At 45.2% G+C, this 135880-nt stretch overlaps 10 protein-coding genes across 16 annotated transcripts in view; 5 read left to right on the top strand and 5 right to left on the bottom strand.

The window, feature by feature from the left end:
• igf1ra (insulin-like growth factor 1a receptor) overlaps nucleotides 1-31214 on the bottom strand; it is a 96796-nt gene extending 65582 nt beyond the window's left edge. For all 3 annotated transcript variants that reach the window (XM_035396386.1, XM_035396387.1, XM_035396389.1), the window contains exons 1-2: nucleotides 30081-31214; nucleotides 13713-14276 (exon numbers count right to left, since the gene is read on the bottom strand). In XM_035396386.1, coding sequence (XP_035252277.1) covers nucleotides 13713-14276; nucleotides 30081-30174 — 658 coding nt within the window. In that variant the 5' untranslated portion in view covers nucleotides 30175-31214. The remainder of the gene's footprint in view (nucleotides 1-13712; nucleotides 14277-30080) is intronic.
• Nucleotides 31215-45836: 14622 nt separating this feature from the next.
• Nucleotides 45837-52928, top strand: fam169b (family with sequence similarity 169 member B). 2 transcript variants are annotated; one of them, XM_035396514.1, is made up of 9 exons: nucleotides 45837-45898; nucleotides 46467-46576; nucleotides 46740-46842; nucleotides 46955-47040; nucleotides 47965-48139; nucleotides 49969-50151; nucleotides 51321-51518; nucleotides 51735-51805; nucleotides 52421-52928. In XM_035396514.1, exons 1-9 carry the CDS (start codon nucleotides 45865-45867, stop codon nucleotides 52556-52558), a joined length of 1098 nt encoding a protein of 365 aa, XP_035252405.1. In that variant the 5' UTR covers nucleotides 45837-45864; the 3' UTR covers nucleotides 52559-52928. The 2 variants fall into 2 exon arrangements, with proteins under 2 accessions (XP_035252405.1, XP_035252406.1); XM_035396515.1 differs by having other exon boundaries at nucleotides 45838-45898; nucleotides 51321-51494.
• A 311-nt stretch (nucleotides 52929-53239) lies between these two features.
• arpin (actin related protein 2/3 complex inhibitor) lies at nucleotides 53240-58806 on the top strand. Its single transcript, XM_035396516.1, has 6 exons — nucleotides 53240-53893; nucleotides 54253-54328; nucleotides 54518-54650; nucleotides 55869-56075; nucleotides 57046-57209; nucleotides 57729-58806. Exons 1-6 carry the CDS (start codon nucleotides 53802-53804, stop codon nucleotides 57735-57737), a joined length of 681 nt encoding a protein of 226 aa, XP_035252407.1. The 5' UTR covers nucleotides 53240-53801; the 3' UTR covers nucleotides 57738-58806.
• Nucleotides 58807-60350: 1544 nt separating this feature from the next.
• On the bottom strand, nucleotides 60351-73569 carry anpepa (alanyl (membrane) aminopeptidase a). The gene is made up of 20 exons (XM_035396511.1): nucleotides 72699-73569; nucleotides 71965-72107; nucleotides 71516-71661; nucleotides 70888-71008; nucleotides 70049-70203; nucleotides 69684-69797; nucleotides 69424-69567; nucleotides 68937-69002; nucleotides 68530-68595; nucleotides 67860-68008; nucleotides 66762-66847; nucleotides 66322-66455; nucleotides 65807-65862; nucleotides 64500-64647; nucleotides 64018-64106; nucleotides 63066-63176; nucleotides 62113-62280; nucleotides 61871-62011; nucleotides 61431-61512; nucleotides 60351-61147 (listed from the first exon to the last, which is right to left on the bottom strand). Exons 1-20 carry the CDS (start codon nucleotides 73274-73276, stop codon nucleotides 60980-60982), a joined length of 2865 nt encoding a protein of 954 aa, XP_035252402.1. The 5' UTR covers nucleotides 73277-73569; the 3' UTR covers nucleotides 60351-60979.
• A 2582-nt stretch (nucleotides 73570-76151) lies between these two features.
• Nucleotides 76152-80616, bottom strand: si:dkey-12e7.1 (uncharacterized protein LOC557553 homolog). 3 transcript variants are annotated; one of them, XM_035396513.1, is made up of 2 exons: nucleotides 79899-80616; nucleotides 76152-78551 (listed from the first exon to the last, which is right to left on the bottom strand). In XM_035396513.1, the coding sequence occupies exon 2, from the start codon at nucleotides 78472-78474 to the stop codon at nucleotides 77314-77316; it is 1161 nt and encodes a 386-aa protein (XP_035252404.1). In that variant the 5' UTR covers nucleotides 78475-78551; nucleotides 79899-80616; the 3' UTR covers nucleotides 76152-77313. The 3 variants fall into 3 exon arrangements, 2 of the variants coding, with proteins under 2 accessions (XP_035252404.1, XP_035252403.1); XM_035396512.1 differs by lacking the exon at nucleotides 79899-80616 and adding an exon at nucleotides 79095-79148; XR_004762859.1 differs by lacking the exon at nucleotides 76152-78551 and adding an exon at nucleotides 79143-79201.
• Nucleotides 80617-81386: 770 nt separating this feature from the next.
• On the top strand, nucleotides 81387-90337 carry LOC118215619 (AP-3 complex subunit sigma-2-like). Of its 2 annotated transcripts, none has more exons than XM_035396517.1 (6): nucleotides 81387-81744; nucleotides 82342-82433; nucleotides 83365-83476; nucleotides 85814-85885; nucleotides 87698-87805; nucleotides 89317-90337. In XM_035396517.1, exons 1-6 carry the CDS (start codon nucleotides 81676-81678, stop codon nucleotides 89440-89442), a joined length of 579 nt encoding a protein of 192 aa, XP_035252408.1. In that variant the 5' UTR covers nucleotides 81387-81675; the 3' UTR covers nucleotides 89443-90337. The 2 variants fall into 2 exon arrangements, with proteins under 2 accessions (XP_035252408.1, XP_035252409.1); XM_035396518.1 differs by lacking the exon at nucleotides 81387-81744 and adding an exon at nucleotides 81819-82238 and having other exon boundaries at nucleotides 89317-89453.
• An 8409-nt stretch (nucleotides 90338-98746) lies between these two features.
• anpepb (alanyl (membrane) aminopeptidase b) lies at nucleotides 98747-108761 on the top strand. The gene is made up of 20 exons (XM_035396510.1): nucleotides 98747-99376; nucleotides 99893-100035; nucleotides 100684-100820; nucleotides 101314-101440; nucleotides 101559-101713; nucleotides 101809-101922; nucleotides 102235-102378; nucleotides 102590-102655; nucleotides 103137-103202; nucleotides 103748-103920; nucleotides 104303-104379; nucleotides 104579-104712; nucleotides 105251-105306; nucleotides 105430-105577; nucleotides 105812-105903; nucleotides 105994-106104; nucleotides 106814-106981; nucleotides 107240-107380; nucleotides 107501-107582; nucleotides 108350-108761. Exons 1-20 carry the CDS (start codon nucleotides 98775-98777, stop codon nucleotides 108503-108505), a joined length of 2892 nt encoding a protein of 963 aa, XP_035252401.1. The 5' UTR covers nucleotides 98747-98774; the 3' UTR covers nucleotides 108506-108761.
• Nucleotides 108762-109633: 872 nt separating this feature from the next.
• LOC118215612 (aminopeptidase N-like) lies at nucleotides 109634-121546 on the top strand. The gene is made up of 20 exons (XM_035396509.1): nucleotides 109634-110318; nucleotides 111166-111308; nucleotides 111554-111690; nucleotides 112032-112158; nucleotides 112878-113032; nucleotides 113133-113246; nucleotides 113481-113624; nucleotides 114152-114217; nucleotides 114928-114993; nucleotides 115487-115659; nucleotides 115957-116033; nucleotides 116160-116293; nucleotides 117070-117125; nucleotides 117218-117365; nucleotides 117960-118051; nucleotides 118177-118287; nucleotides 118989-119156; nucleotides 119559-119699; nucleotides 120093-120174; nucleotides 120808-121546. Exons 1-20 carry the CDS (start codon nucleotides 109717-109719, stop codon nucleotides 120973-120975), a joined length of 2904 nt encoding a protein of 967 aa, XP_035252400.1. The 5' UTR covers nucleotides 109634-109716; the 3' UTR covers nucleotides 120976-121546.
• Nucleotides 121547-123540: 1994 nt separating this feature from the next.
• On the bottom strand, nucleotides 123541-125442 carry LOC118215565 (mesoderm posterior protein 1-like). The gene is made up of 4 exons (XM_035396455.1): nucleotides 125405-125442; nucleotides 124802-124831; nucleotides 123921-124479; nucleotides 123541-123627 (listed from the first exon to the last, which is right to left on the bottom strand). Exons 1-4 carry the CDS (start codon nucleotides 125440-125442, stop codon nucleotides 123541-123543), a joined length of 714 nt encoding a protein of 237 aa, XP_035252346.1.
• Nucleotides 125443-131147: 5705 nt separating this feature from the next.
• Nucleotides 131148-132356, bottom strand: LOC118215563 (mesoderm posterior protein 1-like). Its single transcript, XM_035396454.1, has 2 exons — nucleotides 131574-132356; nucleotides 131148-131201 (listed from the first exon to the last, which is right to left on the bottom strand). Exons 1-2 carry the CDS (start codon nucleotides 132354-132356, stop codon nucleotides 131148-131150), a joined length of 837 nt encoding a protein of 278 aa, XP_035252345.1.
• Between the last annotated feature and the right edge of the window lie 3524 nt (nucleotides 132357-135880).

Here is a 135880-nt window from a genome sequence, read left to right as displayed (position 1 = left end):
TCCTTACTGTACAGAGCACACCTCCACCTGCACTCTTACTGTACACAACACCTCCACCTGCACTCTTACTGTACAGAGCACACCTCCACCTACAGTCTAGCTGTACAGAGCACACCTCCACCTGCACTCCTACTGTACAAGAACGCACCTCCACCTGCACTCTTACTGTACAAAACACACCTCCACCTGCGCTTGTACTGTACACAACACACCTCCACCTGCACTCTTACAGTACAGGAAAGCACAGACCCTCCATCTCTCCCACTCCACCCGACATGCTGGGTCTTCCTCTGCGAGTAAGAAGTGCATCCCAGTCACTCAGCCAGTATCTCATCCACAATCGGTTATGACACAGATTACCGCCCAGGGACCTGCAATAAGCACGCCTTAGCAGGATCAGGCTAATTTACCGGCCCCCAGCGCGGGCGCTAAGGACATTAGGGGCTCCCCTAAAAAGCCGGGGAAGGAAAGGGCTTTGCAGAGATTGGCAGTACAGCCTGTACTCCACTGCTCTATATTTATCTGACACACCGAGTTCCCCAGAGCCCGGTGATGAAACAGCAAAACACCCAGCCCCTGATCCCTGCAGGTGTGAGCCAAACAGGTACAGGTCTGGGATCAGTTTCTGGTCCTCGGGGAGAATGGCTGGAGCTGCGGCGAGAGTCAAGTCGGGCTGATCCTGGATCAGGGCGTGGGGATGTGGATCATCTCCTCAGGGGGCAATCCCGTGCTGACCTCAAGTTAATCTCTGCGCTCACTGCGACTGCAAATGACAGTGTCCTCGCAAGCCCCCACCCCTGCCCCGCCCACGCCCCGCCCCCGCCCCGCCCCCTCTTCCCAAAATAACATCCGGTTTAGGAGCGGGCGCTGACTCTCACGTGTGAGCTGCGGTCCAGACAGGAGGCAGGCTTACGCTTACCCCCGTTCCTGCACGGGTGGGGGTGGGGGTAGGGGGGGTAATCTTAATGACATAATGCGGGCGGTGCTGCGCTGGACGTCTGTGCGTCTTTACCTGCGCCCCTGCGCCCCTGCTGCGCCGGCTTTGCCTGCAGACAGGACAGCCTGTGCCCCAAACTCAGCACCCGCTTGCCGAAAAAAACCAAGACTAAACAGAGGACAGGACAAACACGGACTACCAGGACTTTTACAAAGGACAGATAAATACACACACACACACAGACACCCACACCCACACCCACACCCACATCCACACACACACACACACACACACACACAATGAGGACTTTTACAAAGGACAGGTGAATACACACATACACACACATCCACACAATGAGGACTGTATTAGTGTATTAAACAGTGCCTTTATTATTATTATTATTATTATTATTATTATTATTAATATTATTAATATTATAATTAATTCATGATTGCAGGTGGAGAGCGCTGTGTGAGAGTGCGGTGAGGTTCTGAAGGCTTCTCTCTCACACACACACACACACACACACACACACACACACACACACACACACACACACACACACAGACACACACACACTGCTCTGGGTGCGGAGGTTAGAGCTCAGTACAGTGTGCATTATTTACAGTGTGTGGGAGGGAGACGGCAGGTCAGTGCCACTGCTCGGATCAGCCAGCCCGTCGTGACGGAAACTGAGCAGGGAGAGACCAGTGACTAAGGGCCAAGGGTCTGTGTGTGTGTGTGTGTGTGTGTGTGTGCGTATGAGAGCATGTGTGTGCGTGTGTGTATGTGAGTGTGTGTATGTGTGCGCATGCGTGCGTATGAGAGCGTGTGTGTGCGTGTGTGTGTATGCATTTGTGTGTATGAGAGTGTGTTTGTGTATAGTGTGTGTGTATGTGTGTGTGTATGAGAGTGTGTGTGTGTGTGTGTGTGTGTGTGGTGTGTGTGTGTATGTGTGTGTGTATGCATGTGTGCGTATGAGAGCGTGTGTGTGCGTGTGTGTACATGCTGTGTGTGCATGCATGTGTGAGTATGAGAGTGTGTGTGTGTATAGTGTGTGTGTTTGTGTGTGTCCAAAGAAAAGGCCTAACTTTCCCTTTAAGCACAGATACTCAGAAGATCAACCGAGAGAGAGAAACGAAATCAAACAGAACCTGACAGAAAAGCAACGGGGGCACCAAACCCCCGCTCACCCTCACGGCTCCAAACCTGCTCCAAAATAACCAGGACGCCATTAACAAAGAGACAGAGGGCGCAGCCGCACCTCCACCCCCCCCCCCCAGACGCACCTGGGGCGCGCACAAAAGGCAGAGCTTCGTCTCTCTTTCAGTAAAAAGACAACGCGGGCGGAAAGGCGGGAGGAGTTAGCGGATGTGTTAAAGACGGCGGCCGGGGTCGGCTCCTAAACCCCCGGTCACAAAAGACCCGGTCGGACGCGCGGAACCCGCCCCCACGCTCGCCACGCCGCTATCGGCGGTCGCCGCAGAGAACGTGGCGTCGCCGTGAGGCTGCGTAAAACACAAGCAAAGCTGAGCGGTTCTTCCCCCTCGCAAATGAACTGAAAAGGCAACAAATCGTTAAAAAAGGAGAATCTCCCGTGGACCGGCTGCTCCTCGGCCAGTCAGTCAGCGAGGTGGAAAGCGCGTTTGCATCGTACCGCAGTTGACAGAACGTTCTTCCTGTTCTCCGGTCGGCGGGGCGAACGCGTGTCGTAGCGCTGGTGAGAGACGCGAGGACGTCCGCATACTTCCGCCCCGCTGCGGTCGAAACGCGCCGGGGTTTCGCCGATCAAAGCGATTCCGAGGCGGAGGGAGGGGTGGGAGGGGTGGGAGGGACGCCCGGGCTCCCGGTGACAGCCGATTGGCCGGAACCCTCGACGCCGCTCGATCGTTTGGAGGACGGCCAATCCCGCGCGGGAGAGCGAGCGCTGCGCCCTGAGGACCCGCAGCCTCCCGAAATCAGCGATAAAACTCCGCTGTGAGAGAAGAACGCGCTCGCTCTCCACAGCACAGAGACTGAGGAGGAACTGCAGCGAGAGGAGAACCAGTAACCCAGAGCCTGAGAGAGAGAGAGAGAGAGAGAAAGGGACAGAAGAGAGAGCCAGACAGAGAGAAAGAGGGGGAGAGAGACAGAGATGAGGGAGGGAGAGAGAGAGAAACAGAGAGAGGGAGAGGGAGAGTGACAGGGAGAAGGAGAGAGGGAGGGAGAGAGAGAGAGACAGAGAGAGGGAGGGAGGGAGAGAGGTAGAGAGAGGAAGACAGCGACAGAGGGAGGGAGAGAGAGACAGAGAGAGGGAGGGAGGGAGAGAGAGGGAGGGAGAGAGACAGAGAGAGGGAGGGAGGGAGAAACAGAGAGAGGGAGGGAGGGAGGGAGAGGGAGGGAGAGAGACAGAGAGAGGGAGGGAGGTAGAGAGAGGAAGACAGCGACAGAGGGCGGGAGAGAGAGAGGGAGGGAGAGAGAGAGAGAAAGACAGCGACGGAGAGCGGGAGCGAGAGAGAGAAGTGAAATGGGAGGGAGGGAGAGAGGTAGAGAGAGGAAGACAGCGACAGAGGGAGGGAGAGAGAGACAGAGAGAGGGAGGGAGGGAGAGAGAGGGAGGGAGAGAGACAGAGAGAGGGAGGGAGGGAGAAACAGAGAGAGGGAGGGAGGGAGGGAGAGGGAGGGAGAGAGACAGAGAGAGGGAGGGAGGTAGAGAGAGGAAGACAGCGACAGAGGGCGGGAGAGAGAGAGGTAGAGAGAGGGAGGGAGAGAGAGAGAGAAAGACAGCGACGGAGAGCGGGAGCGAGAGAGAGAAGTGAAATGTGGTCATTCCAGACAGTGTGGGCTGACTGAAACTGATGAAGATGGATCCTTCCCTTCTTCCCTGGCACGCTTCCCATCGTACGCTCTGCTGCGAAGATCAGCGCCGCTCTGAGGATGAGGAGCACGGGGGCCTGCGCGGGCCGACCCACAGCCGCCGCAGCGCCGCCCGCCAGACCCGCCGTCTTCGTGGGCCGCGGTGTAGTGCAGCGGTAAGAGAGCCGGGCGTGCAGCGCGAGGGGCGAGGGTTCGGTTCCCAGTCTGGGACAGGGCGAACAACCCGAACCGCGCCGTAGCCGACGGCCCGTTCCCGAATCCTCTGGGACGGGAGAGAGGCGGTCCGCCTGCTCCGAAACCTTGGGCGGTGCCAGACTGTGCCCCCCCCCCACCCCCCGCACCCGTAAAGCTCACCTGGCCCGCTCCGAGAGGTGCTCCCACTCACCCCGGGCGTGTCCGGGCAGAGGCCCGGAATCCTGCGGGCTGAACAAACAACCCCCCCGGATCTCGCGCAGCGGCACAGCGCCCCGCCTCCAGCCCCGCCCCCATTTTCCATACAGCCCCCCCCCCCCACCTTCCCACTAATTCTGGACTAATAACACGCCCACTTAAAGGGACAGTCACGACTCCCCCCTCACCAATCCTTCGGTGCCCATTTTCTCCCACTCAGACGCACTGACTCACCCCCCCCCCCCCACCCCCCACCCCCCACTGTACAAGCAATATCTCCTCCTTCACTAATTAAAAAACAAAGTCGACTGGAAGCTATATTTGTACTTGCCGTATTTTGTTACCGACACCATGTTTCAGACAAAAAGAGAAGGAGGAGGTCTTACAAATACAAAAAAACTAAGAAAAAAAAAACCACATGAATTCAAATCAATTGCTAACATTTGACACCGCAATGTCTCATCCCAGTGGAGACGCTGTAGACAGCCTCCTGAAAACAGCTCCCTTGACTCCACCCCCACCCCCCAGGATGAGGCTCCTCCTCTCAGTCACATCGACCGCAAAATAAACGTGTAAACAATTCAGGCCAATCTCGCCGCTGAAGGTCGGGGAACTCAACCCCCGTGACATCTGTCCCGTCTCTGGAGCCGCAAGACCAAACACATCATCAGCCTTGAGGGCCGAGACAGGCAGACAGACAGACAGAGAGAGAGAGAGAGAGAGAGACAAACAGATCCAAACATCTCCCTGCTTCCTTTTGGCATGGGGAGAGGTCGACGAGAGGTCAGAGCTCGAAAACACGCTCGGTCCCCCGCGGTGGGCCCTCGTCTGCGATGCCAAAAACAAGGCCTGTCGGAAAGGAGCTGGCCGTCCTGACGTGGTGTGCGTCTGCGTGCGTCTGTGTGTGTCTGCGCGTGTCTGCGCGCGTGTGCGTGTGTCTGCGCGCGTCTGCGTGCGTCTGCGCGTGTCTGCGCGTGTCTGCGTGCGTCTGTGTGTGTCTGCGTGCGTCTGCGTGTGCCTGCGTGCGTCTGCGTGTGTCTGCGTGTGTCTGCGTGCGTCTGCGTGTGTCTGCGTGCGTCTGCGTGCGTCTGCGTGTGTCTGCGTGCGTCTGCGCGTGTCTGCGTGCGTCTGCGCGTGTCTGCGTGCGTCTGCGTGCGTCTGCGTGTGTCTGCGTGCGTGAGTACGGGTGTCCGTCTGCATGTGATGATGTAGTCGATCCTTCATTATGATAGAGGTTTAACTCAGCCAAACAAACAGAGAAACACAGCTGCTGGAACACAATTGGAGACCAAAGGACTCATTTCAACAGAACTGCACTGCCAGCGGAGCTCATGGTTCGGTTCACGGATTTGGGGTTAGACAGGCAGGGAGTTCAAACTGCGCTGCTGCTGGAACATAGGCAGAGTTTAAACTGCGCTGAGACTGGAACACAGGCAGAGTTTAAACTGCGCTGCTAAGGGGACACAGGCAGAGTTTAAACTGCGCTGCTAAGGGAACACAGGCAGAGTTTAAACTGCGCTGCTAAGGGAACACAGGCAGAGTTTAAACTGCGCTGCTAAGGGGACACAGGCAGAGTTTAAACTGCGCTGCTAAGGGGACACAGGCAGAGTTTAAACTGCGCTGCTAAGGGAACACAGGCAGAGTTTAAACTGCGCTGCTAAGGGAACACAGGCAGAGTTTAAACTGCGCTGCTAAGGGAACACAGGCAGAGTTTAAACTGCGCTGCTAAGGGGACACAGGCAGAGTTTAAACTGCGCTGCTAAGGGAACACAGGCAGAGTTTAAACTGCGCTGCTAAGGGAACACAGGCAGAGTTTAAACTGCGCTGCTAAGGGAACACAGGCAGAGTTTAAACTGCGCTGCTAAGGGAACACAGGCAGAGTTTAAACTGCGCTGCTAAGGGAACACAGGCAGAGTTTAAACTGCGCTGCTAAGGGAACACAGGCAGAGTTCACACAGAACCCAGCAGTCGAGGGGAAAACAGAGCAGACACCTCTGCCTGTCATCGCGGCAGACACTGAGCACTCCGACAGAGACTGGAAAACACACACACACACACACACACACACGAGGCTATCTCTACACTCACGCCTCTTATCAGCTCCTGATAAGCAGCAGTCAGAACAGAGAGTCACCAATAAAAGTAAACCTGCCATTCAGAGACCCGGAAAGGAAGACAAACAGTGAAAAGATAGAGAGACAGACAGAGAGGGGGGAAGAGCGATAGAGAGAAAGAGGGTGTCTGGGGGGGGGCAGTAAACCCAGGGGTGCACTCCCTCTAGTACGGGCCCCTATTCGGCCAGTACACTTGACATTTCAGTTACACCCCCCCCCAGAAAACCCCTTCAAACACATTCCACGACTTCAGCTAATGCTCTCCTTAACTACCTCATCACCCGACACTAAAAACAACAGCCTTCACCACACCCTCTGTCCCCCATGACCCTACAAGAGTGTGTTTGTGCCTGTCTGCGTTTGTGTGTGTGGGTGTGGGCGTGTGTGTGCGCGCGTGTGTGTGTGCGTCTGTGTGTGCTCGTGTTCATGTGTGTGTGTGCATGTGTAAGCGTCTGAGTGTGTGTGTGCGTGTGCGTGTGCGTGTGTGTGTGGGTGTGGGTGTGGGTGTGTGCGTGCGCGCGTGTGTGTGCGTCTGTGTGTGTGTGTATGTGTAAGCGTCTGGGTGTGTGTGTGTGTGTAAGCGTCTGGGTGTGTGTGTGTGTGTGTGTGTGTGTGTGTGTGTGTGTGTCTGTGTATGCATGTGTATGTGCCCCGTATATGAAAAAGCAAAGCCCAGTTCAGCCCTCATTCCGCATGTGCAGAATCAGAACAACACAGGTTGCACACGCCAATAACAAATCCAAAAATGAAAACTATGCAAACACCTTACCCCGTTTATAACTCCTGAACGCGGTCCGCGCACGCACTCTCAAGGTGTCTAGGGTGTTGAAGTCAGCTGGTTTACCGTCGAGCACGAATCCCTCGCTTCTAGACCGACGAGGAGACGGAAGTTCTCATTTCTAAATTCAAATTAAACATTAAATTAAAACATCAAAATGGCCGTTTGTTTTCAGGCGTTTAGTAAATAGCAGAATGGGAACGAGACCGCAGCCGGAGTAAGGACCCTTATTCCGAACTGGGCCCGCGTGTTGACGTGGTCGATGGCTCCGCAGTTGAAAAGCCCGCGTTCCCTGCGAAGCTCGCTTAGCGACCGTTTCCGACGGCGAGAAAAGGGAGGAAAGACCGCACGCCCTCCTGAGTCACAGCACGGCCTGACACCCTCACTGTAATCCCAAATAAGGGGTGACACGTTTGCCAAAGGGGGGGGGGGGGAACAATGTCTAACTCAGGAGCGCGGCACAGCATGCATGTGTTTAACAGAGAAGAGCGACCGCGCGTTTTGTCGACTTGAGCAGCGTCCTCGTGAGCTCGGTGAGGGGGGGCGCTTCCTCCAAACGACAAAAGGGGAGGTGAGCTTGGGCGTCCGTGTGTACGGATACACAAACCCGAGCCAGGCGCTCTTGGGGGTACGTGTGCAGACAGGCAGAGGAATGCGGCACCGTCCCTGCAAAACAATAGCACCACCGAGGGCCTCACAAGACCCGGAGAGGAGGAGGGGAGGGGGAGAGGGAGAGGAGAGGAGAGAAGAGAAGAGGAACGGGAGAAGAGAGGAAGAGAGGAAGGGAGAGGAGAGCAGCTCCTGGCCAAATAATTACAGAGCCGTACGGAGAACGCCGGTCCTGACTGACTGGAAACGACCGCACACACTGGGAGGAACATCTGCGCTCAAGAAAAACACAGCAATTACAGAGAGAGAGAGAGAGAGGGAGAGAGAGACAGAGAGACAGTGTGTGAGAGAGAGGGAGGGAGACAGAGAGAGAGAGAAAACAAGTAAGAGAGAAAGAAAAGAGAGGGAGGGAAAAACAGAGCGAGACAGATAGAGAACTGGTACACAGTTGGTATTTGCCAAAGTATTTGGTATTTTGCAAATATTTGCCCTTCCAAAAGCAGCCTTACAGCGTGTCTCTAAACAATCCTTCAGACTAAACGAGCTTACAGCCAGAGTACAGCCAGGCTGTACCACCCCCCCACCCCCCCAACGAACAGACGACACGTAATAACACACAAGAACCAGCCCCCCCCCCCAACCGCTTCATCAAATTACTGCCCGTCCTCAGCCTCAAAGCTCCGCGGCTCCCCTGAAGCTCCTCCTCTTCCTCCTGCCTGTGACTGCAGGTAGCAGCGGCGTCCATCTGACTGCCTAACACTCGAAGTAACTTCCTTTCACCAACAGGTGGCGGTGCGACCGGCAAAGCGGTCCCTGCGCCGCGATCGCGGCACGTTGGGTTCCTAGCGCTCTCTCCTTTCTCTCAGGAGCTCGATTTACGACAATAAAAAAAAAACATCTGGTCTAAAAGGCGGAGGGGCCCGGACATGGCGATGATGTCACAGACGAAGGCCGGCGGACGCGTAAAATCCCGCCGCACCCCTTTCTTACAGCCGGCTCCGAACGGGAGAGGCCCCCTCCTCAGGACCCCCGAGACGTCTCGGGGAGGAACCCGTCGGAGACGCCGGTCCGCGAGACGCCTTTGTTTTTCGGTCGTTCTCAAGGGCGGGACGGGGAGGGAGCGGGCTTTCCCACGGTGCACCAGGGCCACGGGCGCCCCGCGCCGGGGGACGCCTCTCCTCCCAAACATGCGGGCGCTCACAGGTGACCTGGCCCGTGACGGGGGGGGGGGGGGCGGCGAAGAGACCGTGGAAGAAAGAGGAGTGTCTCCGTCGCTCCTCTCCGAAAATAAACCCCCTGCCAGGAATGAGGCGGGCGGAAGAGCTGCTCAGCTTTTACACAGGAGCTCGCTCACAGAGGGGCCCAACCACAGGGATCCTCCAGGAGCTCACTCACAGAGGGGCCCAACCACAGGGATCCTCCAGGAGCTCGCTCACAGAGGGGCCCAACCACAGGGATCCTCCAGGAGCTCGCTCACAGAGGGGCCCAACCACAGGGATCCTCCAGGAGCTCGCTCACAGAGGGGCCCAACCACAGGGATCCTCCAGGAGCTCACTCACAGAGGGGCCCAACCACAGGGATCCTCCAGGAGCTCGCTCACAGAGGGGCCCAACCACAGGGATCCTCCAGGAGCTCGCTCACAGAGGGGCCCAACCACAGGGATCCTCCAGGAGCTCGCTCACAGAGGGGCCCAACCACAGGGATCCTCCAGGAGCTCGCTCACAGAGGGGCCCAACCACAGGGATCCTCCAGGAGCTCGCTCACAGAGGGGCCCAACCACAGGGATCCTCCAGGAGCTCGCTCACAGAGGGGCCCAACCACAGGGATCCTCCAGGAGCTCGCTCACAGAGGGGCCCAACCACAGGGATCCTCCAGGAGCTCGCTCACAGAGGGGCCCAACCACAGGGATCCTCCAGGAGCTCGCTCACAGAGGGGCCCAACCACAGGGATCCTCCAGGAGCTCGCTCACAGAGGGGCCCAACCACAGGGATCCTCCAGGAGCTCGCTCACAGAGGGGCCCAACCACAGGGATCCTCCAGGAGCTCGCTCACAGAGGGGCCCAACCACAGGGATCCTCCAGGAGCTCGCTCACAGAGGGGCCCAACCACAGGGATCCTCCAGGAGCTCGCTCACAGAGGGGCCCAACCACAGGGATCCTCCAGGAGCTCGCTCACAGAGGGGCCCAACCACAGGGATCCTCCAGGAGCTCGCTCACAGAGGGGCCCAACCACAGGGATCCTCCAGGAGCTCGCTCACAGAGGGGCCCAACCACAGGGATCCTCCAGGAGCTCGCTCACAGAGGGGCCCAACCACAGGGATCCTCCAGGAGCTCGCTCACAGAGGGGCCCAACCACAGGGATCCTCCAGGAGCTCAACCTGCAGCCACCTGAGAGCACTTCCACTTCTCAACCCGCCCCCACCCAAATCACTAACCGCGGCGTGACCTCCTCCTCCTGGTAGGCGAAGAGAGAACCCACTGACCGGCTAAGCCACGCCCCTTCTGACCCCGAGCATCTCCACACCCCTCTGACCCTGATCGGCTAAGATACATCCCTCTGACTCTGACCGACTAAGCCACACCCCTCAGACCCTGAACAGCTAAGCCACGCCCCTCTGACCCCAAACAGCTAAGCCACACCCCTCTGACCCTGACCAGCTAAGCCACACCCCTCAGACCCTGACCAGCTAAGCCATGCCCCTCTGACCCCGCCCACTTCGCTGTCCACCGCGGGGCCTCTTCCTCGCGCCGGCTCCACAGTTAGCTAGCGAAGAGGGCGCAGAAACGCCCGGGGAGGTAAACACGGGTTCGAGAGAATTCCTCTTAATCAGCCTTTAAGTGCAGGCTGTAAAGCTGCCATGCCGGTGGACACGGTCAGAGTCAAATTCTCTGCGGGGGAAGGAAAATAAGAACACACACACACACACACACACACACACAGACAGACAGAGGACTCCTGTGTCTGTGTTCACTGAGCCGCAGATATCCTCTCTAAAACCTGGTATTAATTCAGCAAGAATGCTTATTCCGCAGCGCAGAGAGAGAAAAACACAATCCCGAGAATCAGGGAGGAGGTTCCAGAGAACAGGCATTCGGTGCTAAAAATAACGTACAGTGCCTTTCTGATTTAAAGAAAATAAGCAACCCGTCAGGAGTTCCGATCGGTCACGGTACGGCAGCGCCCCTATGATACCGCGTTCTCCATCGCGAGCAGCGATCCTATCAAAACGTCGCTCCGGCATCTGCCAGCCAATAGAACGGGCCGCTTTTGTGTCTTGTGTTCTAGAGCGCATTTTGGGTCCAGCGCCCCATGTACACACGCATATGAGCGGTTTTCGGCGCGGGACCCATAGCTCTTCACCACACCGCGCGCTACGGGTCGGTTCGGCTCCTGCGCTTTCCAAAACGAACGGGCGCTCGGGCGGGCCGACCGGCGCGGTCCTGTAGCCTCAAGGCGAGATTCCGGTACGGGCCGACAGCTTAAAGATCACCCACTACAGCCACGGCTAACAGAGCCCGGCCGGAGCCTTCCCCGGACCGGAGAGAGCGACCCTCGGCACCAAAAGGCCCCCCCGATCCGTCACACCCGAAAATGAACCTCAGACTCAGGAGCTGCGCGAGAGCAGGTGTGCAGCCCCAGAGAGGCTCACGCAGGCCGGGCCGGATGCACTGCAGAGCGCGTCTGAAGGTTTATTAGCTAAAACAACTAAGGGAGGGGGCGAGGGGGCGCACTTCAAAGAGGAGAGTGCTCTGCTGGGCTGGGGGGGAGTGGGGGGGCGAGGGGGGGCTAGACTTTCGAGGTCACCGCAACAGCGACCCTGAAACTAAGCCCTTGAGCCCCCCCTCAAAAAAACGGCTGGAAAAATTCAGGACAAAAAATGTCGACGCGTACCGTTGGCCTCGTCACAATCAACATGGCCGCCGTCTCGGGCAAACAAAACACAGGAGCCAAGGATGCCGCCGGTTTCTTCATCTTGCTTGTTTTTTCGGGGAGGGAGGGGCTGTCTGAGAGTGAGTTCCAGGCAGGCGGTGCAGTGGGGGGAGGGTAAAAACATCCAGGAAGGAGGAGGATATAAATCCTGCAAGGTAATCTCAGGACACAGGCCCGGCTGGGGGATTCACACGGGACTACATTTACTGAGGAGGGTCAGGAGTCGGTGCGCACTGCGGGGACCTGGGGAAGCACAGCCCAGAATGAATGACTTCTGAAGCCTTCAAGGAGGGCGGGGGCTCGGGGGGGTTCAGAGTGTTCCCATGGCGACCATTTTCCCACCATTATAATGTCCCTGGGAGCGGGGGGGTGGGGGGAAGAACCGAGCCAGTTTGTTTTTTGTTTTTTTAAATGCCGCAAAGTCTAGCAGGTCCGTGTCACCGCCGGACGCCGAGGCCGAATGTGAGGGCGGCAGGAGGTGGCGACCGCACCGCTGTCCACCGGCCAGCCAATGAAACGAGGGCCTCTCCCTGGCGCGCGTCCGTCTCCCCGGCGACGGCGACGCCTCTCCGCCCCGTTGCTACCCCAGAGGAGGCGGAACTCGCACCTGAGCGCCGGAAATTCCCGGCAGCGCCGCCCCTCCCCCCCCCGTCCCAGAGGGACCTTCCCGCTCGCGCTGAACCTTACGTGACCTCTGGGCATAGCGGGAAGGGCGGGAGGGCGGGGTGGTTAGCCAGTGAGCCGTGGCAGGACGCGTCACCGGCCCGCCCACCCGCTCGTTAGGCTGAATCGCCAAATTACGCCGCGGAGGAGGAACTGTTGCCCGGCCCGCGAGTCGGCGCAGCCCGACCACGGGGGAGCGACCGGCGGGGACGGCCCGAGGAGCGGAGGTGGCGGCTCGAAGCCGCCGCGCCGACTACGCCGTTTCCCCCGTTCCGCCGCCGGGCATCGAGAGACAGTCACAGCTGAGCTATCTGGCTAAGGCCTTACTACACCGCTATTCACCCCCCCCCCCGGCTGGGTTACTTTGGCACGAACCAGGGCTTAGCGCGGCGGTGATAAGATAAGGAGGCGCTGCGTTGCGCCATGCGCTGCGGTCGGAGTGTTTAATTAGCGGAAAGAGCCGCGCTGTGTACACAGCCTGTTCAGCGGCGGCGATAAGAGACGCTAAATATTTACCTGCCGAGGTCGCGTCGCTGCGCACGGCTCCCCGCGTCCCCGCCGAAGCGCTAAAGCTCCGAGCGTCGCGCTGAAGCTCCGCGCATCGGCCACGGCAACGCTTTCGCAGCCGGCGTCTCATCGGAGCAAACTCAGAACGCGACCCGGAGATTCGCCGTATCGCTTCCGACCGACAAGAAAAGGATCGTTTAAAGAGAAGCCAGCCGGAGCCGAAGCAGCACAGCCGCCCAGCGAGATCAAAAAGAGCCTCTCTGAAAGGGCCTCGGCCCTGTTTTTACAGAAGACAAACACAGCCTGGCAGCTGCATCATTTGAAGCGTTGATCTTATGGAACCTCCGGGGCAAAAAAAGAAAAAAAAGTCTTCTGCCATCAACACAGAATGGAAGATAAAAACAAGCGAGTCTCTCGAGAGATACCGGCCTGTGCAACTGTGAGGCACAGACTCCTAGAACTCCAGACTCACAGAGCTCCAAACTCACAGAGGCCCACTCACAGAGCACCAGACTCCTAGAACTTCAGACTCACAGAGCACCAGACTCCTAGAGCACCAGACTCACAGAGCAGCACCAGACTCACAGAGCTCCAAAGCATCAGAGCTCCAAACTCACAGAGCTCCAAACTCACAGAGCTCCAAAACTCAGAGCTCCAAACTCACAGAGCTCCAAACCTCAGAGCTCCAGACTCACAGAGGCCCACTCACAGAGCTGCAAACTCACAGAGCTCCAAACTCAGAGCTCAAAACTCACAGAGCTCCAAACTCAGAGCTCCAGACTGACAGAGGCCCACTCACAGAGAACCAGACTCACAGAGGCCCACTCTCGGAGCTACAGACTCACAGAGCTCCAAACTCAGAGCTCCAGACTCGCAGGGCGCCAAACTCACAGGAGCAGACTGAGCCAGGTCACAGCCAGCGCTTCTTACCTTCCTGGCAGTGGTTGGAGTTCCAGCAGCGGAAGCTGTAGTTGTCGTTGAAGCTGGTCTTCATGCACGAGCGGTTGTCCTCCATCACCCCCGGGCACAGGTCCCCGCACTCCTTGGACTGCTTGTTCCCGGCGATGAAGTTGTTGGACTCCGAGTCCATGATGCGCGACCAGTCCACCGAGTCCAGGTAGCAGAGCTCGGGGTTCTTCTCGATGCGGATGGCGCCGCGCGTGATGTTGCGCAGGCTGTGGAGGCCGATGTCCTTCAGGCTGGTCATCTCGAAGATCACCAGGGCGTAGTTGTAGAAGAGGGTGCGCCCGCGGATGACGGACAGGCTGGGGAAGAGCGTGCTGAGGCTGTCCAGGCCCGAGACGCGGAACAGGAGCAGGTAGTCCGTCACCATGGTCAGCTTGGGGAAGCTGAGCGTGCGGAACACCTCCTGGTTGAGGTTGCTGGTCTTGTCGCCGATGAGCAGGATCTGCAGGTAGCCCTCCACCACCGTGCAGTTCTCCAGCCGCTTGAACTCGCTGATGTCATTCCGGATGTCGATGCTCGGACCGCAGACTGCGAGGAGGAAGCGAGAGAGCAGAACATTACTCAGGAACCAGGACACCGAGACCCTCGGTTTAACGCAGCTGTCCCCCCCCCCCCCCCCCCCAGAACAGCGTGTACTCAGGGCAAATTGTCCAACATCATGCATTATCTGTATAATACAGTAAGGCACTTTCTCCTTCCAGGACGGACGAGCCTATAAAAGTGAGCTATTGGTGGACAGCTTTCAAAGCCAACCTGTAATTTACCCTCGCCGGCGCTGAAAGAATCCACGACCGAACACGGTGTTTTTATTTCATTTCTCCAGTTTTCACTTCCAGTTAGCCCCCTCCCCCCTCCCTCCTCCCACCCCCGTGTAAGTCTTTCGCTACGGAGCCAATTCTGCGTGACCTCACAGGGCGTGCCGGGGGGGGGGGGGGGGGCGGGAATCAGCGAGCTCCAGACTCGCGAAATTCAGAGGGGAGGACAGCACACCCCCTCCCGCATTCCCGCCCAGGCCGAGACCGTGTTCTTCACGAAAGGTGAACCGGTCCGTTAGTCCAAACCCCCCCCCCCCCCATCCACCCCCCCGCATTAAAAATACCCCTTCGTGGAGCCCCGCTCCAAATCCTTATACGACCTCCCCCAATGGAGCCGTGGCATTTTCAGATGGGTGATCTCATCCCTACCTGTAACCCTCTCTGCTTTCCCCATCTGATGAAAGTGGGGGGGGGGGGGATACATAAGGAAGACAGACTGTCTGCTATCATTAAAAAACAAAAAAGAAAGACAGAAAATTCCATCACAACCCCACATGTGGAAAAGCAAGCAGCGAAAGCGGAGCGCTGGGCACAGAAACAGAGGGAGAGGGAGAGGCTCCTCTCACCGGCGCACATTTCATTCAGCAGATCATCTCATTGTGCCTTTATTAATTGGGCCTGTCCGTAGCATCGGCAGCACAGGCCCAGGGCCGGGACCAATTCAATTTCCCTCATCATTCAGGGAGGCAGCTGAAATCATTCAGAAATTGAAAGATGAGCTCGATGTTCCACAGACTTTTTTTTCCCCCCAATTCGTTTCTGGGTACACCGAGCGTCTGCCCCGAATGCGTGCCCCGTTTTTAAATGAGACAGAACATTTTTATAACAAATACTATCTGTAGTCCGCGAGTCTTTTGATTGGTTCATAAGTCAGCGATTGACAGAACATGGAGGTTCCACCCATTGTGGGGCCCGCACCTCAGGATGCTGCACTTGATGTGTATAATTCATAATAAAAGCGCAAAATAATCTGCTTGGGGGCACCTAGTAATTTTTTTGTACTTTCATGCACTTTCAGGGGCGAAAACAAATGGAACAGATACAAAATGGCCTTTCGCAAACACAAAACTCAAATGTTAAATAAAAAAATTAAATAAAAATGCCGATAATAATTATGGGGAAATACAGTCACCCACAGATTGCCATGTTAAAGCGCAAAGCTACAATGGACTAATGGAGGAAGTAAAAACACAGCATCGTTTTCTGTCCTGAAGTCCCTGGAAAGGAACAACGGGGGGGGGGGGGGTTGTGAGGCGTCCTGCTTTGGCAGTCTGTTGCTCCCTCTGAGGGACGAACCCAAATGCCACCGGCTGACTGTACGGATCAACCTCAACAAAGCAGCGTGGCTTCAAAAGCTCAGAGCTTCCTGAGCTCAGTGCTGTCCTTAAACAAAGCAGAGCGGGGGAAAGCACTCTGCTCAACCCTAACAGCGCTCGCAACAAAGCACAAACTCACACTTAAAAGGTCAAAAAAGATTTTGGCTAATGCCCACGGGTAAAGGTCTACCTTTACCAGTTCAGACAGGAATTCTCGCCCCCCCCTTGAACCGCTAGACATATAAAAGACACACACGTTCTACCGCTCCTTTTCCTGTCTTTCGCTCCGGACATACACACACGCACACATGCGCAAGCACACACATTACACACGCAAGCACTCACTCACTCACACACTCACACACTCACTCACACACACACACACACACACACACACTCTGAAAGGTTAGAAATGCACTTCAGGTGGCAGGAATGAAGAGATGAAATGTCTTGACATTTGAGCTCCTTTTCCTAAACCTTTTAAGTTCTCACAGCAGCTTGGGTTGCCCTGCCATCCAGAGCTCAGGAGGAAAAAAAACCCTCTGCGGTGAGCGTGCCCCGCCTTCTCCACCGTCTCCACCAATCACCGCCCTCCAGCTCTGGGCTCAGCGTTGTCCTCGGCTGACTCTGGCCAGCAGGTGAGGATGGCGGGATGAGACCGGCCTCGCCTCACCGAGGGGGGGGGGGGGGGTTGAGGGGTGTATGGTTCTTTTGAGGTGCATGCTGCAACGGTTCGCTGCCTGCAAGTGGTCGTCAGCGAGAAACAGGCCTCTCCGCCATTTGGCGCTAGCTCTCCTGTTGTACCGTGTGCCAGGGGTGTAAAATGCATCACTGGGGTGCTTTGTCTCGCGTACTCCGGCTAATCAGGTCACATGCCGGTAACTTGAGAACCAGTGAGCGAATCAAAATTACTATTTAAATTCTTCACCAATCACAAGCACGGCCAGCCCACTGTGTGTGTTTTTTTTTTTCGTGGGGTGGGGCAGTCCCAGCCACAGCACCGTCCCGCACAGCAACCCTCACACTGCGGTTCCTCTCATTCTCACGTCATTATTCGGGTCCTTTCACAGGTCTTCCAGGGCCTCACTGTAATGGAACAAAAACACAATTCTTCCCCTAACAATCTGTCCTACACACACACTGCAAGAAAAGGTTCAAATGCACCTTACCCTCCACATACCAGTCAAAACACGCTTTATATATGACTGCGTTTGAGGTAGGTATGAGGTCAACCAATAAAAACATTCCATCACCAGATCACAAATCACTATTAAGTGGACAGGTACTTGAATGTTTGTTAGCGTAAAAATGTTTTATTTCCTACGCGTAAGTGGTATTAATGTTCTTGTCAAAAAAGAGAGGGAGAATGTGCGTATCTCAGCAATGAGTCATTATTTGTGGAGAAAGAACATGAGCTCCATGAAGCCCTTGGGAGAGGGGTTAGCTTCGGTTGACTTTGGTTGTTCGTGCATTCGGTCTTGGGAGCCAAAGGATATCGCAAATAGCAAACTGCGAGAAACACACGGCCCTCTTTCCACTTCAGTATAAAGCTCGACGAAGATTCTTAACAAAAGACATGTTAAAAAAAACATTTCAAAAATCAATCCTGCCCTCTCTCAGAACGTATCGACCAGGAATTTGGAAATCTCCGGCTGCCATGAAGTGTCGGACATTTTTTTCTAGGAGCTGCCAGTTCTGCTTTCTGCGGGAGATATTCCAGACGTTATCGTTTTAAAAAGCCGACACGACATCGTGAGTTCAGCGTTTCCCCTTCGACGTCAACGCCGCAGCGAGACACCCTGAAGGACACACAGACATAAATAATTCAATCCACAAATTCAAAGAAATGGTTGAAAATGTTAGAATGCGTGTTGCCACGGTTAGTCTGACAAACAAACATCCAAACGAAACAAAAACAAAAACAAAAACGCTTCGAATGCAGCTTCTACTTAGCCTCTTGATGTTTTCGCTAAAAACGCAGCACGTAATTTATTAATGGGCTATTCTTTGCTTCAGTCGGTTTGAAGTGCTTCCCCTAAATTTAGAGAGGAAATGATTACTTCTCCAGAAAATTCTGTTTGCTTTTGCCTTTCATCCAGCATACCCCGGAGCGAAGCTTGCGCGGCATAGAGACGATTGTTTCCCGTTTCATTGAGAATTTTCTTCCCTCTCTCTCGGCATCAGAACAACGGAGCGAGGGAGGGAGAGAGGGAGAGGGAGGGGGAGGACCGACTTGGACACAAAGAGTAATTTGTTTGTCGGTCAAAAGAAACTCTGGTTCTCACTTTCTGTTGGCAGCGACCATTAATAAAATCACTGACGTCTGATGAGAGCGGTGGGGCTGGAGACGACGGGGGGGGGGGGGGGGGGGGGGGGGGGCAGATACGGGGATACGAAGAAAACAAGAGGGGGAGGGGGGGAAAGGGAGAAACAGAGAAAGAGAGACAGAGACAGGGAGTCAGAGAGAAGGAAAAAAAGACAGAGGGAGAGAGAGAGAGACAGAGGGCAATTTACGCGTTTCGTGTAAACGCTCGGCAAATGAGTAAATGACATGGGGAACAAAGAGAGGACCTCATTGGTATTCTTTTGACGTACTAATTCCCGACAGCACGCGTATTGAGGAAGACTCCGGCCACGCGGTCACCTAAACCCCAGGCTGGCCGAGCCGCGAACGGGAGGGACGTCGGGCGCAGAGGACGTCGCTCCCGAATGAAACTTTTTAACAAAATCGATCTTAATGACCTCACTCGGTCAAAATTGAATATTAAATCTTTATTGCAAAGAAGTAAAAAAAACAACAACAAAAAAACACAAGCGTTCCCTTTTTCTCCACCCTCTCCGGCGTTGGACAGCGGCCAGAGGGCCGTGTGCAGAACGAGCGCGGCCCTGCAGGCCCGAGCCGCCGCTACGTAGCGGAGCCCGCGGAGGGAGTGTGCGCCGCTACACACTCCGCCTGTCATCGCCTGACGCCAGCCTGCCCCCGACCTCACCCGCCCCCCCCCCACCCCCACCGCCCAAGGAGCTGCGCTGCACCCTCCGCTCAATAAATTACCCTCTGTCCTGCCCGAATACTGATCCGCGCACTTCCGTAAACACGAGCTCGTGCAAACAGAGGAGACACCCCCCACCCCCCCCCCCAACCAAGGGGCCGTTCTAGCAGACCCAGCACCAGACCCTGTGCAAACAAGCTGCCCAACGCGCAAGTTACAGCGCTGAGCACATGCACAAAGGAGACCTTATCACAAAGGCAATATTTTTTAAATTCAAATAAAGGCACTTTTTTTTTTTTTTTTTTTGCCAGACAGATCTTTTTCTTCCTCCAAATGAAGTAGACGACTCTTGCCATAAGCACTTAATTTTTTAATAGCCACTTGATTCAAGGCACTCAAAAAAAGGAAAAAAAAAAATCTGACTGGACTCTGCAGGAATATGCCCAACTATCAGAAACCACAACCCAGACGAATTCACAGGTTCTTCTGGGACCACAAAATGCAACACAGAATACCAAAATACCAAACGTCACGACCGCACTTAAAATCCTCACCTGCCGCTCGAACGCCGGCGGCCGGGAGCGTTCGCTCGTGTTTGCGCTCAGCCGTAGCCTGCGCATTCAAATTCAGCAGACTGTGCAAAGTCACACAGCCTCCAGCTATACAGGAAGTGCTTCGGCTGCCCTTCCTTCCTCGTCGGCCTCACCTTCACGAATTCCCCTGCCGAAAACCGCTAATCCGCTCCAGCCGTCCCCAAAACACACGGGCTCATCTCCGCCCCCGTAGAGCCCCTAAACCCGCTCTCTTCTCCTCTACGGCCTCAACCGTTACCAAATGCGGGTACCCATTCTAATGAACAGACCTCAACGACTGTTCACCTTTGCAACTGAAAATTGAACGAGGGTACGTTCGCCGATTTTACAATGTCAAGCCGAGTCCACGGGACCCCTTGTAAAACCGACAACTCCTGGCGGATCAGACAGGGTTTTAAAAAAAAAAAAAATGACCAGGACCCCAGCTTGACTTCGTGTACTTCAGGGTGGAACTAATCTCTACCGTGATCGCAATGTCCTCTGACAAAGATCAGAACACTTGTCGCTCCCCCGGTGATTCCGATTGGCCAGATTAAGCACCGGGAATTCCAATCATTTCCTTAGCGGACAAAAACATTCTGCATCTCGTTAATAAATCGGCTGACCGGGTTGGTCAGGGATCCCACCCACGTCACATAAAGATTAAAAACGCGTGTCCGTGTTACTGAAAGTTCAGGTCAGATATGAAATGCTGTCCATTTATACAGCTAGACATTTAAGGAGCCAGTTGGGATTAGGTATCCAGCCTGAAGTGTAAAAGCAGGGTAAGGAGTTGATCAGATTGCATCTGGGTAGAAAGGCCCATCTCCTTAGCCGTTATGGTAGCAAACTAGCTAGTTGGTCATCTAGCTATTAGCTGCAAGTCTGTTTAGCTAATGTTATACTGGTAATGTTATAATGCTATTCTGGTTATGTTGGTTAAATAACATAGCAAGATACCAAAGTATATTGGCTACGGTTGTGACATTAATGCCTAGTAACTTCGTTCTTACATTAATCAATCTTGCAAGTCCGAAAATGAATTTCACTTCACTGGCACTGCGCTCAACCTAAGATGCTGCCCCAAGCAGTTACCATGGTAAAGGACACTTGTTTATTCAACTGCCCTAACCGGTATTCAGCTGTAAGCTGAGCTATCCACTAATGTTAAGTTGGGGGGTATTTTTGAAAGCTTCACCATTTAAAAAGTATAAATCATATCACTTAAAGAGGAAAAGAGGTGTTACTCATGGAGGGAGGCTTACGGCCGGCGGCACTGCCCCCGTCTACCTGTGCAGTGGCGTCCGCTCAGGTCAAAGGGGTAGCGACTGTCTGCCTGCGCAGTCTTGGATGCAGCGTCTGCACAGCTAAGGCCGCGCCCTCGCCCTACCGAATCGATGGGTGCGGGGGGGGGGGGCAGGCAGGAGCCTGTGAGCACAACGGGGCATTTCAGCGCGAAAGTGCGAAAATCGAGGGGTGGGGGGGGGGGGTGGGGTGGGGAGACTGACCAAAGTTAAGATTGGATGGAAAGCGTAATAAAACTGAAAACCGACAGGACTCTGAGGTCTTGTACACAAAGAGAAAAAAGGAAATACACACACGAGAAATGGCAGAGGCAGCGATTGGACCTGAGCCCAGACACCCCGTGACGGCTGGAGCAGGCGAGAGAGCGGGGAACCGGCCCCCCCTCGCTCGCTCGCTCGCTCTCAGCCCGTACACAACCCCCCGCACCCGCACCCGGCCACCCACCCCACCCGCAGCAGGACCGAAACCCCCCCCCCCCACTCGAGTCCTGCGGTCCATAACCTCTCCCTGCCCCCGGCCTACCGCAGTCAGCGCCCCGACCGGAAAACTCCACTTCGCATGCAGCCAGAGGCCCTCCATCCATCACCACCCCCCCACCCCCCCCACCCCCCCACCCCACCTCTCCAAAAAAACACCGCGTTCCAGAACACAAAGGACCGGGTCCGAGGGCAGGCCGCGGGACCCTACAGAAACAGCTGCCGCGAGGTCCAGCCCCAGCGCGCACAGACCTGCGCATACGCAAACACACACACGCACACGCAAACGCACACGCGTGTACACAAGCACGCAAAGCCTACGTTCGCGCGGGGTGTACGTGCGCACGCGCGCACGAATGGATCCAGGGAACCGATCCAGTTTCTTTCCCCCAAAAACACACAAACACCGCCGTAAACTGAGGCTGACCAGGTCGCGCGAGGCCCAACTTGTCAAGGGAAACCAAAACAGTTTACAGAACGTTAGCCTCGGTGTTTGGATTAGCGTCCGTGAGCGGAACACAATGGCTTATCGCGGCTTATTGGAAACGGCGGGGCGCGGAGCGGCCGCGCGGCGTTCTCGGAAAGGAGGCCGCTTTCCGCCATCTCAAGTGCGGCGCAGCTGCCGCCAGCCCGGTCTCAGCTTTCAGCCTGTTGATCGCGTCGCTTTTTTCATTCTTTTTTTTTTTTTTCCATTCAGCGAGAGGACATTTGTTTCCCTTCCTTCGGAAGGGGACGCTTTAATCTTTTCTGGACGTTCCTCGTCACGGCGACGGCAGAGGATGCCGTTGATCCATCGTTCTGTGACGGAGGTGGGGTGGAAGTAAAGGGAGGACCTGCTGCAGCTCCACTTGGGCTAATGCTGCCCCCCCACCCTCCAGAAAGTACGGCTAGACCGATTACAATGTAAACATTTCCAGATCACCAATCACGTTTTTCTACAGAACTTTTACGCTTTGCTCCTCTGTGTTTAATGCCAGAAGGGCGTTCCTCAACCCAACTTCCAGAGGGAGAAAATATACAACCAACCCCCCAGCCCCCCCCCCCCCCCCGGCTGAAAGGTTCATTTTACCCCAATATGAAAGCTGCATCAAAAGCGACATAGCAGAGAGGTCTGGAGGGAGGAGGAACTCATTAAGATGGATTGTGTCTGGCATGGCAGGTGAGAAGAGCTGCACGGCCAACAGAAGAAAACCTCTGTACCTGAACTACAACTCCCACCTCCTGCTCAACAGAAGAAAACCTCTGTACCTGAACTACAACTCCCACCTCCTGCTCAACAGAAGAAAACCTCTGTACCTGAACTACAACTCCCACCTCCTGCTCAGCTTGCACCCGAGACTCGGCCAGCTGAGAGTATGACTAATACCGGCCCGTATGGAGAACGTTTGTAGCACCGCGTGTCAGATGGGCAGCCAAATACATGGGGAAGGTGGGGGGAAGGGGGGGAAGCTGGATGGGAGGAATCTCTGGGCTGCCGGTCGGCACGGCGACCACTGGCCGGCACGGCTAAACCCAATAACACGCAGTTCACAAACTCCTCACTCTTCCGATCAACAGGCCCGGGTCTGTTTGCGAGGGTATTTTTACACACAGCTCTATTTTTACGCAGCCCGTCTCTCTCTCTCTCTCTCTCTCTCTCTCTCTCTCCCTCAGTATCTCTCCCTCTTTCCTCTCTCCTCGTATCTCTCTCTCTCTCTCTCTCTCTCTGTATAATCAGGGATTCTTGTTTGCATGTGTCCCTTGGAAGCCGAACACTGGAAATTTCACTGTGGGGAGGACTTGAAAGGGAGCTTAATTACATTTTATAAGCCTGACCAAGTTATTAAAATTAACAGCACACAACGTATACAAGGCCGGAGGGGGGAGCCTGCCACAGCGTGCCCGTCCGTTTCCTCAGCCGAGAGCGCGTTTCCTGCAGCTGCACTCGCCTTTCTGGTCGCTGTTTACAGATCCCGACAAGATTTCCTTTTGGCCCCTCGCAAGCGTGAAGCAGAGTATCTTTTTGACGGATAAAACTTTATTTAAAACCCATTAGGGCTACGCCGGTTCGGTCGAGCGGCTCAAAAAATAAAAAGGGGAACAACAATCGGCAGAGGATTCTGGGCGCTCGGGAGTCGGAGGCCCCCGGACGGCGACCGGCGATGTCTCTGCCCCGGAGAAGAAATAAGCGCGCGAAGGTTTCTCGGCCTTGAGCCTCAGAAACACGCGGCGTTCGCACCCGCGCCGCTCGTCCCGCCCGTTAACGCGCTGCGGTGCACGCGATACGCGCGGCACGCTAAACAAGAGCGCGCAGTCTGGGAAGACAGGGCGTCACGCGGCCCTAGGGTACAGTCACGGGATCTAGTTCTCATCTGAACCTACGGTATCGTCAGTGACATGAGCTTCCACGTGGACCCAGGGCTCAGCATTCTGTGACAGACGCACCTCTAATAAAGGACGGCTCTCTCAGGAACAGGACTGTTTTTTTTTTTCCGGGGGGAAAACGGCGACACGCGTCCGTTCCGAGCGTCTCCCGCTTCCTGGAAACGAAACGCGAGAGCGGGACCGGCAATACCCGTTCTGATAGGGATCAGCGGCAGTCCAGCACCCCCCCCGCACACCCCCCCGCCTCCCCCCCACCGAGGTTCCCCGTCCGCGCGCTGCGTGATGCCGCTCGATCGAGGGCCCCTTCCTCCACCTTAATATCCTTTTCATTAGAGCGCGCACGCCCTTCCCCAGACGGGCGAGGACAAGTTCGCACAAGACCTCCGCGGAGCTGCAGGAATAATAACAACAGCGGCATTATCAACACCGGTGCCGGGGCACCGAAACGCCAGCTTCACATCCACGGTTAATACGCCATCCCCTCTCCGGCGGGAAGGACTCAAACCAAATTAGGGGTGGGACTGTTCACTCGATAAATAAAAAAATGTAAAAAGAAATCTGCTTTATCTGCTTCAAAAAAAGAACTGCCATAGCAAAAGGTTAAGGAGTGTATAGACTGTGTGTGGTGTTTACCCCCCCCCAGGTCCACAATCACTCATATAACCGACCCCCCCCCCCCACCCAGGTCCGCGATCTGACATAGGAGGGTAGAATGGCTAACTGTGAACGCTAACGGTTCAAAACAAGCATTTATCTCATCTAAAGCCACCGTCACGCAGGCTAGCTTGTGCCAGAGAAAATGCTCTGCGATGCCTTTAAACAGATCTGCTGCTGTAAAATTGGCTTTCGACACAAAAAAAACGTACAAAAAGAGAACTACGGTAAGCGCGAGGACAAATCGGCTTGCAATCGCGTCAAGAAAATCACCCAATTCAGAGGCAGAGGTCTGAATCTGTCAAATTCGGTCTGACGAATGGATCCGTCTACTTATGTCTTTTTTACGGGATCCGATAGCAGCTCAATGAGCCAGTAACCACGTCACTGGAGAGCCTGACTGAGCGTGTAAAATAAAGAGGGTTTAACATCCACGGGGGGCGGCGTCCGTGTGCCTGCCCCTGCCACTCTGGTAAAGCAGCAGCGGGCTTGTCACTCATTCCCAGAGGGGCCAATCGCATCTCTTCCCCGCTTGTGAGGCGTCGCTAAGGACAGCGGCGAAATGACGAGCCCGCCAACCAATCGCGTCGACGAGCTGCGATAAGGCGGAAAGTCCGAGCCGCCTCCCACCGAGACGACGACGACGACGCCGAACGCGCGGTGCCGGTGCCGACCGGCCGGCAGACCGACGGCGTGGCACGCGATTGGCCGCAGCGTCGCCCCGGGGCGGGAGGGACCCTGTCGGGGGGTCGGTCCTCGTTTCGTCACGCGAACGGCGGCTCCCTCCGACCCCCGCAGCGCGACTGCTACAGCTGCGCAGCTCAGCCGACTGGCGGGGGCGGCGCTCGCCCGCGTCCTCCCAAGGCCACGGGGCAGCGTCCCGGTAAAAGACACGGACCTGCAGACACAATCGCCTGCTCCGCAACGGAGGAGAAAACCTACACTGGGGCTACAGGCTGATTCTTTCTTTCTTCTTTTTTTTTTAAAGCAAAAAGATAACGTCTTGCAAAACTGCGAGGCGGAGTGAGGGCAGCCGAACCTTCGGGTACAGGCGGCCGAAAACCCTGCCGGTCCGAGCGGAACCTCCGTTCCCCTGACCGAGTCCCCGTTCCCCTGACCGAGTCCACAGACAGCTTCTTCCGCGGCTCCAGCGCTGAAAAATTCTTTTTTTTTTTTTTTAAACCGACGCAGCGGGCCTGACCGACTGCAATAAACTTTAAAATGCTGTGAAGATTTAATACTTTGAGCGAGGTCCATCGGTGCCAGAACGCTCGCAGGCCAAACCCAAATGCGTTTTTAAGGTCTATACATTTCAAATCGACCTTATTATTTTAAGAGCTAAGCCACTCCCAGAAGCAAGCTTTAGATCCAAAGCACTTCCATTAGCAAAGTGATATTTCTGGCTACTGAATAAGTGAGATAGCTTTAACATGATGCACTGCACACTGAAATCTCAGGCAGTGGTGTCTGAACTCACAGATGACAAAAGCTGAAAAGCTCTGAACTCACAGATTACAGAAACTAAAGGTTTGAACTCACAGCTTACAGAAACTGAAAAGGTTCGAATTTACAGATGACAGAAATTGAAAAGGTTTGAACCCACAGATTACAGAAACCGAAGAGGTATTGTCGTGGGACTGAAACTAGTTCGGTGCATCCGTTCATTTGCGCAAGTTAGCCACCTAGTGGCACCAGGAAGATTTTGTCATTACCTTCGGGGAGCTCTTCATTGAGTGCGTGAGAAGGCGAGTAAACAAGTGAGAGAATGAGTCAGTGAGCAAGAGCATGTTTCAGCGGGTTTGCGAGAGTGGGCAGGCGAAAGGCCGAGCGGCCGAGTGAGCGCATGAGTAATTCTGTGACTGGTACAAATGAATCAGTGAATGAGTGAGTGAGTGAGTAGGCAGGCAACTGAGTGAGTCAGTGAATAAGCCCTTGAGCAAGAGAACAACTGGGCCGCATGTGGGCAGTGTATGGGGGGGGGTTATGGGTGAATGAGTGAATACGGGGTGGATACCATCATAACATGACCAGTAACAGATGTAACTGATACAGCAGTTTATCAGGCTTTGTGATCAGGCTAAAGACTACAACTGAAAGCACAAGTGAAAAGATTTTCAGGGCAAACTCGATCAGTTTCCAGCTGACTACTGGCTTTACAAAAAAGGGGGAGGACAGTCCCTTCACATTCAATCAACGAGGACTAAAATGTCTGAATTACCTATATTCTGAAGGGACGTAACGTTCACCGTTAACCAGTTGACTTTGGCACAAAAAGCACACAGCCAGTTTGTGTACGAGAAGGCAACAGAATGCAGTTCGACATGAGTTGAATTTAGCACATGGAAAGCGTTTTTACAGTTTCCTCAATAAACCCCTCTACATAAAAGCAAGGGAGACAAACAGTGAAGGGGGGGGAAGGGGGAACACACACACAACACACACACACACAAACACAAACACACAGACACGCACGCACGTACGCACGTACGCACACGCACGCACTCACACCAGCAGGTCCCCATCGAAACCACACTGCCACCTTTTGTCGACCCGAGCATTTCCCAAGCTTGGCAGGGTGAGAGCCAGGGAGGGTCTGCAGTCTACAGCAAAGCCCCTCTGGCCACAGTGAAGCCTTTTATCCGGCCCGGACAGCCAGGCCCCAGACCCACCTCGAAACCGCAACACATTCTAAAGAAGTGATTATGAGGGGGTCCCAACACGTGTGAAAGAAATATGCACTCTTACCCATTCCACAGACATTTACTCTGATCAAACATAAAACTTACTGCTATATGCGAGATCACACAGACACACAGACCCATTCTATTTATTTCTTTCCTCAGTATATGCCATTATCTTCAGCTACAATTTCACGTGGAGTTGGTGACAAACAAAAAAAAAATGCTATGACACATAGCGGCTCCTGAACTCAAAGTTTGAGAGACCCTGTTTTACAGAGGATAAACTGCTATTCGTGAAGCATCGATCGCAAATTCCCCCCTGGATCCAACAGGTGAAGCTACAATAGTGCCAATTGAAACACTTGGTGCCTTTAATTTAGGACAGGCCTTAAAGAATTACAAGATCGGGAACAATGAAGTGTCTAATTGGGGTAGGTACAATTTCAGGTAGAACTGAAAACTGCTGTGGTACTTGGCTCAGGACTGTACAACTTATCACTGTCCTACATGGACGATCACCTTTTTTTTGCAAAGCTGTTTACTTGTTGACAGCTAACAGAAGAATGCAGCCATTTTGCACTCCACTAGTTATCAGTTATGCTACCTTTTCCCACTTCCAGTCTTCAAAAAAGCCTAAAAGTTAGTTCAGACAAAACAATAAAAACAAATGCCATTTACTAAAATGACCACCCTGAACACAACATTTATTTTTTCTAGCATAAAAAAAATTGGTCAAAACTTAAAGAATACAAAAAGGTGTGTAATTTTACCTAGTATTACATAAGCAAACCCAATTATACTTGACACGTTTATGCTTTTTTCCCTTAAAATCTTTTTCACTGCCCCTCTGACAAATGGGTAACAGTCTTGTTTAGGACCCTATAATGTGGGTTACGGTGCACTGAAACCCAAAGCAGAAACTTCCTAAACTGGGCAGCCAAGAAGCCAGCTTTAAGAGTCTTCCCATTCAGCCAAGTTCAATCTCGTGGAAATTTATCCCAGACTTTTATAATGCGTTCTGGGGAACAGCCCCTTAAAACACATGTTGCATTTCTCAGAACGGCTTGTAAATACCTTTTTATAACAAGTATGCTGTTCTGCTATTTAAAAGACCAAGAGAGGGACTGTGAAAGACTTGTTTTAGATGTCAGTGGCAAAAAGTCAAATTTTTATAACACTTGTTCCAAAATAAGGACAGAATTTAAATACAAGTGTTTGATCACAACTAAAAAAATGCAAACAATGGCTTTATCGTCTTTGTCACATTAAAACAGACCTTTCATTCCCTGCAGCCAAACCTTTGACCGCAGACCGTACCCTCTCACTGGCTAACAGGGATACGGGTTCGGACAAAAACAAGAGCTTGCACCTTGCAAATCAAGCCAACGTGGAATTGTATGTTCCCCACTCTTTTGAGCTCCGGACGGCTCGGCACAACGATATTGAATGCGATGCTTCAAAGACAGGAGGCTTCGAGATTTAAATCGAGTTGTTAGCCTTTTCGATTCAAATGGCTTTTCGCCTGATTCACCATAAGAACAAATTGGTGATCTCATTTGTTTTCAAAGGGAGCCTCTCAGCACGGTAGATGGTTAGCTCGTTGGCATTGTGGCCTGTCGTTATTAAAAGCCCATATGGAACCAAGGTGCAAGTGCATTACTGCGAAAACGCTACTACTGAGGTGCTGCAGCCAAGGACACGGCCGCGATGGCGACACTGAGACATGCATAACACCCGCGTTTCCGAGCACTATAAAGGTAGAGATGTCACTAACGTCTCGCCGGTTAACCGGAACGCGTCACCGCCACTACAAAATGCAAAATGGCCACATGGTCAGATTAATCCCGTTTTTGCGCCACACGCGGATACAGGCTCAGAAGTCGGCTCGCGCTGCGCTGTGCAGGCTGCCCGCAACATACGATGTTTCGAGCGCGCGCCTCTCTCTGCTTTTAATGTACTTAACGACCTTAGTAAATACTCGCACATTTAAAAAGTGGCTATTTCAAGTGCACGTGTGTGGAGTTGCATAAAACGACGAAAAACCAAGAAATCTATCGCTACTATACTGCAATTACACGTTTCGTGTAATTACCGAGTGAACGTCTCACAACAAAACGCTAGGCTACACGTTCAAATCGAGAATACAGCCATTACGTAGGCTACAGTATGTGCGCTTCTGTACACAACAATGTATATTAAAACACTGACCGTAAAATTGTTGGTCAGCTAAAATGTAATTAAGTTTGGCAATTAACCCATTTGTGCTGCGATTGATAGTATGCGCACAATGGATGTGGCAAGAGGATAAGTGTCCAGGGTGGGGAAATTTGTTAAACTCTTGAAATAAATAAATAAACAAATTCATCTGGCAAGTGGGCAACCTGTTCTGGTCCAACTGCTTTCTTCCTTGCCTTACGCTCACGTTAAATCTATTTTAAAAGCTAGGCAAGCAGCCTAACTCTGAAAATTAAGGTACCTTAGAAATGAAGTTAGGTATACTTAGCTAACGTAATATCCATAGAAAACGTATCGGCCTTTTATAAGTTAACATGTTTATGTTTGCCTAAATTCGTGAACTTAAGTAATTTGCCAATAAGCCATTATTGCTTTGGTGAAAATATTTTCATACTGGCGAAGTCCGCGTTCTTCTACAATGCCAATCCAAAGTCTCAAAACATGTCCCACGAAATTATGATGTGCGCACCTGGTCGGCATTATCTTTATGTATGAATCATAAACACGTGCTTAAACTTGCTAGCTACATTGCTAGTTTTCTACCCAGCCAGTCACCCTAACATCCAACATTTATTCTGTCTCGTCTCGCCTCGTGGGCAATAGATGACTAATGTTACCAATTTAGTTGCCCTAGTAACATTACATTAGCCAGCCAGCTACAGTGACCATATGAATGAAAACAAGACATTCATCACACGTAGCCAGCACGCCGGAGACATGTCAATTCATCGTGATATTAAAACAAATCACACATGATAGGGAGATGGAGACTGGTCAATATGGAGAGCAAAATTACTCCTAACGTTAAATTGGGGAAACATTTTTGGGAGGAGGGGAACCAGCAATCAGAATAAATGGGGGGAGAACAGTTCACATATCATATGGAAATTAAGATGAATAGTTTCAAGATAATGTTACACTTACTTTCTCCATTAGCGGGCCACAAGTAGATCGTAGAGACTGACAGCAGCAGACCCCAAAACAAGGTCAAATTATCCTTTGCTCCTCCAGACCTCATTCCTGTTAAATGAATTCCCTCTCCAAATAAATGCAGTAGTCTTCTCCCCAAAATGAAGCCGTAACGTATTAAACAGGAAAAAAACTTCCCTGTGGATTTAACAAACCCAAAAATGCATAAATACCTAAATGGCTAACGTTAGCTAGCTGGATAGGCTGTTAGCTAGCTACTATAGCCGGACAGCTAGCTGGCGACTCCTTCGACTGGTCAAGATGTGCCTGCTAGCCAAATTTTCTGTAATGCGGACTTGCGTTTAGCCTTGAGCACTGGGTGAGCTCTGCCCAGTATGTTTTCCCCTCTTTGAGGAGGAAAATTTGTGTATGTTTTAAAAAATAAAAACTTTAAAACGTTTTGTTATTTTTGCCAGCGATAAAATGATGTTTGGGTGGCTATCAAAACACACGAGTCACAGATTTCACTCGGCTGATAGCAATCCGCATCTTCAGCCTCCATTTCTTAAGAAACCAGAGAAGAAGCACACTCAGCTAGCTTGATAGCTAGCGAACTAGCCACCGTTCTTCAGCAGCAGACCGAAAAACAGACCCAAATGCATGCATCCGCAATTTTCCTTAAAACCAGTTTTGATTTTTTGGACGTGGAAGACAATTAGAAGCCAGGTCCGGGGTTTCTATAGTAAGGCTGGTTTTAATAAATGAATGAAAATGCTACTTCTTCGTCCAATGAACCTCTTCAACGGTCCTCGATCCAAAATATCCGCCGGGACAAAAATGGTTTCACCAGCTGCACCCCCTGTTTTCCCTCTCCCTCCCTCTCTCTGTCTGTCTTCTCTCTCGCTCACAGTCGGTCTGCGTTGCAGTTGAAAACGGTGTCCGTTTTGCCACGCAGGAATGACGATTTTGAGCTTACAGATATCCGATGGATTTTACACGAACATCAAACACATTCGTTAAAGCCAGCAAGGTGAATACAGATCTGTTTTTGCCTTTTTCGGTCTCCGAAGCGTTACTCCGTGGCCACACTACAATCCAGCCTTCAATGCTGTCGCTCTCTCCTCCGTGGAATCAACGCTGTAAACAACACTCGGCTCCTCTCACAGACACACATACGCTATCCAAAGCATGTACGAAAAACTGGAGTGGATTACGGCACGCACAGCTCTCGCCACTTCCCAGTTTTAGTGTGACACATCGGGACCACTGATTTTACAAAGATAATTTATTCTACTTTGCACTTAACTACAAAATAAATGTTCGTGAAGTTGTAAAATAAAAAATAGAAACCCGCTATTTCTTATCATAGGTGAGCTTTTATCACCAACGTGTTACCTGCAAAATAATTCATTGGTGTTAGAGTTCCGAGAGGAATTCACCAGATGAGCGGTAAACACATACGGAAAATGATGTAGGCCTATGGAAACACATGGGCACTACATGCATTTTAATACATGTACTTATGTTTTCAATATATATATTACACATATCATTACATAATTTACTTACAATTCTATATTGTGAAAATATATTTAAATATTCAAAATTGGCCGCTTTATGGGATGCCTTTACATATATTTATATATACCATTGTTGTGCGGCATGTGCATTTTATACATATATTTTTAAATATATTTAAATACATGTTAATTTATGCATTTCATACATTTATTACACAATATATTTAAACAGATATTGAATTTCTCGCCATATATTACTTTTTTGTATGGTCAAAGATGGTCAAGTCAAGGTTGTACCAAGAAGTGGCTTTCCTGTTCTGGCCTATACATGTCACCCAGTATTAACCTCATAGAAATGAAATATACTGCGATGTAGCCTACTCAAACAAAATATGAAGATTAAAAAGAATGCTGCAAGCGTTCACAATATAGCCTACAGGCAAACATACCAACATTGAGGCTACATAGGTAGGCCTATTCCCGGGAAAGGCTCAGTATATTCTCTAAAATGTAAGCACATGAACAATATTTTGCAGTATGCCTACATTTCATGACCGTATGATGGTAAAATATTGATTTCCTGATGTGAAGGCGTTATCCAAAATGCATAACTAAACATGGATAGGCTACAAACCTTTTTTTGAATGCAAAGGACAGGCTACCTTATTTGAATGTGCTGATTCAAGGCTACCAATGAAATAGGCTATTAATTAACATTATTAACAGGCCAACATTTCTGTCAATAATAGGCAAATAGATTGAATGTCACAAGCTGTTATTCATTTAGGTTATTATGCCATGTTTTTTTAGGCGACTTTAAAGTACTTGTTAGAATTCCATAAGTTCCCTGACTGTAAAAGCACTGGTTATCCATAAATAGCATATATTTGCCTAAACAGATTTTCTGTGTTTTCTTGGAAAAACAAAATATAAACCAATAAAATGCAGTCTTTCTTTTATAACTTGTAAACGTAACATACTAGCTTGAAGATGTAAAATCACATTGTGTGTGCGTGTGTGTGTGTGGAAATTACGCATTAGGAAATGTATTAGGGAGGTTGCAAAAGCAAAACAATCTGGATTCATAAAGAACTGTGCACAAAGCACGCCTAGATTCCTCATTCCAGATCTTTGACTTTGCAGCCCGGCTCGTCCTTAACCATAATTAAAATGCCCAGAGGCAAGTTAAATCACCTTAGTACTGTAAGAAACATCCAAACATTCTTCAGTTTTTTATTCTGATTTTTTAAAACTGAGGCACATATTTATGAGTCAATTAAAGATTGGTGATATATATATATATATATACCATGTAGACATAGAACATTTTATACTTATAGCTCCCTCATTTCAGGGCAACATGACTGGGACAAATGACTTCAAAGGTGTTTCTGATTGGTTGGAAGTGTTCAGATGCTTCCTGAGTGCAGGTATAAGACAGGTATAAGTGCAGAATCTAGTCTTGATTCTTGGCTTTTGACTGTCTTTGGAGGCATTTGTAAACATGAGGACCAGAGTTGTACCAATGAAAGTCAAGGAAGCTGTTATGAAACCGAGGAAAATAGAGAGCAGAAAGAGCACTGGTGAGCTCAGTAATCACAAAGGGCCTGGGAGGCTAAGGAAGATCTCTACAGTTGAATGACCAAATAGTTTTCACCATATGGAAAAAATACCCCCAAACACCTGTCCGACAGGCCAGAAACATTCTTCAGGATGCAGGCGTGGATGTTTCGGGGACTGTTGTTTGCAGATGAACCTTATGAACAGAACTACAGAGGCTACATTGCAAGATGCAAACCACTAGTTATACATATAACTGTGTGTGTGTGTGTATATGTGTATACACAACAAACTCCAGCATTACCAGCATAGAGGACCGTTCTAGCTGATGAAGATTGATGATTGAACTCCAGGAAAGGTGTGGCACATTCTCTAAAACATTTTTTATTGAGTTAAAATATTATGCTCCGGCCATCATAGCAACCTCCACGCCATGAAATCGGACATGAATTGCCTGAGATAAACTGTATTACAGTAATTAGGCATATAACTCACATTAGTGGATGTGGAAAATGCTTATGTCATATCAAACATGACATAAGCATTTTCCACATCCACTAATGTGAGTTATATGTTGCAGTTATTATACAGTTGCTTATTGTTTTCCAGGTGTGTTATGGTAGCACGTGAAACAAAAAGTACCTCATTTTTTAACCTGTCCAGTAACATGAGTGAACACACAAAGGTCAGCTTCGGACCGTAGCCGCACCTGGTCTCAAGAAAATGGGTATGCCAACAATCAGTTAGTTGTTAGCTTCTCCAGCTGTCCAGCATGAACGTCAGCCCACACTGAGCTGAAGTAGCCAGGTGTGGTATCAAGAAAGCAGGACTATAGATTGACACACCCTGAAAGAAATGTGTTATCACTGCCGCACCAGGGTTAAGGGTTGGACTTTTCCATCACATAGCCCAATTTAAACCACAGTTTGTCCGAGATTCATGTCACTTCCATGAACCCAAAAATAGACTACATGTCGAAATACATCAGAAGATCAAGAAACAGCCTATACCCCATCAAAAATTAATGTAAAAAAATAGTTTCAACCATACAGATTTTGCACAGGTAATAGTTGTCATTTTGAAATGTCAAGAACTTGCAGCCAGTTTAACTAATTAAATGTATAATTTGTTTTGAGATAAAAGGGATAAAAAGGGATCATTTATCTTTCAAAAAAAGGAACATTTGGCATTTAATGAACTGAGCCATTTATTAATTGTTGCATGGTACTATTTTTCTTTGCCAATAATTCATATAATGTTTTATGTAGGACTAAGGGAAATAAGTAATCTGTGGGTACAGGATGAAGTTTGCTCCATGTGACCCCATTCAGTGGAGGAATTTACTGCAGCGGAAGGTCTAATTGAATTAGATAAATTCCACTGCTGGAATTCATCTGTTCATTTCTTTGGTGTTAAAGTTTTACTTGGGCACTCTCATTTAACTAAGTAAAAGTAGTACTAAATAAAGGTAGTACTAATATAAATATATGGGTAATTCCTTTTTATAACGGTATAGTTTTTCATGTGTATGTAATTCATTCATTAAAAACCAGCCCACAAAATGTATTCAATATATTTTTATTCAAAGAACATTCCCCATTTTAAGGCCATTCCCCATTCAGCAAAAATAGTATCTTTCATGCTAGTTCAGATTGATTATTGGGCACTGTCCATATTCCTTGGAAGATGTCTTATTTGGACTTCATAAAGGACTTGCTAAAGATTGTTGGTGAGTGTGTTTTGAATTCAGAGCTCAGCTGATAGTAAATTCAAGGAGGGGTTGGGGTTTCCATGGAAACAGAATTCATCGGAGAATTCATTACCAAGCATTCCATTAGTGCATGAGGCAGGCTACTGCCCATCAGATAGTGAGAAATGTTTTAAGAGGATCAGCACTGAATTAAATTCCTGCGGGCTGCTTTTACTACCACAACAAAAGCGCATTTCCGCCAAAAATAAATAAAATTAATTAACAAAAATGCCAGGAAAGCAATCCAACCTCTGACCCTGAAGATTAGTTCTACAGTTTATTGATCTTTCATTTAGGACGCATGAAAGTAAATATATAAATACCCCAAAACATAATGATAGCTGAAAAATGATGACAGTGTCAGAAATATGGAGAATCAAATGCATCCTTCTAGAAGAGGTATGTTTTTTTTTAAATGTGTTATTTTTATTTCAAAAACCTCTGTAAAGCACAGAGGTTTTAACATTACATTACATTTACTTGGCAGACACTTTTATCCAAAGCAACATACAATAAGCGCATAACCCGTAGTCTTCTGGTTGTGTGATCTAATTCTTTCACTATCACACAAAAACAACTGCACAAATACCATGCAGATTAAAGGTAAAATGATTGGTCTTTGAAACAAAGAACACAAAGAATATGAATAAAAAACAACTCTGATTTTATATTGGTGTGTTTAGTGAAAGAGAATATTCTGATCCAACAGCAAAATAAAGAAAAGAAGCAGTTGCAATGTCAATCCAGTTCTGAAATGACCACCAATTGCTGATTACATACTTTTTCTTTTTTTTAACGCACATGCTATATATGAAACATTATAAACCTGGAATGCTGGACACTTACTGACCTTTCTTATTTCTTTATGGCAATAATTCAAGCACATTGAAAGAATCAGCAAGGCGCCAAACAGATTATGGGCTTTATAAAAAGCAAAGACAATATTTGCACTTTGACAATATTTGCAGTTCATTTAATCTCCATGGTAACTGTCTGTTCTTGTGTCTCCTGTCAATTACTTTTAATGCTGATTTTGAGTAAATTATGACTCTTCCTACCTAGCTGTATAATTAAAACACTATCTTCTTTGTGTAATAATATAGCTCTTCAGTTACAACTGGAAATAAATTAACTACCATACACCTGACGTAAGTGATCCATCCTTCCTTGACTGTGTGCTAATGCGAGGAGAACATACATTCTTGTTTTTGGCGCCATCCAGTGTAAGATTATCAGCATTACCTTTCAAGGTAATCTGAACATTAATACATGCAATAATAATAATAATAATAATACTAATAATAATAATAATAATAATAAGGGTAAGACAGTGGTGCAGTTGGCAGCGCTGTTGCCTCCCACAGTCAAAAGACATGCAGGATGGGCTAATTGGAGAGTCCACATTGCCCCTGGGTATGAGTGTGTGAGTCAGACCTGGTTCAAATAAGTATTTGTTTTGGATTCAAATACTTTTCTGTGCTCTGTTGATCTTTCCTGGTGTAATTGAGCCTGCCAATATGACCAGAAGGGTAGAAAGATATTAGAATCCAAAACAAATATGTATTTGATGCAGGTCTGGTGTGAGTGTATGAGTGATATGACTGCCCTATGATGGAACTGGCGTCCTGTCCAGGGTGTATTCGTGCCTCTCACCCAATGCATGCTGGGACCCTGACCAGGAATAAGTGGGTTAGATAATGGATGGATGGATAATTAGAATCATCATCATCATGATAACAGCCATAGTCATTACCACAACAATGACTGTGTAAATACTCTCCAAACCTTTAAAGAAAGAGATAACAGATTTCTACTCTGTCTACTGAGAGTAATAGCTCAAAACTGTGTCACTGACATGAATGGCAAGATCAAAAGAATCCTTGTGATTTATCCACTCAGTCCATGGGAAAAAAAAGTTAATGAACAAATGCGTTCTGTCAAGAGTTTTGTGTGAAGGCTACAAAAACCTGTTTTGTTCTGAGGAAGTATAAGGTAGCTTTTTAGGAAAGGTAGCTTTGTGGAAGTCATCTGACAAACATGGATCCGCATCTGCCGCAGAGAACCGAACGGTCTTCATGGGAAAGGTCATGAGTCAGCACACCTGCATTTCCTCTCATAGCACCTGCCAGCAAATGCCTGACTTTCCAGGGAATCTGAGGGTGAAACCTGCTTTTGTCATCATATGGGCATTTATTCCTTAACTCTGCTATCTCTCATTCCCCCCCCCCCTCTCTCATTCCCTCTCTCTCCATATGTGTGTGTGTTGAAAGCACAGGCTTCAAAAAAAAAAAGAAAAACCAGTAATTCTGATTTTTTAAATTATTATTATGAATTCGTTGAGTTGAGTACATAAACTTATTTGATGATGATTGTACCATAAACCCTGTGCAATTGCTTACTCACATGTAGCTTATTGATTGAAGTGTTGAAGGACATCCAACAACCGACCTGGAGGTTAGCCTGAATGCCGGTGGTCTGGGGGGGAAAGGGGGGAGAAAACAGCCCTGACACTTTTCTTCACAACTGAAACTGCTGGGGCTTTCCAATTAAAGGAAGAATGGGAGAAATCGATTGCCCGGCGAGATTTACATTTTTTCTAACTGCCACTGATTACCTCATCGCACAGGGAGTTGAGCTTCTGCAACAAAGGACCGGCACAAAAACAATGAACTGTACATCGGTGACCACCCAGAGCCAGGAGTATAGAGACCCCCCCGTCCCCCCGCCTCCAAGCGCCATCCCAAAAAAAAACACACTGTGCCAACATGACCCGCCGGCCCCCCTGCCGAACGCTGCTCTCATTTGTTAAACCCTCATAAACAGTTTCCCACAAAGGGAGATGGCGGGCCCACCTACCTTGGCCTGCCTCTCCCTGGCCTCATTCTTCGGCTGCAATCACGTAGAAATAAGCGTGTTTACCACCAGCGGACCGCACATGCTAATGAGCGCCAGTTTGTTTTTCACTCTGTTGAAGCACGAGGAAAAGAATTTGGGAAGAGAGACAGATAGGAGATAGATGCACTGCACGGACAAAAGTATGTGGACACCCGAACATCGCACCCATATGTTCTTATTGAACATCTAATTCCAAAAACATGGTCGTTGATGTGGAGTTGGCCTCTCTGTGGCTGTTGTAACAGCCTCCAATCTTCTGGGAAGGCTTTCCGCTAGATTTTGGAACATGGCTGTGGGGGATTCGCTTCCGTTCAGTCACAAGAGCATGAGTGAGGTTGGGCACTGATGTTGGGCGATAAGGCCTGGCTCTAAGTTAGGGTTCCAATTCATCCCAAACGTGTTTGATGGGGTTGAGGTCAGGGCTCTGTGGAGGCCAGTGATGTTCTTCTAAACCAAACCTGGCAAACCTTTTTTTATGGACCTCTCTTTGTGCACAGGGGCATTGTTATGCTGAAAATAGGAAAGGGTCTTCCCCAAACTGTTGCCACGAAGTTAGAAGCACACAATTTTCTAGAATGTCATTTAATACTATACCTTTAAGATTTCCCTCCACCGGAACTAAGGGGCCAAGCCCAAACCATGAAAAACAGCTCCAGACCATTATTCCTCCTCCACCATACAATACAGTTGGCACAGTTCATTTGGGCGTTGTCCTGGCATTCCCTGAAACCAGATTTGTCCATCAAACCGCCAGACTGTGAGGCGCGATTCATCACTCCAGAGAAAGCGTTTCCGTTGCTCCAGATGTCCAATGGCGGTGTGCTTTGTACCACTCCAGGTGACAATTGGTATTGTGTATGCTGATCTTAGGCTTGTGTGTGGCTGCTCAGCCATGGAAACCCATTTCATGAAGCTCCTGATGAAGAGTTATTATGCTGACGTTGTTTACAGAGGCAGTCTGGAACTTAGAAGTGAGTGTTGTGACCAAGGACAGATGATTTTTGCACACTACGTGCTTCAGCACTTGACGGTCCCGTTCTGGGAGCTTGTGCAGCCTACCGCTTCACTGCTGAGCTGTTGTTGCTCTTATACGTTTCCACTTCACAATAACAGCATTTACAGTTGACTGGGGCAGCTCTAGCAGGGCAAAAAATTTGACAAACTTACTTCTTGGAAAGGTGGCATCCTATGACAGTGCCACATTGAAAGTTGCTGAGCTCTTCAGTATGACCCATTCTACTGCCAATGTTTATCTACAGAGGATTCATGTCTGTATGCTTGATTTTAGGCACCTCTTGGCAATAGGTGTGGCTGAAGTAGCCAAACTTCTATTTAGAAGGAGTGTCCACATACTTTTGGTAATGTAGATAGATAGATAGATAGAGATTGCGATGGTTATCGTTGTTCTTGATTCACATTCTTCAACAAGAACAAAAATGTACCCTCTTGAGACAAAAACAAAACAAAACAATAAAAAAACTGACCAGCAGAAGTTCAGCTGATATTTTTAAATTTAATTTCAATCTGGTACAACATAATTTAGCTTTAGCCAGAGATCAACCACACACCCCCTCTCCACCCCCCCCCCACAAATGTTGACTGAACACAGTCATCCTCGTCTGTTGATCTGAGCTGTCACACTGTACTTACACTGTGACAGTCAGCACCCATGACATCAATGGTAGTAACAAGACACTTAAACAGCACACAGGTGACAATCCTAGGAGAAGCTCCCTGTTCACACCACAGAGGTAGGAAGGTATGAGTCCTGCATTAAATATTAGACAATACAAGCATATGCTTCTCGATTAGGGCTTTACTAACAAGGTGTTGGATTAACATTTACTGCTTGGATGCAACACACGAGAGTGAAATCATAAAGAAAATGACGTCACTCTCCTCAAATCCCAGATGTCAAAAAGGAAGACTATTCTCATCTTTTTATCAAAAAAAAAAAACTTAAAGAACAGGATTTGGTTGCACATGCGCACACTGCCATGTATTAAACATGGAAAATTGGAAACTTTTTGTGGGCTCAGTGCTATTCAGTTCAGAGGATTTATAGGGGTTGCTGACAATAGCTGTATGAGACACTAATCCACGAATCCATCTACACAGCTGGCTACCTGTCAACAAAGTAATGTGTTTGAACAGGCAAAGGCGACTTCTCTCTGATACACACCTCATTTTCTTCCCTTTTATAATAATACCTTTGCACCACTACCTGCATGCGTTGTCATTTTTGGTTAACTTCAAACGCAGCAGTCATCCTGGCAAAGAAAAAAATCTGCACAGAAAAGTAAAACAACATAAACCTGATATAAGGTCCTCCCAAAGAGGTCTTCAAGTTCAAAAGGATTGTTTTTCCTCCAACCAACATAAAACCTGATACATCTGATAACGTCTGAAACAACAGACTATTACTTTGGCACAGGATGCGGTATGAATCAGTCCAGCTAAGTTATTGCCACAGTGGACATGTCTTGCAAGTCGTACCAAGTCAGACTTGGGGCAGGTAGCTGTGTGTAGAAGAGTCATGCAGTCATTATAGAACTCAAGGATGACAACCATCACAATCATTTTTGTTTTGTTCTCTTTCTACCTCCCACTCTCTTTCGTTCTAGCTCTCTCTCCCTCTCTTTCTCTTTCTTGCTCTCTCTCCCTCTCTCTCTCTCTCTCTCCCTATCACTCGCTCTCCCTTGCTATCTTCCTCTCTTTCTCCCTCTCACTCGCTCTCCCTTGCTTTCTTCCTCTCTCCCCCTTTCCCTCTCTCTCCCCCTCTTTCTCACCTCTCTCTCCCTCTCTCTTTCTTTCTCTCCCTCTCTCACTCTTTCTTTCTTGGACTCTCCCTATCTCTCTCTTGCTCTCTCCCTCTCTCTCTCTTGCTCCCTCTCCCCCTCTCCCTCTCTCTCTCTCTCTCTCTCTCTCTCTCTCCCTCTTCACTGAGTCACGCTCGCCGTGCTCTCGCTGATAAACAGCTGCAGCACGCTCGCGCAAACACTACATTCTCCATTTTCACAGCGTGTTGCCGAAAAAGACGGATTGATGAAAAGGCACCACAGCTTTCAATTTACACCTCACTCCAGCCTCACCCTACCAGCACTCCGATGGGCTAGGAGACGGAACCAAAGCTCGGCTTCGCGGTTACGCGGGAGAGGGACAGGGAGCCACAACGAAGGAACCGCTGAATGGATGGTTGACTTGCTGCAAAAAAACAAAACGATGACCACAGGTGATCAGGCCCAATATGGGAGTCAGCCCTCGGAGCTGACCCTAGGGTTTCAGTGGCCCTAAGCAATAACATTATTGTGGCCCCAAAGTATTTTAAAAAAAACAACTTTTTTTATAATGTGGCCCAATGAATTGTGAGGCCCTAAATAACTGCACAGAGTGTTCATGCCCGCGGCTGGCTCTGTTGGGCCTGCTCCACGACTGAACCAAGAACCCAATATATGCCCCATAAATAAATGAGTCACTAGCAGTCTTGTTATTTGTGATTAAGTAGGTTCAAAGTGTTCTTTTCATGCAGGTAAAAAAATTAATCTGATCTGATTGGGAGGTTAGGTCATTCTGTTGTATTGAAGGCATCCGGTTCAGGATAGACAGGAAGTATTGTGCATTAAATCATCTCAGCCTGGGCTGCTCAATCATCTTAGTTTTCACTGGGGGTGGGAGGGAGGGGGGTGTAGGGGTGTAGGTGTAAGGGGTGGGGTGTTGTACTGAAGTAGGTTTTTTTCTTACTTTTGACCTGTACCCTGGCAAAGTCCACCAATCAATAGGTAAAAAGGGTCCAAGATCAAATGATCACTTCTGGATCGTCCTAGACTGCGGAGAATGTAGATATTTATAATTTTGCTATTACTGTACAATACAGATTACAGAATTCCAAATAACACACGATTACAGCATCTGACCTGAGCTCAGGGTGATTTTCCTGGTCAATATTTCTTTTTACTCTTAGGCTGAGTTTTTCCAGAACACAGATTAACGGGATAATGTGTGTGTGTGTGTGTGTGTGTGAAAAATCTTTCATTTTAAAGTAACTATAAATCTCAACAATTTGAATATAAGAATGGCTGCTAAAGGGTTGAAATATGAAATGACATATGAACTTTACCCGCTATTTTTTTTTTTACTATATTCATATTGGCTACAAAGAATTTAATACACAGTGAACATGTTATGCCATTCTTATGCCCAGCTAATGAAAGTGTTACATATGTAATACAGTAATAAAAAATCTATACATTTTGTGGCATTTTAGCATATATAAGGTGTGAATGCAGAGTGGGGGTTTGATAGACCTTTGAAAAGAGACCAAATAAAAAAGACCAGTTCCACAAACTGATTTTGATTCATAATTGTTTTATTTCGTTGTGGAGTACAGGGTCCACAGAATGCTTAACAAACTTAATGAGCCACCAAAAAGTGTGGAACTTTCATGCCTTTCTCATTGATCCAATCACAGTATTTTTCCATGGAGATCCCAGCATTTTGATTGGTTCAGATGCATGCATCAGTGTAGCCCCACCCATCAGGTTCCTGAAACCCCAATCTCCCATCACACCCAAACACCAAGTTTGTCAATTCTGAGAAAATGACAAAGGACATAGGAAACGACTCACAAATACTTCAAGCTCTCTCTTGATGATGTCATCAAAACAACAGCTGAGAATGAGGACGCTGTATATGTTTATCAGCTGGTCAAAAGTGGGCATAGGGTATAGCTCCTGCATATAATTTAAGACGTCAGAAGCACAGGTGCCGAACCGGCCAAACTTCCTCCACATCTTCGTCCCCTGAACAACAGCACCGGCACGGATGCCAAAATATCTTCAGAACCTAACAGCTGAGTGCCAGTTGATCTCTTATAGTGCGCCCACAGCATGGTGAAAACAGATTTCACAATGGAAACTGAGGTTTTACCCCGCACCAAGAATTTCAGAAATGCCTGTTATTTCCCAGTGGGAAGTTTGTGGTTTGCTCTGCAAAGGATTAGAAAGCATAATGGGATTAAAACAAGGGGAGGAAATCACAGAAGACCAGGCTGGATTTCAGTCCTAACAAACATTTCAGCAGGGCACAATTCTGGTATGTGGACTTTATCTAAACAAAGTTTATTAGATTGAAAGGGATAGAGAAAGTTGAGCCATATAGCAAACATGAAAAAGACAAAGAATCACCTTGTGCTTAACACAAAAGAGCACATAGCCTACGATATAGAAATAATAGTTCAAGAACACTGTGGTCTTAAAAACGAACGGAATACTTTAGAACAAAAACGGAGCATAAGAAGTCATTCTGTTAGCGTGCCTTCCTCTTATCCGCGCGCGTGATCTCCACTCGGGAATGCACTGGCTCAATTCCCTGCGGCGCAGGGGAGCGGCGCTGCGTGAGCAAACAGCGATAATTAAAAACGTTGTTGCGTGCTGCGTCGGTGGGAAACGCAGTATTCCGACAGCGATGTCAGGCGGCGGCAGGGCAACTTTGCTAGCTTCCCAGCAGGCCAAGGGCCCGGGGGTCTGCTGCCCTATAAATACAAGGAAAAGCAACGCACGGTGGCCCTGAATGTAATGGGACAACCAGAGCAGGACCTGTCTCCATCAATTACCGAGACGCGACCGCCCAGCAACAGCATTAAAGCAACAGCGGCATAAACTTCACTCCTCCTCCTCCGTAATCTCTTTAACAAATCATGTTCCAAAATAGAAGCCATAATTATAATTTTTTACTATTGATATTGCTACACAGCAAAGTTCACAGTGCTAAACGTTTATGAATCCAGTAGAAACCAAATATTAAAATTACTCACTCAACACAAGAGTTGTTTTCCACTGCTCATTTAGCTGATCATTATTATTATTCTAATTTAAAATATTATTGAAAAACAATGATATGCCTGTACAACTGGAACAATTCAGCAGAGCCCAGACACTGGAACTCAATATACACACGAATATATTAATCACCAAATATATACAGTTTGTGTGACTTCAGGTCAAGTGACCAGATGAAGATCCACACAAGGTCAAAATGTTATTTAATAAAGGTGAGTTTTAGTGTGCGGGCTCAACTGAAATGTTCCTGTTGTTCTCACCCAGCCAGGCTCCTGGTTTGATTTGCGTATAATCATCTTTCCCTAGGCTTGTAAAACTGGTCTGAAATGTGCATTCAATGTAGACTGTCACCTGCATTGATGAGCACACACTATACAGGCAGGCTTGTTTCCCCTTAAGAACAAATGAATCACCAAAAGTATACAATTTGTGAGACATCAACCTTATTGTAAAACAGTATTTTACAATGAACAGGTCTAACAGACAAATATGTTTTCTTCAAACTGACCATGAATAAATATAGTGACTCAACAGGTGTTTGTTGACATATCAGGTAAGTCTCCATAGCATTTGTAAAAAAGAAGGTGCAGTTTGTGATATTGGTTTCCAGCAATTCCAGGTTTTAGTCACTGTAATAATTTGGTCATTGACTTGTTTTGAATCACCCCCTCATATTGATTCTAAGTGAGCTAAGATCATGACTTGTCAGAAGTAACTGTTTATTAGTACCTGGTCAGGCTTGTCATAGGGTAAGGTTTGGAGCCTGGCAAATGACACTCAATACTGTGTTGGGTGACTGTCACTGTATGATATTTCACAATGCCATGTCGCCACCTTGTGGCAGTTTTGTCCATCACAACATGTTTTTTTTAACAGTGTCCAACTGAGGAGTTTCACATGTTAACCATCATTTAATTAAATAGAATTATCACAATTTAACTGTAATGATGACCTGTCAGTCAGCTATTCAAATCTGATGTGAAATAAGGATTAGCTGTTCCAGTTGTAATGCAGTTATGTGGTCAAGGGGTGTAAACCTGAGGATTAAACTCAAGTTAAGCACACTGCAGTTGACCCCTGACCTTTACTCTGAGTTGACTGCTATCATAACATAGTTCTCTTGATGGACTTTTCCAGTCAAAGGCATGGCTTTTTGGGTGAAGGTGTGTGGAGCCAGCTTTAAGACAAGGGTGTTGCAAGACACGCATGGTGGTTGCATTTGTGTGTTTGAACTTGGCACTTAACCTGATCTTCTTCAGTACACAACCAGCTGTATAGATGCATGGTATTTGAACCGATAATAAATCTTCCTCAATAAGGGTTCATAATAAACATAACCCCACACAGCAAACCGTTTTAAGTCCACATAATACAAGTGTGTTAGATAAAACTTCTGCGAGGTCCTTTGTTGCATTTTTCCTGGTAGTGCAAGCCTTTTCTTGAACAGTAATTTTGTTACAATAATTCTGTAACATAATTATTCAGGATTAATTATCTGCCACCAGTACGCTGTCCACGGAATTAGTCTGCAATTCCAGTGTGAAAATGTGTGAGAGCACAAATTTTCCATCTTCCGCAGGCTAATATTTTCAGTAATTGCGCTAATATAGCCTACTGTTGTCAACAGGGGACATCTAATTGAAATGTGTGTAGAATAATTGAGTCAGGATTCAATTACAAGCTCAAGCAAGCCGTATGTAGGCTATTTAGCTTAATTGTAAGTACAAAAAAAAATCAAATCAGCATGCTGTCGGCGTCATTGCAGAGTCTACACTCTCAGAAGGGTTCCAAAAGGCTCTTCTCCATGTCCATAGAGGAACCATATCTTTTCTGGGCGAAATTATTTAATCTTAATTTAATTTTCACACCTTTGGGACATATAATATAGGGTTCTATAAAGAACTCAAAAGGGTTACCCTATGAAGACAAGCAAATGAACCCTTTTTCTTAGAGTGTAGGGCCAGAATTGAGAAACGATCTAACAGGCAGCCTATATTACCTCGACTGAAAATAACAAGCTGTTTAAATGTCTAAATTCCTGCGAACGCCTAAAAGACAATGCTTTCCGAGTGGGTATTCAAAGTACACCCTAATTAGAATTTTTGGGAACTGTACAGAGACCTAAAACCCAAAACGAACAGACAATAATCTTTGCAGTGCGGTGACTTTTTGTTTTGTTTTACGGCACTAGGTCGCGCTGTTGTAAAAGAGTGCAGATAGATATATGTAAATACAAAATGGAAACCCTTTCAAAGGGCGTCCAACTTGCAGGTAAGAAAATTAATGTCTGACAAATAAAATAGGCTACACCTTAACTCAAGTATAAGTACGTAAAGTATTTGAAATTTAGCGACCGGTCTTCAACGTAATAGGTTTATGTTAATATTAGCATTGAAGCTTACTTTAAAATAATCGTTGAACACTTCACAACTGGCTTGCTTGCTAGATGATTATATATGCTACGTTCCAAACTAATTGTTTTCATGTAACGTATATGAGATGACGTTAAATAATTATATTTGCAATATATTCCTGAAGCCTTTACTAACTAGTCTGGTATTTTAAATGCTTACCAGAGAACTGCTGACATTTAATGTGTTCTAAACAATGTCATATAGAACAAGTAGGAAACGTATTTTGAAGTTCAGACTAGCCTATATAGTTCTCTGACTATAGTTCTGTTACCACCACCTATCGGTTATATTGTTACTACACAGCACACAATATAACAACAAGCTAATAATTATAATTGGCAAATGTAAAAAGGTTTGTGCGTATACGTACGTAAGAAAACTAATATCATTAAAATACGTCAATTTAGGCTATCCCGTTGACACAGTTTTCCTGAATTACAATACGTTGAAGAAGAGTGCGGAAAACTTTATGACGTGCCTGGAAACGAACAGCCCTTCCGAGAACGACTGGTTTATTCTTCCTTCTGGTGCAAAGGTCAGTATTTATCAAGTCATTTTGTAACCTGAAACTCATCCAATATTTAATTTCATGCGAAGGTGACACAACGTTGCAGATATACAGTTGGCCGTATATTCGGAATTCCTTTTACTTTAGTATATTCTACCACTTTCACATGCCATAAAAACGTGCCTCACAGGTTGAAGTCTCCCACAACAATATAAAGCACCTCTCATTGTTTGGCAATGGAGACCCAATGCACACCATCTTGGCTCTCTGTGAACCCACACATGGGACTCATGGTCAGTGGATGATACGTTTGCCTAAACTCTTTTACACAGGTTTATTTTATTATTCTGTTGTTTTTGTCGTTTTGTCCTTAATTAAATTTGTCAAAATCTGTCATTCTTACAGCGATTGCAGTCTATCTGAATGGAACATGGTGGACAGTGAGCAATGTCTTAAAGACCTCCAACACTTCCAGATCTGGGCTTGTTAGGGTAAGCTCGCTTACACTAGACATCCCGTGTGAATCAATAATTTAACAGGCCTTCCTTCAGGAAATAATATTACTACTACTACTACTACTACTAATAATAATAATAATAATGGTCAGGGACTGAAATTAGAGATTTTTCATTTGAGTCAAAACCGTTTAATACTGGTTTTGTGCATGTGCAAAATTTTAGCAAAGAACCTGGATTACCTCCACGCCATGGAATCGTATATTATGCCTGTAGTACATGTCAGGATTTGTTAAACATTTGTCTAATTTTCGCTCACAATTAAATGTAGTTGCTACAGGGCTGCTGGGCAGCTCACTTGGTAAAAGTGCTGCTTGTGACACATGATGAGTGAGCACTGCGGTCTCGGATTTGACTGTGCCTACGGTCACGTGCCTGTGCAGACTGTGGCTGACGGCCCCGCAGGAGCGGCACACAGTCAGTGTAGCGTTGCCCAGGTGATAAAGGGTGGGATTCAGTCGGCAGGAGTAGCAGTGTTCATTGCTTGAGCACCTTGTTGGCCATCTGGGTGTCCGTGGCTTGCTCTTCGCACATGCGTATGATTGGGTCTTCTCCACCCCTGCTCTGCACATGAGCGGCTCGTGACTGCGGCGTGAAAAGAAGCGGCTGGCAGAGACTGTGTGCTTCAGAGGAGAGCCAGAAGTTCCTCTCGTGCACTGTTGCGGGCCGACAGCAGGGGCCATGTATGAGCAGGCTTGTACATAGATCATGAATTTTACATTCCAAATTGGGTGGGATTGAAAAAAAAAATGTAATTGATAATTACTTGGTGTTAAATTCAATTATCAACAAGAAATGTAACTGTCTAAACCTTTCTTAGTCACAGTTAACGACCAAAGTTTTATGATAGCTGTGGACTCTCGGGTGTGTCCAGGCTGATACAGCTGTGTGCGCCCGCAGGTGCAGTCTGTGGGGGAGAGGGTGGTGCTGTTCCTCCTCAGTCAGGTGATTTTTGGGGTGTTGGAGAGGCCCCCCGATGCAGACACTTGTTTTGCTCCTCACCCCGAAAAGGAGGTGGCCAAAATTCTTTGGCAGGACGGGGAGGCTGCTGGCTTCTACACCGTGAAACAGAAAGGTAAGAGGTGGTCTGCAGAACATTCCATACTATTCCTAACTGTCCTGGGCCACGCCTACTTTCAGAAAAAAAATCAATGGAGGAGCACAAAACGCCAATGTCCCCAGAGCTGGATATGCTGCTTGTAGCAAAGCTAACAGAAGTTACTGCCTGTAAAAAAGCACTGCAATGTGACTCTAACTTTTTGGCAATGTTATTATTGAATTGCGGTGCTCCAGTAAAGATTCTCGGCCCTAGAGTTTTGGTGGCTCTTAACACGAATATTGTTGTGACTCCAGAGTACTCCAACATAAAAGAAAAACTTTTAATTGTGTGGTGCAGGGGTGGGTGTGGCCCTAAAAGGACTGTATAGTGTTTTTACCAGCGGCTGGGTCTGATCAGAGATAATGTGTTTTTTTTTTTCATGGAAAATTGTCCCTGCGTGCCAAGTATTTGTAACTTTATATTAAATGGTCACAACTGAATTTTGGGAAAAACACACATCTTTCCAAATATTTGGTCCAGTCACTAATGAGTGATTCATGTAGACACTCAGCAGAACATATACAGACATTATTTTTTTTCTTATCATCCTTTGTTTTACCAAGTGAGTCCCGTTGAGATTTGCATCTCTTTGTCAAGGGTGGCCCTGGCCAAGAGAAGCAAGAAGCTGTCAGTTTACGCATAGAACACTGTACAGAAAAGATTATGCGGATTTTAAAACTAAGCTTTTCATGCAGCCATATTCCCGGATATTTGTAGGAAGACACTTAATAAATCATTTTCCTATCTACTGTTCATATATAAGCAGTAACAATCTGGGGGCATGATCTAGATAAATACATCATCGTTTTATCAGAATTTAAGACCAGGCTCAACTCATTGAGAGTAGCCTGAATAGAGTTAAAGGACTTCTTCACATCTGAATCAAGGTCATTAATGTAAATGATAAACGGTACTGGACTCAGAATAGACCTTTGTGGTACACCCCGGGAAACAAACTTGGAGAACGATTTCAAGCCATCAGTCTGCTTTGGTGCTCAGCCCAACGTTAAAAAGCTTATTGATAAAGATAGCGTGATCAACAGTATCAAATGCTTTAGATAAGTCAATAAAGGGTGATTAGAAATCATATACACAGAGTTGGATGTGGACCATTCTCTTGTTTTCTGTGTGCATATGTACATACATTTCTACTTTCGTTGTGCGAGTATGTATCACAGGGTGCTTAGGATGGAGATTTTGTACTAGAGCAAGGGCCTAGAAATCAAATCCTGTAGGGCTATATATGCAACGTGTGGATTGTGTGGACCATATACAATGCTCTACCCACAGTACACTGCATTAAAATGCATGAGATTACTGCACGGTCTTTAGTTGCAATGTGCACTGAATGAAAAACCAAGCCAAGCTGATTAAATTAATGGACTAATGAAGTTTAGAAATTAGGAACAGAGGTTGGAAAAAAAAAAAACAACTACACACGGAATGCATTAGTTGTCCGTGACCAGTTTGGCCCTGTTCTGTTGCATAGAAAAACAAGCGCATGCATCGATTAAGGCGTACCCTTAGCTAAATGGCTAAATGCCCAACTCATCTCTCTCAATCTCTCAATGCTCTTAAGCATCTTCCAGTGTAACTGGCTCAGTAAGCACCGTCACCTCAGTTGATGCATGGGCAGCTCTCTGACGCAAGATGGCTGCCTTGCATCACCCAGGTGGTGGCTGAGGTGAACCTCCTTCATTTTAAAGCAGGTTGAGATCATGAAAGGTACCATAATAAATGCAATCTATTATTATTATTATTATTATTATTATTATTATTGTTGTAATGACATGGTGTGTGCTCAGGTGCCCTGTGTGACGGCTGCAGTGGTCTGTGCTACCTGCTCCCCGTGCTGGACACCGCGTTCGTGCGGACGGAGTTCAGAAGGAGAGGACTGGCCTTGCGGATGCTGGAGGACTTCTGCGTGTCATACGCCGAGGAGGAATTCATAGGAATCAGCCGCCCGGTGTCGAGCGGCATGTACCAAGGTGAATCACCTCGAACCCTAGAGTTCACTTTCAGCTGCACCGGTCATAACTTGACTGCCTGACCCCGGGCTTACTTCCTGTCTGTGTTTTAATTTCAGGTGTTTATAACCAACGTTTTCTGACACGTTTCCCATACCTTTTACTGTAGTTATTAGAAAATGTCCATAGTGAGGTGATTGCGGTGGTGTGCAGATGAATTTTCACGTGTCGGGTCAAAGACTGACTTGTCTGTGATTGATGCTTCAGTCATAAAAACAGCGATGAGTGCCTTATCTGTTGCAACGGCCAAGAATGAGGGTTGGAACGGTGTTTGTACAAGACTGAAGCTGTCTTGGTGAAATATTAAGAGACAAGGAATGTTTGAAGATAAAAAATGGAGAATAACTTAAGTCACGTGTTCCTTGTGAGCATATGAAAAGCCAGAAGCCTTTTTGGCCTTAACTTGAATATGAATAGTGCATAATCATATTGTGCAATATGATTACTTTAATATTATAACAAGATTTGATTGGGTCCTGTGAACCTCCATTGCTGAACTGAATTGTTGTAAATGCAGTTTGGCTGATTTAGAGAAAATGAAAGTAGAGCTGCATCATAAATCATATATCAAAAAGTTTATGATGTTCTAAAAAAAGTAATTGTATATACAGTGTATGCTGCATACAGTATGCAAGTTGTAATACAGATGGATTAGGTCAGTCTCAAAGTCATTCAGATAGAGAACTAAAAAATAAGTTTAGTTGTATTAGTAGACTTCCCCTACCTGCTGTAATTCAAAGGGTAAAATGCAGCACTCTCAAAAATCCCATAATTTTGTACCATGTTTTTAATATAAAACTATGAATTATGAACAATGGTAAAAAAACAACAAAAAAAAAACAGTTATGTACATGATGCTAATGTGTTACAGCTCAATAATCATTCCTCAGACCAGGTCCTTCAGCATTTTATTGTAAAGGAACTTCCTCAGGTGCTGGATAACCCATTAAGGTTTAAGATGCATTAAGGGTTAAGATCACAATTATGAGATTAGAATGTTGCTGATGTAACAATTGCTACTGGTAATTGAAAGCAATAGAGTTCTAGAACGCCGATCAGAATTTATAAAAAAAAACCATTTCAAAGAACCTATGCTTAGAGGGTTTAAAATGGTGCCTGTCTCCGTGCAGTTTGCAGGAAGTACCTGCAGGCCCAGGAGCGGGACAGGGACCGGCTGTACGAGGTGGAGGCGCCGGGTGGCTGGGCACAGAGACGAAATGTGTGGCTGAGCCTTCAGCTCAGCCGCTGCTCCGCACACAGCGAGACCGACCGACTTCCACAAGAGCAGCAGCTGCTCGCTTTGCGTAAGAGCTCAACGGGGCTAGAGGGCGGGAGACATTCCCGGGTCCGGCAAATCGCACTGTGCTCTGAGCTCGGTTCTGTGATTTTGTTTTCCACCGTCGAATCGGACCCCGGTGCTTTTAGTGCGTTTTTATGCTTTGATTTTCAGTCTGCGTCTAAAGGTTTACACCTTTGCGGGAAATGTAACAGAATGACCCTGGGATACATCACTGAAGTCAAACCTTTTTTTTTTTTTCTGGCAGACTCCAGTTTAGAGAAAAACCTGTCTGAAGTGGAGAGTGAAAGTATAGTCGCCTCGGACAAAGGAAAAAAGGTGAAATCGATGCTCATTTTAAAATGTTTTATTTTTAAAAAGCCTTCCCCTGCAATTTAGAATACCCCCTCCCCCCCCCCCCCCCCTCCATTGTACTGTCCCCCTTCAGTCTGTGCTATATGACCTGTGCCCCGTGACCACAGAGCACTACAGCTGTAATGCCTTTTAGCGTTTCACCCTTTTCACACCAAACAGGCCTACGGGCACTATAGGAGAGAGCGAGTACCAATCAGAGGAGAGGTGCATCTCTCACTTAGAGCAACTGGTACCCTATGGGCACCCGGTGCAATGAAGGGAAGACTAATGCAGCGGTAACCGGGGGAACCGTGGCCAGCTTGAACCCACCCTGCTCCTGGCCGGAAACGACCAATTGGAACCCAGTTCTGCAGATTTGCTAGGAGGCCCATTACATTACATTCATTTGGCAGATACTTTTATTCAAAGCAACGTACAATAAGTGCATACCAAAGCTCATTGGAGCAACTACAATGCCAATGACAGCCATGCAGTGGTTTACATATGACTTCACAGTATGCTTTATGCTTTACTGTAGAATGATCCTGCTTTGGTGTTCCATTTACATCCTGCCACTGTCACTCTGCTTTTCTGTGTCAGGGTTCCGATTTCCAAAATGCTGCCAGGGAGGACGCCACTACCCACAAGCCCCAGAGAAACCCCCGGCGCAAGCGTACGGGAGAGACGGCCGAGGAGGAGGAAAGCGGGAATTCCAAACAATCCCGGGTTTCAAATTAGTCTATCAATGTTGGGGTGTGGTGTGGTGGGGTGGGGGGGCGAGAGTGGGAGGACAGATCCTGTCACCTGTGTTCAGTTCCAATGTAATCTGGGCATGAGTGTCTGGTATGCTGTTTTTTTTTTTTGTTGAAAGCGGTGGGCTGTTTCAGTATTGAAGTAGATAATTATAAAATGGACACCAGGGCCGTCAAAAGAAGCCAAGCCACAATGAACTGCTGATCAAAGCCCAAGCAGTACAAGCTCAATATCAAAGTCTTGGATATGGAATTAAAAATGAATGTTGATGTATGTTTTGTTTATGTCAACATTCTGTACAAATGTTATGTTTTCAGTTGTACTGTTCGTCACAACATAAATATTTTTAAAAATGTTTTATTCTTAAAAATCTAGTGCAGAATACATGCAACTCTGTAAAACAAATGAAAAATATTATAACATGAGGACATTATACCACTAGCACCAGGCGTCAGGCTTAAGCTACTATGAGCCTGACCTGGTTGATACTGTTGTGAGATAAGTCCACCCAAATATTTGGAATGGCTTTGCAAATAAACCAGTAGCCAGTTATTTCTAATAAATCCATGAGCTTTTAAGGGAACAATTGAAGTGAACTAAACCATCTCTGTTGGCAAAAAAATAAATAAAAAATAGGTACGTGCATATTTGAAACAGATTGCGGGAAACATCCCTTTCCATATCCTTTGGGACAATTGCAACGAATTCAGTTGGAGTTTAAATATCTTACCACAAGACCACAGAAATGAACAAGAACGGAAGTGCTGTGCCTAATTTTTTTAGATAAATAGCGTTCGGTGCCATTTTATGTAGCTGTGTGATATAGTGGTTCAAACTCTTCCTAAACTGTATGTAGTTGCCAGTTTGTGGATGGAGTCAGCTCATTATCCTCCTTTGAGATCAGACGCACTACCGAAAAAAACATTCAGTGAATTGGTCCGTGTTAGGGTGTACCATGATGGCTGAATTAGGGGGTGGCCAATTTGATTTCTTTCTTTCTGGTACCTTCTTTTGGAGCCTTAACATAAAGTGGATGTACAAAAAGTTTATTTCACTTAACTTAAGAGGGATATCTTAAATCGTGGTAATTCCTGACCATGCACCAAAAACATACACCAGAAAACATTTCTTTTAGGCGTGTTCACTTCCCAGTTGACGGTCGTAGAGGAACAGGAAATAAACGGAAAGTTTGTTGCGGGAAGCAAAGCAGGGAATCAAACGAGCTACAATGAGTCGAATTTATCAAAACACAGCGCTGCAAAATAAACCTGTTAACAACGAAAAAATAAACAGCAAGTGGCAGCCATCTACCTACCAGAGGTAATGGCATTACTTAATTTTCTAACTAGGTTTTATTTTGTAGTGTCATGAGCTGTCATGCTGCCCGTGTTCACCGTTGACCAAACAGTTCACATAGTAGACTAGCTTGTAAAGTAATGTAATTTAACATTAGCTATGACTAGCTACCAATTTAAGGACGATGATTTGCATTTACTCTCATCTTTAATTTCATAAAGGTGGTCAGTTGGTTTCCTTAAAACGTCCGCTTGTTCCTTATCGTTACACGCTGAATTAGATAAGCTACACCATGTTTAGCTAAATAGAGCACCGACATTATACTTAGTGTGTGAATGTGCAACTGAACCAAAGTTTGCATTGATTTTTTTTCTGATCTACAGTGGTCCTGGTGTCATTTTGGAGGGCAGTTTGGTTGATGTTTCACGGCACGTAATCACTGACGACTGCAACGAAAAGGTATTCGGGGTATTTTAAGTTAAACTAAATGGAACCGTCTGCATTCAGCCCACCTAACAAACGTGGGTGTGTGAATGAACCATTATATTATATATCCATTTAAATATATTGTTCATTTTTCATACGCATACATTACGTGGAATTACGTTCAGTTTCTGTTCATCTGTAATTTTGTCTTGCTACTGGCAGGATCGCTATTATGTTCTGTACATTAAGCCCAATCGAGTTCATCGGAGGAAGTTTGATGCGAAAGGGAACGAGGTCGAGCCGAACTTCAGTGACACCAGGAAGGTCAACACTGGCTACCTGATGTCATCTTTCAGTAAGCATTAAACGGAGATGTGCACACCCCCCCTTCTTTGCATGTCATTACAAAAACGGTTGAATATTTCGGAAGTTTCAAGATCTTTGCACTCATGGCACACCGTTTGTCTCCATCAAAGTTAAATGTAGGGCTTCTGTCATTAAATAAATCTGAGAAGACACTTATATATTTTTGTTAAGTCATTGATTTGAGAAGTGCCCAAATGCATATACAATTTTTGTATTGTTCTGAGGATGCTGCTTAGGGACATTAATGATCCAGACACTGATATAGCAAATAAGAAGTGAAAACTAGTACAAATCACAATACTGTATGTCTTATTTGAAGATGCAGGTGTAAATCTTGCCTGCGCATTGGGATTGTTGCAAGTGACACAAGTGGCACATGCACAACATGAGGGAAAATTGGGTGTTTCATTGTTTTCATGTGGAATGATCTGTATCTCAGGGTAACAAATCAGTGTTGTATCCCTAGAACATTTAAACTCTTGACCATATACACTGTAGATCTGAATGGACAGAACTGAATGTGAAAGAAGGAAGTGAACTCTACTCTAACGCTTCCAGGACAAAGGTCTTCATGGATCAGCAATGTCTGTTTGTGTGTGCATGTGGACAAATAAAACTTATCACCACAGCACTGAAGTACTTTTCCATTAAACAGAGTCCATTTATTGTGTTTATTAGTATTTTTTACAGAACATAAACTACATAGTTCTCCATTTTTCTCTTGTCCCTCATCTAGTGTTGTGTTGTAAGATTAATAGACTAGTGTTATCGGCTATGACCCTTATGACTTAGCATCAGCACTGTTTGTTGCCTAGACCTGTATGTAAGCACTTGTGAGTTGCTCTGACTGAAAGCGTCCGTTACATGGTAAATGCAGTCTGGGTGTGCAGGCAGTGACCTGTATGTAACTGAAATGATCGGAAGCACCCAGCGGGGTTGTGGGAGAGGATGTGGTCTGAGTTTGAGGCCTTTGTTCCTGGAGCATCGGCTGAGCTGAATGGTTAGCCACACGTTTCGTCTCTGTGCCCAGACCTCGCGCGCCTGTGCCTGCACCTCGTGCAAAGCCGAAAAAAACCCATCCGTGTTGGTTCACGTGTCCGTCCGTCATCCGAGTGCGCACCCCGCTTGGTGCGTCCCCGAACGCGCGGTACGGCGCGCCGTGTGACCTCCCCTCAGGACGCGTGGCCTGTTTTTTTTCGATGGGCAGAGGTGGAGGCCAAAGGGGAGACGGATCGCCTGTCCGAGGAGGATCTGAAGGCGGCGGTGAACAAGGCGGAGCTCGTGAAGGTGACGGACAGGCACGCCCCCGGCGGGACCGTGGCGTTCTGGCTCCCCGAGGCGGAGATGCAGAAGACCGAGCTGGAGCAAGGCCAGGACGTCCGCCTCAAGACCAGAGGAGACGGGCCCTTCATTTGTAAGTTGTCACGAGGGGCTTCCTGTGTTTTTCCTTCTTTGTTTTAAATTTTTTGTTTAACTTATCATTTTCCGAAAGCACTTGGCTCTGCATTCACAAACTTCCCTGTTCTTACTTAAACGTAAACAGTGTTTTGTTTGGAAGGGGGATTTGGGCTCGCCCACAGTTGTCTTTTCTCCTGACAGCATATGTGTGTGTGTCTATGTGTCTGTTTGTCTGTGTGTGTGTGTGTGTGTGTGTGTGTGCGTAGTGTGTGTGTGCAGGCGTGCCTGCGTGCGTGCGTGTGTGTGTGTGTGTAAGAAATACAGAAATTAAAAGTCAGCCAGGGTGCTGTCTTGAGTAGTGCTCCAGTGTAGTAACTGGGCTAACTGGTGGAGCCCAAAGTGAGAATAAGTGGAGACTTGTAGTGTGTGTTTTGCATGTGCTAGCATGTGCCAACAATGGGACAGGTCTATGAGGGCCAAAAATCACATCAAATACAATGTATTGTCAGTGCAAGTCATTAGGATACAAGTCCAGTCTACTCCTCTGAAGGGACTGTACTTGTAGCGATTACGGTATTTGATTCAGTCATTGAACTGAAAGTGCTGTGGACTGGTTCAGTTGATCCATATTGATATTTATCAGGTAGAAAAGTATTGCGTCTGCCCTTGCCCACACCCAGGCACACATGCAGCCCTGCTGGTGCTATGTCTGTTAATCACTGGGTGGGCATGGAGGGCACTATCTAATCTCCATAGTTACATACAACTGCCGTTCCTGATAAAATATGGGTTCAATAGGTTCATTTTAGTGATAAACAAAATAAGTTAGCTACTTAAGTATGCTACTTATGTTTGCAAGAAAAAGTTTGTGAACCCTTTGGAATTACCTGGATTTATGCATTAATTACTCATTGAATGTCTCCTTCTCTCCAGTTTGCTTGAATAACGGTAATGGTTGTTATTTAACGGGTGTGTCTCCTCCCCAGTTTCCTTGGCTAAAGTGGACGGAGGCACGGTGACCAAGTGCAACTTCGCCGGAGACGAAAACGCCGGAGCCTCTTGGACGGACAAGATAATGGCGAACAAAGATGGCGGGGGGAGCGGGGCGACGGGGGGTGGCCAGGGCGAGGGGGCGGAGGACGAGGAGTGGGTAAGGCCAGAGAACAGGCCTCGTTCTGTCCGCTGTTTTTAAAATGGCACGCTTGTCGTGCTTTTTTTTTATGCCAGCTGGCATCAGGAACCTTTCAGAAACCAATATGTTCAGTTGCCCACACGTGGAGTGGTCCTGCCTTCTTGTTGTCTGTGTGGGGCTCAGGACTAGCCAGTAAAAAAAAAAAACCTTAAAAACAGTCATGTTGAACAGCTACACCAGCATGGCATAATAGTTAGTAGCTGGGCCTTCATAACTTGGAGGCTGCAGGTTGAAGTCCCAGGTGGGCCGTGTCTGTTGTTTTTCAGCAGAAGTCATTAGCCTGACCTGCTTCACTGAACACACAGCAATAGATATGCATTGCTTTCGTAAATAGCTTTGTGAATGGAGCATTGAACAAGACAAACACCGATGGTGTCTTGGATGAGGGCATCTGCTAAGCAAATTAACGAAGAAGAAGAAGAAGAATGAATGCATCGTGGCCCACTCACAGAGAAACCTGTATTCTGTTTGTTCCAGGATGACTGAGATGGGAGGTGCTACTCCTGGAGGAAGCAGGACCGGGGCACACACAGTGGCTTCCAGTGCAGAGAGAACACCACACTATTACCCACAAACCCCTGCATGGGCTGGAGGCCGAAGAGGAGGTCACAGGCTGCTGGCAATTTTGTTAAGGGAACATTATTCAACATGCAGACATATTTTATGCCAGCTTATATTGCTGTGTCATGCCAATACATAGAGATGTATACATAATCTCATTATAACTATGCATAGTGTCATAATAACGCAACTAATATACTCGGTTCAGATCAACACTGTGACCAAACCAAAATTTAACGTCATAGTTGAATTTATTTGTTCACTGTTCCTGGATCTTCTGTTTTTTTGGGGATAAGGTTTTTGTGCAACAGTGCCAATAGGCAGGCAAGAGTCATATTATCTAGTATTTTTTTTTACTGGTATTGCAATAAAGAGATTTTTACATACAACAACCAGAAAACTGAGGTTTTTATATCTGGATAATATCATTGTGAGTTATTGCTGACCTATGCTCTGTATATAGTTCTTTGCACGAACATTTGCAGATGCTTGTAGGTTTTGGCCAGTGTGGTTGTAAGCTAACTCATGGGTAATATTGCTACCGCTAGAATAAGCTTTATGGAAAAAACAGGTAGTTTTTAGACATCCAGTAAGTTATTTTAGCTATCGTACCGATACAGATAAAAAATATTAAAAAACACCACATTTATATACGGACATAGATGATCTGCCATCTCTTCATGAATAATGAGATTGATCCAGCAATATTAATTTAAAGATAAAGCTGAAAAGGTCAGTCAATCAGTCAGGGGAGATGGGTCATGGGAGATCAGTGCGCACTCCCCAAAAACAATCCCAAAGTGAGGAATTCATCCCAATTTACTATAATCGGCCAAAATAATAAGGAAAGAAATCAGGTAAAGTGCAGACAGCCTGCAGTAGTCCGTCAGGCTCTCCGCCATCCATTATATGTGGAGAATTAATCAAAAAAAAAAGGACACCACTGCCTTCCTCAGCAAGCAGTAATCAATAACTGCATTTTAAACAAGAACACCACATACATGAGGAGTGAAGTATTGAGCATTCACAAAGATATAATGGATTCCAGTGGAGCCATCCAAACAAGCCACCTCTTAATGAGGCCACCAAAGCACTTCCAAAATTCCGTGCTACGTGCATCCCTGGCTCACCTGAACATTGTGTTGCAACAAGATCACGTGCATGCCCGATGTCCCTAACAATTGTCCTGATCTAGCCGCTCTGTGTGTTTCAATCTCTTTCTTATCTTGGTTTGGTTATTATATTGGCTGAGTTGTTTGCTCACAGTGGTTCAGCTCACATTGTGATTTCACCAGTTATCTTCTGCTTCATCTGTTTTAATACCATGATTCATTTCTGGCCATCCGTATCACGAAGCAGGATTAACTGGATAGCTGCACTGAGTTAAACCCGGAACCCGCTCAAATCTGAAACATGGAACGAAGTAGAAAGAGCTGTTCCAGCTCTTACTCCAGAGGTTCAGTAATGCTGATTTGTGATACAGGCCCCAGGTCCTGGTGGGCCGCGGAATCTGATGGTTTTTGTTGTTACTCGGGACTTCATTGATTAACTCACCTCACCTGGTTCCTTGGGTCTGAATTGGTTGCTGATATCAAAAACAAAAACCAGCAGACTCTGTGGCCCACCAGGACCTGCAGCCTGTATCACAAAGCAAGATTACATGATCCTTACCTAGGTAACTGAACTGAGTAAAACCCAGAACAGCTCATTTGACTTTGTTCCATGTTCCAGACTTGGCAGAGTTCTGGGTTTTCCAGGTAACTCAGCGATCCTACTTTGTGATACAGGCCCCAGGAATGAAGATCACTGCACCAGGGTGTTGCTATGTCAGGGTTTCACCTTTTGAGATGGTCAGAGACTGCCTGTTTCCCCGTTCCTACGGTTCCCAATTTGTGTATGTTTGGTTTCTCTTCTTTGTCATGGGGTTTCACTGCATGATTGATTTAATTAGTGTTAGTGTCTTGTTTAGTTATTTAGTCTAACCTTTCTTCTGTGGGATTTGTGTCATTATTGTACTGTTGGTTTTTATCATTGTTTGCACTTGAGTTTTATTCCCATCTTTCCCAGTGTTTGCCATGCTTGTTAGCTTTGTTGCTGAAGTACTGTGTTTATAATAAATCTCGTTAGTTAAAAAAATATATTTCTGTTAAAATAACACAATTTACTTGTATTTATTTTGTGACTAGTTTGCTTTTAGAAGCCAGTTGGCAGACCACTTTTGCGGCTTTTTCCCAAACAAGCATTATTCAGGCCTTTGGATTTTATAAATTCATGGTTGTGGCTTCTTTGGCAGACAGATTAAATCACATTGTCTTGGGATTTTGAAATCTGCCAGGTATGGTTTTGACGGGATTCAAACCTGCAACCACCTGTTTTTTGTTGTGCATTAAAGATATATTGCCTAATTTGCAGAGAAATATGTCCAGTAAACTTTCAGTTGTTTCAGTAGTTTATCTTTTTATATTAAAATATTGACAGGAATCAGCAAATTATGAAGTTTTAGACAGCTCAAGTAATGAAAGAATTGGCTTCAAAAACATTAATAACATTAAATTTATTATAAAGCTTTTTTTTTACAATCAGGTATTTATATGTATGCAGTATTTAGTATATTTACAAGTAAAACCAAAGATGCAGTGTAATAAGGTTCCCGTGTCCAATTTCATACTTCAGTTATTTTAGGCTAATTCAACTTCCAAAAGTCTTTTAGGTGTGAATTTGTTTTTGTGAACATTATTGAAAAGGTTTCTGAAAGACCAAGGTTAAAATGAATATATTGTATAAGGTTAAGTACAAATAAATTAAAAAATATGGCTATTCCATAATCACAAACAAAACAAACAAAATCCAGTCCCATGATATTGCAGGAATTGTGCTACAGTACATCCTGGGCTGATCCATGGTAGATGGTCAGAAGTTCAGCATTGCACATTATCTATTGAATAAGTCATTTAATTGTGATGAATCCAACTCATTAACTTAGTTTCAGCGTTTCTCTCTCTAAAAAAAAAAAAAAAAACAACTTCCAGAACTTTTCAAGAGCGACAGAACCCAGCTGAATTTCCAGAAACCTCAGAAAGGACAAAAACACAGCTGTCTGTTTCAAGTGGCACGGCTCTCTGGACTTCCCATCTGTTTCTGCTCTGCGCGTCTCTGCCGCTTCGCCGTTAGAGCCCCTGGCTCTCGGCAGGCTGTCCCCGAAACCAGTCCAGCACGGTCTGTTTGTTTTCTTTCACCCACTTGATGTTCGCCTGAGTCCTCTCGATGGCCTGCTGCAGAGCGCGGGTCCCCGAACTGAGCGTGTCCTCCGGGTGCTCCTTCTGGAACTGCCTCAGCTGCACCGCGTCCATGGCGACGGGAAAGGGTGAGTGTTAAACAGACAAACATCGGCGGACCCCCCCCCCCCCCCCCCCCCCCCCCCCCCACCCCCGACAGCTGAACCTACAGCCTCATCGTAACAGACTCTCTGTTTTCCTCGTGGAAAATCACGTTTGCCCCAATTTTTTACATCGCTAAAAAGAGAGGGAAAGAATGCTGGACAGAGATTACGGAGGAAAGTTGAGAACGCAGAGCCGACAAGTGGGCAAGTCGCTAAGCTACCCCATAAAATGATTTTACCTGCTGAAGTTCAAATTCTGTGGAGAATCTCTGTGTCACTCCGTCAATAAGGCTGCCCAATGACATGATTCCCCCTCCATACCTGAAAATGGAGTTTCGCTGCTGTTAAACCACAAGCCTTTAATTAGCCCCAGCAAACAACTTTATTATGGCTGCAAGGAAACAGATAATTTAATATGCTTGTCTCAGCAAATGTGTCACAAGCAAAGCAATGTAGCAATGCAGGAAATAGCCCTAAGCAACCTTTGTCATGGGTACTATTAACATGGCGTTTGCTAATCTAATGACCTAATGTGGATTTATAGCTAGGTTTTGCTGGGAGTTTACTGTACAATATTAGTGGACACACGCCTATATATACAACCACAGATAACAACAGTAACTCTGTTCTGGTCTGCTTGACAGGGGTGGCAGAGAGATTGACAGAAAAGATGACTAACTCCTCGCTGATGTAGGACCACTGCGATTGGACGAAGTCCCAGGCAAGGCTCTGCCCGGCCACATTCCTGGCAATGTAATTGATGGTGGAGACGGCATCCATCTTCCTTATCTTGTCTGGGTCCAAAGTATACGACAGGTATCTGCGGGACGGAGTGACACGTCAGAGGCGGGGAGCCGTTGTAAAAACCGTACAGCGTCATCGGCGGAACGCGCCGTGCGCTGGAACCCGCGCGGCTCTTGCCTGCTGAGAATCCAGATGTCTTTGCTGCAGGACAGGGCGTATCGCAGCTTGTCTTTTTCGGTGGCGATGGTGGCGTCCTGGTACCGCTGCCAGACTATTTCCCACTCCTCCTCCCCCGCTGTGGCGATGCCGTTGCAGTAGATGGCGGACCTCAAATTGGGATGGATTCTGGAAGGAGGAGGACGACACCATCAATGCGTCAAAACCTCATGGCAGCCATTTTCAGCTTGTACTTTCTGTACTTGCGGAAAAACTTCCTCGTCAGGCCAACAGATATAACTCAGCGTCTTTCGGTATGCTTAATGAATGTATGGTGCCACCTGATAATGCTTTCTGATAACGTTTTTTGGTTGATTTGCTCCTGATTGGCTACTTCAAACATTTTTGAAATACATTGGCCAATTGATAATTAGGTAATGGAGGCACAAGACTGATTAAGGCAGGCCGCCATGTAAACATGACCTAGACGGCCCAGTGTTAGATGTTGGTGGATCTAGTGTGTGTCCAGCTGTAGTACAGTACTGGAGGCTAAATTCAGAACAGTTGGATGGTTTTGCATTCAGAAGCACCTGGCTAACCTGTTGTATACCAACATTCGCATACAGATTAATCTAATATGTGAACAACTCATGACTGTCAGTCAGAAGCCTACATTGGCTAGAGATTGGTACATTAGTATTGTCCAACAATTAGCCACATGCTGTTTGCCATAAAGCAAACCATACTCAAGGCCAACAGAATTCATTTTTGAGATACAAATATGACATTGTGCTGACATTGAGCCCAGTGTTTTGCATTAAGTGGGTAAATTCATTGCAATAAAAAATAATGCATTACACAAAATTCCACATTTTACCATAGAGCCTTCGTGATGCGATCTGTGTAAGCGTTTGCCTTAAGAATTCTGCTAACTTGTGTAAGTGAGCTGCATTAAAACTGGTCTCAGTGCTTACGTATTGTTGACTGGGTCGTCTATCCATTCGGCGAAGACGCGTTTTACCATCTCCGTGCACTTGGGTAAGTCGTTGCTGCAAGCCACGGAGATGGCGTTGATCTGGCTGTGCCTGTGGCGATTTAAAAAAAACAACAGTCTCATTTTAAGCAGAAAGGAAGGCTGGCCAAAGTTAACAGAATTAGCTGAATGAAGTGAGTAACCTCTGTTATTATCGAAGTGGTCCATTTGGCTGTAGTCTCGGTAGACCCTCAGTTTGTAAGACACACGATACGTTCATGAATCAGCTGGATTTTTCCTTTTTGGAACAAATTTTTTTGTATCACCATTTTACTATATTCCTCGGTTTTCACATTGCATGCCTGTCCCATCGCCGCAGAATTCAGTCATTTTGGAGAGTGCGCGCCGCAGAAGCACACCCCTTTGTCTCTCTGCAAACCCCCAGCCGAGCTGCGCCTTTCATGCTTTGGAGGAACGTGCATTTTGGAGCTGCTGTCTGCAGACGGCAGGGGCTCGCGTGACCGAGTCATTATTGCCTAATAAGACAGGGGAAAGGGAATGCTGACTGAACCCCTCCTTTCCTGGGCAATGCCGGGGGCTCTGATGCACTACAGGCACCTCCCCAGACTCAATAGCACTGGGGGAGATTTAATTATGGAAAGAAATATTTTCCATGGGACTTTTTGCCTTGTAGTTGGGTTTCAGTTCCTAACCTCAGAGTCACATACAGATGAATGGATGGCCATAGGTATCTTCTGATCCTCTATAACACCAAATGGGTTAGAACCACATGCAGGAGAACATGTTTAAAATGTAATTAATTATGATACTGCCCCCCCCCCCCCCCCCTCCCCCCCACCAACTCCCTCCACGCCAGTCAACTGTGGCACAAAATAGTTAAAAAGGCGGCCTGGCTGAGTTTGCGGACTGCTGCAGAAAAATATCCCACTTACTGTGCTGTGTAACTTGTTGGAACTGTTGAACTGAGGGTGTCATTTTCAAAATAGTCATACAGCGGAGTCACTTGGTTCCTGAGGTAAGCCTAGAAACAGGATGAAGGGTAGTCATGTTTTTTGTTGCGTCTTTTTTTTTTTTTGCTTGTACAGTTTTTACATTGTGATTGAGGCACAGATACAATCTAGTCAGAACATCCATTAACTTGAGGTCTGCCAAGTGTTCAGTTTAAAAATGAACGTCTGTTTGAACAACTGAACAAATGAGTGATGAGTTACTCTGAAGATTCCTTCCACCATCACTATATCAGTCAGGAATGCAACTCTGCATTCCCTGCAACACCTATCGTTTCACTAATAAAAGGTGTGTAATAACTAATTACACACCTTTGTGTAACTAATAATAACTGATGTGAATGGTGCACCCTGATGAAAGGCAGTACTGTCATGGCACCGAGAACATTCCAGGTGAAGTGACTTACCTTCATAGGGCCATAGACCTCCGAGCGGTCGAACATGAGGATGAAATAATCCAGGTTTCTCAGGGCGGATTCCCACGGGATGTACTCCACATCATTGGAGAGATACTTAGTTGTGTTCAAAGCCAGCGTGACGTTGATGTACTTGGCTCTGAATGAGAGACAGAGAACACATGTTAGTAAATCCAGCGCAGTAATCCATGCTTGGGGTCGTTTCTCAATGTGTATTTTTCTCTGTGACAGTTTCCAGGAAAACGCTCCTCGGCCTCACACTACTCATGAGAAAGAAATGTTCAAACAAGAAAAACAAAAAGACTGACCTTGTCGATTAAAGTACACAAATGTTGTCATTTGACAGGTCAGCAATTTTAATAACATTTTTAAGCAAACAAATGCCTTTAATAAAACAGCAAACTTGTTCTTGTAAGACGAGGGCCTGGATTTGATCTGACTGCACTTCAAATTGTCCTATACTTTGAATAACAAAACTCAGCAAGCATGACTTTTTTTTCTTCACATAAATTTAACACACCCAGCGAGAATGAAAATGTTGCGATGAGCATGTTCTTCTTGCTTAAGCGGTGAAGCAAGATAATGGCAACTTGCTCAATCTCATAATTCTCAGACATTGCATCATTTTGTACCACGGCCTCAAATCCTGCATATATATGTATACTTATTTGTCAGTTCAGTACAAACCTATCTGAAGAATGACATTAGTGTGTTTGTGTGTAGTTTGCTCTTCTGAGTTCAAACAGTAACCCAGCGTCATGTAAAGGTACAGTATCTGTATGGCCTCTGACCATTTCATTACATTACAGGCATTTAGAAGACGCTCTTATCCAGAGCGACTCAGACAACTTTTACGTAGCATTTACATTGCATCCATTTATACAGCTGCATAAACAATGCAGGTTAAATATCTTGCTCAAGGGCAGTGTCCAACCTGGGAATTGAATCTATGACCTTTAGATTACAAGACCAGCTCCTTACCCATTATACTACACTGCTGCCCCAGTGTAAGCTATACATCCCAAAAAAGCTATACATCCTCAAAAATGGAAAGAAGACCACCAATCCTTTCTGTATTTTATGTACCTTATTCACATCATAGATACAGAAGATAGTAAAATTCACAAATCTACTGGAGGTAAAATTTTGGATGTTTGACTGAACTGTTCTATGAATATAGTGACATGGACCAGACCATAAAGAGTTACTCAAATCCTGAAAACGTAGAGTCACCAGAGAGTTGGGAGAATTCTCACTCAGGAAACATGTCAGAATGAACTTCTCAAAACTACACTTACCTTGCCAGATTAAAAGCATCATCTATTAGCTGGCCTCTGTTGATGAGAGGTATGTCCTGAAAACAAAATAAATTAAACTTTAATTTTACTGTATAACTGTATATATTGAGCACCTAAGCAGCTAATACTGGTGTGCTCAAACAAATGCTTTCCATTGGTGTCTAATTTATAGACAAGCATTGACTGGTTATACATGTATGCTGACTTTAAGGCAAATCAATTTTTCAGGACACTGTAGTCCAAGGTGTAAGAGACCTTTACATTTTGAATGGACAAAAATGGAGGAATAATGACCAGGGACAGGGCTGGCAATATTCCTGTGGGAGCCTGTAGCTTGCAAAGTGGACCTGAAAGATTTTTCAGAGCGAATTTATAGTTATCAACACAAGAACATTTTTTTCAGTCCTTTTATGAATCTCCATGCCACTGGTGGGATATTAGTCTAGTCTGATCCCTTTCACACACAAACATCAAAACTTTCTGCGCTCACAAGAGACAGAGCTGAAAGAAATTACACTGTGACTGTCGTTCAGCTGCTGAAGGAGTCTCTGCCAGTTTTCTGGATTGTAGTTGACTCTGAAATATCCTGTGCAGTTCACATTGGCCAGAATCCAGTCATCGCCTTGGGCCTTGTATATAGTCTTCGAGACTGTTAGGTAAAGAGACAGGTGTCAGGATGAGGGAAATCACGTTTTCTCTTTGCAACTTAAGGTCAGTTAACACCTCTTCCATTGGGCACTGTCTTTGAAAAGCAAATTCAATCTACAGTGTTTGGCCAGCATCACAAGTTTCACTTGTGTCAGGTAACCTTTTTCTCCAATTGATTATAAGCAATCATTGAACTTACAATGTCAGAAATCAATAAAGAAATACTTAAAAAAAAAATAGGAAACACAGCATAGAAGTCAAAATGTGGTGAGGTTTAATTGAATTTCAACAGCTTCTTTCTTCTCACCTGGACCTTTAACTGTCAGCAAATCCGGTTCTTTTTCCACTTTTCCACCAGTTTTCATAACCCTTATCGGAACTTGCCACAGGAAGCTGAGAGAGAGAGAGAGGGAGAGAGAGAGAGGGAGAGAGGACCGATCTATTATACATATTCCAATTGCCGCGACCACAGAAGCACTGGTGTGAAAAAAAGGGAAGAGGCCAGGACATTCTGTTCACATCCATCCATCCGGCCATTTTTTTTTTTTTCTTTAGCCGTGCACTGGGAGCTTTGCCCTGTGATCACGAGCCTGGAATCCAGCCTGCGATCTCCAGGGGAGCACGCCGAAGCATTTCGCAGGGTCAGCCATATGGGCTTCTGGTCAGCTCTCAGCGTGTGCGTCCCGGCTGAAACCGCTCCCCTGCTTCCCATTCCGTGTGTTCTCTCTCCTAGTTTGGATTGCCCAATCTGCTAGCCTGTCCCAATCTGCTAGCCTGTCCCAATCTGCTAGCCTGTCCCAATCTGCTAGCCTGTCCCGGTGCCAAAGGGCTCAGCCTGAGAGAGCTCAGTCTGTCACACGCACGTCGCCGTGTCGATGCAGTGCAGCTGTTCAGTCAGACGACTGCACTTTGCGCACGGCTGGCGTGGACAGTCAGCTGTTCCGCAAGAGGAACGTCTCCTGCCCTGCGAGGCACTTTTGAAGGTCTTCAAAGTACCTCCACGCTTTGATAGGCAGAGGTTCCTAAAAATTAAGCCCCCCTAAAATGACTAGCTTGCGGCTGAGGATCCGCACCTACATAAAATGGTGGACACCTTTATCCGGCAGCCACAAGTGTAGGGTTATAGGCTCTTGTGTCACCCAGGGACGGAAAGGTTTCAGCTGGTTGGGATGACAGTGTCTCTTTGCGCAACTGTAATGCCACCTTCCCCTTCCACTGATTGGACGCCTGAGTGTCTGTCCCTTAAGCTGCACACGAAGTGTCATCCTCCATCTCATCAAGGAAAAAGATTTTTAAAAAGACAAAAATACTGATTCACGGGCACATGGGGGTTTCCGGAACCCCCAGTTTTGGGGAACCATGATAAATGATGATCTGCTATTTTTTCCGCAGAGTAAAGACTTACTTGTAATGTGAGGTCTGGTTGAGGAGGAAGTGCTGTTGGGCTACGGTCCCTGTAGTGGTGTTGATGGTGATGACGGGATAGCCCATCTGCTCAGTCCAAGTTTTCATCACCTCCGCCACTTTTTGCCTTCCCTGGTTACTGTCTACAGCCTGGAAAAACCCGTTTCAGGGAAATTAAACTTATTCTCCAGGGACTATTCTCTTTCAGTCTCGCATAGCCAGACCTATCTCCACACTTCGTTTCAGCGCTGTGCCAGCGCTGGAGAAAGGTCTGGCTCAACCCATTACCATTCCGATATTGGGGAAAAAAATGCTCTGGCTTGTTTGTATTTCTTTAAACCAATCACAGTCGTCTTGGGTGGCGCTAAGCCCAGGATGCAGCGACGGTGCCCTTGCAAAAACAGTAACACACAGATAGCGGAAGGGGAGGAGAATTCCGACTGAAATAGTCGGCCAATGGCAGGCTTATACCCACAATCTATATCCTGTGAATCAGACTAATTCTCTTTTAAAGTCTAAAACAAAATTTCTTCATGTCTTCACAATAACGCTTCAGTGCCCTAAGGATTACGAGCATGGACACTTGTACGATTTATTCAGTTTCAAAAACAAGAAACAGGAAAAAAGACAAAAACAACAGGCTTTTGCAACAGTGCGGGTTGTTATCCTACCTGCTGTAAATGGCTCCAAAGGTCTTTGTAATCAGCGTTACCGTACTCGTGAGCCTTCAGATAGGTCTTTGAAAAAAATAAAGAAACTAATTTTGAGTATATTGCATACGCACATATCACTGTATGTAAATGTGTTGTGTTATGAGTCATTGAAATGAATGAGACTGAAAAACCATGATTTTTTAAAATCACTTTTTCAGAAAGGTAACAGAACTTGTTTTTTGCAGTTTGACAAGCAAGACTAATATGCCACAGCTCTCTCTCTCCCCCACCCCTCTCTCTCATGCTGTGTCTCCCCACTCGTTGTCTGCCTCTGAATAGTCACTGAATAGATCCGAACCCCATTAATGAATCATCCTGGATAAATGGGCATCTGTTATGAAAATGGTTGATTAAATAATACTTACACGCAGGCCTTCTATAAAGACATCGTCAGAAATGTAATCAGATAACATTCTTAATACGGCAGCTCCCTAGGATAAAAAGAAAATGGTAAGTGGTTATTTAAACAATATTTATACATTTTAATACTTTACTATAATTTACTATAAGTAATGTTACTACATGTGTATAATGGTATATTTTAGAAATTGTTATATAGTATTTAACAAATGATCTATTACTTATTTTGCATATTTATATGCAAGCATTTTGAAAATGCACTACAAATGGCAAATGGACAAAATAGCAAATGAGTGCAATATATTTTCCAAGTAGTTGAAAGCCAATGCAAATCCGCCTAAATGACTAGCAACACAAACTACTCCGATGTGGTCATAACCAGAACACAACACTGGTTAACCCAATGGCAGATTTGAAAGCCTTATGGTTATGGCTGAGTTGTGAAGCGAACTTGTATTCAGAAAAAACAGGACGAGCCGATCGGGCCAGAACCTTGCTGTACGTGATGGAATCGAAGAGCTGGCCGATCTCGGCAGGCGTCTGGACGTCCTCCTCTCTGGAGCTGAGGGGGTGCGAGGTGGCCAGGGCGTCCACTTGAAAGACGGACTGGATGTCATTGAGGACCATCAGATCTTTCTGTAAACGGGCGAGAAACAAAACGCAAAGTCCCTCAGATGACAGCACAGAGGGTGCGGTTGGAAGATGTCTTACACCACGCACTCTGAAAACGTGAACGCAAGCGGGTAGCGTACGGTGTTCCAGGTGGGATTGGCTTTGTCCACGCCGAGGTACGAGATGTACGTCGCAAATCCTTCATTCAGCCACAGGTCGTTCCACCACTTCATCGTGACCAGGTTTCCAAACCACTGTTTTCAATTTTGAAAAAAAAAAAAAAACCCCCATCATTGTCAACTATGGCTATGGAGAATGGCTACAACATTGGCGCAAATGTATTTACAAATGCTACTAAATTTGCATGTTCATAGATTTGACTGAATGACAAACTGAATTTTATGGATGGCAGGCAGTCCCTCCTTTCTGATATAGTATGATAAAGTGTTCAGAGGTCACTGTGACTTTGTTCCCCGAGCCTACACAGTCGCTAAATTGGGTGTACCTGATGAGCTAGCTCGTGAGCGATGACCGTGGCAATCCACTGTTGGTTGAATGTGGAGGAGACCCCTTCTTCATACAGAAGGGCCGTTTCCCGATAGGTGATCAGACCCCAGTTCTCCATGGCCCCCGCAGCAAAGTCAGGCAGGGCGATTTGATCTACGGTGAATAAAATCATGAATTGATTAGCAAAAGAAGACGAGAAAAAAAAACACAAAGAAAAGCAATATTTTAAACAGTTAATTACGTGACCACACCAGCGTGGTGTCACATCTGTAAGCTGTTCCCTTAACGATGCAGCCCAATGACTCAAAGCAAAGTTGTTGTAAAACAGGATTTAATGTCCTCATTATGACTATCATTCTTTTAAAAAGGAAACTGTTGTTGTAACTTGAGGTGCCCCAGATGAAACTATTCAAAAGCATTTGCAAAATACTGAGGTTAGCTCAGTTAAGCGGGGACTAAAGCTTTGAATCATTTTTCAGCAGTAATATTTTAACGACAATTTTTTAAAAATAACAACGCCAGCTATAATCTGAATGTACATATGAAGAGTGTTTGATTCCTTAGTGATATGTACAGTTCTCAAAGGATCTCAAAGGAATCAGGAATCAACATGTATAGTGCAGCAACAATGTAAAAAAAAACATAGAGGACTAGTAGAAATAGATACTGTACTTAAATGCATGATACAGTAAACTCTACATGATACAGTTCTGATGCCAAAACTTTGTTTAATCTGACTTATGCTTGCAAACAAAAATTAAGAGTGTGAAATTCACTTTCTGTACCACACATAAAAAAAACCTTGTCTAAATGTTTTCTACGCACAACAGGACTCACCGAGTTTACTTAACGGGTAGTTTATTTGAAAAACCTTTTCATATGCGGCAAGTATATCTCCAGTGATAGCCTGTGCATAGTCGGCATGTCCAGCCTCTATTGCTTCAGGCCTGGCCCATGTCTGAAAAAGAATAAAAGACACTTATTATATGTATATTTCAGGGGCCTTTCGCGCAACATCAACTCAATGCTTTGCCGAGATTATGGACGGACCCAGTTCATGTCTATCTGTGATAAAGCCTCTTTTGAGAGGCCCTTCTCTCAATGTTCAGTGTTGCGATTCCTGCTGGAACTGAATTCCCTGCTCTAAAATGAGCTATGTTTATGTGCAAGTTGCAGGATCAAATGCATCAGATTTTATTTTAAAGAAGATCTGAGAATATTGTGGGATAACATAAATATGTGGGCGCAGATTTTTGTTTTAGCCCAGCAACACAACACCTAATCCAACAAATTCTCTAATCATGGTCTTCAAGCAAGACCTTGATAAGTAGAATCAGGTGTCTTAGTACTGGGTTAAAACAAAAACCTGCAACCACACCGGCCATTTTAGGATAAGATTGGGGACTCCTGATATAGACCATGCAATGGCCCCAAAGGATATTATTTCTGAAACAAGATAACACACCCGAATTGCAGTCCTCAGGTAGGTGGTTTCTTTCGGGTCGAAGGTACACACAACGAAGGCTAAGAGGTAGGTTGACATTTTTTTTGTTGGATGGAATTCAGTAATATACCACGTTTCCCCGTCGATTTCTTCCGTTATCGGAGAGCCTTGTTATAGAGAGTGAAAATATTAATCAGTGCAGAAAGCTTTAAAAATAAAACGGACAAGAGGTTAATTGTTTCAGCCAACACATTTGAGAGAGTTTGCGAAGACCAGGTCAGAATGAGAACATTTGTTTGCTGCCTATTGGACTATGTGATGAACTGATCCAAATGTGAAATTACACATGAATGAAATATTCGTAATACATGTAGGATAAGGGTAAAACATTTGATGGCAGTCAACTGGAAGAATGAAAAGCATTTTATAGCAGCGCCTCACAATACAAGTACTGCCAATTTTTTTCTTACCTGTCGCCTTTGAATTGGAAAGAGCGGTGGTTCCTGCTCGGTGAATAATGGTTATGTGAAAGACAGCTTTCATAGCTGGCTCATCGAAACAGGGAAAAACCTTTCTTGCATCTGTAGGTTGCATCTGGCTAGCAACCATAAATCTAGGATACAAAATAGCATGCTTATTATGTCTGTAATTCGCATTTCTGAATTTAAGGCACTGTGTATACAAATAATCTCCCTCTTATTTATTTGGTATCTGCGTCTGTTCTTTTTGAAGGGAGGGGAAACACAGCAGGGATGTCCTGATGGAAGGAAAACTGGCCCACAAAATCCACACGGGTCTTTCCATCATAAGCACCTTCAGAATGGAACTAGAACACAGTGTCCCTGGTACCATTTGGTAAATCACAATGCTGTCCTAAGGCTAGGGACAACAATGTCAGTTTGCCAAAAACCAGTAAGAGGAGCAGAGCATTCCCTCTCTTGATTTCCATTTCCCCCTTCATCACAAACCATGATAACTATACTGAAAAATCACATGCGGAAGAAAGAAATATTTAAGGTAATCTATCGAGGTGTAATTTGGAGCATGTAAACGAAGGGCTGTGTGGCTGCTAGCGTATGACATCCCGCTACACTGCAATCCTCATCCTCTCTGGCTGGTATGTGTGAATACCGCTTGTGTTTGCACACTCAAAACACAGGAGAGTAGCACGAAGCACACATTCCTTAATGAAAAGTGGCCTTACCGTTTTTCGTCCTCGTTTTCCTGGTACTGGCTGACGTAGAGCCCGGCCAAGTCATCCAGCATCTCCCCTTCGAAAGCAGTGTAGAGGGAGTAGGTGCCGGGAGCTTTCATGCGCTCACGAAGCACGATCTCCAAGAAATTGCTCCCGTCATCCAGAAACGTCTTTTCTTTGATGCGGAGGACAGTTCCGTTCACGTCGGTCACCTGCATGGCGGTCACGTTCAGGTCCTTGCAGTGGACGAAGATCCTGCTGGTGGCTTTCACGCAGTGGAACTTGACGGTGGAGTTCCCGGAGAACGCGAAGGTCTGGTTGGTGACGTTGGTCACCTCCACGTACAGGTACGGCTGCAGGAAGACCTTGTACTCCTCGGGAACCAGGTTCGTGGGCAGCCTCAAGTTCGGCGGCGGCCCGGTCGCCTCCGGGGTGGTCAAGGGCGGAGTCGGCGGGGGCACGGGAGGCCTCAGGTCGATCTGAATTTGGAACAGGGTGATCATGGCGATGACGGAGCCCACGGCGGAGAGGGTGACCACCGCAGTGGCCACAGCCAGCGCCTTGGAGATGAAGATTCCCTGGGACATGTCTGAGCCTTCACAGGGGCATCCGGAGAGGACTTGCTTCTGCTGGCTTCCCTAAGTTTCAACTGACTCCGTATCTTAGAGGCCCTCTACTGAACTCCCATAAAACACACATGCAAAGTCTCACCGCGCTAATTGTTAATAGGTTAAGCATTAACAGTTGAGAAGTGGAGACAGGGCAGAGGAGCCAGAGAGAGAGAATGAGAGAAGGGGGAGAGAAATAGAGAGAGAGAGACAGAGAAGGGGATCGACATTCACTCAAATGCGAGCAGCCCGTTGTTCCCCCGCCTCAGCCCACCTCCTCCCTCCCTCGCTCACATCTGGAACCTCTTCTGCCCCAACTGCCCCCCCCCCCCCCCCCCACCCCACCCCCTCTCCCCCCCTCCCTGCATTCCTATAGGTGAGAACATGAATCAGGGAGTTTTGTCAGCAACAGTCTGATTCTCACGGCTTTTTCCAGATTTACAGAACACGGACAGGGAACTGTGGAAAGGATGTTGCTCTCCCCGCTCCGTCCCCACCCCATGTAGAGCAGCCTGTCGGCCCATAATGTCACTCATAATGGGGGGGGGGGGCAGGTCTCCCACTGTCTGTTTGGTGTGGTTAGCCTTCTTCGCGCCCCTCGTTCCAACTGTTTTCAGAGTTCCTGAAAGTTCCTGAAACCCCTTACTTTGCATTTTGAAAAATTTGGAGCGTGTGCTATTGTGAGGAGGGTGTGTTGAAGGGGATGTGAATTCACTTACTGTATATATGGAATGAGCACACACACACATACACACAGAGCACTTGTAACCATTGATTACTTCCTTTTGGGAAAATATAATTTAAAAAGAAAAAACCCTGACCAATCTAGGTTTGCTTGTAGTTTCAATCATTGTAGATGGAGAATTTTGAAGGTTATTTTTTGGTGAATCTGGGAGAGATCTAAGAATTCAAATTTCAATTTATGGTGTAAAAAACAAGGCTCTGTGTTTTCCTGTTAACATACTTGCTTATCTCACAAAACATTGGCATCAGTGTGAATCAAGACTCTTACTAGCGTAAGTCTTCAACAACCAGCATAACTTGTCTGTCTCCAGCAACTCATGCCAATAACTCATTCTTAAGTCAAGCAAATATACTGCTGATCACAGCTGTACATGTGCTTTACAGTAAACATACAATGCTTGTGCATGACATCAGTAATGTAGACTGAATCAAATAGTACAAAATACCCAAATCTACAAGCACATACCTATAAAAAAGGCAAAAATAACCAGAAAACAAATAGCTGAGATTGTGTGCTGGGAATGTTTGGGGTTTATGATCACTGTCACCAGTAGCAATGTATGTCTGTATAATTGGAGGACAAAGTTTAAAATAGTTGCCCTTTGTACCAAGATATAAATGGGGGTGTGGCATTTTGTTTTGCCAGTAAATGTTTGCATAATGTGATACTGTAATTCACTGTCTGCATATAACAGTCTTCGTTCGTAGCTTTTGCTATCAAAGTATCCAAAAGTCATAAAAAGCACAAGAGCCCTAAGACTCATTTCACAAGGAAGCTTTTCTTAAGGGACAGAAGAGCAAGCAAGCTCATTGCGGCAATAAATCAGATTGTGCCAATCTGACAGATAACGGAAAGCGTTTCCTACAGCTGGTATTTTACTGTGATCGCAGAAATGTATTTTAGCTACAGCAGAATCATAATCATTCAAGAGCATCAATTACTTGTGAGTGCCACAATATATTAACTCTCAGCTGTAGTAAAATGTGTTTCAGAAATATCTTCATATGAAATATTGTATTTTTTTGTTCTTTAGAATCAAAGACTGAACATAAATAGGTATCCCACCCATTTGCTTTATTGTAGTTTGAGTAGTATTTTTGCCACTTTTGAAGTGGTGTGCCGATTAAAGTCAACAGTAATCATTAAACCGATTATTATATTAATGATGTTTCATGGGTAAAATAATTTTATAACGATCATTTCAAATAATCATACAATGGCTTTTATCATTGGCTTAATGGTGAGTATTTACACTCACAATTTTAGTCTTGAGTGGCAGCCATGAGCATTTTTGGAAGCTAAAAAAATGTGTCCGATTGAACAGAAACCACTCTGATGTTTTCTCCCTCTAGTGGTGAACGTCTGTTCCTGCTTCCAGTCTTAATACATTCAAACTCACCTGGGCCATGTACGAATCAGCACACTTGCCTACTATTGAGTATACAAATTTTACACAACCTGTATACTCAATAGTAGGCAAGTGCGCTGTTTCGGACACAGCTGTGGACTGCAGCTCAGTGAAAGTGACAGACAAGAACACCTAAGAAGGATGGCTCTTCTTCCTCTCTTTGTGTAAGAGCTCTGAAAATAAAAGGGACATTATGGCACATATACATTTACCCTTCAGGATTCTGTCATTATTTGACAGGATTCTGTATTATAAGTCATCATTTTGTTTTAACCCTTGAAGAGTAGGTGGAATGTTTGGAATGTTCTCAGCTGGTGTTCTAGAAGTTGCTTTCCATTATTATTACCAGTAGTGATTGTTACATCAGCATTAGAATGTTCATTTAACATTCTAATCACATATTTGTGATCTTACACTTTAAATGACAGCTTAACATGTAACAATACATGCATTACTAATAACTGAAGTCAGGGTGTAACTAATAGAAACTGTTACAAAACAATATTAACAGGCCCTCCTCTGATTAAATGTTTTATGACAGTGCAAAGGGTTTCCATATTTACGAAAAAGATAAACTTCTTAAATGCTAATAGAACTCCAGTTATGTTGAGAGACATCTTGTGGTGAAAGATGAAAATACAATTCTCAATAGTTTTTTTCTTTTTTTTTTTTTTTTTTTTTTTTACTTCAGCAAGCCTGATCACAGTACCAAGACGTGATTAAATCTATTAAAACATTTTAAGATAATGGATATATTAAAACACAGTAATTTATTGGCAAGTTTGGGGAAGGCACCTACATCGCAAATGTAATGCAATGGAGACCTACAATATGGGTTAACAATCTTCCTTACTCAATAAAAGAAAAGAAAAAAACACAGCAAAGTATAAATATGAACTGCATGTGAGTTATTTAGTCATGAACACACATCGAGAAAGTTGCAATGGTTTTCAAAATCAGAAATTGCAGTCGATTCCCTGTCAAAAAAAGGGCAAAAAGCCTATACTGTAATGTTCCAGTTGAGGAATTACTGCTTCGGTCATCTTCCTACAGGTTATGAAGAGGGACACTGGTGAAATAATATCTTTGTGTTGGCAAAGAGTATCAGTGTGTCAGGATAACATGGTTCACATTTTAACAATTTTCTATTTTAGGGCTTGATTCCCACACAGTTAACAACACCTCTTTAAAATCTACCAATTAGCCATTACAACAGGAATTGACAGTCAACCAGTTTAGGAGCAGTTTCTGAATTTTACCTGCATGAAAACACAGCATCTGGTGACAAATCCAGGACTGTTGATCATAACTTCGTTTTTTTTTTTTTTTACCCTAATCTGTTATTTAATTGTTTTCAAAAAATGTCCTAATAATTACTTGGAATGATGTACTCAGAAATAGTAAGATCCTAAGATAAGATTCAAAATGAACACGAGCATTAAATTTCAGCTCTGATTCAAGATTATTTCACACACGCGCGCACGCACGCACGCACGCACGCACACACACAGGGGCAAGAAAAGCCCATCGTTCGGCAGACGGAATGGAATAAAAACGACCCAAAAACAAAGTCCTCGGGCGCACAGCGGAAACGGGGGCGGGGCTGGGAGCTCAGCCGCGCCGTCGGCAGGCTCGCGGTCCGCGCCGCGGTCACCAGACCCAGCTGTCCAGGTGCTGCAGGCAGTAGCAGGCCTGCTGCAGGATGTCGGTCCGCGCCGCGGTCACCAGAGCCAGCTGTCCAGGTGCTGCAGGCAGTAGCAGGCCTGCTGCAGGATGTCGGTCCGCGCCGCGGTCACCAGAGCCAGCTGTCCAGGTGCTGCAGGCAGTAGCAGGCCTGCTGCAGGATGGCGGTCCGCACCGCGGTCACCAGAGCCAGCTGTCCAGGTGCTGCAGGCAGTAGCAGGCCTGCTGCAGGATGGCGGTCAGCTCGCGGTAGCCCTGCTCCCTCCAGCCGGGCAGCAGCCGCTCGTTGTTGAGCGCCTGGAGCTTGGGCGCCCCCTCCCGCAGCACCTGGTACAGGCAAGGCCAGCGGCTCTGGATGCGCAGCCGCGTGCGGCGGTCCAGCGTGATGCCGCGCACCGCCTTCTTGGCCCGCAGCTCGCGCAGGGCCGGCAGGCGCAGCCGGGAGAAGACCAGGCCGCGGCTCTGCGACACGTCCAGGAACTCCAGCGAGTCCGACTCCAGCGTGTAGGACACGCCCAGGTTGCGCAGGGGCACCAGCACGTGCAGCGTGAGCGAGCGCAGGGCGGGCAGCGCCGCCGTCAGGGCCTGCAGCGTGCCCGGGTTCACCCCCTTGAAGACCCAGAAGTACTTGAGCTCCAGGACGCGCAGGTGGCGGAACTGCGAGAGCAGCGCCACGGAGGCCTCGGACCAGTCGAAGTGCAGGCGCATCCGGGCCACGCGCGGGCAGCTGCGCGCCAGCTTGGCCAGCAGCGCCTGGAAGCTCTCCACCTGGTCGGCCTTGGTGACGCTCTCCTGGCGCGCGTGCGGCCGCAGGTCCAGCGGCTCCAGCAGCGTGAAGGTCCAGTTGAGGTCCAGGTGGCTGAGGTCCCGGCAGTGCACGCTGTCCAGGAGGCGGGCCAGCAGCTCGCCCCACCCGTTGCGCCGGTCGCCCAGGTCGAAGCTGGCCCGCAGCGTCAGCAGGCTGGCCCCGCGCGAGATCAGGTGGTGGGCGTAGTGCTCCACCCAGGCCTTCCAGCGCTCAAACTCCCGGTTGGACACCAGCAGCCCCTCCTGGCCGGCGTGGGAGGCCCCGCGGCGGGAGAAGTCGGCCACCCGCCACAGCTTCCCGGAGCGCACCAGCCGGCTCCAGCTGGCGCACACCAGCGCGGCGCTGCACTTGTCCACCTCGGGCAGGAAGGACAGCACGTGCAGCTGGCACTCCGCCGGCAGCGAGTTGAAGGGGAAGACGTCCTCCTCGGCGCGGGGCCTCCTGCGCCCGCCCGCAGGGGCCAGGCCCTTCTTCCTCTGCGGCATGGCCTCTGGCGGGAACCCACCGGAGCTAGCTGCCCCCGCCCGCGTCATGATCCCCCCGAACGGCCCATGGTCCGGCTGAGCGCTCCACGATCCGGAAAAAAACCTAGCAGGCCATGGCGGGGCACCTGGGAAACAAAGGAACCGCGGCCTGATGTTTTTGTGATTCAAATAAGAAACCGGCTCTGTGCCAGATTACACTGAACCATAACCTGTAATGGAATAGCAGTGCAGTCGATACCCAACGAAAGCGATATAAATTTTATGAGTTTTCTCCATTAAAAAGATCCACTTCAACCAAACAATGTGAACTTTCTTAGACTCTGATGTAATCTAGACCTGCTTGTAATCCCAAATCTACTCTTTAGATAATATCTAATCTACCGGTGAACCAAAATGGATTTACTTAAGATTCAAAGTGTTATTTTGTGTCAGGTATGTTGGATTTTTGGGTAAAATCATACCTTAATTTATATGCTTGGCTAGCTAACACTATCTAACCATCCCCCCTTTGTTTGTAGAACACAAGGCTCATCATCATGGATGTTTTCATGCTGACAAACACTTTACAGTTACACAGAATATAAATGAAAGATGCTAAATATTTAATTGATGAGTAGTCAATACAGTACCTAACTTAAGGTATGATTTTACCCAAAGATCCAACATACCTGACACAATACGACAACCGCAAATCCACATTTTGGTGCCTGGATTCCAGTTGTTTCTGCGAATTGCAGCGATCCATTTGCTTCTCTTTTCTTTAGCTTTCGGCAGTCTGTAAAAAGATAGCTCTGATTTCTAGTTGAATCTATTTGTACAGTCAATCGCACAACAGCTATTTCCCATTTTAGATGTGTTTTCGCGGCATTCAAGCAGAACACTAACGCTGCCACTCAGTGGTCTTTCTGCCACTCAGTGGGTATAACCGCAGTGACTTCCACTTACTGTGACGTCATGTGCATACCCTCTATTATCATTGAGCAGAATTATATGCATACAAAACAGGAAAAAATGTGTGTGAAAAAAACTGAGATGATATGTAAACAAAATGTTCTAACATGAATATTCTAAAAAATTTCAAGTCAAATTATAATGGCTCCGTTGAAAATCCAATTTTTCCAGTTCATTACTGTGATGACAAGTTTAATTTAATAAATAAATAACTTTAACTATACATTGCGTACAATAAATAATAAGTGACTGTCTCGGGAGACGATTTCAGTAGCAATTACGTTCAAAACCCTGTAAGAAATACATGTTTAGAACGTAATTGATGTTGACGCTTACGTCACAAATAAAGGAAACGAAGAGGTAGCAAGATTCTGCTAAATGATCGTGTAGCTGTTGCAGAGCTGAATAGTAGCCTATTAAATTGCAGCTTGCTTGTCAGCTAGCTAAATGTTGTAAACTGTACAGTCAACGATATCTATTCTGTTGATGTAGACAAGAGCACGTCGGTTTTTGAAACTTACCTTACGTATTATTTGCTAAAATGTATTGACACTGCAAGTAAATGACAACTCTAAACGCTGTCGTCGTGTTTATAAAGTTTTTTTCGCCACTCTGTTTGCTAAACCGTTGTTTGCTGTCTTTGTTATTTCATGCAAGCTAGCCTGAAAACTTACAGGCTAAAAATATTATATTAGTTGTCTTCATTCGCAGGATGACCAGCTACATTTAAAATATATTTTTCTTAAAAAAAATAATTTCGCATTGTAGACGCGTTCGAAGCATCCGAGAGCCATAGTTTTGTGAAGTATATTCCTTTGTAGCATTACATTTCAGTTCTTGTTATTCTTTCACGATGACATCATCAATATGCGTCAAAAATATCACTTCCGCGATGTTCTTCCGTTAATAACAAAATCACAAATTTTGAAAATAAATGTAGCTACTTCGCTGTACATAAGTCAAATATGATTACCATAACTATATCTATATATCGATGTACGAAGTACTTATTATTACGTGCTAAATTGAAAACGGGATATTAGCTACATGTACTTGAAGCCGAACTCAATTTTCAGAAACACAAAGCAGCGTCATAATCTCCCGGTTTGCTCGACCGTGGTGAAGTTGGTTTCAAATTGGATATTCCAGTTGGATATTCAATTTCTCCGACTTTACCCTACTTCCACCCGGGGTTTAGAGACGCAATGCAACGGTCTTCACAACCGGCCGCTTAGTCAATGCAAATGGTTAGGGACCGTCAGCAAATTACATATTACACATGTCAAAAGTCAATGCATCTTCAACCACATAAACTATGAACGTCAAAACAAGTTTAAACTATTCAACTTGTGTACATCAATGTTGCACAGCCACTGGTTTATTCATAACAGTCTTTAAATATTTTAAACAAATTTAGTTTGGGATTTTAACCTTCAATTTCAATAGCTCTTAGCTCCTAGAACCTTAAAACCACATTTAAATTGTTCTCAAACAATGGACACAGGTTGCACAGCCTTTGCTTCGTCCATTTTCATCTCATGCAATTTTATATGAATATTTCAAAGTTAGGAATTTCAATAGCTTTTTGGTCACATGACCTAGACACCCCAAATCCCTATTGGATTGCTCGCCGAGTACTGTCACATGTTGCACAGCCTTTGCTTTGTCCATTTTCTTCTCATGCTTCTCAAGGCTGTGCAACCTGTATGCATGACCAGTGGACACTCTGAAAGTAGTTTGAGGTGTCTAGGTCATGTGACCAAAAAGCTATTGAATTTCCAAAATTTGAAATATTCATATAAAATAGCATGAGATGAAAATGGACAAATCAAAGACTGCGCAGCATGTGTCTGTAATCGGTGAGCAATCCAATATGGATTTGGAGTGTGTAGGTCATGTGACCAAAAAGCTATTGAAATATTCATATAAATTGCACGAGATGAAAATGGACAAAGCAAAGGCTGTGCAACCTGTGTCTATTGAAATTGAAAGAATTTGTAATGTGTAATTTGTTGACGGACCCTAGCCTCCTGCATCGACTAAGCGGAAAGTAGGGTAGAGTCTGGGAAATAAGACGATACGAGACTGAATATCTGTCTGAATGCCTGAATATCCAACGTTGTGACGCCTGTTGCATTGTATCTCTAAACCCCGGGACAAAGCGGGGAAGGGTGTCCGAATATCTGTTGAATATCCAACTTGAAACCAACTTCACCTCGGTTGTAGCTCGCCAGCTGTAGCGGCAACGGTACACCTGGTTCCATAATCAGTTAACGAGAAGGTCGATTACCGGCGAATATGATCAAGGCAATTTTAATCTTTAATAATCATGGGAAACCGCGACTCATCAGGTTTTACCAGTATTTTGTAAGTAGCACGTGCTGTCTATCCAAGCTAATTAATTTTGACGAAATAATCATCGAGCTAGAAGGTTAGTTATCTTTGATTAGGCTATTAACGTCACTTGCATGGCAAACCCGTGTAGGCCAAACATTTCATTTACAAGTTACCGTTGTAACAGTTTTAAAAAGTCGCATGAATTGCATTGTTAGTTTGCTACGCGTGTAACTTTAATGTATCTTTCCTAAAGGATGCATATCTATTGATTATGTCACTTGTGGCTGGTGTGCTGATACTACTGATGCACACCTGAACACATCGTAGCCTATGCACCCGAATATTAGTTTATTTCTTGAAATCAAAGACACAAAATTCTGTTTGAAGTAGAGCACATTTGGCCTCCGGTGGGCTCAAGTTCAATGTAGCGATGTCTATTAGGCTACAGTATATTTTTCAAGTGGGGTTGTTCTCAGAAGTAGCCTAATTTAGACCGTAAATGCTGAAATATTTTATTTGGATGCGTAAGTCAAATTATCGGTGTCCATTATTAGCCCAACCAAATGGTTTAAATGTAGTCATATGCCCAGTGCCTGCTGTGTATTTGATCAGATTATTTTTTCCCAGGCTGAAGATATGCAGCAGCAGATTATACGAGAGACCTTCCACCTTGTGTCGAAGAGGGATGACAATGTGTGTAATTTCTTAGAGGGCGGAAGGTACTGTATCTGACTAATAGCTATATCACTGGGTCAACTCCAGTATAATTGCACTAGTACAAAATCTTATTGAATGAACTCACAAACAACGATTGCTAGCGTGTTGTCAACACGCTTTGAATTTTTTTGTCCTCGCTCGTATCTTTGTCATTTTTCACTTGCAATAGGCTGTTTTTATTATGTTTTATTTACCCAGGGTAGGTTCACTGAGCACGGATTCTCTTTTGCAGGAACGCCCTGCTTCACACTCATACACATTCACACCTGGGAGCTGCCCAGTACAACCACAATCCTCTGAGCTGCTCAGTTGGCCACTGAGCAGCTCCACTGGAGGAAGAGAACATTTTTTAGCCAATTAAATCAGGGGATGATTAGGTGGCAAGTTTTTTAGCCAGGACACCGGGGAACCCCCCTACTCTTTGCGGCTAGTGTCATGGGATCTTTAATGACCACAGTGAGTCAGGCCCTCGGCATCTCCTACAGCACTGTGTCCCCGTCACTGCACTGGGGCATTGGGGGTTTATTTGACCAGAGGGAATATTGCCCCCTGCTGGCCCACCAACACCACTTCCAGCAGCAACTCAGTATTCCCTGGTGGTCTCCCATCCAAGTACTAACCAAACCCACACCTGCTTAGCTTCAGCCAGTCGGCAGGAGCAGAGTGCATGGTGGTATGGCTGCTGGCTATGTGCGTACTTCCGAATGACTCAGGCTGTTCCCGGTTAATCTGATAGTTTTAGAGGTCATGTTCCCTCTCAATGTCACCTCGCATTGGCACAGTGTTGCGTATTTGGAACTTCTCCACATTTTCATCTAACTCGTAATTCATCAACAAGCCACTATTTAGTGTATCGACTCTATCGAGTCGATTGAGGCTATTTTTCTGTCTGATGTCATAGTCAAGACAAGTATCTTTTTGCTTTTTGTGCAGTTTGATCGGTGGCTCTGACTACAAGCTGATATACAGACACTACGCCACGCTTTACTTTGTGTTCTGTGTGGATTCTTCTGAAAGTGAGCTCGGAATCCTAGATTTGATACAGGTAAGGACCTCTGACTGGAGTGGCTCTCCACACAAAACACCAGGTGGTCTGCAGACTCAAAGAAGTAGGCCAATATGTTGTTCATTTATGCACATTCCAGCATCTTGAGAGTAGTAACTTAAATTTTTTTTATCGGGGAGTGTCTTATACAGCACTATATGCAAACAATGTATGCCATCCCACCAAGTCACGCCTTGGGGGGGGGTGGCATTCTCCATACCTATACAGCACCGAGAGTTTGGCACTTTTCAGGGTTCCCTACAGAAATAACAACAATGACCACAAACTTTCAGCCCTTAAAAACATTAATTTCACTAAATTTTGACCCCTTGTCAACAGATAGAAGTACTCTGTGTTTTTGTATGCTGAAAACATGTTTTTCATCTGATACACATGCACAAAAAGCGTACAGTAGAATTGCAGTGATGGTATGATTGTGTGTTGCAGCATCAGTTGTGAAGCAGTAGGGGGCAGTAGTCTTCTGTGCCTGTTTTCTGGCTAAAAGCACAGAGCTGACTCCAGTGATTTTTTTCCCTCTGGTTTTCTGAGGCTCTGTTAATAGGAAGTTAACTGTGGTTTAAATTTTCCCGGTTACTAATGCCTGGGTATGTACATTGTTTGGATTAATTTAATTCTGTGTTTATGCAAAGAATGATATTTATGTTTAGCCAAGGCTTCAGCTGAGCTTGTTAAGGCATATTTTACAGCTGTGCTGAAATCCACTTGTTTACACCGCACATGAATTGGCATGCTGGCTCACAAACAACAATTTTGATGGCACTGTGGTGTAGCTGTTTTGGTAGGATAGTGATAAATTTGCAGCTCTGAATTCTTACTTTGGCATTAATCTGATACTGTGCCTTTAAAAGCCATGTTTTAATATAATATTTTACGTTTGCGTTTTTATGATGATGATTCCCTGGTGTACTTTGTAATCACAATTTAAATGTGAATAGCCTATATTCAGTCAGTCACATGAAACAGCATGCTCATTCGATTGGCCTCAGCCCAGAAAGCCTTGGTTGGTGCCATTTCTGCTTATCCGTTTCCTTGTAGACGCAAGTGTGATGCTATTAGTGGTAATAAATATCTATTGTGGTAATCAGTTGATACTGAATGTTTGCGGGTTTAATTCTCCCAGTTTCTCCAAACCCCCCCCCTGTCATTGGTGGGATCCTTTTTATTTGTGCGGTTTGACGGAGGAGAGATTTGCTGAAGTGCAGCAGATTGTAATTCCCTGCCTGTTTGGACAAAACAATTTCTTTCCTGTGGCCTCATTGCATGATTCGACTTTTTTTAATGAAGCTAAATGGTATGTTTTTGAGGCACGGATCAATACTACACAGTTATGAGAAGTGATTCCACTGAAGACAGTATTGTTTTCATCAACTAAGAATATGGCAATTTTTTTGTCTATGCCCAGCTTTTTGATAACTACGGCGAAGACAATAATGTGACAAAAATGCCTTTTAGGAATGATGACGGTGACTAATTTGTTTTCCATGTTAAATGAGGAAAATAGGACAAAAGGAAAGTAAACTTGAACCCAATAAAGATGCTGTGGCAGGGCCTGAAACAAGCAGTTCATGCTGGGAAAACCTGGTAATTTGTCTGAATTAAAGCAGTTCTGCAGAGAAGAGTTGGCTAAAATTCCTCCACAGTGATGTGAAAGACTGATCAAATTATAGGCAGCATTTGATTGCAGTAATTGCTGCTAAAAGGTGGAGAAAGAAGTTTAAGTTTAAGGAGGCAATTACTTTTTCACACAGGTGATATGGGTGTTTGGTAACTTCTTTTCATTAAATGACATAATGCAACATGCAGTGACGCTCAATCCTGTTTGCGATACCCTGCGGACACTGTACGCATTGTAATTTTGCATGATCAAAGATCACATGACTGAACCTTCAAGACCCAGCGTCTGGTGATGTCTGGTGGTCGGAGACTTCAGGCAGCCATCACATGCAAAGGATTTTGCAACCAATTGCTAGATATCATGACTTTTTTCAGATTATGTCAATTTGTCCAATTACCTTTAAAAAGGGCTGTAATTCCTGCACAAATCATCCAAATGGATGTAAATGCTGCTCTGTGTACTTTAATGTCATTGTTTCAAATTCATTGCGCTGGAGTATAGTACCAAAACAAAAAAATTATGTCACTGTCCCCGTACTTTTGCATTTAACTGTATATGTAACCCTCTAACAGGAAATCTATGGCTGTCCTCTTTGGGCTAGTTTACCATGCGACCATCATTTGAAAATGTCATGCTTTATTCCTTCTTGAAATTCATTTATTTGGAATCTATGCATTTGTTTTCCCCTCGACTCTTTATAGGTTTTTGTGGAAACGTTGGATAAATGTTTTGAAAACGTCTGTGAACTGGACCTTATCTTCCACATGGATAAGGTATGTGCAGCACATCGATGAAGCACAGAGGCCTAGGGCTATAAACATGGCGTACTGTTTATTTAACCGTACTACTGAGCCATTTTTATCAAGGATGTTTGAGGGTAAACATTACCATTTGTTTGAAAGCTTTTAATTAAGCTGCAAGGGAAGAACCTTGTCCTGATTCAAGTTCCTGTTTATTAGCTTACATATACACTACATTTCCCAAAATATGTGCCCCTTCTAATTAGTGGTTTTGGCTATTTCAGCCACACACCCATGGCTAACAGATGCATAAAATCAAGCATACAGCCATACAATCGCCATAGACAGACATTGGCAGTAGAATGGGTCGTACTGAAGAGCTCAGTGACTTTCGACGTGGTACTGTCATAGGATGTCACTTTTCCAACAAGTCTGTTTGTCAAATTTCTATCCTGCTTGAGCTGCCCCAGACAACTGTAAGTGCTGTTATTGTGAAGTGGAAACATATAGGAGTGAATGGTGCCAACTCTAAAGTTTGGTGGAGGAGGAATAGTGGTCTGGGGCTGTTTTTCATGGTTTGGGCTAGGCCCCTTAGTTCCAGCATACAATGACATTCTATAGAATTGTGTTCTTACAACTTAGTGTCGACAGTTTGGGGAAGGCTCTTTCCTTTTTTCAGCATGACGTTCTATGTGTATATGTATGTGAGCGAGTCAGCAAGTGTGAGATGAAGTGCTCTTAATAACCTGGAGTGTGAGATGAAGTGCTCTTAATAACCTGGAGTGTGAGATGAAGTGCTCTTAATAACCTGGAGTGTGAGATGAAGTGCTCTTAATAACCTGGAGTGTGAGATGAAGTGCTCTTAATAACCTGGAGTTCATTGTTTCTGCTATCAAATTCTTATCCAGCATTCAGTTCATTCATTAAATAACAAAAAAGAAAACCTAAGCTAGGTAGGACAAAATGACTGAATGAATAATTGAATGATTATGTAAAGCACAGAAATTCTTGTCAATGTCACAGAGAGGTCAGCAGAATAGTGGCAGAAAATCAACACAGTGCTATTGTCCCCGTGTCTCTCACATTCTTAATTGTAGGCAATATAATTGCGTTCACACCCTGTTGTGTGGTTTGATAACGCCATGAGAACACTGCCTGGCCTTGTTCCTGCTGTTTTGGAGATAATACGATTAAGAGGGATAAAAAGTTTGCTCATCGTATCAGCTCATAATCACGAGGCTCACGATGAAGCCTTGTGACGGGTTTAGAACCCAGTGTTCCGCAGCTGCCGATTTGCATATAATAAATCACGTCTGTATTAATAGTTCTGAACTCACGCACTTTGAAGATTAGCACGGCGGCTTTTTTTGGTTTCGAAAGCACACAACAGTCAAGCCAAGAATATATTGCTTGGATATTTGGCTCATAAAAAAAAAAGTACGCCGTGTTTTAACACTTACCGTAAGGAAAAAGCGGAACAGTAAAGATGACAGATGTGCCAATGAAGTACTTGTGGCACAAGAGGTAGTTGAAGGGGAAAACTTGTTGTCACACCCAAATGAGATTCCTCAAACAAATGTATTAATGACTACTCCTGTGCATGTATTGAACAAACAGTGGTGAACCCAGTGGAGAGTGACTGTTCAGTGAAAAGGTTAAAAAGCTCATTTGTAGCTGATGGTTTCCTTCCAGAATGTCCAAAAGAGTCGGCATTCCAACAGTCACTCCACTTTCACTGAGGTGCCCGCCCGCAGCTGTTTTACATGCAGATGTATGCGTGTGTGTGTGTGTGTGTACGGGGACACACTTGTGGGGACACTGAGTGTGCCTCGTGCTGTCCCGCAGGTGCATAACATCCTACAGGAGGTGGTGATGGGGGGGATGGTGCTGGAGACCAACATGAATGAGATTGTGGCCCAGGTGGAGTTCCAGAACCGCACGGAGAAGTCGGAGGTGAGTCGCCATCGACATAAATGAGCTGAACTGAGACGAGACATTGTAATGGTGCCATGCAAACGCAAATGTGGTCAAGGTTGATAACGAGCCTTAACTACGGGACAGATTTTAAAAATGAGGGAAAGAAAATTTTTTTATATATAAACAAAAAAGAAAAAATCAAGATAAAAATTGGTTTAAAATTGCCTCAGTTGGCACACATTTGCTTAACAGAAAATAGTATTGCCACAAAAACTCATTAAATAAAATAACTGTCCAAGCACGTCAGATACAGGTGAGCATTTGGCGAGCTAGTCAATTAAAATGAATGAATAAAGTTCTGAGCTGGCGTATAAACTGGAGTGCAGAGTGGGTCTCCAGGACCAGGTCTGAAAAGCACCACACTCTGATTATGTGATCGTCTGACCCTGTTAGCCGAGCGGCGTCATGTATGACCAGTGACCCAGATGAGCCGCCGCAGGGCAGTCATAATTCAGTCAGCGTTCCCTAAATCGTTAGTTTTGTTTCTTCGTTTTCCTCTGAGGAACAGGTCACTGCTTGCCGAAATGAAATTGAATGGTCCAGTTATTAGTCTGTTGAGTCATACCGCAGTAGTACCGATCTCTTTCGCCGTATAGCAGTGGGTTGGCTTCGGTCGCCGGGGAAACGCGTAGCCTTGTGCCACATGTGTCATGAGGCGCTGTGACCTTGGACTCTTGCACAATGTGAACCAAAAACTTTTTTTTTTCCTTTTGGTAAGGGAGTTTGAACAATCTGCCTCTTGTATTTTTTTGCTTTATGGAGATGGGTAGGAAGCAGAGAGGGTAACAAGATAAAGAAGGGATTGCAACTCAGGATGTGCCGTGGCGGGGGCTCGAACCCCCGCCAGCATGGGAATCGCTCATACAGGTCGAGAGTCAGTCACCCTAGAGATTCGTGCATATTTTTTTGTTAGACAGTTAAAGCAGGTCTGTCTTAGTTCCAGAACCAGAAACTATGCCAAAATGAACACAGATTTTATGCACAACAAATGAAATGTGTTCAAATCTAGAACACGTTTGTCGTTATTGCCTTGTACGTTTAAACCTCAGTGCTTGGCAGAGTAATACTGGCTCATGCCAGATACAGACTGATTTAAACTAGAAATTCAGGTTGCCTTTCTGTGTGTTTTTGTGTGTGTACATGTCCTGGGTTGCAATTTTGCTTGCTTCTGTTTGTGTGTAAATGTGGGTGTGTGTTTGGTTGGTTGAATGTGTGTGTGTGTGTATTGAATATGTGTGTATGTGTATGTGTGTGTATATGTCTGTGTATGTTGAATATGTGCGTGTGTATGTGTACGTGTGTGTGTGTGTTGAATACGTGTGTGTGTGTATCTGTGTGTGTATTGAATACGTGTGTGTGTGTATCTGTGTGTGTGTTGAATACGTGTGTGTGTTGTATGTGTGTGTGTTGAATACGTGTGTGTGTTGTATGTGTGTGTGTTGAATACGTGTGTGTGTTGAATACGTGGCACATCTGTGTGTTTGCAGGGAGGGTTCTCAGCGGCGCCAGCCCGCGCCATTTCGGCCGTGAAGAACATGAACCTTCCGGAAATCCCTCGAAACATCAACATCGGAGACATCAACATTAAAGTGCCCAGCCTGTCCCCCTTCTGAGCCGGGGGGCGGGGCCGGGGGCGGGGCCGGGGCTCGGCCCACACGCGGCCGGCGCACCGCTCCACGCGTTACTCACCGCGTTCGGTTCTGTTCGTTTTCATTCCGCGGGAAACGGTAAAAGGGAGCAGAACGGGAACGTTGCGCTGAGAGTGGGAACTCCGCCCTGCAGAGAAACAGCAGTCTCAGTAGGTCCGCCCTCTTTCCTGTCCTGTCATTCCAAACAGCTGTACTGTCGCGTATTGTGTAGGTTGGCACTAGTGCGGTCGCAGTATCGTGTATGTTTGTTATTATTGTTTTCTATGTTTATGTATTCTTGCTCTCTGCAGTCACCCAGGTAGCTTTAGGTTTGTCCATTCTGAGCGACCCCTGAAATCTGCCGGTTCTGTCTGGTGAATCTGGAGACATCGCTCAGGCTTCTGGCTCGTAACCAGGCCGGGTCTGGCACCGGCTCCTGCTGTTACCTATTTGGCGTTTTAGCCATCGGTCCCGCAGCCCTACCCGCGGAACGCTCCGCTCCAGGGTGCTGCAGCGCGGCCCTGGCGACCGGGAGGAGAAATGGCGTCACGGCGGGCGCGTGGTGACGGCGGGGACTCGTTGGCGTCCAGCCCCGACGGCGGGAGGAGTCCCGTGTGTTTGGAGCGTGTCGCCGCTTGTCGTCCCGCGGGCCCCGCTGGAACATCTGCGGACGGAGGTCCGGTTTCCGGCGGGGGCGCTTGTGCTCTCCGGGGGGGCTGAGCGTGCGCGGCAGGCGGAACAGCTGCTCTCCCCTCCGCGTGCCCGTGCTGGGCCGCCCGTTTCCCGCCGGTTGCTCTGGTCCCGCGGGCGTTGGGTCTGCCGCTGCTAAACAGCGCGCTCGGTGCTGCCCCCTTGTGGTGCGGTGGGGGAGACGGGGGGGGGGGGGGGGGGTTGCCGTAGATAGTCATGCAGTGGAGGACGCTGGTTGGAGCCGCCCATGCGGACACACTGGTGTCACGAGCAGCGGTAATTAAGGACTTGGGCTGGCAGTCTCAGTGCTCTGACAGGTGATGGCCACACTGAGCCCAGTCTGTGCAGGCTGTTCGGCTCACGTACAGGTTCCGGTAGACAGGATGCATTTATTATGTGTCCTCCTTGCCCCGTTTAAATTGTTCTTAAGGGGATAAATAAAGTTGGATTAAATAAATAAAGTGTTGGATTTAATAAGATTTCATCAGCACTTGTGTGCGCTTTACGGTGTGTACTCACTCCGTGGTGTGAATCTGTCTTCCTTTCCGGAAAAATGTGGATTTGGTGCTTTCCATGTAAAGCCTCAGAACACGTTATCTCACATGACACATGTAGAACATCAGTAGTATGTATGGATGTTGTGTACAGTCAAAATGTTTATTTTTAAATCTATTGTTCATAATGGCTGTAGAATTCTTAATCTTGTGAAATAAAGTTTACACCAGTCACTGTCTTCTGTACATTGAGAACTGCACCCTGAATACTACTTTGGTTTACACCTCAGTATTGAAGTTGACAATGGGGTGGGTTAGGGGGAGGGTTTTTTTATATGGACATCTTAAGCAACCTCTTGTGTGGAGACCCGAGTCGACGGCTGCAGTATAGGGACTCCTGTTCTTGGCTCCCTCTCACTTTCCTATGGTATATGAGTCTCTTCATTTTGAATTTTATCCAAAAACAGCCGGTATGGGTGCAGGTTTTTATTTTGGCCCAGCAGCACAATGACCGATTCAACTAATTAACTAATCACATGCTCTTCAGCCGAGACCTTGATGGGTGCAATCGGGTGCCTTAGTGCTGGGCTAAAATTAAAACCTGTGCCTAAACTGGCCCACTTCGGATAAGGTTGGGACACCCCTGCTCTAGGGGTAAGTTTGGGACACCCCTGCTCTAGGGGTAAGGTTGGGACACCCCTGCTCTAGGGATAAGGTTGGGACACCCCTGCTCTAGGAGTGAGGTTGGGACACCCCTGCTCTAGGGATGAGGTTGGGACACCCCTGCTCTAGGGATAAGGTTGGGACACCCCTGCTCTAGGGGTGAGGTTGGGACACCCCTGCTCTAGGGGTAAGTTTGGGACACCCCTGCTCTAGGGATGAGGTTGGGACACCCCTGCTCTAGGGATGAGGTTGGGACACCCCTGCTCTAGGGATAAGGTTGGGACACCCCTGCTCTAGGGATAAGGTTGGGACACCGCTGCTCTAGGGATAAGGTTGGGACACCCCTGCTCTAGGGGTAAGTTTGGGACACCCCTGCTCTAGGGATAAGTTTGGGACACCCCTGCTCTAGGGATAAGGTTGGGACACCCCTGCTCTAGGGATAAGGTTGGGACACCCCTGCTCTAGGGGTAAGTTTGGGACACCCCTGCTCTAGGGGTAAGTGCTGTTCTAATCAACCCGGTCAAGAACCATGGAACAGGCCCAACTTAGACCGCAAAGGTAATTAGCAGTGGAGCAGCATTTTACAGACACGCGATCAGGTACAGATCCAAATACTATGAAAACAGTGCACAGCGGTTAGGTCAAACGTACGACCATATTTCAGGGGAATGAAGGTGTAAGATCTTCTCTTTCCTCCTTTGGGCTGCAGTGCGGGGAATGTGAGGTCTTTTACATGGGTGCTTCAGCCAAGAATACGCCTTTCTCTCGACATGGTATCCGTGATTACTGTGCTTCCTGCCTGCGCAGATGTAAAGGTTTTCGTACGTAGGAATGCGTGGTCACATCCAGCCGTCCAGCTTTGTAGGGAAACACATGAGGGCACTGCGAGTCACATTCCTGTAATTCCTAACCCCAAGGAACAGAAGGACCAGGTGTTTGCAAGCTGTACAACAGTTCATGTAAGGATTCAGCCAAGGGGTGACGGCTGGAAGCTGATATCTGTTTAGCTAACTCTGGCGCTGTGTGCGTTGATGCTGCTGCTGACATGTAGATTGGTTGATTTTCCCTTTTAACATAGGAAGTGAACATGCTTAATCATCTTCAGTTCAACAATGGATTATCTGGTAGTACATTTGCCTCAAGTTCTGCTGGAAAGTTTAGCCCTGGAAAGGGAATTTTCCAGAATCACAGTTTGGTTGTGGCTGGACTCATTAAGAATGATTTAACAAGTACAGTAGTTATTTTGTGTCCTCTCACTCCTTCAAAAAAAGAAAACGAAATACTCTGTGAAACAGGTGTAAAAATATCACTTGTATAAAAAAAGTGTCATCTTGGCGGCTTTCGTCTTGGGTGAAGCCCTCCGTAATGTCTGCAGTTGAAAGTTTTTTTTGGGATTGACCCGGCGACGTGCAGGAGCGTAGCGGGTCACCGGGAAGGGCCGGCACGGCACGGCACGTGTGTGACCGCAACCGCAGCCGCGCATTCGACCCGGTCCTCCGGCCGCGAACGCCGCGCGGGGTCACGGGATCGCCCCGGGGGCTCGCTGGCGGGAGAGCCCTGCGTGAGAGCAGGCTCCGGACCGCCCCGTCCCGTCCTGAAGCTCCGCGCCTCCGCCTCCCTCCAGCGCGGTTTGCACCCCGCTCACGGAGAGCGGCCCGAAGCCGCTGCGCCGCCTTCCAGCCAGAGCCGTAACTCAGGGGGCCGTTCTCCCCCCCCCCCCCCCACCCCCCTCGCGCTGCGGGGCCGCGACGAGGCTCGCCTGAGGAGACCCCTTCCTGCTCCCCTCTCTCTGCGCGACTCTCCGGGTAAGTCTGTGTGGTCGCGCTGGCTCATTTTTCCACTTGGGGTTTCTGTTCGGTTGTGGGAAATGTGCGTTCTCCCTCGTCTCCAGTGAAAGAGCCAGCCTTTTTTTCAAATGTCAACTGGAACTTTTTAAGAGCTGAAAGCTGAACTTTAGGACCTACATATACTTACATGTGCACCCACACACATATTAATGTTTTGCTATTGGGCATGTTGTGATATGAACTTACCTTTATTACGTCATCATTAGTGAGAGTCAATGCGGAGAGCTAGTGCATCAAAACTAAGTCTGTGCAAAGATTTTAGCGGTTGATTTTACCAGCTGATTGTAAATCTCTTGTCTGGTGTTAGGGTCGAGTTTCTGAAATTTACACAGGTTTGGCAACTTTCCAGTTAAGTGGATAAAATTAGGAAGATATTTCAGTGCAAACAAGTGAATCTGTTCAAAGACATGTTATGGATATTTAATGAGTTGTATATATGGTGCTAGAACAAGCAAACACACACAAAAAAAAGAAATTGCAAAAGCTGCTGGGTCACAGGAACATATTAGGATTGGACATGACTCACACACTGGCTTGTATATATAGTGCCCAATAAAGATTTTTGTTCTTATATTGTTCCTGGTGGCAAAGGTCAAAGGGATCTTTTTCCCCCTAAGTACTTAAGCAGATACTATTATTCTCTCATTCCAGAGCAGTGCTGAAACAGGTTACAGCCAGTGGGGCTGCAGTCAGGAGGAGTGTGAATGCACGAAACATTAAACCAAGCAAATAGTTGCTTCAGGTGATATAATAACGAAAAGTGTGTATTCAAAATTGAATATGATTTTCATACAAGGCCCATTATATAAATGTGCATTCAGTGAAAGAAAGAGCAAATTGGGACCTGTGTAAATCAGTCCTTAATGTTCTGGCTTGATATTTAACTTCCCACCACAAGAATGCTCTCAATCAAGGTTCAGTTATGATTCGCCTTTAACCCTTTAAAGTAGGGATGCACCGAAATGATTGTTTTGGGATAACGTCAGGCAATACCGATTTGTTTCCATAAGTTCTATGAACACTGCTGTCAGAAATGAATGGAGCCCAATGGGGAAACTTGCTTTTTGAGCGAAAATCATAGATATCAGCAGGGGGCAACAGTACATCCGCTGCTGAGGTTGAGAACCGAAAGCTGGCCCCTCGCTCTCATTGCATAAAGTTTCCCAGACAACAACACAGCGGTTGACTCATATTTCAGAACAGCGCCCCACAGAGGCTCCCAAGGCAAACGATTATTGATTTCCAAATGAATAGATTTTCGGCATTTTTTAAAAAACATTTTGTTGACTGGCAGCCAACCATGTATGCACAATTATAGGGGAAACACTGAATATGGAAAACAAAGTGCAATTATATTTATATCTGACAGACAAATGAAAATCACCTCTTTAATTACAAATAAAAAAAATAGACTACTATTCGCTTGTTTTTGAACTATCGGCCGATAGCGATTGGTGGCCGATCAATCTGTCCATCCCGACTTTAAAGCGTAAGCTCACAAATGTGTGGTTAGAGTGTTCTTAACTGAATATTCTAATGCTGATGGAAAAAAAAAAAAAACCTGCTCTTGAAAGGGTTAATCTGCTCCCTGTGGAGAGGTGAGGTGGGCAGTGTCTCAGTGCAGGCGCTCCACACCCAGACATTGAGGATGAGTTTGCTTTATGACACCCCGGTGGACTTTGCGAAAGGTTGCGCAGATGGTTTCGAGCGTGCTGACGACAGCTCAAAGCTTTTCAACCCTTTCTCACATCGGCGGGCCGTAAAACTGCCCTGAACGGGGGAAGGAGACCAAAGGTGATCTGCTGAAATGGCAGCGTGGAGAAGTCAGGGGAGAAGGGGAATATTAGGAGGGGGGAGGGGGGGGGAGGGACAAAATAATCTGAAATCTTGAGTGCATCCATCCATTATCGATAGGCGCTTGTCCAATCCAGGGTGAGGTGGGGGTGGGGAGCGAAGGGACTGGACATGTAAAAGTTGTGTAAGTCGCTCTGGATAAGAGTGTCTGCTAAATTCCTGTAATGTAATGTAATGTAACAACCACAAACCATCGAAGTTCATAATAATATGCACAGCTGAGCCTCAGATACCTGTTGCATAATCCAGCCTTAGAGGACACATTGATAGGATAGATAACCCAGAAATGGCTGTCATTCTCGTTTGAATGGTTAGTTGCTTTCAGTGGTTTCATGCCATTGGTCCCTCAGGTCGTAGCATAATCTGACCATTTTTCGAAGAAGTAAACGTCGAAAAATTTTCCTAGTAAGGATGGAACATGACATAATCCACAAAGAGATAGGCGCTGTAATCTTCCACTTCTGTTTACTGCCACCTTTACTGGATGGTTACGTATGCTTATGGCAGCCCTGATACTATAAAGAGCATGTACATCTGTATAGAAGTATGTGCAAACCACAGGCCTTAAACATAGGCTTGTGGGGAACATTTCTGTGCCATATGTTATGTACATGTAAATACCCCTTACTCACGTTCCTTGAGCATATTGCCCATGAATTTAGCTGAATATTGAAACAAAATGACATGCTTTGCTCATAGGTATGATTGTGTCCCACCCTGAATAGACCCTGGAAACCTTGGTTCACGCACCCACCAGTTCATGAACCGAAGGGCTGCCTCCACATCCCTGTCTCCAGTTCCTCTCATATGCAGTCGTTATTATCAAAAACACCCTTTATCTACTGCAAGATAAAATGGACATGCAAATGTAGGCTAAATAAATAGTTTTTCGAGGGGAAAATATTTTCCTATTTTGCCGAGGACTTTCCTTTATGGATTCCCAGCTGTCGGAAACACTGGCGCCTGTGTGTGTGGACATCTGAAGGTTTTAGCAATCGCGCGTAGATATTTCCGAGATAAACCCAAAATGGCAAAGGTCTCAGAGATTACATGTGCAGAGTCATTGTGGAACGCATTTTGTGTGAGTATATGGCGAATTCCCCCCTTATCACTTTTTTATTGTTTCTTTTGGAAAATTACATAAAAAAGAAAGATGTCTGCCTCTTGTTCTAAAGGCTTTTGAAAGTTTTTTGAAAGAGTTTCTGCATTTTAGCACTTCTTTGTTTGTTTCAATTCAGGTGTATGTCATTCAGTAATTATTGATTAAAATTACTTTGAAAATCTGAAAACATCTCTTTCTTTCCTGTAATGATTGGGGGTGGTTGGCTGTTTAGCGATGGTGAGGTCAAGACTGTTTTAACTACATGGTGACGTGTGTGTGTGTGTGTGTGTGGAACAGGTCTTTTCCTGTAGAGTGAAAATGTTTAGTTTGTTTTTCTTTTGCATTTGTGGTTAAACGTCAAAAAAATGTTACAATGATTTCAAATGTTCTTATGCCAGAACAAAGGCACAGAGACGGGTTGATAATGTAACAATGCACAAGGTGAGATTTTATTGACTAGGGTTGTGAACCTTGAGTTTATGAGCTTTGAGATGAAGTCAGCCGGGAACAGGGGTGTCATATATATGCCATAAAAGGATGCTATTTTTCATCAACCTGGCTCATCATCAATTTCATATACCGCAGTATACCCCAGCGAAAGGCTCAAGTGTCCTATTACAGTCTCTAGTGTTACCATGACAGTGGGAGGTAGAGTGCTGTCTGTCTCTTAGTCACAAATACATATTCTCTAAGCTGCAGAACAGTTTTCACTCTCAACATTTTAAAGCCTACACAATCTGCCTTTCATTAGCCTATCTTAGGATAATTATTATCGCTAAATTGCTTCCATTCATAAAATATGACTCAGAACAGATTATCCAGGCTACATTACTTTTGATTGGTCAGATATATGATATGACACGTTTTTGTTGACTCTTCATAAGGGGTATCACCCAGAGGCATGGCATCAAGGTTTTTAATATCTATAAATCACACTTGCTGCGTTCTTTTAGCGGCAACAATATTTTCACCCATTTTTCAGTGACTCTCAAACTACATCCTCATGTATTGAGCACTATGTCCAATTCCTTTGTTCTGTGGGGAGAATTTATTGTTGATTTGTGTAACATGCTATCTGTCTGGGGTGTACTAAGCTACAGTACCTGATATTTCTGTCCTCCACATCCCCTGAAAACAGGCAGGGACCGCATCTACAGAAATGCTGTTAGATTTTTTGTCACTTATTCACCATGGGCAAATGATACCTTTCTAAGGACCATGGGCTTCCATTTGCTATAGAAGAACTGTCTGTGTTAGAACAAATCCAAGCTGTTACCTCAACGTATTTTTCACATTGTTTAGAGGGTCATACATTTCTCCATTCGCTTTTCATGTAAATTGCTTTACCACACACTTCTGGCAGCTTACAATTTAATGCTTACGTAGCTTAGCACCAGCATCATTTCAGTCCCACTTCCTGTTTCAGCTTGGCGTAAAACAAAACGTAAAACAAATGTGAATTTTGATTTTCTTAGTGGGATATTTAATACAATGACTGCTGGAGATGAGTGAAATTTGTTGAATATGAAATGTAATCATGGCCTAATGAGTATTGCAGAAACAAACTTTTTTTAAAAGTCTTCAGAAAAGCTTTCTGTTCAAATCTTCCTGTTCAAATTTTGCAGAACCATAACTAAACAGTAGATCAAACCAATTTTGTTAAAATCCCTCATTCTCAGCTGACTTCCAGAAGCACATGTTCAAGACTATGTCCACATATGTGCGTTCTTTCTAAACTCTCTGTACTTGAGGGGTAATCATCCTGATTTGGCAACCCTGACTCTCTGTTCTGGGTCAATGTCCCAGCTCCCTCTCTGTTACCACAAACTCTTCTCCAAAATGTCCATGAGGGTATATTTGGTTGAAGTCTGTTCCTGTTAGATAATAAAGAGGAGAGTATCTAGCCATCAGTTATACTTTAACTTTTATGTCACTCTTATTACCTATTCCAGGCACAATACTGTTTTTATGATTTCAGTTGTAAAGGCCAGTGTAAAATCACTTGGGTTGGCAATTGCAGAAGTCATTGAAAAATTCTGTTCCAAACAAATGACATTTTACCAGTGTACATCTAAAGAAGATTTAAATCTTTAAGTGTCAGACTAACTATAGTTAATACACTTTATTTTCTGTCAAATGGTGAGAGGTCTTAAAATCAGCAAGATTAATTCCAATTAATTTTTAATTTGGCGCATTGTTTTTAAAGAGACAGGAATGTACATTTGTCTACACTGAATGCCACTATAAACAAACATTGCTCAGAAAGAGATTCAAACACTCATTTTAACACACTGCATTGCATATCCAAACATGGCTGTGTGACTATCTTAACACTGAATATCATTCCAGGAAACCGAGCTTCAGTTAGGAGTATGCCATTTGAGGGTGCTTGCCAGGAAACCGAGCATGAGTGGTGATTACTCAATTTGAAAGGATGTATAGTAGGCAACGTTGTACAATGGAAAAGTTTTAAAAATGTATATTTCTGTTTCATCATCTAGGTTCCTATGACCCTTCCAGATAGCAGTGAACACCGTCCCTCTGTCCACCAGATTTATGTGTTAATAGATCAGCTATTAACTCTGGTGGGTGGAGAGCTGACAGAGAGCTTAAATAAAAAGCCCCAAATTCGGCAGATAGATCTTCTCACTCCTCAACCCGTCAGAGATGGCCAAAGGCTTTTATATCAGCAAGACTCTGGGGGTAGTAGGTATAGTGCTGGGGGCAGGAGCTGTGGCCACCATCATTGCCTTGTCGGTCGTCTACGCTCAAGAGAAATCCAAGAACGTTGAAGTCGAGCCGGTGACCACCACGGTCAAGCCCCCTCCCATCGTTCCAACCTCACCTGCTCCACCCAATGATCCATGGCACAGGTACCGGCTGCCTGACTCCCTGATGCCCGACACCTACAACGTGACCCTGTGGCCCCATCTTGAGCCAGACGCACAGGGCATGTACATGTTTACGGGGGATTCCAGCGTGATCTTCAGATGTGTGAAGGAAACGGACCTGATCCTCATTCACTCCAACAAGCTGGAGCTGACCTTGTTCGATGGGTTCCTTGCAAAGCTGCTCGCGGTGGATGGGTCAGCTCCTCCAGCCATTACGAAGACCTGGCTGCAGGAACAGACCCAGTATCTTGTGGTTCAGCTGAATGGAAAACTAACAGCGGGAAAGTCCTATGAGCTGCAGACTCAATTCAGAGGAGAGCTGGCTGATGACCTTGGAGGCTTCTACAGAAGTGAATATGTTGAGGATGGAGTGAAGAAGTAAGTCTATATTTCAATATATATATTTCTATATTTCTTTTTCGTGCGTGGTACAGGGAAAGCTTTGTGATACAAGACATGGTTTCAGAGTCGGAATAAAGATTAAGATTAAGATCTTTACTAAATGGACACCAGATTACCAATAAACAATGATGAGTATGGCTTTAGTCTTCACTGTTCTATTAGCTCTCCCTGTTTCATTAATTATTGCTTGAGCCTCAGTACTTGCAGTAGTCTCGAAGAGGATTATTTCTGTACATTTAAATATGAATCCAGTGCCTGAACTATTTATCGCTAACATGTTCTTTTCACACTGCATATTCTGTATGATCCAGCCACTGCTGATCAAGATCAGTGCGAACACCTGTAAATATTGCGCTCTGTGCTGAAACGCTCTTCGACTCATTTGAATGACTTTTAGTTGTGTTCTGTATCCTGGACCTTGGATGGGATGAAGTCAGAGCCTGAGTGGGAAATTAAAATCAACGCTCACTTTTTAATAAACTTATTTTGTAGAGTTGTCGCCACGACTCAAATGCAGCCGACGGACGCCCGAAAGGCCTTCCCGTGTTTCGACGAGCCCGCGATGAAAGCCGTCTTCCACATCACTCTCATCCACCGGCCTGGCACCGTGGCTCTTTCCAACGGAAAGGACGTTGGTGAGTGCCCCGCTCCAAGAGCTGAAACTGACCCAGGATCAGTCTCACGGGGTAGACACTGCCCGTGACCGTCTGTTAAAAGTCTGTTATCCTGAGAATTGCTTTTTATTTATTTGAAGGTGCTGAATAACATACTACTAAATCTCTGTTGTATGTGTGTTTACATTTAATACTGCTTGTGCTTACACAGAACATTATAGGTTCAAATGAGGGTGAGGGAGGTTCAAGTACCACTGATTGGTAGCAACAGTTACGCAAACCAATCTGATTCAGCATGATTTCTTTTAGAACGAGCAAGACTATATCTAATGAGTCTGAGTTTTACAAATAAATAAAATAATTGCCACCATTTGCAATTATCGTTGGTCAACAGTAATATAAATGTTGCTCAGTTTTTAACTGAATTTTTTTAAAGAATCATTTTATTTAAACGGTTAGCACCCTGGCCTAGAATGCTATTTGCAACATGTAAAGACTGAGCCATTCAGACTGAGGTCCCGGACACAAGTGAAAATGAACTTTTTGTTGTTCTCTGCTCTCCTGGAAAAGGTCAGTTTTGCTCTTGTTATCTCAGGGAAGGTGTTTTGTGTACATAAAGACACAATGTGTACTGCTGTTTCAGAATACCTCCTCTCTGTTCCCCCATAGCCTCAGTAAACACCACTATCAATGGCACCGCGGTCACCCGGACCACATTTGAACCAACCAAGAAAATGTCCACGTACCTGCTGGCATTTATTGTCAGTGAGTTTAACTTTATCCAGGCAACGGAGGACAATGTTATGGTAATTTTGAGTGTTCTTTTCCCACATCCAAACACTGTGTGCCTCCTCAAGATATTCACTTTGCTTAATGCACAACAGCATCACTACATCCTAATCTGAGAAACTGAAAGAGCAGTAAGCAGTGATTTGTGACATATGTACGTACAGAAGTAAATGAAAGAAAAAGAAACCTATAAAAATGAAAATATATTTGTATGCATGACAGAATTCACTGAGATCATCAACAGCCATGCTGAAAGTATTTGTGCTTAGCCATGCATTGCTAGCAGGTATGCTCCTGAATATAGTCAGATGAGGATAGATCACAGACCAGATGAGTAAGAGGTTTTTTTGTCAGAAAGCATGAATTGCAGCTTTGAAGTGAGTGGCTCCCCAAAAAAACCTTAACAATACCTTCACTTTACCACTAGATGGCAACAATGCACAACTAATTGGATATGGCCACGGACATTCCTGTCGTTCAAGATACTTCCTTTGTTCTTCTTTTGTTTAGATTCGAATCTGGGCTCGTAGAACAGCCATTGTCGAAGGCCAGGGGGAATATGCCCTCAATAAGACCGGACCGATCCTGAAGTTCTTTGAATCATACTACAATTCCACCTACCCACTGTCTAAATCAGGTGGGGTTTTAAGCATGTTTGTTTAAGTATGTGTGCGTGCAAACCTAATGGGGAAAAGGATTGCCCATCAATCAGGAAGATGCCTTTGTCTAAAGTCAAGATGGCCTCCTCCTTTTAGACCAGATCGCTCTACCCGACTTCAACGCCGGGGCCATGGAGAACTGGGGTCTCATCACTTACAGGGAGACGGCGCTTCTGTACGACCCGAAGATGTCCTCCAACGGGAACCAGGAGAGGATCGCGACCATCATCGCGCACGAGCTGGCTCACATGGTACGCGGGTCGCCACGGGCGGCGCCCTTCCTTCGCCTCCCCGTCTCGGGCGTGTCCGTGTCCTCACTGGCCGTGTGGCTTCTCCTCCTCCGCAGTGGTTCGGGAACCTGGTGACGCTCAAGTGGTGGAACGACCTGTGGCTGAACGAAGGGTTCGCCTCCTACGTCGAGTATCTCGGTGCGGACCACGCGGAACCCACGTGGGGCTTGGTGCGTCACACGCCGGTGCTCTTCGAGTCGTGTTTTCTAATCGTTGTTTTAAACCCCCGCTTCTAATCATTTTGTTTAATCTCCGTGTTGTGTGGACAGTTTTACCAGAAGATTCACTAATCCGTCCTTGCTGCTTTGATTGTTCTGAATTATCATGAAAACTACAGTGAGGATAATAATACTGACGCTATGAATAAGAAACGGCGCTGATTTGATTTCTCCTGTCAAGAGCTGCTGTGCGAATTTTGGCGGTGCGGCGGGTACTTGGCGCTTTTGTCCCAATGTGTGACTCTGGGGCACTGTCCTCCACAGAAAGAGCTGATCGTCCTGAACGACGTGCACAGGGTGTTCGCCATCGACGCCCTGACCTCCTCCCACCCTCTCTCCTCCAAAGAGGAGGAGATCAACAAGCCAGAGCAAATCAGCGAGCTGTTTGACGCCATTTCCTACAGTAAGGTACGACACGCCGCCTTCTGATTGGCAGCGACTCCTGGAGTTAAGCTGAAATGGTGACTTAATGGTGAATCCAGAATCCATCCTGGAAATGAAGGAAAATTTTACCGTACGGCCATTTTATGTTGTGCAGAAATCCACGTTATGAGGTGAAGAAAGAGACATAAACAGGAAGTGCAGCGAGAGTGAAGGATTGTGGGTTTTCTCTCTGCAGGGAGCATCGGTACTGAGGATGCTTTCAGAGTTCCTCACGGAGGCCGTCTTCGCCAAAGGACTCAGCGTGAGTTAGCGCGGCGAACCTGCCGTGAGTTTGTGGTTGTGTGTGTACAGGCCTGTGTTCTTGTGTGCGTGCAAGTATCGCATGGTTTGTGTAACTCTATGAGGTGCATGCATTATGTATGTATTTACATGCATGCAGCATACCTGTAATTAAATCCTGACTATGACAAGGGCTGCTTGTGGCCAGGGGTGACTCAGGGTATCATAATTATCCATAAGATAACACAGGGTTTTCATTGACGAGGACATGACCAAACTCACTGCATAATAGCAACTCCTCTGGCTGACTGGAAGCCTGCAGTCATCTTGTAACAGATGCTGCTACAAAGTTAAAAGTGGGTTAATTCCTTTCTGACAAAACACATTCTAGTCTGTTCTCTTCTAGAGCAAAGGAACAGGCTGACAGTTTCAATTACACATAAAAACAAAGAGTAGACACAGTACTGTATATCCTAGCTAACGCAAATGTTTTCTCTGTGCAGTCATACCTGAATCAATTTGCATTCAGTAACACGGTGTACACAGATCTCTGGGATCATCTTCAAATGGTAAGTTATCTTCAAACTTCATCTTAAAAGTTGTCATTTGTTTCCATTATACATAATATGATTATATATAATATAATTATTGGAGGTGGTTGTTAGGAAGGTATTAATGTGACGTGCTATGCTGTCCACAAATCCGAACAGAAATATATTGCTCTAACACAGTAGTAGTTAAAAAGTTCCCACAGGCATTTTAATGCCTATTAGAGGTGTCTGTTTTCTGTTATGCCTGCACCTTGTGTATTCTGAACATAGATATTTGTTATTTTATACATTTGATCTTATACACATCACAAACAAAAGTATTATACAACAATCCAAGTATTCAAGTATATGTAGCTATATAATGCATCACTCTGCCAATTTGAGTGTAGGGTAATGTTGGTTGAAGACCTGTGATATGGCATCTTTACCTGTGAAAGGCACATTTTTTACTGAATTGTACCTAGTGTGGCAAGATTTAACGATGAACGAGTGTCATTCAACTCTTAGCTAAAATGGTGAGAGTTGATCATGGTTGATTGGCTGTTGCGTTTTTTCGTTGCTAGGCGGTGGTAGAGACCAACACGCCCCTGCCCCACACTGTGCATGAAATCATGAACCGCTGGGTTCTGCAAATGGGCTTCCCTGTGGTCACAATCAACACTGCGACCGGGGAGGTATCCCAGCAGCACTTCCTCCTGGACCCCGAGTCGGTTCCGGACAGGCCGTCTGAGTACAAGTACGTCTCGGACCTGTCAATCTCAATTTTCTCGGCTGTTGGTTATGCACTAGATATTGGTAATATGTAGAGTTGCCCTATGATGATATTGGTAATATGTAGAGTTGCCCTATGATGGTAACGGTAATATGTAGAGTTGCCCTATGATGGTAATGGTGATCACGGTTCTGTAGTTTTGTAGTCTTATTCAGAGCGATATACAATTAGGACTACATAAGTACACACACCTAATTAGTATGAGCGGTTTAAATGGTACTAACCCCATAAAATAAATACAAAATAAATAGCAAGAGTGCCGTGCGGTAAGGTTGTGCTCAGAAACGCCTGCGTTTCTCTGCTGTACTGCAGTTGAAGTAGTAAATGTCACTTTTTTTGACCACAGTTATGAGTGGTTCGTCCCCATAAAGTGGATGAAGACAGAAGTGGACCAAGGACAGTACTGGCTGCTGAAAAAATCAGGTATGGAGCCTTTAAATAGAATCTGTGCGGCTTACTCAGTACCTGTTGAATTCCAGTCGAGTTTGCCTTTACGTTGAATGACCCAATCTCCAGACTTTGTGAATGAGCAGGTACGGTCCAGGGCGGAGAAACATTTGCATCAATTTCATGCAGGAGTACCTCACTAACCCTGACCTTTCACCATCGTTTATTCCTACAGACACGAACAAAAACATGACTCTGACTGCAGAAGGCTGGGTGCTAGCCAACCTCAATGTCACCGGGTACTACAGGGTTAACTACGACCTTGAGAACTGGAACCGCCTCCTCATTCAGCTGAACACCAATCACCAGGTAAAGAGCTACACTACGAGCTGTGTGACTAGACTAGTTTTTTTAGTCTCTGTTAACTAAAAAAATCTAATACTATGCGTTTCTTGAAGTTTACAAGTTGACCTTGGAAAGCTGTCATGTCAGTGACAATGGAGGTGGCCACAAAAGAGGCAGTAAAAGCAAGCATGAGCCCCTTTACAGGGATGTTTATAAGTCCGGGGATAAGCCACATTGGATTATGAGCTAACTGCCGCTCCGCTCTAAACCCTCTGGGCTGTGGCCGTTGTCTGGTGTGGTGGAGGTGACTGCAGGAGGCGAGGGTGTGAGGGGAGGTGCATGCGCTCCCCACGCCACAAATTGAACAGCATTCGAAATTTAAGGACATGGTGAAGAGTAAACAGATTTTTGGAGCTGGTGTTTCATGTAGCACAAGCAGGGGTATTCAACATTGAATAAATGAGAGTTTAGGGTTTGTTGAGAGTTAAGATAACAGGGCGATTAGCCTACTCTACACTCTCTGATGCTTTTGCTCAAAGTGTCCGTCTGTCCTTTTCTGCAGGTCATTCCAGCCATCAACAGGGCCCAGCTTGTGGATGATGCTTTTAACCTTGCAAGGTGAGGGCTTCCCGTGGTTTCAGTGGCCTTACTTCACCTGCTAATCACAAATTTTCAACCTGTTTTGTCCCCTTGACAGAGGACTGTACAAATCATGTTTCTTTGTTTTTTTTGCCTTTAAAGGGCAAATAAAACCAGCACGACGTTGGCTCTGAGCACGACCAGGTACCTTTCCAGCGAAACAGAATACATGCCATGGGAATCGGCTCTTGACAACCTGGACTACTTCACCCTCATGTTTGATCGCACTGAGGTCTATGGACCAATGCAGGTTTGTCAACGTAACATGTATATCCTTAGAAATTTCTAATAACTACTCAGAGGGGTTTACATTTTCAGAAAATCGCAGAAGGTTATAAACAAAACCTTTGAACAATGAATATTGGCTAATTCATGTTAGGATTATGTATTGTATTATATTGCATTATTTGTAAAATAAATTATGGAATTTTAGTTTAAAAAAAAAAAAAAACAGACTGACAGCCATGCGTGTTTGTGTTTGTAGGCTTACCTCAAGACTAAAGTTGGACCTCTTTTTGAATACTTCAAACAAATTACTTCCAACTGGACCAAAGTACCTGAGGGTCACACTGACCAGTGAGTAATTCGAGGCTAGAGGCTTTTTGGTGCCTTTAATGGTACACCCTTTGTGGAGCTCAGTCCCACTGGCTTACCCTGTGTCCCCAGGTATAACCAGATCAATGCCATCAGGATGGCCTGTAGGACTGGGGTGGAAGGCTGTGAGGAGTTGACCACAGGATGGTTCAACGAGTGGATGATGAACCCAGACATTAACCCGTGAGTCTACCAGCTTCCTGTCCTTTGGTCACCTGGTAACTGTCCTATCCCCCCCCCCCCCCAGCCAATCCTTTTTCCAGAACACAGTTCTAGGCCACCCGGAATTGTTGTTGAATCATTCCTGTTTCAGACAGTTATAGAGGGGAGCTTTCTCAAATCAGATTCTTACATACGATTTACATTGTAGGCATTTAGCACATGCTCTTGGCCTAAGTGCCTTAGACACCTTACATTCTATATATGAGATCCATTTATACTGCTGGTCACTTACTGAAGCAATCCAGGTTAATTACCTCGCTTGAGTAAAGTGAAATATTAAGTGTTAAATCAACTCTTACAGTGTCCGTATAGTTCCTACTGGACTTGTATGTACTCTGTTGGAGTTTAATTAACACTGGACTTTTTACTATAAGCATACAACGCCAGTGCCCCACCTGGGAACTGAACATGCTATTTGAAAAGTACAAGCCCAGTTCCCTAACCATGAGTTGGATTTTACTGAAGATATTCAGGTTAAACACCTTAACCTGGGGTTAAACAGTAGGCCTAGTGCCTTACCCTGGATTGAAATCTATGTCTAATGGTGACCGCAATCGCCTTCCTTGTTCCTTGAATGCCAGCCTACTCCATAATACCTGTTCAATGTTCTGCTGCACACACGAATTTGGCGGTTCACATAAATACACACCGACGGCTCCGTGCGTTTCAGGATCCACCCCAACCTGAGGACGACGGTTTACTGCAGCGCCATCGCTGCCGGGGGCGTGGCCGAGTGGGACTTTGGCTGGGAGATGTTCTTGAACGCCTCCATGGCCTCCGAGGCAGAGAAGCTGAGGTCCGCTCTGGCCTGCACCAAAGAGCCCTGGCTGCTCAACAGGTCAGTATGGACCAGGACCCCCCTCAGGCACTCACCGCACACACCAGGTTACTGTACACATTCAGACCACCGCATGACTGACACGGGTTATGGAGATGCCCAACGGAAACCCAGTAAAGCTCCCATTTCCACACAGAGACAGAATCCTTTAAACCAGTTTGCTTTAAATCTGTGTCATAGAAAAGGCACAGAAGAGGAAGACAAAGAGCAATCATCCTCACCGTTGCTTTGAAAATTTAACCCCCCACATTATTCCAGGTACCTGGAGTACACCCTGGACCCAACTAAAATTAGGAAGCAGGACGCCACCTCTACCATCGTGTACATCGCCAGCAATGTGGTGGGCCAGCCTCTGGCCTGGGACTTTGTCAGAGCGAAATGGGACTACATATTCACAGAGTGAGTTGGATGCATCGCGGGCCTTGGGTAGATCTGCATGCTTAATGATCCTGTTCTCTGTGAGAATGGTTTTTGTCTCCCAGAGCCTGACCGCATACATTCTCGCCTTTTGTTTCCAAGGTATGGCGGAGGGTCTTTCTCCTTCTCAAACCTTATTAACGGAGTGACTAAGAGGTTCTCAACAGAATTTGAGCTCAAACAGGTAAATGTTGTTGAATATCTAATTGATAAATGAAAAATGTATGGCTACACTTTTGACAATACATTTTTAACTTTTAGTGCCAAAATTCTACGATTCTATGAATAATATCACAGTTTATTCCACGTTGATCATTCTGTGGTTATTTAATGTATATACCTAAATTAGATTTTTAGACTTTGCTGGTACAACTCACAGAGCTATGAAAAACTGAAGAGAATTGAGAAATTATTTGGTGACAAATAAATGACATTTACAAGCTTGCCCGATCAAGGTCCAACCAGCTCCAACCTTCTGAGCTACTGATATCATGTACCACCAAGCTACTACATAGCAGCATTTATCCATAATTTATTACATCTATAATTGTGTGCAATTTACTGTATTTTACTTTGAGCAAATATTGTAGATGGACATATAAATTAGAATTTGTGTGGGGATGTAATAATATGTGTCCACATTAACATTCAAATATTCAGACTGTAATCAGTACTGGGCACATCTCACAAAAACTGAGACTTAAGTCCAAGAGGTTGGTGGAGTCAATTTAATTGTAAAGACCTACAATAGTCATGACCTTACGATGACATCACTATATTGCAGCTAATGTTAAGAAAGTGTCATGCTAGAATCATACCTGAAAGGAAAAAAAACACGTATCTATTATTTTCTATTATTTGCAAGGTATTGCGAGTATTCCAACTGTATATTCTTTTATGCAGAATATGTGACAGATTTGCGTGTAATATCTATTTCCTGTGATACCACAGCTGGAGCAGTTCAAGGCAGACAATGCTGAGGCTGGGTTTGGGTCAGGCACACTGGCCGTGGATCAGTCCATCGAGAGAACAAAAGCCAACATAAAATGGTTGGCAGCCAATCAGAAGACAGTAATGGAGTGGTTCGAAAATGAATTAAAACCATGAATTAACAACCTCAGGGAATAAAAATATGCAGGAGAAAATTTATTTTGTAAAGTATTTCTGGAATAATTTTCTTTTGGGTAGGCCACCTTGTTTTCTCCTATTTGTGTCTATTTATTATACCACATTTCCCACAATCCACTTACCTTGTGGCGGTGATCCTTCTAATTGGATGTATTAGTACAAGTGCCTCTCGCTTCCAGTCTTTTTGGGTCCATTCACATTAAAGGCCAAAAAATAAAAATAAATACAATACCAATCTTCTATTCTTACTTCTAGACCTGGGTTTTACAGTTCTATGATATCTTATACTATCTACAGAAGGAGAACTCTGTCGTTACTGAGTATTGCATTTTCCCTTGACTGGGAAATGTCTGTCTCCTCCATGAAACATCAATTATTGCTTTTCATAGCTTACATTTATGGATGACTCAATTACTTATCTGGAATAGGAAATTCGGTCTCTGCCTTTTTGGACAATTGTACATATGAGAGAATTACATTTCTGTTTAATAAATGTAATTTTTTTTCAAATTCTGAGTTGATTATTCTCACAACACACACACACACACACACACACACACTTTTTTCATAGACACAACACATTTGTCTCAACACAAATAGACAATTCATGCTCAAAAATATGATATGTCCCTATATGACACATTTTAGAACTACTTCAATTGAATGCAGAGATTTTAACAGGCTCATTCAGCAATACATTAATAAAATATATTCACAAATAAACCTGGTAAAGATTACACTTAAATACTTGTGTTATGTGTATTTAACAAACATGATGACTAAGATTAATTAAATAGGTAATTATGCTACCAGTAAATTAGTATTTTTGTTTTTCAGCATCAGAAACAACTGGATATTCCTGAAGTGTATATTTCTTTCACAATATTTTTTTTAAATTGAGCACAACGCACTATAGCTAACTCTTGATATTATGACTGGTGACCTTGGAAAGGCAGTTCATAACTAGCACCAATAACGGAGACATAATAAAAAGGTGTTTATACCATTTAAATTTCTCTTATCTATGTATGTACAGCCCTCCAGATAGCACTGAACACCGTCCCTCTGTCCCCCAGATTTATGTGTTAATAGATCAGCTATTAACTCTGGTGGGTGGAGAGCCGGCACAGAGCTTAAATAAAAAGCCCTAAATTCACGAGATCGATCTTCTCACTCCTTACCTGTCAGAGATGGCCAAAGGCTTTTATATCAGCAAGACTCTGGGGGTAGTAGGTATAGTGCTGGGGGCAGGAGCTGTGGCCACCATCATTGCCTTGTCGGTCGTCTACGCTCAAGAGAAATCCAAGAACGTTGAAGTCGAGCCGGTGACCACCACGGTCAAGCCCCCTCCCATCGTTCCAACCTCACCTGCTCCACCCAATGATCCATGGCACAGGTACCGGCTGCCTGACTCCCTGATGCCCGACACCTACAACGTGACCCTGTGGCCCCATCTTGAGCCAGACGCACAGGGCATGTACATGTTTACGGGGGATTCCAGCGTGATCTTCAGATGTGTGAAGGAAACGGACCTGATCCTCATTCACTCCAACAAGCTGGAGCTGACCTTGTTCGATGGGTTCCTTGCAAAGCTGCTCGCGGTGGATGGGTCAGCTTCTCCAGCCATTACGAAGACCTGGCTGCAGGAACAGACCCAGTATCTTGTGGTTCAGCTGAATGGAAAACTAACAGTGGGAAAGTCCTACGAGCTGCAGACTCAATTCAGAGGAGAGCTGGCTGATGATCTTGCTGGTTTTTACAGGAGTGAATATTACGAGGATGGAGTCAAAAAGTAAGTGAACGTATATGAGCTGCTTTCGAGATTTTCTTGTGCATTCAATAACTCAAGATTAAGATTCTTTTACACGTAAGAGCTGTTGTGTCCATGGAAACAACAGCTCTTACATGTTTCTCAGCTTTTTATGTTTGTTGAACATTTGGCAAGCTAATTTCCTCTTCCCATATTAAATAATTACTGCCACTGATGTTTTACCATAAGGAAGTGTTAACATGTATTTTCCCCACAGTATTGTACTATAACAACAGCATGTGAAGATATGTAGTCTGTAAAAGTCAATAAAGAGCAGATTACACAGAAGTCACCTGCCCCAGCATGATTTTAACTTATGGTAGGTAAGTATATAGCTCTTAGACCAGGTTTTTGCATTCTCATACCTGGACTATTGCAGTTCCATTCTCCCTGCTTGAGGCCCTAGACCTTAGCAGTTAATGCAGAAAACCGCCGCACGACTTGTCTACTGCATTCCCAAACATGCTCAAGTCACACCCCTCCTCATCTCACGTCACCTGTTACAGCTTACACCGAGTTCAAAACCATGGCACAGGCCTACAGGACAACAGAATGGCTCTGGGAAATCTGGAATGTTTGGCATTTTATACAGCTTTGGGTTAAACCCCACTCACTTCCAGTTTTAGCCACGCCCACTTCTGGTTTTTATCTGAATACAAATACAAATAATTTTTTGGTTGAACAAATACAGACACAAATACAAATAGTGGCATCTTCCTCCACCCCTACTTTAAAGACTTGTTTGCTGAAGAAGGGGACTTTGGAATGGCTCACTGTTTTGGCCAGGCATCACTGATTAACGTGAATTGCTGTAAAACTCACTCCCCAGAGTAGTCGCCACGAGCCAGATGCATCCCACGCACGCCAGGAAGACCTTCCCGTGTTTCGACGAGCCCGCGATGAAAGCCGTCTTCCACATCACTCTCATCCACCGGCCTGGCACCGTGGCTCTTTCCAATGGAAAGGACGTTGGTGAGTGCCCCACTCCAAGAGCTGAAACTGATCCTGGATCAGTCTTATTGGATATTACCAACAAAGTCAAGGCCTTGACTGAGCCATAACCCACTTTCAATAAAACTTTAATAGAACAAGTGAAAAACAGACAGAAAAATTAACCAGTGAAAGCAGGTGCATTGGCCTGTAGCCCATTCCCATTGTTATTCTGAGTCTGAGCAGTTATTTAAATATAACATTGCCCCCTCTCTTTTCTCCCATAGACACTGTGAACACCACCGTCAATGGCACTGCAGTTACACAGACCAGATTTGAACCAACCAAGAAAATGTCCACATACCTGTTGGCGCTTATCGTCAGTGACTATGATTTTGTTGTCTCAGAGGAGGACAAAGTTCTGGTATTTATTTTCCTATGTTCTGTAACTTAAAAATTCATTAGAAAAAGCTGAAAAAACACTGTAGACAAGTTACTCCCCTTTCACGTAAACACACATACAATCCCCAAATTGCCCATGATAAATGTTAGTTGAATATATTTCACAAATGTACCTCCTATGAAATCCCAGAGCTGGCCACGATAATTAAATTGAATTCAATCACACTTTCAGTAACACACATTTATCTTCAAGAGTTGTAAAACTGAACCAAGTTTTCTTGCTGCTGAATGCAATTACATATTTTTGAGTGAACTTTATCCGTGTTGATTTCACCAGGCTATTAAAGAATTTTTTTTGTCCAGATTCGAATATGGGCTCGTAAAAAAGCCATTGCAGACGGACATGGAGATTATGCCCTCAATGTGACCGGACCGGTCTTGAAGTTCTTCGAAAGCTACTACAATGTTAGCTACCCCTTGTCCAAATCAGGTAGGACTTCCCACTTTCTCACACAACCGATAGGTCTAGATTAGGGCCACCAGTTTGTCCCCCCCTGTTTTCTCACATGGTACTTCAGTCCTCTGCCAACTAGAGGTCATGATAGCCTATTTGTGAAGTCCCTTCTCAGACAATTATCCCATTTGCATGACCTCTGTAATCTAAGCTGATAGAGTAATGGCCACTAAATAAGCAGAGGCGATGACTGACAGCAATGTCTACAAGCGACAATCAGGTGTTAAATTCACTTTCATTACTTTCTACTGTGGACATGCTGCAGCATTTTCAAGTGTTGTACAAGGGGATGTCAGGTTTTGTTAGAAGCGGTGGGAAATGCCCACGTTAAAAATGAGAGCAGTTATATAGCATTTAACTTGCACAAAAAAGTTAACTAATCATGGTCTTCACTTAACACTTTAAGTAGAATCAGGTGTCTTATCATGCTTTTCGTAGCATTTAAACTTCCATCCATGTTTACTTCCCATCCTGACTCTCCCCATATTAGAGCAAAAAATTGTTTTTTTATAAATGTCTCACTTAGAAACTGTTGAACAATTAGTCACTTGACTGTGCCTTTGGAGTGCCTATGGGGACCCCTGGAGGATAACCATTGAAATACAAATAATAAAAAAAGACTTGTATTTCAATACTGACGGCTCTAGTCCAGATTCTCATTTTCTCACAAAAAAGCGCATATATATCTATTTCAGACCAGATTGCACTGCCTGATTTCTATTTTGGAGCCATGGAGAACTGGGGACTAGTCACCTACAGAGAGACCAACCTTCTCTACGATCCCATCGTGTCCTCCAATGCAAACAAGGAGAGGACTGCCTCGATAATTGCACATGAACTGGCACACATGGTAAGTAAGCTGCAAATGGAGGCCATTGGTCAATTCGTTTTTCACCATTTTGTTTCGTTCCAGTTTTCTTCACTCGCTTTGCTATTTGTGACCCTGTCAGTGGTTCGGGAACCTGGTGACGCTGAGGTGGTGGAACGAGGTCTGGCTGAACGAGGGATTCGCCTCCTATGTGGAGTACTTGGGAGCCGACTACGCAGAGCCCACCTGGAACATCGTAAGTATTCAGACGGGCTATGAGTCATTATACCTTTGTAGTAGAAGCACATGGACGCTACTAAATAAATCTTTAGTAGTATTTGTTATATATGTGGAGTAAAATAATTCCCTGTGGGTCGAGGGATTCTGGAATATGGATTCACAGACCAAAGTTTTATTTAGAGGTTAATTTGAAACGCGTTCAGTGAGGTGAGATGGTCCCCAGTTTGTGATTCTACGCTCTCCTCCACAGAAAGAGCTGATTGTCCTGAACGACGTGCACAGGGTGTTCGCCATCGACGCCCTGGCCTCCTCCCACCCTCTCTCCTCCAAAGAGGAGGAGATCTACAAGCCAGAGCAAATCAGTGAGCTGTTTGATGCCATTTCCTACAGTAAGGTACGACACACTGCCCTCTGTTTTGTTTAAAGCCAGTGTAGAAGAGAAGTTCGATATTACCTGAGTGCGGGAACTTATCTGGTCCTCTTTAGCTCACTAAACATGCTTAACTGACACTTAAATCAAGGTTTCATGTTTTAAAAATGACTTCTTTACAGTAATATCCTGCTTAATAACCTGAAAAGGTAATACATTTATAAAACATATTTTTTTATAGTGATATTCTGCTTAAAAAACTTCCTGAAAGTTTGCACTGCAGCAAGCTGTGGTAACCACTGCAGGGTTGAAAACTTGTAATACTTCTTTAAATATCAGCATCTTTTTTTATAATTGTAATTCAATGCAGTTTTTTAATGTAAATTTGATTAGCTGAAGCACATCTTTATACAATATCCTGTCATAGCAACAGTGGAATAACCTACAGACCAAATTATCGGCTACTGTACAAAATTCTATGTATTGTGAGGTGGAGAATTCTGAACAGGAAGAGCAGCGAGAGTGAAGGATTGTGGGTTTTCTCTCCGCAGGGAGCATCAGTACTGAGGATGCTTTCAGAATTCCTCACAGAAGACGTCTTCGTCAAAGGACTCAGCGTGAGTCAGAGTGACAAACCTGCCGTGTGTTTGTGATTGTGTGTGTATAGGCCGGTGTGCTTGTGTGTGTGCAAGTATGTATGTTGTTGGGTGTTAGGGTTAGTGCCTGTATGTTCATAGTCATGTTTTCATGTGTAGATGTATGTGTGTATTCAAAACATTTTTAAATACATGTGTTGTATCTGTTTAGAACAGTGGTAACCAACCCTATTCCTGGAGATCTGTCATCCTGTAGGTTTTCATTTCAACCCTAATTTGGCACTACAAATTAGCACCTCAACAAAATCTCTTGCTGTTGAATGCGGTGCGCTTTCTTAGGATCTTAGATACAACCAGAGGTGGGTAACCCGGCTTCAAAGAGTAAAAAGACAGACCATGTATTTGCTCCACCACCATGCACTAAACCAGCTGACTCTAATTAGCATAACTCTTCAGCATGATAGGAGACCTAAGTATTGTAATCAGCTGGTTTAGTGCATGGTGGTGGAGCAAATACATGGTCAGTCTTTTTACTCTTTGAAGCCGGGTTACCCACCTCTGGATACAACCTACAGGACGGTAGATCTACAGGTACAGGGTTGGCTACCGCTGGTTTAGAGAAACAGCTATAAAATGTTGGTATTGATGTGAAAGCACGAGTGGTCAAATGAACAGTTTCAAATTCAAATTCTTTTAAATTCTGAGGTTTCCCATTCTGTTTTTCTCCGTAGACCTACCTGAAAGACTTTGCTTACAGCAACACTGTGGGAACAGACCTCTGGGATCACCTTCAGAGAGTAAGTCTCCTTTCACCCTGTATTAAACATGAAGTTACCCCCACAAAACCCGCAGACAGCTCCCTGTGGAAGGAAGACGTTTTGTATGACCCACCCTCTATTGCTGACTGTCATACGTTCAAGCATGGATGTCAGAACACCTGTATGTGCACTGTGCCCAGCAGGTGCAGTTTTAAATTTGACTGATATGACTGTGAATGGAAAGTGTATCAGTGATCACATGACCCACCAGGGGGTCCCAAGCCAGAGTTTGGGAACCCCTGATGTAAGGGACACAGCAGTGGTGCAAAGGACATTGTGTACTCCCTGTTGTTTGTGTTTAGGGTGCAGAAATTATGCAGTTACCTCACACTGAGCCAACTGGTATACAATAATGTGGATTTTCTGCCCTCTAGTGGCAGCTTAATGCGACCGATTACTTTACCACGGGATGCCTCTTCGGTCTTGATTGTGGTGACACGGTTGATTGGCTGTTGCGTTTTTTCGTTGCTAGGCGGTGGTAGAGACCAACACGCCCCTGCCCGACACTGTGCATGAAATCATGAACCGCTGGGTTCTGCAAATGGGCTTCCCTGTGGTCACAATCAACACTGCGACCGGGGAGGTATCCCAGCAGCACTTCCTCCTGGACCCCGAGTCGGCTCCGGACAGGCCGTCTGAGTACAAGTACGTCTCGGACCTGTCAATCTCAGTGGGGCGGACTGGCTGCAAATTTGCATATGCGGAATCACAATGTGTGATTGGTTGTTTGAGCCCGTAATGGCAACAGAAATCATTGTGGTCTTGTGATTGTAATGGCACAAACTTTTCTGGTCATGATTATTTTTTCATGATTATTATGTTCTGCCAATGGAAATTGCTTGATTTGTTGAAACATTGAGCCAACCGATTGCCAAAACAGAAATTTATATTTCGAATCTGGACTGGAGATGATGTGGTAACTGTAACCATTTCTGGCCCCAGTTATGAGTGGTACATACCCGTCAGATGGATGAAGTCAGGAGCGGCCCAAGACCAGTTTTGGCTGCTGACCGATAGAGGTATGGAAACAGAACGGAAATTGTTTGAAACAATATTCTCTCAGAGTTTTGAGTTTTGTGTCCATGAGTCAGTTAAGCCCGTAATTATTGTTTCATAGCTTCTGCATTTGATTAACATTCCTACAGCTGCTAACAAGAACATGACTGCAGCTGGAGCTGAATGGGTTCTAGCCAACCTCAATGTCACCGGGTACTACAGGGTTAACTACGACCTTGAGAACTGGAACCGCCTCCTCACTCAGCTGAACAGCAACCACCAGGTACACCTGTGTAAGGATCTGCTTTATCATTTCAGTATATCCAGGAGATGAAAACCTGCATAAGGGTGTGCTTTCCCATTTCAGTATAACCTGGTGTATACATATGAGTTTGTGTGCTGTATCATTTTAGTATAACCTGGTATATCTATATGTGTGGGGCGACATAGCTCAGGAGGTAAGACCGATTGTCTGGCAGTCGGAGGGTTGCCGGTTCAAACCCTGCCCTGGGCATGTCGAAGTGTCCTTGAGCAAGACACCTAACCCCTAACTGCTCTGGCGAATGATAGGCATCAATTGTAAAGCGCTTTGGATAAAAGCGCTATATAAATACAGTCCATTTACCATTTACCATGCTATATCATTTCCTCACCTAGTATAGCACAGACTAGGCCTTTTATCACAATTTTAGCCCAGTATTTCCCAGCAGCTGCCAAGACATCCGCTCCAAAGTTTGCTACCGTGTTCATTTGAAATGGCTTGCGATCGTCCCCAGAAGTGATGAGGGGGGACAAATCACAATTCATATGAAGTATAAGATTTGCACACTGGAATTAAAATATGTTTTTTTCATAATTCTTTTAAAATTTAAATCCTTCCAAAAAAAAAAAACCCTCTAACTTAAATTGTACCCAAATTTTCCAATATTTTAGTCACTGTTTACACTGTACACATCCTTACGGCAGTCAATGTTTCCACATTTCTGCACACACATAAATATTTTTTTTTTGTTTCTCTGCAGCAGTTTATGATATTTTGCACCGCTCTCTTTTATGCAGGTCATTCCAGTCATTAACAGGGCCCAGCTGGTGGACGACGCTTTCAATCTGGCAAGGTGAGAGATTCTTCCGACCACATTGTTTCTCTTCTCAGGAAATGATTGGAGATTATATAAATCGTGTTTTTTTTATTTATTTCCCTTTAAAGGGCAAAAATGGTCAACACCACATTAGCTCTGAGCACAACCAAGTACCTCTCTGAGGAAAGAGACTACATGCCGTGGGAGTCGGCCCTCGACAACCTGGACTACTACTTCCTCATGTTCGACCGCACCGAGGTCCACGGACCAATGCAGGTTCGGCTACGTTGAACGGGAAACCTGGGGGTCGGCGGGGTTCAGCAGGGATGGGAAGCTTAATGAGCCCCAAAAATAGGTGGAGCTACCACGAGCTATCAGTCGCTCACGACTTTGAACCAATTACAGTGCTTTTGCCATTACCTTGTTGCCCAATCAGTGCCTGACCTCACTAATGCTCTTCTGGCTGAATGGAAGCAAATCCCTGCAGCAATGCTCCAACATCTAGTATAAAGCCTTCCCGGGAAGGGTGGAGGTTGTTATAGCAGCAAAGGGTAGGCCAACTCCATATTAATGCCCTTAGTTTTGGATGAGATGTTGGATGTTAGGTGTCCACATACTTTTGGCCATTTTGATTTAGAGTTATTTTTAAACGGGTAACATTATGTCAGTTCACAGGTATGGCAACAAAGGGTTGTTATAACTGGGTATATGGTGCTGTGCAAAAGTGCAATATAAAAAACTTTAGAAAATGACACTCATGTGCTTTGGACATTTATTTAATGATGCAATCAGTCACATCCTGCTGAACATTAGCAAGAACGCTAATAATGAATCAAAATGACAGCTGCTTTAATATTGCTTTTTTTGCAGGCTTATCTCAAGAATAAAGTGGGACCTCTTTTTGAATACTTCAAGCAAATTACTTCCAACTGGACCAAAGTACCTGAGGGTCACACTGACCAGTGAGTAATTAAAGGCTAGATGTGCTTATGAGCACATCTGCATGTTCAGCTGATGGCTTTTTGGTGCCTTTAATGGTAAACCCTTTGGTGGAGCTCAGTCCCTCTGGCTTTCCCTGTGTCCCCAGGTATAACCAGGTCAATGCCATCAGGATGGCCTGTAGGACTGGAGTGGAAGGCTGTGAGGAGTTGACCACAGGATGGTTCAACGAGTGGATGAAGAAGCCAGACATTAACCCGTGAGTCTACCAGCTTCCTGCACCTTATTCTGCAACAATCTTTTCCCTGTTTGATTCGCTCACCAGTTTGGAGTCACTGATTCCCAACTAACACAAAATGTTCTCATAATGTTACTGGAATGTTTTGTCAATGTTATAAAATGGCCACTACTTGGCCCCAACGTTGTGAGGATGTTTCGGCTGGGATTGCGTCCCATGGAGTGATGGCTCCACCTGCATCCCGAGCAAGGAGCTCTGCAGCAGGAGGGCGTGTGCTCCTCCATTGAACCCTAGTGTGAGCCAGCGGGTATTTTAGGCACTGTGGGCATGGATTTTGGCAGTCGTAGGAGAGGTGCATCACTGACAAAGACAAGTAACAGTGGCTCCCTGATGTATCGCCGGGAAGAATGAATGTAAACATAGCAAGAGAAACCCTGGCTGACTTAAACCCTCAAAACCCCTTAAAGGATGCGGCCAGATTAGTTCCCGCCGATGCTCACTGATTAGCCGGCTAATTACATAGCTAAGGCTTCACAGTGCAGTGACTCAGCTACGAGCTAGTACAGCAGCTACCTTTCTTTAACGTTTTCCCCACAAAAACACCCAAGTGACTGAAGCTAGTACAGTAGCTACCTTTCCCCAACACGACACAAGGTGTTCTGATGCACGCGGAAATGCGGCGGTCCAGATAAAGGCGCCGCTGACGGCTCCGTGTGTTTCAGGATCCACCCCAACCTGAGGACGACGGTTTACTGCAGCGCCATCGCTGCCGGGGGCGTGGCCGAGTGGGACTTTGGCTGGGAGATGTTCCTGAGCGCCTCTATGGCCTCCGAGGCAGAGAAGCTGAGGTCCGCTCTGGCCTGCACCAAAGAGCCCTGGCTGCTCAACAGGTCAGTTTGGGACAGAACCTACCTAAGGCAAGTCACATGTTTGGGGAGGGAGAAGGGGGCACAGAAATAACTTAAGACAAATAGCCCCTAACCTGTGTTTAAGTATTTTCAGTATTCTCTGTACCTTTCTTGCAGCTGAATCAAGGAAAGGTAGCACCCCTCCATTTTTTCTTCACAGTCTCTGTAATTGGCAGTTTACCCCTCCCCCCCCTTCCCCTCCACATCCACTGGGAAGTCGCTGAGCGTGTACACTAAAGAACCCTGGATGGCATGCCCACAGCCCACCCTACAGTCATTTTTACAGACAGTTAAATGACAGATAGAAAGTGGGATGTTCACACTCCTACTTTTCACTCTATTTTTCAATTCTTCCCACTAAATGAAATCTTTCGTTCATTCCAGGTACCTGGAGTACACCCTGGACCCAACTAAAATTAGGAAGCAGGACGCCACCTCTACCATCGTGTACATCGCCAGCAATGTGGTGGGCCAGCCTTTGGCCTGGGACTTTGTCAGATCGAGATGGGACTACATATTCACAGAGTGAGTTGTCTGCTGCTCTGTGGCCCATAACCTCCATTAGGGAGATGGAATATACGGCAATATACTGTTAATATGTGGGCTTTATGAAACTATAATGATAAATATATTTCCCGGTGTTGTATGTTTTAAAAGAAATATATTGCAATATCTAAAAGGGCAAGAAGATAGTGAGACAATGCAATTAAATTTCTCTGTGTGTTTGTTTGTGTGTGTGTGTGTGCATATTTATATATTTTAAGTATATTCCATTTCTGTACATCTCTTGTGACCACGAATGATCTCATTTGAGAATTTTCATCTGTAAATCTGTAACGTACATTCTTTCATACATACATACTGTATATGCTGCGCTCTCCCAAATATACTCTAATATTTTGCTCTTGCGTCTTGTAGGTATGGAGCCAGTTCTTTCTCTTTCGCAGAACTTATCAGTGGAGTGACTAAGCGGTTTTCAACAGAATTTGAGCTGAAACAGGTACAGTAAACATATCATCGCCATGTGGTATTTTGGATGGATACAGCAGTTAACAAACATGCAGATGTTTGACACACAGCATTTCCTACTGGCACGTGCCCAAAAATAGTGACAAAGTGAAACTCATGACATCACACAGAATATGCACAATTGCACAGAAGCAACAGCCAGATATTTTAGCACACCTGTGCTGTACACTTACAAAAGTGGCCACATCACAGGCTTTTCTGAAAACAGGGATCATTACATTAATTTAGCAGGCAGTCTAATCCAGGGTGAATTGCAGTGCAGGAGTAACATTTGTGCATTTGTCTGATTAACATGAGCAACTATGCCTTTGAATGCTTGCTAATAGCATTCAAACCAATGAGCATAGAGGCAACATCGCTAAAGCACTAGTGCATACAGGCTAACTGTGCTAACCAAAAACCAAAGTACAAACTCTGAATACATACAGATGAAAAAGTTAGAAATGCCTCTCATCAGAAAGGCCTTTTAGATTCATAAAGATATGCCTCCCTTTGATGTCGTCACAGCCTAATACCTTGTTCTGAATAAGTAAAATCATTGTGTTATATACTATGAAATTTGTATAAATATTTTTGTATTGGATTATTTCCTGTGATGTCACAGCTGCAAAAGTTCCAGGAAGACAATGCCCAGGGTGGGTTTGGGTCAGGCACAGTGGCCCTGGAGCAGTCCATCGAGAGAACAAAAGCCAACATCAAATGGCTGTCAGCCAATCAGAAGCAAGTGAAGGAGTGGTTTGAAAATGAAGCAAAACCAAAGGAAAACTTCTGAGAATAGAGAGCGATTACAAATGTATTTTTTAAAGCAATATTTCTGGGTTGATTTTAATATGGATGGTGTGCCATTCGTTCTCAATGTTTTACTTTTTATTTATTGTGACAAATTTCTCTCAAACCACTTTCTTTGTGTTAATATCTTTGCAGTGCATTGTCTTGACTTCCACTGTCTAAGTTAATATCATGAATGTTCTGTCCAAAAACAAAATTATATTTACACATTTAAATTTTACATTTCAGGAATGTGTTCTATGATAAAAAGGAAGTGCTATTCCTATCAGCTAATTTATTATTTTTTAGAAACTGAGAAATGATTGTGTTGTGCTACCCAGTGTTTGGTTTCTTCATTTCCAGCTCCAGCCAATTCATAAAATTGAAAAAAATGAATTTATACCCAATTGAACTTAAACATAATCAGCATATTATGGTCATTTTTCAGTGTATGCATGGACAGAATTAAAATGGAATTTACCTCAATTCTAGGTCTTTACAAATGTAAGCACTATATTCACCCGATGTGCCGATTATTGAAAACAATGATTTGGATAAAACAAATTTTGACTAAAGGTATTGAATTTATATGTTTTCGTTTAGGCTGAATGAAGTTGAATGGTGTTTTGTGTCTAGTGATTTGTTCAAAAATAAGAATGTTGAATGGTGAAATTTTTCAATTCTAGATTCACTGTTTCGTCTGCTTAGTGTCTTTGGTAAGCTATTCCAGGCATTAATGTAATGTCATAAGTTAATTGAAATGTAATATAAATGTAATTCTAGAATATTTTATTTGAAAATATGCAGAAAAACCGATGAGAACTTTGGTGCACTTGAGTGATTTGTTAAGTAGAAATGCACTTAAAATAACGTACTTAAAAAACTGCTTTTTCACACAGTTTCCAGTATAAAAGAACCTTCATTCATACAAGAATCACAAACGAGATGTGGGGGGGGGGGGGGGGGGGGGGGTCTGAAAATAAACATGTAAACTTTACAATTCTCCTATATATATATATATATATATGTGGAAATTTTGCACGCTACTGACGGCTTCAAACTTTGGCAAGATCTACAGGACAGGAGCGCACAGGTGCGTGTCTGTGAGGAGGCGTGAACTGGAAATTCTTTCCCAGGCTAAGTGTGAGACTTGGTCACTCCAGAGTCTGAGAAGCAGGGTCCTCAGACAGCTGGGCTGCTGTCACCTCCACCACAGATACAATTACGGCTTCACTGCTGCCAGCTTCCAGACAAGAGAAGGGCTTTTTACGCTGTGCACCCACCGCTGTCTGCATGCAGCGCTTTTCTGCAGTTAGGAAAAGGGTACGATGGTAGTACCATCACCTAGGATTTGATCCTGCAACCCTTTTGGTTATGCATTCAGCTCCTTTACCACCTCACAACTGTGCTATACTGTATATAGCACTGCCCTCTAAGCATTCATTTTAATGTCATGAATGAATGAATCATTGCATTTATATAGCACTTCACCGAATGCTCAAAGTTCTTTACAGTGATGAGTGGGAACTCGCCTCACCCACCACCAATGTGTAGCACCCACCTGGGTGATGCACGGCAGCCATTTTGTGCCAGAACACTCACCACACATTAGCTTAGATGAAGAGGGAAAGAATTTAGCCAATTTAATCTTTAGCCAATTAAATCATGTCATGTTTTTATTGGAGGCTTTTCTTATTTATTTGGCTGTACTGTATATGCGTATTAATATGTCCTACAATAAGAGTGAATGTGTTTTTCTCTATGGCACATTACTAACTTGTGTGCATGGGGAGGCTTCCTATCTAATGAGACCTCTCGCAGAGAGAACGTTCACCATTTGTTTGTTCAGGTCCAAATCAAAGAGAGTTTGAAGTGTCAGTTATCTTTATAGCCCGCCCACCTGGTGTCTGTCTCTGCAGGGGGACTTCCTCTGTACCCTGTAGAGTTCATGTGACGCTTCTAATTAACACTTCCTTCCGTCAATGAGAGATTTAACACACCTAAAATCAGACCCATGTCATTCCCCCACCAATCCATCTAAATTCATTATAGTTATTATTGGTTAGGTTTAACACAACCAGTTAAAGATCTTTGATAGCATGTATATATATGCCATCATATATATCAAAACAGACATTTAAAGACTTTAATAAGCATTAAATATCTGAAAAAATCATTCAGTAAATGTTGAGTGGCATACAAAACATGAATTTTGCAGAAGCTACTTTTCAGCAAGCTATGACTACTGATGCTTGAAAGTCTTGCCCACCACTTTTGTGGATATTTTGAACCAAGTGAACATGCTAGGATTTAAAGTGCAACAGTAATTGGATGATGCTTTTTATAAGAATACGAGATGTGATATCTTTATAAAAATGCTTTTATTCTCCTTCATATAAATATACAGTATATATACATATATCTCTTTTTACAAGTACAAATTGGCTAATAAATACATAAATAATGTTCAGATTTTGCATATAATTCTCCAGCGTTCCAGGAATCCTGTGAATATGTATAAATAGTTCAATGCTGAAAGTCTGAATAAGTCTCTTGATGCTCATGATCATCATTTTCCGTAGAGAGTGTGAGAAATCTCCGGAATCCAGAAGCATTCTGATGAAACGTCGGTGAAGCAGAAGTCACCCAAGGGATTCTACAGGAAAAGGAAAACAAAAAAGAAAAATGGTAAGCCAAGTTCAACATTATCTCAGACCGCAAGTTTGCCAATAGTACATTATGACTGGAGCGCAATCTCAAACTATATAATAGGGATAGAAGTACTGTATGTGTGCAAGCAACACTTGAACCGGTAAACTGGATGAATAATTCAATCAGGAAACGCAGTAGGTTTTGGTGAAAGGACATTAGTTAAAAGTGTAGTCAAAGTAGAACACTATGCAAGCTGAGCGCATGTGCTCTGATTAAATGCGAGCAGCGTAAACATACCTGATAGGACGGCAGGGGGCTGAGGTGGTCGCTGGCGTGGGGGAAGCCAAGCGGAACTGAAGGCAGAGATTCTGACAGCACGGAAGGCTGGAAGGAGGTCTGGAGGTGGTCCTGTGCACCGGGGAGGGGCGGGGAGGAGTCCGCCGGGCCTCCCTGGACCCGGTCCTCCTCCAGCTGGGCCGACAGGTGGGCGATGTAGCGGGAGGCCAGGCGCAGGGTGTCGATCTTGGTGAGCGTCTGTCCGGCAGGGGCCACGGAGGGCGGGAGGAAGGTGCGCAGGTGGTGCAGGGCCTTGGCCAGGTCCCTCATCCTCAGCTTCTCCCGCTCGCTGGCGCTCTGACGCTTCCTCCCCGGGTGTTTGGAGCGGGACCTCCTGCCCGGCCGGGCCGGGCTCGGGTGCGCTGCCGCTGGCACTGTCGCCATGGGGACGGGGCCAGGCAGGGGCGAGCGGTCCGCGGCTCCCCACTGCAGGGGCGGGGGGGAAAGGTAGCCGGAGTCGACGGAGCAGGCTGGTGAGACGCTTCCACAGGCGCTGTTGTAGCCGGGGTCCGAGCTCAAGCAGGCGTTGTAGTAGACAGAGTCCGAATTCTGGCAGACCCCGCTGTAGCCAGTGTCCGAATTCTGGCAGACCCCGCTGTAGCCAGTGTCCGAGACGCTGCAGGAGCTGTAGTAGCCAGGGTCCGAGCTCGGGCTGACTTGCTCCAGAGGAGCCTCGCACCCCCACTGCTGCTGTTCTGCGCTGAGTAGGAGCTGAGAGAGAACGTGGTCCATGGTGAGATGAGATGCAGTGACAACAGGCTTCTGGAAGGTTCTGTGTGCTCTGGTGGTCGTGGTGAACATTGAGCAAGGCCTGCTCCGCTCCCTCCCTTTATCCTAGAAGGAGAGGTGTGATTTGGCACCTCGCAGAGGGACTTCAAAGCCCCGGAGGAGAGCTCACACCAGACCCAGGGGGTCTCTGGGAACTCCCTCAGCCCTAGACACAGGCTTGAGGTGTCAGTTAGAAAAAAAGGACAGTGTGGGAGAAGGCAGGTTCCATATTCTCAGTTTGAATGGGACAGATCATGAAGGACTGGTAGTTGGGCAGTTCAATAACAAAAGATAATGGTTCCAATCTAAAATATAATTTTACTTTTCAAGACCAAAACTGTTTCTCATTATGCAAACATTTAAGTGTGTATGTCAAGTGGGCTAGTATTTATCCTTAGGATCCTTATCTTTAGGATGACACTGGAAAATTTTCATTAAAAAATTGAACATGGAATTTTAAAATTATTTTTCTTAGACGTCCTTGCCAGGATCAGCCTGCCATGTCAAATATTGTGGAGAGTATAATTCTAGTTCTTATTAAAATCATTCCCAGAAACTTAATTTCAGATTCCAACCACTTGAGATCCTCGCATGGGAGAAGTTCTTCAGAGTATCAATATTTTCCCAACCTAGACGTCATGCATTGCTCATGCACGGGGGTCCCCAGAATCGCTTGCCTGCAGCTGAAGTGTGCCAGCTGTAAGGTGCAAAGCATTCACACCTCCGCAGTGTTTGGATAAGGGGCCCCAGCCCTGGTGCTGGCCTGAGAACCAGTGGCCTGAACTTTGGAGAAGCCCCATTAGGTGTAGATGTGACTCTCATGTTACATGTCTCACTGGCTGATAATAATGCAGACATTGAATAAAACTTGTCCATCAGAATGTGATTTAAAACTATATATATATATATATATATATATTAAACATGGCACACATACGAGCTGTGTAAAGTTCAGCTGGAATTTGAAATATTCAAGTATTGCCATGATTTTGCTGATCAGCTGACATCCAATGTCCATTCTTTTTAATAGAAGCACTTTTTTCATAATTAAATATTTATTTGCTCAACATCATCTGATTTTGCATTAGTAAAAGGAATCTGACAGGCTGCCTCCATAAATTTTAAACAGGAGACTAATTAGCTTATTATACTAATTAATTAACTAATTAGCAGGTACGCTTCAATAACTAATTATATTTTATGCATGGTTAGTAATTTACTGGACTGATGAGGTAATATACATTTTTGTGCCAATATTTTGTTCTTCTTTTACTTTATGATACAGGTTGTACTCTGTAAAATGTTCAGGGTTAAATTAACTCTTGCAGTGTGCACAGGGTCCCTACTGGACTCTTATGAACAGAGTGGAAGTAACACTAGACATTTTACTGTGTACATTATGAAAGTACTCAGTAGATAAATATGAATTTCTAGCTGACATACTTTTATAGGAACAAATTATAATTAGATAATAAAACTAAAGTATTAATAAATCAATGTAAGCATGAATAAGCTTGGAACAAATGAAATCCTATTCCACGGGAAATGGCGTCGGTTTTAGCATCATGGACCTTGGCCTATTCAGAGCCCTCTGGCTCATATGCATTATCATGAGAAATTGAATTTATTCAAATTAAAACGATCTTGTGTTATTTTGGTTGTGGTGCTGTTAGATGATGTGTCCGCCTTTCCTAGTGCTGGGCTCGTGATGTTGCGATGCTGTGGAACAGGCCAGCGGGTGATGTTCCCATGGAAGAGAGTGTGATATTTTACCCCTGTCGCTAGCGGAGGTGTAATCCTGGGACCGTAACCTCCCCAGCAGCCCCAGCCACGACTCGCTGACCCAGGACCCACACCTCTAGGCTTCAGGGCTGCGCCAGGGTCCCGGGCTTCACCTCTAGTGCACTGGCTTTCTCTTACACACACACATTCATTTGCATACACCTTCAGACACACACATACAAAAAAACACACACACTCACGCACACACGCATATTCTCTCTCACACACACACGCACACACATGCACATTCTCTCTCTCACACGCACACACACACGTGTGCATGCACGCACATTCTCTCTCACACACATGTGCATGCACACACACACACACACATGCACATTCTCTCACACACACGCACACATGTGCATGCATGCGCACACACATTCTCACACATACACACAAACAGGCACACACACGCACATACACACAAGTGTGCACACAAACACGGACACGTCAGCAGTGTAGAATGAGCCATAATGACCAAGGAAGTTGATGGGTTCTCATGACATATAAGCCAGACCAAAGTTTTATTTGGAAACCGTGCCATGGAGACAAACCACTGCAGTTCGCTGATTGTAAGGTTCTTCAGGTAGTCTGAGAGTTTAGGGTTAAAAGTGACCCTGTCATGGAGAGTCAAGGTTCTACTCATCAGCCTGTGCTGATGACTGATTTGTTTGATGATGATTGATGATTAATTAATTTCCTAATTTATTTTCCTCACCTCAAGTGACAGCTTGGTTGGCTGTGTCTAATTCTGCAAAAAAGTATCAACTAAAAAGATATTTTATGTGTGAAAAATGATATATATGACTGAAAGCATTTCAGTATCATCAAGATATGACCTCTCCAATACATCCCATTGTGCCCTTTGAGTGGTTTTGTTCTTGTGTGGTCATTTGGGGAGTGTTATCATTTTGTTCATGGTTCATGGTTTTTTCGAAGGTTCATTCTCAGTCATTGATGAATTTAGCATGTTTGCAGATGATGGTAATCCCATTTAAAGTATGCATTCTAAAAGGTATTTGGATCTATGGATATATGACAAGCTTTTCTATACCATGCCTATCTCAAATTTAACAAAGCTTAAAGTAAAGCTTGGCTTTTGCTTTAGGAATAAATCATGTTACGTTTAATGGCAAGAAGAAACTTGTTGAAGCTACTTTTCTACCAGTGTTAGACTATGGTGACATTTTGTACATGTATGCACTATGCAGCCTCCTCTCTCTTTGGGAAGCTTGATTCGGTTTATCATGACTCTTTGCATTTTATTACACATACAGAATCTCTCCCTCGCAAATGCATTTTGTTTAAATTTGTGGGTTGGACATATTTATCCACTCCCACCCAAAGACGTCAATGTTATTATTTATAAGGCCGTTTTAGGCTCCCTGTTTATCTCCATGTTCTTTCATACGATCATCCAGTTGGTTGCTTTTCATTATCCCTAGTGCTTTATCAGCTCGTGGTTAAAGTGCTTTTAGCTATTATGTGCCATGGTCTTGTTACGAATTACAGGAGGAGCTCAAATTAGACTGTTTCATATATATGGGTGCTTTTAGAAACACCATAAAAAACACACGTAAATGTTTGTGTGTTGAAAATATAGTATCCAGACTTCATTTGTGATCTTTCTTTTTAACCGTATGTTCTACTGCATGTGACTATGTTATGTGTATCGAATTGTTTTATATTGACACTGTGTTGGTTGCTACCTTGGCCAAGTCTCTCCTGAAAGAAAGATATCAACGAGACTTCCTGGTTAAATAAAGGTATAAAACATTATGATAGATGGCACTGAATAACAAAAAAAAAAATTGGGGAGATGTGTTTATTTTTTAAATGTTTTAAAGTAAGCATGAAACACTGCATGCAAGCTTAAATCTACATTTTTGTTACAGACCAAACTTGAGCTTGTTCGCAGCGTTTCATCTGCCGCGAAACTGTCTTGCGAGTTGTTCGTTTCCTCTCTGAAATGCTAAGTGGACTCGAATGTTCTTCACACAAACGTGAGCTTTTTCCTCTGTATATTCAACACTTCGTTGGACTCGCTTGGGTAAGAAACCGACCAAGTTTACACCCGCGTGTCACTACTTAGTGGAGATAAAGGTATCATTTGGACTTAAGTGTTCTTAACTTATGTTTGCGTCTCGGTGATCAAAGGTTCATTAGCAAGTCACCGTGACCTCCATTACTGCGGGTAATCTCCTTTAAGTAAAACATTTATTTCTCATGAGCGTCTCAAACTCATCCCCCGGACAGATCTTTGGCTGTGAGTTTTCATAGGAAACCACTTGACAGGGGCGTCCGAAACAGATAACGTGGGCGCTGACATTAGACTTCTGCCAAAACAGCAGCATACACACGATATGCCTAAACCCATCATAGTAGCCTGCATTCCCATAAGCATCATAGGGTTAAGATGAGTTCCGATTGATTTATTGACTGGCTGATTGATTGATTGACCTTTATTAGTCATTATTTATGCGAACTTTACTTTTCCTCTTGGTGCCTGCCCAGCATGCATTAGCCTGTGTATTTAGCTATGATAATAACATTTTAAACATAAGAAACAGTAAATAAAGAATAAAGTAAATAAAGCTAATAAAGAAAAAAATATATAAAATAATACAACTGATTCGTGCCCTGTTAGTCTGCAATAGGTTTTAAAAGTGAAAATGCTACCGGCAACAACATGTTCCAATTTGTTTCTGTCTGTGTTTGCTTAAAAGGGTGATTTGCAATTGGAATAAAACACCGTTTGAAATAAAAAGATTTCGATCTGATGCTTTTAATGGCTTTACTAAAAACGTGCACGGAGACAAGTCCCTTGCCAGATGGCCAGGCGTGAAGAAGCAGTCTCCGTTCAACCGGAGTTATATCTGCGAAGGGGGCGATGTTTCCTTTGTGTGGGTTCGATAAGACGCTAGCCTACTGTTGCTGCTGAGTTCTGTTTGGGGCGAGAGAGATCCTTGGTCCATCCCAGTAGCAGGGTAATAAAGACGGGTAAAATCAATGAAGCCAGCCTAAGGACAGGAATCAGCGCTAACGACATCTCTCTTGGTGGACTGAATATTTAATCTGAGTACCACCAATTTTGCCGATTTTAACGCTCTGGAGTTATATATTTTATGCATCATCCATGCGTAGGCTACGTACATATTCATGTACTAAGGCACATTTAATGGGAATAATATAAATTTAATACATCTACTTATTTGCAGTTTTTTATTCTGCTTTATTTGTTACATTTTTAATATGTATAGGATAGCTTGTACATGTATAATTTAAAGAATGTTAATTCAATTTTTGAAGAATGACTTTACGAATTATAATGATTGTCTGCGTTTTAACTTCGGTCCGTAATTGTTTATGACTGACATGCCCACTGAAGCAATTACTGAAGCCTTAAATTCTGTTGTCAGTATTGTTTTCATCTGCACATGACAACAGGTGACAGAGACAATTCGATTGAAAGGAATTATCGGACAGCGAAAGAATCTGTCTGTGCATTGTCCTTATCAAATAAGTAAATAAGCGGGCTAAATTTTTTAACATTAAAAAAATGGCTACATATTGAATGCAAAATGTTATCTAACAGTGTGCTATTTTTATTTTCTAAAGTAAATACAGTTATGTACAACCGTGTGTAATTTACTATTTATCACCAAGACTCTTAAACTTAAACCTTTCATCTGTCAATTAGTAAGTAGATGCTAATCTTTTTATCAAACGGAGGACTGGGCTAATTACAATGCAAATTAATATGTAGGGTCAACATGTTTATGCCTTGTCCTGACCGACAGAGGGTGCTGTTTTTAACTTTGAAACAGGTGTAGATGTCATCAGAAGTCATCTGATTAAAAAAAAAGAAAAGAAAGAAATCATCAGATTGTTCAACTAAAGTTTATTTGTGGCGACAGAATCGCCATGGATGACGTTCGCATAACACTTGTTTCGCTGTTTTCTGAAGGCATTTCTGGGCATTCCAGTTTAATAGCACATAATACTATAAATATAGCATAATATAGCATAATACTATAAATATCTATTTTTTGTTGGTGAATTTTGTACATTTATGCTAATCTACTTGTATATAATCTACTCGGCTCTGTTATGTTACGGTGACTCAATCGTTAAACTATATCTCTAAGTTTCAGGGTCAGTTTAGGCTACTGGCAGCTTGACTGTGATGTTATTATTGTCAATATTTTAGTTAATAATACGATGTATTAATTATTAATAGCAATATGAATATATGTTTAGAAAATGCATTTCAAAAGAATGATAAATGTTTTCCACAAAAACAAACAAAAAAAGTGTTAATGTATTAAAAACAGACCCTTGAAATATATGTCTTTGATAAAGTGTGCATTCTTATCAAAATGAAAATTAGATACCAGAAATTCACATAAAAAAATCACAGATTTAAAAAAAGACATTTTTATTATAAATAGTACACATACAATTTTCAGTATTTACATCATAACATTAGCATAAAAATATATTATTTTGAGTTTAAATAAATTAAATTAAATTGCGTCATAAGCTGTTTCAGTTGTATTTAAATACTGTACAAATAGATATGAGAGTCTGAGAACATAAAAGAGATGAGGGTCTTTTCATGGTGAAGGAATCTTCTCAAACCCAGAACTCTTGAGGGATGATCTGAGAGGACAGGTCCCTGCTGTACATCTGTGATGAGGGAGAGAAAGAGAGACTTTTAGTACTCTGTCCTGATAGATTTTACACAGTCAAGAACACAGGCACACTTCACAGTCTGGTTTGAAAATCTGAGATTCGAAGCAGAAATGTTTTATACATAATTGGTGATGTACTTAGCTTCAACATCAGTGTCTGCTTTATTCAAAAACAAGGACTAATTTTTTAAACTCTAGTGGGTTTTATTTGAGTAATTGAAGTGTAAATGAAAAACCGAACCAAGAAGGTAATAAACTCACTCCTAATTCAAATTCCAGCACATCGAATATGAACTGTTACTATTGATCGTGGTGGTAATTCTCACTCATTGTTAAAAAGGAAAGGTGAAATGATCTTGCCACATACCTGATAGGACGGTGCCGTCTCTGTGCACGATGGTGACTGCAGTAGAGAGTCCAGGCTGGAGTTTAGGAGCTCATCCTGAAGAGACACCTCCAGCGCGGCGGCGAATCGGCTACGTTGTGCTCCGGGGTTCTGTGCGGGGCACGCGGGCATGGGGGTGCGCTGATACCCTCCCGCGCCCTGTCCCCGTCCCTGCCCCTGCTCGGGGTGCCCCCAAAATCCCGGGGCGGAGCCGCGCTGGCAGAACCCCGCCGGGTCCTCGGTTCGGCCCCCGCAGGCGGAGGGGTCGCCCCTGCGGGACGGGGCCTGCTCCCCGAGCCCCAGCTGGTCGGACAGGTGGGCGATGTAGCGGATGGCCAGGCGCAGGGTCTCGATCTTGGTGAGCGTCTGGCCCGCGGGGGCCACGGAGGGCGGGAGGAAGGTGCGCAGGTGGTGCAGGGCCTTGGTCAGGTCCCTCATCCTCAGCTTCTCCTTCTCGCTGGCGCTCTGACGCTGCTTGCTGGGGTTCTTCGCCCTGCGCCCCCTCCTCTTGCCCCTGCCGGCGGGGGCGCCCTCCTCGCCCGACGATGGGGAGACGGAGGGCCGGGGGGCCCCCTGGGGCGTGGACCGAGCGCCCGGCCCGGGACCCCAGGCTTGGGGGGATGGCGGCAGGCTGAGGTCGGCGGAGCAGGCCGGGGAGGGGGCGTCCGGGGAGGACTGGCTGTAGAACTCGGAGTCGGAGCTGCTGGCGTTCCAGGGGTACCGAGCGCAGTCGCCGTAGCTGAAATAGGGAGAGGAGACATCCATGCTGTCTGTCGGAGAGTCAGGGGAGGTGTGTGCCTGCTTCGGGATGGGCCTGGTTTTTATCCGGGACGGGAGGTGTGAAGTGACACCTCTGCAGGCTCTCCCAGCCCCTGTTTGGGGTCGGGAGGGGGGGCGTGGTGAAGGGGTAGAGGGGGTGGGTGCACTGCTCTCCTCTGTCCCACTGCCTGGGAAAGTGGCTGTCCCAAAAAAGAGAGGTGTGATTTTTTACCCCTGTCCAAAAACGACAAACACATTTTTGTTTTGGCCTTATTCTGTTTGTGCTCTTTCTGCCACAGTAGTAATCTGTTCCACAGAAGTCTCTCATTCACTGAGTGGCTAGCGTCATACTATACCACATCATACTGTACCATATTCACTGGTGAATGAGGGTTTCATTTATCTCTGCAAAAGTGTACAATGGCTTGGAACTTAATTAAACATATCTGTGAAGCAAAATAAAACACCCACAGCTGCAGCCTTCTCTGTGCAAATTCCAAATTGCTGTGAAATCTCAGCTTTCCTTTGCACATTTATAATTTTAAAATGTTTAGAAATGTATAATAAAATCGTTAAAATTAGTGATAGGAGTAATATTGTCTGCGTCAAAGGAAAATATACTTTCTCACAATTGATTCAGCACTGCTGATCCTGATTAGCAAGGGTGCTGTAATTTGATGAGAAAAATATCATTCCTACAGTCATACACATAACAAATACGTATTTTTAAATCATTGAAAAGGAAAGAAGCATCTTAAAGTTGCTTTGGTTGCAAGGGTGTTACTGACATACTGAAGAGTGAAATTAAATTAATAATTATTAGTTATTAGAAATAATTAAAAGGACTAAAATATTACTTTTAGTAAATCGCAATTGATATGCATGCATTATGCCAAGTTAAAACCAAGAACATTTACAACTAAAATTATGCAAATGTGGAAAAATTTATTCATCATCAGAATCTGTGAAGTCATATTTTGGGTACATGCTACAATAAGTACCAGGTTTAACATTAATTCTGGGATGAATAGCAGTAGAAAACAGAAAAAGTGATATATGTAAATTCTATTTTAAAATGCATTGTGTAATTATATTGAAAACAAAAAAGATATTTAAGCAGAAATCTCACTCGCTGCTTAACCTCAGGGCAGTAAGCAGCTGGCCAATAGTCCAGAGCCTGCGCGCTGGTGGTCGTCTCCATGGGAACCGCATTGGCGGGATTCTCTGACAGACGGGCGAGCCTGCGCTACCGTCTCACAGCGGAAGTGTGATACGTCACCTCTAATGACCTTTAGGGAGAGACCCGGCCACTGCGCCCCTGTCTGCTGGAACCAATAATGGAATTTCACACCGCGGGTGTAACCGAAATGACAAGTCATTATGGGGAATAATTAAGCCTTTTACTATTATGTGTCCCGGACTGAAAAGAGTCACTGGGACTGTAAATCATAGCGTCTTATTGGCTGAGGTCCTCCCATGTCCTCTAACCCACAGGGTCACCGGCAAAGTCCAAATCATAGGATCATTTTCCTAATTGGTCATTAAGACCCGCAAATGTATGTGAATTTAATGTGTCCACAGTTGAATGCCGCAGGGGGGAGGAAGGATACAGGGAGTCGAAAGAAGAGCCTGGTTTAAACTGCACCTGCTCTGATTGAGCTTATCGTTCTGCTGTTCCAGGTTCGCCTTCGACCTGCCATTTATGAGCGTGGTGTAGCCAGCGGCAGACTGGGAATGGGGACTGCACGTAAGTTAGCCTCAGGGAATGTGGTGTGTGTGCGTGCCCAGACGCAAGGCCGCACCGCGACCGGCTCGGTGGGAGTCGTTTTCACACTTCGGCCCTGTTTGTTTGTACGAGAGCCTGCACGTGTCAACTTGTGAACTCTCTGGAGGTCGACATTCCCAGGGTCCACCGCTGCCGATCCTCTGACCGCAGCCACGCAGGGGTCAAGATGGCCGCCTCCTCGTTTAGTCTCGTTTGTTTTTCTGAACTCCTGTTTCAGTTGAGGAGCAGAAACCCAAATAATTGCCTGTAAACTGGACAGATTTTTTTCCATCATGGTACGTTAAAACTCTTTCTTTATTTCTTTCTAATTATAATGTATTGATTAGAATACATTATCAATAGAAATATGTTCAAACTCCAGAATCTAGATGAGAAAACTGCATAATACAACACAGTACAATTCTTACAATACCTTCTGTCCAAGTAAAAACTGTTCTTTTTGCACTATAGATGACCCAGACTCCTGAATCACAACCCCCCTTCACCACCCTCCTAGGTTTTAGCATGGATGACAATGGGCGAAGAGAGACCGAGCTGACACCTGTCCAGTCAGACACCGGGTGCCCTTCCATCGGTAAACACAGGTAAGCTCTCACAGACAGCATTCCCTTCCAAAGGCACGGAAATGGCTGCTCTCATGCTCACAGTGTGCAATTAAATAAACGATAATCAGAATACAGGGTGCGTATCCCCGAAGTGACTCATGTCTCTTTAGTTTTCAGACCGTATAGAAACCGCAGACATCAGCGCGCTGCCGTCTGACCTTCCCGCCTGGCCTGTGCCCAAGCGCAAGGCCTCAGAAAAAGCGGGGAGCCAAACTGTGAACAGCTGTACTAGTTTCTGCTCTTCAAGGTGAGTTTTGGGCGGCAGTGTAGTATTAGGGGTAAGGAACTGGTCTAAAGGTCGCAGGTTCGATTCCCGGGTAGGACACTGCCGTTGTACCCTTGAGCAAGGTACTTAACCTGCATTGCTTCAGTCTATACTCAGCTGTATAAATGGATGCAATGTAAATGCTATGTAAAAGTAGTGTAAGTCACTATGGATAAGAGCATCTACTAAGAAGTGTAATGAGAATATTCCCAAAAATTTCAGTATAGCAGCACTTTCATATTCCACATATCCAGGTTGGTCCGTCTTAAAACCTGGAAAGCAGGCCTTATATGACAAAGCCGTGAATATGTTTCGCATGTTCTAAATGTGGTCAGACAGACAGATACTGCCTGTGGGCCTGGTGTCAGTGTTTCAGCCGCGAGTGCTGAACGCCTCATAGAGCCTGGTTTCTCCCGCACGTATCGTTATGGAGACGCCTCCTCCATTTTGAGTTACTCTGACAGCTGCTGACCTGTGGGAATTCAGCTGAGGTTTCGAGACTGCAGTATTTTTCACCCGAAGTGTGAAACAAAACAAACCGACCGCGGCAGTGGCCAACACCAATACTGTACTCCCATCAGCTTATAAATTTAAAGTAATTGTAAGAGCAGGACAGCTTCTGCATATATATACAGAACGCATATTTATGTTTGACAAATATTAATGGGAAGGTCTCCTTCCTTTAAAAATGTTGCACAGTTGATAATGCAGAATACAGAGGAACAAACTGTGTACATGAGAATATGCGGTGGAATTTCAGCACACATACGTGCATAAGTTATGTATGCGTCCAAATACTTAAATGCCGACCGGTTTTCAACCATTAAAATATTTTTGGGTTAGGAATTGCAAACATTCTCCTGGACTAGCACTA

This window comes from Anguilla anguilla, chromosome 16, assembly GCF_013347855.1.
Source record: "Anguilla anguilla isolate fAngAng1 chromosome 16, fAngAng1.pri, whole genome shotgun sequence".
Classification (NCBI taxonomy): Eukaryota; Metazoa; Chordata; class Actinopteri; order Anguilliformes; family Anguillidae; genus Anguilla; species Anguilla anguilla.
This window is presented reverse-complemented; position numbering and strand designations above follow the sequence as displayed.

Bases quoted from the DNA above. Each gene is read 5' to 3' on its own strand.
- LOC118215612 (XM_035396509.1), top strand. From the start codon at position 109,717: ATGGCCAAAGGCTTTTATATCAGCAAGACTCTGGGGGTAGTAGGTATA. The intron at 111,309-111,553 runs GTGAGTGCCCCA...TTTCTCCCATAG, and splicing joins TTCCAATGGAAAGGACGTTG to ACACTGTGAACACCACCGTC. The intron at 114,994-115,486 runs GTAAGTCTCCTT...TTTCGTTGCTAG, and splicing joins TCTGGGATCACCTTCAGAGA to GCGGTGGTAGAGACCAACAC.
- fam169b (XM_035396514.1), top strand. From the start codon at position 45,865: ATGGAAACCCTTTCAAAGGGCGTCCAACTTGCAG. The intron at 46,843-46,954 runs GTCAGTGGATGA...TCATTCTTACAG, and splicing joins ACCCACACATGGGACTCATG to CGATTGCAGTCTATCTGAAT. The intron at 47,041-47,964 runs GTAAGCTCGCTT...GTGCGCCCGCAG, and splicing joins CCAGATCTGGGCTTGTTAGG to GTGCAGTCTGTGGGGGAGAG.
- arpin (XM_035396516.1), top strand. From the start codon at position 53,802: ATGAGTCGAATTTATCAAAACACAGCGCTGCAAAATAAACCTGTTAAC. The intron at 54,329-54,517 runs GTATTCGGGGTA...TGCTACTGGCAG, and splicing joins CTGACGACTGCAACGAAAAG to GATCGCTATTATGTTCTGTA. The intron at 54,651-55,868 runs GTAAGCATTAAA...TTCGATGGGCAG, and splicing joins CTACCTGATGTCATCTTTCA to AGGTGGAGGCCAAAGGGGAG.
- LOC118215565 (XM_035396455.1), bottom strand. From the start codon at position 125,442: ATGCTTTGCACCTTACAGCTGGCACACTTCAGCTGCAG. The intron at 124,480-124,801 runs CCTTCTAGGATA...CTACAACGCCTG, and splicing joins AGGTGCCAAATCACACCTCT to CTTGAGCTCGGACCCCGGCT. The intron at 123,628-123,920 runs GTATGTTTACGC...CTTTTCCTGTAG, and splicing joins GCCCCCTGCCGTCCTATCAG to AATCCCTTGGGTGACTTCTG.
- anpepb (XM_035396510.1), top strand. From the start codon at position 98,775: ATGGCCAAAGGCTTTTATATCAGCAAGACTCTGGGGGTAGTAGGTATA. The intron at 105,307-105,429 runs GTGAGGGCTTCC...TTGCCTTTAAAG, and splicing joins GATGCTTTTAACCTTGCAAG to GGCAAATAAAACCAGCACGA. The intron at 107,381-107,500 runs GTGAGTTGGATG...TTTGTTTCCAAG, and splicing joins TGGGACTACATATTCACAGA to GTATGGCGGAGGGTCTTTCT.
- anpepa (XM_035396511.1), bottom strand. From the start codon at position 73,276: ATGTCCCAGGGAATCTTCATCTCCAAGGCGCTGGCTGTGGCCACTGCG. The intron at 71,662-71,964 runs GTAAGAAAAAAA...CTCTATAACAAG, and splicing joins TTCCAATTCAAAGGCGACAG to GCTCTCCGATAACGGAAGAA. The intron at 61,513-61,870 runs GTTAGTCATCTT...CTCCATTTTCAG, and splicing joins TGGTCCTACATCAGCGAGGA to GTATGGAGGGGGAATCATGT.
- si:dkey-12e7.1 (XM_035396512.1), bottom strand. From the start codon at position 79,125: ATGTGGATTTGCGGTTGTCGTATTGTGTCAG. The intron at 78,552-79,094 runs GTATGTTGGATC...TTTGTTTCCCAG, and splicing joins CGGTTGTCGTATTGTGTCAG to GTGCCCCGCCATGGCCTGCT.
- LOC118215563 (XM_035396454.1), bottom strand. From the start codon at position 132,356: ATGGATGTCTCCTCTCCCTATTTCAGCTACGGCGACTGCGCTCGGTAC. The intron at 131,202-131,573 runs GTATGTGGCAAG...CCCTCATCACAG, and splicing joins AGACGGCACCGTCCTATCAG to ATGTACAGCAGGGACCTGTC.
- LOC118215619 (XM_035396517.1), top strand. From the start codon at position 81,676: ATGATCAAGGCAATTTTAATCTTTAATAATCATGGGAAACCGCGACTC. The intron at 85,886-87,697 runs GTATGTGCAGCA...GCTGTCCCGCAG, and splicing joins TTATCTTCCACATGGATAAG to GTGCATAACATCCTACAGGA. The intron at 87,806-89,316 runs GTGAGTCGCCAT...GTGTGTTTGCAG, and splicing joins ACCGCACGGAGAAGTCGGAG to GGAGGGTTCTCAGCGGCGCC.